The sequence below is a fragment of the Pollachius pollachius genome, assembly GCF_949987615.1.
Source record: "Pollachius pollachius genome assembly, chromosome: 18".
Classification (NCBI taxonomy): domain Eukaryota; kingdom Metazoa; phylum Chordata; class Actinopteri; order Gadiformes; family Gadidae; genus Pollachius; species Pollachius pollachius.
The window spans coordinates 7671281-7815459 of record NC_136951.1 but is presented as its reverse complement, the minus strand read 5'-3'; the positions used below and the strand labels follow the sequence as shown (position 1 = coordinate 7815459).

At 44.7% G+C, this 144179-nt stretch overlaps 6 protein-coding genes across 18 annotated transcripts in view; 5 read left to right on the top strand and 1 right to left on the bottom strand.

Annotated features, from left to right (window-relative positions):
* Nucleotides 1-6329, top strand: part of arhgap24 (Rho GTPase activating protein 24) — a 55832-nt gene extending 49503 nt beyond the window's left edge. For 2 of the 3 annotated variants that reach the window (XM_079756123.1, XM_079756125.1), the window contains 5 exons: nucleotides 427-559; nucleotides 1086-1159; nucleotides 1269-1390; nucleotides 1591-2863; nucleotides 3742-6329. In XM_079756123.1, the coding sequence (XP_079612249.1) occupies nucleotides 427-559; nucleotides 1086-1159; nucleotides 1269-1390; nucleotides 1591-2863; nucleotides 3742-4027 (1888 nt within the window). In that variant the 3' untranslated portion in view covers nucleotides 4028-6329. The remainder of the gene's footprint in view (nucleotides 1-426; nucleotides 560-1085; nucleotides 1160-1268; nucleotides 1391-1590; nucleotides 2864-3741) is intronic. The other variant, XM_079756124.1, reaches the window with a different exon arrangement.
* A 4766-nt stretch (nucleotides 6330-11095) lies between these two features.
* mapk10 (mitogen-activated protein kinase 10) lies at nucleotides 11096-28701 on the bottom strand (the record flags this gene model as incomplete). 7 transcript variants are annotated; one of them, XM_079755332.1, is made up of 13 exons in its annotated part: nucleotides 11096-11238; nucleotides 13238-13315; nucleotides 13787-13850; nucleotides 15157-15183; nucleotides 16043-16167; nucleotides 16585-16767; nucleotides 20636-20707; nucleotides 21144-21309; nucleotides 21725-21863; nucleotides 22681-22739; nucleotides 22857-22986; nucleotides 27784-27953; nucleotides 28633-28701. In XM_079755332.1, 13 exons carry the CDS (start codon nucleotides 28696-28698, stop codon nucleotides 11096-11098), a joined length of 1422 nt encoding a protein of 473 aa, XP_079611458.1. The 7 variants fall into 7 exon arrangements, with proteins under 7 accessions (XP_079611458.1, XP_079611459.1, XP_079611457.1 ...); XM_079755333.1 differs by lacking the exon at nucleotides 20636-20707 and adding an exon at nucleotides 19142-19213 and having other exon boundaries at nucleotides 28633-28698; XM_079755331.1 differs by lacking the exon at nucleotides 15157-15183 and having other exon boundaries at nucleotides 15995-16167; nucleotides 28633-28698.
* An 11693-nt stretch (nucleotides 28702-40394) lies between these two features.
* Nucleotides 40395-100797, top strand: ptpn13 (protein tyrosine phosphatase non-receptor type 13). 5 transcript variants are annotated; one of them, XM_079756206.1, is made up of 49 exons: nucleotides 40395-40747; nucleotides 45462-45581; nucleotides 50837-51003; nucleotides 52940-53005; nucleotides 53539-53724; nucleotides 55058-55145; nucleotides 58279-59004; nucleotides 66743-66835; nucleotides 69120-69219; nucleotides 73964-74186; nucleotides 74597-74671; nucleotides 75690-75861; nucleotides 76287-76437; nucleotides 76731-76869; nucleotides 77687-77839; nucleotides 78257-78439; nucleotides 78786-78948; nucleotides 79402-79900; nucleotides 81194-81300; nucleotides 81857-81916; nucleotides 82337-82426; nucleotides 82565-82672; nucleotides 83059-83190; nucleotides 83900-84327; nucleotides 85182-85319; nucleotides 86268-86361; nucleotides 86910-86995; nucleotides 87139-87277; nucleotides 88450-88667; nucleotides 88800-88898; nucleotides 89283-89677; nucleotides 90114-90252; nucleotides 90562-90717; nucleotides 91083-91254; nucleotides 91797-92007; nucleotides 92399-92487; nucleotides 92628-92689; nucleotides 93489-93644; nucleotides 94194-94359; nucleotides 94583-94657; nucleotides 96236-96342; nucleotides 96623-96678; nucleotides 97241-97332; nucleotides 97914-98062; nucleotides 98179-98269; nucleotides 98488-98825; nucleotides 99444-99659; nucleotides 99967-100029; nucleotides 100136-100797. In XM_079756206.1, exons 2-49 carry the CDS (start codon nucleotides 45467-45469, stop codon nucleotides 100211-100213), a joined length of 7809 nt encoding a protein of 2602 aa, XP_079612332.1. In that variant the 5' UTR covers nucleotides 40395-40747; nucleotides 45462-45466; the 3' UTR covers nucleotides 100214-100797. The 5 variants fall into 5 exon arrangements, with proteins under 5 accessions (XP_079612332.1, XP_079612331.1, XP_079612330.1 ...); XM_079756205.1 differs by having other exon boundaries at nucleotides 83900-84411; nucleotides 85182-85304; XM_079756204.1 differs by having other exon boundaries at nucleotides 83900-84411.
* Nucleotides 100798-101555: 758 nt separating this feature from the next.
* Nucleotides 101556-109682, top strand: sdad1 (SDA1 domain containing 1). The gene is made up of 22 exons (XM_079756094.1): nucleotides 101556-101727; nucleotides 101855-101959; nucleotides 102068-102166; nucleotides 102473-102583; nucleotides 103763-103834; nucleotides 103918-104018; nucleotides 104365-104422; nucleotides 104554-104628; nucleotides 104742-104843; nucleotides 104965-105034; nucleotides 105140-105243; nucleotides 105841-105898; nucleotides 106216-106274; nucleotides 106364-106440; nucleotides 106709-106806; nucleotides 106895-106971; nucleotides 107227-107362; nucleotides 107498-107589; nucleotides 108110-108306; nucleotides 108706-108790; nucleotides 109131-109292; nucleotides 109519-109682. Exons 1-22 carry the CDS (start codon nucleotides 101638-101640, stop codon nucleotides 109564-109566), a joined length of 2076 nt encoding a protein of 691 aa, XP_079612220.1. The 5' UTR covers nucleotides 101556-101637; the 3' UTR covers nucleotides 109567-109682.
* A 406-nt stretch (nucleotides 109683-110088) lies between these two features.
* LOC307089344 (sodium-dependent organic anion transporter-like) lies at nucleotides 110089-113267 on the top strand (the record flags this gene model as incomplete). The annotated part of the gene is made up of 6 exons (XM_079755558.1): nucleotides 110089-110495; nucleotides 110904-111022; nucleotides 111297-111385; nucleotides 111551-111726; nucleotides 112153-112310; nucleotides 112984-113267. 6 exons carry the CDS (start codon nucleotides 110089-110091, stop codon nucleotides 113265-113267), a joined length of 1233 nt encoding a protein of 410 aa, XP_079611684.1.
* Nucleotides 113268-119066: 5799 nt separating this feature from the next.
* Nucleotides 119067-132021, top strand: klhl8 (kelch-like family member 8). The gene is made up of 12 exons (XM_079755393.1): nucleotides 119067-119147; nucleotides 121200-121426; nucleotides 121731-121792; nucleotides 122461-122626; nucleotides 123848-124168; nucleotides 125260-125446; nucleotides 125875-126018; nucleotides 126687-126798; nucleotides 127152-127320; nucleotides 127954-128113; nucleotides 129545-129746; nucleotides 130215-132021. The coding sequence occupies exons 2-12, from the start codon at nucleotides 121220-121222 to the stop codon at nucleotides 130336-130338; spliced, it is 1854 nt and encodes a 617-aa protein (XP_079611519.1). The 5' UTR covers nucleotides 119067-119147; nucleotides 121200-121219; the 3' UTR covers nucleotides 130339-132021.
* Nucleotides 132022-144179: the final 12158 nt, after the last annotated feature.

The following is a 144179-nucleotide window of genomic DNA, read 5'->3' as shown; positions in this document are numbered from 1 at the left end:
CATTACTTCAAGGAACTTCTGCCAGTACATCACCTGGCTGTCCTTCTTAGGACAGTGGTACATTCACAGATGTATCCGCCCTGGAAGAACGGAAATACTCCTCCTCCTTCCTCTCCTTTTTGGCTAACTCGAGTTAACTAATCTTCTCCATGTTACAGAGGTAGGGCCAATAAGGACGTCATACACATATTATTTGATGATGCCCATGTTTGCTTGGACAGCTGTCTCTCTTGCATTAGGACACACAATAGCATGTCATGGTTGGTTTTCTCCTGTTTCTGTACAATGTCTCGCCCACACCTGCTCATAGATGTGTCTCGTGAAGCAATATTTCTGTATAACTTTTTCAAACCTATTTTTGCCGTCCTCCCCCCCTCCCTCCCTCCCTCCCTCCCTCCCTCCCTCCCTCCCCCTCCCTCTGTACAGCAACACAGACGTCCATACAGTGGCATCTCTGCTGAAGCTGTACCTCAGAGAGCTCCCTGAGCCGGTGGTCCCCTTCTCCCAATACGATTGCTTCCTGGCCTGCACCAAGCTGCTCAGCAAGGACGACGCCACGGTGAGCACCAGGATCAGTCCTGATCGTGTGTGGGGGGGGTTGAGGGGCGACCCGCTCCCAGCCGAGAGCTACCTGGCTCTGGATCCCGGGTGTGCACATTGACCTTACCTGTCGGACTCCTAGAGCAAGACACCCTCCGCCTGCTTGTTAACAACGTGTATCTCAATTGGCAGTCGCTCTACATAACAGGGGTGCTTAATAAGTAAATAGTGTCAACAGCTAATGGAACAAACTACAAGTTGGTCCATTGTGTTAGGCTGTACCTCCACTGACCCCATTCTGTCAGCTGCTTCACTGATTCATTAGTTCAACTGGAATGGATTGAGTTCAAATGATAGTTCGGGGTCACATTACCCATTAATCATCTTTTTTTAGTTTTGCCTCTGTGCGTTAAAGTATGTTTTAATATGGCCTATTGTGTATGGCTGTGTATAATTTTCATAGGCCCTATCATGTCTATAGGTAGTGCATGGGTGGTATGGTATAAGGATGCACAGTGTATTAAACTATGTGTTTGTGTCTGCAGGGTATTGCGGAATTGAGGAAACTTGTGAAAGCTCTACCTCAAGTCAACTACAATCTCCTCACATACATTTGCAGGTTTGTACAATAAAACCCTTTAATACTGTTTCTAATAGAGATATAGGAGGTTGTTGTTTCATTGTATAACTTTTTCTCATGTTCTCTGATGTTTCTCTCTGTCTTGCAGATTCCTAGATGAAGTCCAATCATACTCAGGAGTGAATAAAATGAGCGTCCAGAATCTAGGCACCGTCTTTGGTCCAAATATCTTAAGACCGAAGGTTGAAGATCCTGTAGCAATCATGGAAGGTGAGGGCACATAGAGGTTGATTTACTAAAGTTACAGACCACCCCTCTCCGTGAGTTAGATGTTCACCTATGATTGTACGTCTATTGATCAACTTTAAGAAATAAAATGCTTTTTTTTTTTTATAATAATTTAATAATTTAAAAAATATGCATTTGTATATATTATTTCCAATAATTCCTGTGTGTCTTGGTGTCGTCAGGTACAGTCCTGGTGCAGCAGCTGATGGCGGTTCTGATCGGGCGCCACGACGCCCTGTTCCCCGACGCGGAGGACGTCTCCACGGCGATGGAGCGCGCCAACAACAACAACAACGAGCTCCCGTCGCACCGGCCGCTGCCCGTCTCCTCGGGCTCGGGCTCCGCAGGCCAGAACGCGGCCAACAACAACGCCACCCAGTTGTCACGACAGTGCACGTGGGAGGCCCCCGACCCCCCCCCGGCCCTGCAGCAGACCCACCCCCAGCACCACGCCATGCACGTGGACAGCAGCTCGCCGCCGCCGCACTCGCTCAGCCCCCGGAACAGCCTGGGGGGCCGCTTCGACCTGACGCGCAGCCCGCCGCTCACGCTCAAGAAGAACCCGGCCTTCAGCAAGGGAAGCGGCATCGTCACCAACGGCTCCTTCAGCTCCACCTCCCCCGGGGCCGAGCCCGGGGCCGAGAAGAGCCCCACCCTCGGAGGAGGAGGAGCGGGAGGAGTGACGGGAGGGGGTAGCCTACCGGGTAGGCGCAACGGCGTCCACAAAGGCTCAGGAACCAAGATGGGCACCAGCGGGGTGACCAACGGGGGCGGAGGGGCGCGGCTGGGCGTGTCCAGCACCGACGTGGTCAACGGGAGCCTGAACGGACGCAACGGCCTCTGGGTGGCCAACGGCCACGTGACGCTGCGGGACAACAGCAAGACGCGGGACGGCGAGCACGGCCACTCGTCCAGCCAGAACCGGCTGTCCACGTACGACAACGTCCAGCTGAACCAGCTGAACCTCCAGCAGCAGCCCCACCACGCGCAGCACCACCATCACCCCCAGCAGCAGCACCACCTACCCCAGCAGACGCCCGGGGACGGCTGCAGCGAGGACAAGCAGAGCGTGGACAGCGCCACCTGGTCCACCTCGTCCTGCGAGATCTCCCTGCCCGACAACTCCACCTCCTGCCGCTCCTCCACCACCACCTGCCCCGAGCAGGACTTCTACGCCGGCCACTACGACGAACCGGACGGGCCGGCGGCGACGGTGGCGGCGGCGGCGGCGATGCGCGAGAGCGAGGGGGCGCCCCCCGGGGGCGGGGGAGGGGAGGCGGAGGGGAGGAACGGCGCCAACGGGAGGGGCCGCAGGGGGACCGGCAGCAGCGACACCAGCGACGGCTACCCGGTCAGCAACGGGACCAGCAGCCACAGCGCGCTGCACAGCCTGGTGGCCGGCCTGAAGCAGGAGATGAACAAGCAGAAGAGCGAGTACGAGGCCCGGATCAAGAGGTGGGGGGGAACACAGTGGAGCCCGACCGAGTCACTGGTCACCTCATGCATCATCTCATGTTCAACCTAATGGATCTGAACTTAGAGACCGGTCCCACAACATGGCTTTATCCTAGGTGTATTTATTTAACTGTAATAATGTTGCTGTCTTGAATAAGAAGAATGTGCCTTCTTAACGTGGTAAAGTTCCCTCCCTTGTAGAGGGCTTAAGGCACCATGAGGGGATACATACGAAGCACCTGTAAGGGGAACAAACGCAGTCCTTGTGCATCCATGTGCATGAATGCCACGTTGTTCTAGCTCTCGCAGAAAATATGACTCTGAGGTCGAAGGTTATCATAACTATTTTCCCTTATGTCCTAATATATGAGTACATTCCAAAAGATATTAGAAGAATAATCCCAGAGCTGATTAAAAATGTCAAAGCTGTCGGGGAGAGTGGCGCAGAAATGTACTTATTTTAATTATATGCCAGGTGTAATAGTGCCAGACCTCGTTGGTGGCCAATCAAACTTCCCAGGGGGCCACATGCCACCACCCTTGCATTCTATGAGACATTTACATTTTACACGTAGGGCATTAAGCAGACGCTTTTATCCACTTTTATCCACAGCGACTTACAATTAGAAGTACATTTGTCAGAAGAAGGAGAAACAATATATCGCTGTCGGAACAGTAAGGGTGTTCCTAGAACCAAGGGCCGACCACCTGCAATTGATAGGTCGACCCATTCCCTGTGTACAACAAAGATAGCTAGGACAAGATGCTATACAATGCTGAGCACTTACTACTAACTCACTGCTAGAGGCAAATCCACGTCTCTCTACCCGCTCTTCTGCTCGCCGCCTTGCTAACCTGCCCCCTGTCCGCCCACACAGCCTGGAGCAGCGCAACCTGGAGCTGGAGACGGACATGGCCGGCCTGAATGAGGAGCTGGACCAGGAGAGGAAGAAGTACACCATGGTGGAGATCAAGCTGCGCAACGCCGCGCGGGCTAAGGACGACGCCGAGCGCCGCAACCACATGCTGCAGAAGGAGATGGAGCAGTTCTTCACCACCTTCGGGGACCTGACGGCGGGGCCCGGGGCCTCGACCGCCGCCGCCACCACCGCCGCGGAGCCACCGCGACGGGCGGACCGCACCAACAGCATCTGGATCCAATGAAGGAACCGGGAGGAAGGGGCGAAGGAAGGGAGGAAGCGGATGGCGAAACAGGAAACGCCTCTTTTGAACGGTGATGTGAAAACAGAGGATATCCTGTGGTGGAATATTATTGTCGTTGTTGTTGTTGTTATTATTAATGGGGTGTGAATGTTGTGGAGAGGAGGAGGGTCATTTTTATTTGACTTTCGGGGGCCTTACTTGGACGTTTTGTGGGGGCAACTGTGAACGAAGTAGGCGGATTGGTGGAGGGTGGGGAAAGTGCAAGACCGTGTAGAAATGTAGACCTGTGGATATGATGACAAGCTTGATCATGTCAGTCTTTATCAATCGTTTTTTATATGTTTAAGTTTAAACTGGTGGACTTTCGCTTGAGTTCCCTTCTGGATCAGCTAGAAGGGAACTACAAAGTACAAAATCTAAGAACAACAAACCTTTTGTTGTTCATATTCAAAAAGGTTAAACTAAACTTGCTTAATAACTCCCATGATTATGTAAAAATGTATTGTTCGATGTTCTCAGTCATTGGCATTGGTGTGTATATGACAGAGTATATACAACTGAATAAACGTGACGGCATATAAAGTATGTAAAGACAAAGTAAAGTGCTATTTTAATGTTTTATCGTATATTTAAGCAGAACTGTGTCAATGTAGGATATTTAGATCATTATTTTCCTCTCAAGGCTTGCCTTGCACTTAAATGTTTGTTAACATTTTGAGACTGTGGTACTGGACTATAATGTTTGTGCGTTGCTTCTGAATGGATAAAAATACTGTATATATTGCTTGATGCTTCTGCGCCGCTATTGTTCTCCCCATGACCAAAAAGATTAAGTCTGTACTGTAAATATTTTATAGATAATTGTTGACACTACTTTCTAGTCTGCACTGTGGCTTTATGCTTATTGTTACAAAAAGAAATAGCATGGATAACAACATCGGATAATGTTTTGTAGCTTAATTGTAGCTAAATTCCCAAAGACTCCCAAAATTGGGTCATTGGGATGAGATCCCCTTTTAAGTTATTAAATATTCGTCATCGATCTGAAACTGTTTTTTCTAGTAAGGTTTCTTCATCGTAACACATTATGCGTTCTCCCTGTACAAAGCGATGTCGTTTTTTGCTGTTGTTCATTCTGTGAATGCTCTTAGAAGTACAGTTTTGCAAGAGTGATATGCTGTGTGTGTATTTAGGAAAACCACACATCTGTTTGTGTGTGTGTGTGGTAACGATATCCCAGGTGGTTGCTGTTCTGGGCTGGTGGCTTAAGGCTGGTTTATATTTGCATTGAATACCCGCTGGAGTTACGTGGTGTGTCCCCTCGACATCACCCTCATAGAACACCATCGCTTCTGTGCACCTTAACAAAGTTGTAGCTATCCCTTACAGTTAATTTCTGCTCAATTTAAAAAAGCATGGATCAGATAATAGGGACACAATCAACTCGTCTTTGCCATTTTATAGTGATCACAAGATCTTGGGCGAAATTCATGGCGAGAAAACCAATTAGCGGTCTGTGCACAGAATCATCGACGCAGAACCATGAATAAAACCGTTTGACCCAGAAGTAAAGTTGAGCCTTCGGAAAGAGACCTTGTGTTGATTCTGTCCTCACATAGCACAGATGCACAAGGTTTTCCTTCTGTCTTTACTGTGAACAAAAGGGCTGTTTTCAATGAGTGAAAAAAGAAGGGAGGAAACGATCTAGGTGAAGATGTTTTTTTTTTTGGAGAAAATGTTTAAAAAGAAAATGCATCCATAAATTGGAAGTATTTTTTGTTGAAGCATTATATGAATTCTGTTTGATTATTATGTAGCTTTAAAACAGTCTATCTTCAGATTTTTGTTTGAGTTCAGAGATGTAAATAGACTGTTAGACAAACATGGCATACATCATTACCAACACTCACAGTCACAGATACAAAACACAAGCATCCATGCACACACACACACACCAATGGAGACCTGACCGCTCTGTCAAGTGGAGGCCACCAGACCCATCACTCTCAGCCTTCTCTCGCCATTGTTGCATGATGGGACGTCTGGAATGTGCAGACCATTTTAAAAATCTGTCAATCAAAAGTGCCTGAACTAAACGAGGGCCAGAAGGAGAGTCTGGGATTCTCGTCGCAATGCCCTCTAGCAGGCTTTAGACTGGCGGTACATCAACAGTGTGTGTGTATGCGTGTGCGTGTGTGTGTGAACCCACTCACAATAGGGCAGATGAAAAGAAATAGATTAGTGAAGAGAGGAAAGACGGGAGTTTGGGGGCAATGGAAAATGTTCCTGGCATGAATACTTGACACACACAACAAAATGTCCAATTTGTTATTGATGAATAAACAAGTGTTTTTATGTCAGCTCTTCTGTTGTTTGTGTGTGTTGTGTTGTATCATCTTCACATGCCTCACCAAAGTTGTACATATTCTAACATCATTACAAAGAATCAAAGTATACTTTTCATTTTGGAAGTATATTAAACTTTAAGATTTGAATAAATGTTAAATAGCTTTGTATACCTTCACAGAATTGCTTTAGCTGCAGTCGCAAGGTGGGTAAATAATTAATTTTAAGGGGGATTTCCATAAGGGATTGGTGTATTGCTTGGTTGATTGATAGTTTTGATTGATGTGCTTATACTGTATAGGTGGAAGATTGGTTATGATTCATTGATAAGTTGGCCTTAAAGGGTGTGAGCAAACAACATGAGCCAAATACAAATAAAGACAAACCACACAATTCCAAGGTCAAAGGTTTTGTTTATTTTCAATCACATACATATACTATTTTTTACATACACAGTTCCTTTAAAATGTTGAGTGTTTACAGTTACAGCTTTCAGTAATTTTTTGAACCACTTCTTTTCATTTGCATTTGTTTTATTTTAGACTTTATTTGGAACGCTATGAACGCCTGAAGCTTCAAAATCATCGGCATGAAAACGGATACATTTGAAACCTGGTATGGTCAACCTGTTTTCATTAACCAGCATAGAATAAAATAAAGAAAAACTAAAACACACCACCTGATTCAGATTAACTATACATGGTGTCTCATCTGCTGAGAGGGTTTTCACGTTTAAAATTCCTAAAACACATAGGCCTGTTAGCATTTTCTCCTTGACCTCTAACCCCCCGGTCTGACAGCAGTCACTTCTTCCCATAAATGTATATATATATTTTGTCAATAATCAAAAAGTGATAGATATTATTTATTGGGCAGTTTTAGAGCCTAATTATTATTATTTTTTGTAGCTTGCCACAACGTACTTGGTTTGATAATTGTTGATTGTGACAGAAACTCGTCTTCTTTAAACATGAATGGCATTAATTCCAAATTCAATCCAAAATATTCGATTTAAAAAAGAATAACGCTTCCATCATATAATCTTTGTTTCATAGGGGATTTGAACACGTTACTATTTCTATATTTCTACCGTAAATGTGAATGAAAATGAACACGCTAATTTCCAAATACACGCGCACACACACGCACACGCACACGCACACACACACACACACACACACACACACACACACACACACACACACACACACACACACACATTACAACCCACATATACCCTATCCATCAACATTCCTGAAGTCATATGAGGAATGCTGGTTTCTTTCTCGTTGCACACGCGCATGTATGAACTGTATAGCGATAGAGAAAAACATACATTTCTACATTCAGTGCTGAGATACCCCCCCACCCCCATGTTGAGAGAAACTGAACTGAACTGTAATTAGTGGTTTTCATATCACAATAAAAAAAAATCACATTCAGAGAAAGGGAACATGGAGATAAAAGTACCAACGTGCGTCAAGGTGTATGTATGACATTATTGTTTATTTTAGTGAAAAAGGAAATCGGTTTCATGGTTAAAAATGCCCTGTGGAAAAGATACAACCCGCTTTAACACAATTAACCCAGTAGCAGAAATTCAGTGCATTATTTCAAACTACTAAATGACCACCCTGTTTTTTACAGTGCCCAGACCAGACCCTGGAGCTAGCTTAGTTTAGCTCGCTAGGCTAACCGCTAGGCTAACACTACGATGGAGAAGCCTCCCTCCTCCTCCCCTTTTCTCCCCGCCTTTACCTACACTGGCAAAGGTAGGGGGTTTGAGACATAAAGCACGGGGTTAGAAGACAAACACGATAATGGTTATGAGTTATGGCCACAGCTTTTGGTATTATAGTGCGTGTTGTTGTGTAAGGGCCGGCGTTGACATGCAATGCCACTAGGGATCATGAAACGGACGTCAACCCGTGGTGAACGGGCCATGTTGTGAGGTCGCTGCCTCTGTTGTTCTGTTGGTTCTGCCTCAGAACACGGCGCCCGGCGAGACGTCCCTTCACGCTCCCTTTAATGAGCAATGAGTGGCAATTATTGTATGGAATGATCAGGACGCCACACAGGTATTTGTCTTTTAGGAGATATTAGTCATCTGCGATTCCTACTTGGCAAAGGGACAATCCATAGTATTCATATAGTAGATGGAATTGTGTTACTTATAGTCGTTTATTGTAGCACTATTCGTAGGAATGGTTTATGTACCTGCGGTTTACACCTTATTTACAGATGGAAGAGATTGATGGGTCCCTCTGCAAAAATGGGTCAGGTAAGTGATCTGTTACTCTAATCTAATCTCTGTGCCCACAAAGAAAAAAATGTCTACCTGCCAATTCAGGGTGTATTTAGTCCTATACCATACAGCAGATGTACAGCCCTGTGTAAAGTATGGTTATTTCATTATTTACATGAATGGAATACATCCAATTAAATAAAATCTAAACAAGTAAATGAAAAAAAAGCTTTCAAGTAGCCAAGCATAGTCATAGGAGCAAAAGTTGAATTGAGGCGGATCACACCTATAGTGCATACAAATGATATGTGAGTAATATTCATACAGAGAACAGAGTAATAAATAAAGTCTAATAGTATTGGTGCTGTGTCTGCTATGATGGATGGGCATGGGCATTACTGCACTTCTAATTTAATCATTTATTTAAGTGACCGGAATATATTCTCAACAGGCTGCTCTTAAGTTCCGTGCTGTTCCTTCAACCCACACCAACGCTTTGGATAATATGATATTATAAACTGCAGAACATTGCCTAGCAACAACTGAGATGTAGTTCTTTCTTTTTTGTGGCTCACCAGTGAAGGGAAATGAGAGGATTGTTTAAGACAGAGAGGAGAGATGGAGGCCGCAAGGAAAACAAACCAGGAGAAGTAGGATTATTGCATTGTGGTGAGTGACCCTCCTTGAAGACACTTCTGTCAGTTAGAAACTTCAAGAGCTCCTTTCCTCCATCCCTTTACATTGACAGAAAAATAAACTGTATCATTCCAAAAGGCACTTGCCAGATTCAGTTTCAGTTTTAGTAATAATAATATTAATTCTAATAATGTAATAATAAATAAAGCAATAAATAACAGGTATTTCTATTTCCTATTCCCTTTTTTAAAATCATAAACAGATGGAATAAGCGGTTATTTCACTAAAATGTATATTTTAGACCAAAAAAAAGCACATTTGAGGTAAAAACTCACCACCCTGCCTTTGTGCCTACACTTTCATCCTTCACATCACACCACAAAATCTCTAGATATATTCACCACCTTGACTTGGAAAAGGACCAACCTGCCTTGTATAGGGGGGTGATAAGGGTTCATAATTACATGCAGCGCTGTTGGCCAACCGGTGAATGGCGTGCTAGACAAACTTGAATGGCACAGTCCACATATATTATCTAACAGATACAAAAAGAGGGGAAAAAATTAACTTGTTAGCAGAAAAGTGTACTGACCCTTTTCAAACAAAACGCAGTAACAAAAAGACATTCACTTGACTGAATTTCCCTACAGTCTTTGCATGTGTTTGATTGACACAACCTCACGTCTCACGCACAAAAACGCACACACACACACACACACACAAACGCACACACATGCACACTACTATCCTTATCAGCTAAACAGAATCCCTTGAGTATGGATTTGAAGTTGTTTTTTTGTCCACAAACAAAAACAAAAAGGTGTCTATACAGACTCATCTTTAGCATACAGTGGGTTTAGCGTAGCATCATTTAACCATGCAAGGAGACAACAGGTTTCAGGCAGGGGGGCGGGTCTAAGGTGGAAGGGATGATGTGATGTGGCAAGGTGTGCTAGTTGAAGAACTTGTTTCTGTGTGTGTGTGTGTGTTTGTTTGCGTGTGTGTGTGTGTGTCTGTACGTGTACACTGGCCGTAAGTCCCACTCACTGCATGCGCCCCCATCAGCTGTACAGAATTACAGTATTTACAAAAACAAAGGAACAGTTAAGAATGCTCCCTGCAGAAGAGTCACATACATACACACATCTGGCACCCTCACGTTGGGCTCCTGGGGGGGGGGGGTCTCACACACAGGTGAGAAGGGTTCATTTCCATTTAAGTTTCATCATCACATAGGGGTTGCGTGGGAGTAAAAGTGGACAAAAGTGAAGTATTTTTCTCTTTGTATTTTATACAGAGATGTAATGGAGGAAACAGCAGCACCACCTTACCACATGGGTGGTGGAAGAAGCATAAACATTTTGAAAGGTAATGGCGGGAGACCAGTAGCTGGCCACTGTACAGATTGCAGGGAGAGGTATAAGCATTTTAATATGTATATATATATACATATACATATATATATATATGTGTATACATATATTTGTATGTAATGCGAGAGAGGTGGAGAGATACAAGCGAAAAGCAACTAGATTTCATAAACAAGTATGTCGTCCTATTTAATTTATTTTAAATACAATTGATTCTTTTCTTTCTTTTTCTTTTTAAGCAAAATATGCAGGCTTGAGATTTTGGTAATGTGTTGTTTTTGCGTGAATGTCTCACCTACTTCTATTTTTCCTGAAGTTAAACTTTATTTTGTGTGTGTTTCTATATTCTTTGTCGTTGTTTCTATTTTAAGTTTTGGATCGTTTGGTGGGGGGACCGGTCAGTGGGTGGATGGGGGAGGGGGGTGTTCTTCAACGACGGAAGAACACGGGGTTGCGCAGGCAGGCTGCTAGTCACCTGCAGCACCCCAGCGGCCCCACAGAGGTCTCCAGGCTGCTGTCGGTGTCTGAAGCCAGGGTCTGGTCGGTGGACATGGAGGAGATGTCGTTGACGGAGGTGGACGGGGGGAGGCTCTCGCTGCTGTTCACGGCTGCACCTGCGCTGAGGGAAGCAACGGCGGTACACAGGGTGGGGGGCGTTACAATTAAATAGGAATCCTCTTCACAACGGGGAGACACAGGGACACCTAGAAGGAATGATGTTCGGTGCAAGGTAATAGTGTAGTATAGCTGTGTTTGAGTTAATATGGGATCCAGAAGTTCTACTTTGTAATAGCAGGACTTCTTGGGGCTGGGGGTGGATAGGGCCGGAAAACAAACCCTGAAAGGGGCGGAGTTTTGACTATTTCCTGCTTCGTTAGGGAAACATTAGACTGAAGAAAACTTGTTTGCACGAGCGGATGAACAGGATTTTTGTGTATTTCTATAAGGATCAGTCTACACATTGTCGATTTATAAACCATTACAGACATCTTATTTTTTTACAGTTTACTACTAATAGTTTGTGTTCGCCAGTTAGGCGTTAAGAGATCCTGGCCTCCATCGACATGATTGGTTGAAACAAATATGAATAGAAAGTGAAAGTCCCCGGGGACCCAGATTAGAGCTCGTCTTCTATCAGACTTTAGATATGAATCCAAAGACTGATTTGGGGGACTGCTGGACAACTGACAGGCATGGCAACAGCAATGCAAAATAGTCAAGCCTAACCTAACCCTATACATTTTAATCGAAATTCAAGCATCGCAGTCAAGCAAAAATTTAACGACAAAGATGAATAATAATGGTAACATTGACACCACAGTCACGGTACGTCTGTAAAATGAGAGTTGAACAGTTAAGGTTGGGGTCTGCTTAATTATTGTATTGACCATCAAAGAGGGAGTTGGAGCTATGCAGAGCTTTAGGTTAGACTTGTCTGCTTATAGCCCCATTCACTAGGAACACTGGAGACACAATCTAGAAGGCAAAAATATATATCCTGGAAGAGACGTGTATGTAGAACATAAAAATATCTGAATTCCCTGTTGATTGACACATCCAAAGAAACTATGCTATTCAAATCTACAATATATATTTAGGTGTAGCATAAAATAGCTATGAAGCTTCTGCTCCTTTTTGTTGTCTTCTGCTCTGCATGGGCAGTAGCAGTGCAACAGTGCTGCCTGGTGTCACCTCCTCTGCAGCACACTGCAAAGCACTGCAGTTCTGCACTACATCTGTCATGGCTCCATCGTGATACTCAACCCATCAGCTAAATCTCTAATGGTGGTGAGCTTTGAAAAGATTAAGCGATGTGAAATGGGAGGGAGGGAGAGAGAGAGAGAGAGAGAGAGGGAGAGGGAGAGAGAGAGAGAGCGCGTCTGCGTTCCTGCGTGCGTGTGAGAGCGTTCTGTTCTGTCTTCAGAAAACTGAAGACAGGGCGATTGCGTTTGGATTGGAAGTATTGATCGGTCACAGTGGCGTTAAATCTATTCTAAAAGAGTTATCTTGAGAAACGGTTCCACTGAATAGTTTAAATCGTGTATTTCAACCAGTGGAAAAGAATAACAAAGACGACACTTTAGATTCTGATCGTTACTATTTCTACATCTGTTAGCTCATTTGTATCGCGTTTGCGGCTGACTGAGATAACTATATACTGCCCCTCCGTGGCGGACTCTATTGCTACACGCACATAGTGATTTAGGATCGAAAATAGCCTGCACCGAGTAAACAAGCACACAGGGGCCTCCTTAGGAATAACCTAGACCCCAACCTTAAACGATTCGTACATACATTGACGCACACTTATAAACACAGTCAGAATATCATGCTTAGAATGTTATGAGGCACATTACAACAGTTAATCAGAACATCTTCATTGTTCTACATTTTATAACACGAGATGTGGTGTGCAAAAAAAGGTTATTAATTTAGGAACCCTTTACACAGAGCTAAACTATATATATTTATATAAAAAAGTGCTAAACAAATGATATTAGACACATGGGAAAAGGCACAATGAGTAATGTGTGTGTACAAACAACAAGAAAGCCCATGAAGGTTTGAAAGTAGGTTCACTTACAGAGCATGGGGCTCATGCACTGAGAGTACCTGAGGGTGAAGGCTGTCCCTTCACAACGCCATTCTTCGTTCTCTCCTCAAAGTTCATCACCTCTTTGTAGATCAGCTCTGAGAAACGGCAAATTAGAAGGCTGTCAGTGTATGTTTAGAAGACCAGCTTATGAGTTTTGTTCAATCCAAGTATTGATATTCTTAAATGATGAGTGGAGGGAGGGAGATTTGATCATCAGTGTGAATGATCTATTTGGGATCGATCAATTATTAGAAAGATAAGATGTATGAATATGAGATTTATTTATCCCAGGTGGGAATTGTGTCACAGCAGAAGTACAGAAATAAGATTCAAATAATTACATTTTAAAATAAGAATATGCAGAAATCTTTGAGTAAAACCAATTATCAATATATGAGTAGTAAATTGATCATGACGAGTCTACCCCTTAGATATTGATAATCAGAAGAAATGTCAAGAAAGTTTCAACAGCAGCAGGGTAAACAAAGGATTTGTATTTAAAGGCAGTCATGGTAGAAAATAACAAACTATTCGTGACCAATGGTCAGGTGCATTGTGGTCGTTACCTTTCCATTCATCAATGGAGTGTTCTCTCTCATCCAGCTGCTTGTCGTAGATTGCAGGTGGAGGCTGTAAGGGTAGCAACAGAGGACACACTTATCAGACCAACCATAAATGAACAAAACAATCACACATTTATAGCTGCAGGAAAATTATTTTAGGATATTTACTGTTGGTTCAAAATAGTAGTTTAAAAACCAACCAAAGAAATGTCAATAACTGTCATTGAGAAATCATATGAATATTTACACTGACACTGACAATACACACATTAAGTCACCATTTAACATTTGGAGCAGATGCATGGTATATTCACAATGCATCCTTTCCAGGTTTAGAAATACATGAAGTATTACATTTATCAATATAATATATCCATGCACAGTTCAAATTAACAACACGTCTAAACATACGTTGCGACAAAGAACTGGATATTATATTTCACATGACTATAGCTTCTGTGGGTTTCTGTGCTTTTTTCCTTAGGGTTGCCAAGAAACAAGATAATGTGGGTAGGAAGAGAGAAGCAAGGCTAATGTTGATAAGATTTAGCTGAAGGACTTGAAGGGATCAGGAGTAGGATGAAAGAGGTAAGGAAATGCTTCAATGCTATCGATACTTTATTATCTATGAGGGAAAATCAAAAGAAAAAATTGATACACAAGAGACATAAATCTGGCACTAATTTTATGCAGTTTATAATTTTATAATAGCTACTAAAGGTCAGTAGTAACTTAAGTCTTGATCATAGACGAAGACTTAAAGTTTAGACACGTAACGACTTGTCTGTAATGAAGTCCAATGGGCGACGCCTGAAAGTGTTATATCTACGGGTATGAGCAACCCTCAGTGACTCATCACTGAGAAGAGAATATACTTATCAACGTCAACATTCACAGCGGGTCAGAGCACTGTGTTAATGTGTTAACATTAGCGACTCCCTTTCTGAACCATTTCTTTCAGCTGTGGGCGTATGGTAGTATTGTATCTCCGGATCAGTATTATGCACACAATGTTTATTTCAATTGAACAAGGTTTACAATCAACCAGAATAAATCTTAATGTGCAATTAATTTCCATCGGGAAGCTCCGCATTCTCATGCAGCCGGGAACACCCGTATTCAGACCAAACGCATGCATTTACAAGTAACTCTCTGTTCCCAGTAACAAAGCATTATTAATCCATTTATCTTAACATAATATCTGGTTAACTTCATAACTTGATATGAAAAAAAATAGATTCAGAGCACATTACCCATTTGTGTTATTTTATTTACTCTTAATGGTTTAATATGTTTTGGTTCTTTGCATCAGGACCTTTCCCTTAGTCTGGATAGTGGGGGCGTTTCTGGGATGTAGGAAGGTTGTTATTTACCATTGATATTTGGACGAGATCTCGGGCCTTCATCAGCATGAAATGACATTAGAGAAGGAGGGGGAAACAGCAGAATGTTTGTTTAAACGAGAAATGCCATCGATCACACACACACACGCACGCAGGCACACACACTCACAAACACACACACACACACACACATACACACACATCAGCATCACTAGCAGTAGTACAAAGCAGTTGTTATGCTCGGTCATCAGCAGCCACAGCTAGGTTAGTCATGATGTTCCATTTGAGAACCGATCACCAGAGCCCACTCAGAGAGCTCTTGAAACACACGTGTTCATTAAGGATGAGCAGACAGGCTCAACCATGAGATCAACGCATTCAATTATCAGGGTGTATTTATTGTGTATTTTAGCAGTGTTCAGAAGCCTTTGAATCGCATGTGTCATGGGTGTGTTATGTGTGTGAACAACGTGTGAAAAACCTCTCACCGTCATCCTCATGCTAAGCTCAGATGACAAATGAAGGCTTCACTGAATGAAAATGGAAACCATGTATGTGTTTTTTTATTTATCTCATTCTGACGGACTCCTTTGCTCTAAATTCGATGGTTAGTCATGGATAGTGGAGCAGTGTTTCTGTGTGGGAGTATGTTAGTTGTAGGTTATTGACCTCAACTCTATGATATTACAAGCTTAAGTGAGACATTTTAGTTCGGGAAACCTTTGGGATATTAACATATGACCGCAAAGAGGAATGACCCCAAAAACTGAGATGCGAACGTCTTTTTTGTTGTTCTCATACTCTCAGTTCTCAGTATAGCGATGAAATAACAATGCAGTTGCTGTTGTATTCTGCCAACAGTGAAGACCTGGTCAATTATATTGGAGTGCGAGTATGAATCCCTCCTCCTACTCACCGCCTCCACCTCGGCTGGATCGTACCACACGTTGATGTAGGGGTGCAGCAGGGCCTCGTCCACTGATATCCTCTTAGAGGGGTCTATGATCAGCATCTTGGACAGCAGGTCTCTGGCCTGACTGGCTGGAGGGCCAAGCACACACACACACACACAACCACACGGTTGAGGAGCACATACGCAAGAACGAGAGACAGATAGAAAGGGGATAAAAAGAGAGCGAGAGAGAGAGAATACAGACAAACGGTAACAGCTTTGCAAAACAATACATTACATCTTGACTTCATATAACATAGATTATTTGGATTTTATGAATAAAATGCAAATTCACACAAATCTTATCTAAATACATTTAAAATCATTCCTATCAATAACCGTGACAGGATCATTATCCTCCTGGCCTTCTCAGCATAGAGGATGTAAAACCCGACTCAATAAACAAATATGGATCTTGCATACAAACAACAAGGGGCAATTCAATGTATTGAGTTATTCACTGACATCTTCGTCTGGTTGGCGACCCCTATCCCACAGGGCCTTACCTTTGAGTTTGTTGTGCTCAGAGTCTGCCGGGAACAGGCAGTCTGGGAAGAGCTTGGGGAACGTGAGGCCGGCGTACTTTGGCCGGTTCTCCACGTAGTTGCGGACCGTGGGCTGCAGCTTCTTCATGAACTCTGCGTGCGGCGTGCCCAGCTGCTCTATGACCTTGTTCCATTGGTCGATGTCTGATCAGGTGACCGCGGGTCAAGGGAAACTTTGGCTCTGTGCAACACCAGTGGTTAAACAGCCTACCGTCCCATCGTTTAACCACCCGCAGTAACAGTAAATGAAATGGCTCATTAAAAGTGAGATGTTTTTAAATGTAATAATCCTGGAAGGTCTAATATTGGTTAACGATGAAAACCACTATGGTTGAGTTTATCTGAGGAACACATCTCTTGGTCAATAGACTTTAGTATGAACAAGTCTCTTGTGAGACAAACGACCAGCAATGATTCATGACTAATATAACTGGAATAGTCGGCTTACAGGTTCAAATTAAAACAGGAAGCAGAATTCCCAGCACAAAGACATGTTTGTCACGCAGTCTTTAAGCTAAGAAAAGCTCTTCAAAAGAACATAACATTGCCCAAAGTTGCCCTAACAGTGGGATTTGTATTGGGAGGGCATTTATATTCATTGCCAAACCTTTGTTTATTTTATGTTTGTATCGTCTACAATATGGTCAGGATCTACTTATCCATTGTGAAATTTAAATAGGCAAATTCCTCAATTTCAATGCATATAAAGGGCACCCGTTTAAAGACCAGACATTGTTTAAAAGAAAAATCGTCATCTTCTAAACACAAACAAGTCTCTCTCTCTCTTTCTCTCTCTTTCCCTGTCTCTCTCTCTCTCTCTCTCTCTCTTCTCTCTCTCTCCCTGTCTCTCTCTCTCTCTCCCTGTCTCTCTCTCTCTCTCTCTCTCCCTGTCTCTCTCTCCCTGTCTCTCTCTCTCTCCTTGTCTCTCTCTCTCTCTCCCTGTCTCTCTCTCTGTCTCTCTCTCTCTCTCCTTGTCTCTCTCTCTCTCCTTGTCTCTCTCTCTCTCTCTTTCCCTGTCTCTCTCTCTGTCTCTCTCTGTCTCTCTCTCTCTCACTCTCTGGCCTGCTCTCTTCCCACCGGGGACCACTCGTGTCTTTCCTACCACTTCCTCTGTTCTCACCGCTGGGTGCCAAAGAAGTCTGCAGCCTGCCAGCACCACAACAGAAGCCCCATTACATCACCCCGTCGGAATGCCACACGTCCACCTCTCTCTCTCTCTCTCTCTCTCTTTCTCTCTCTCCCTCCCATTGTCCACATTATGCGTCCACCATTCACACTGTCTCCATAGAAACACTTGTTCTCTTTATATATATATGCTAAAATTGTCATCGGTGGTGGATTGGTGAGTTGCCACGAAACATTCATGTTGACTTGAGAGGTTGGTTTTTTCCTCTCATAGGTTTTTTTGTGAAAATGTACACATTTTTGGCAAGCCCTAGTTTCCTGAATGTGGTACTTAAAGCCGCATTGGTTACATTTGAGCTGGCTTGTAGCTTAAAAAAACCTGGACATATCTGTAGTCAATGCTGATCGACAGTGATTTCACTAATGTGGTCATTAAAATCACATCCTATAACACAAATCACATGATATATTCTACAAATATATATTTTTTGCCAGGTTGTACCTCTCTCTCTGTTTATAAGAATTACTCACTATTGACACACCCAAACCCCCCTCCCCACAAACTCACGCCACCCAGCGAGCTGAGCTAAGCTAGTTTGCGTCAAGCAGTTGCACAGCCAGTTAGAGTGGGCAGAACCATGCCTCTGAGATCCCGACTTTCGTCAGCATTGGGTTCCGACTTGTAAGTTACCTCGGGGAGACGGAAACCATGCCAGAAGGAAGTGAGGCACATTGTGGCTCAAGTCTGAGCATGTTTATTAGAGTCTTGAATGTAGCATGAGTTTGATTTATTCTGAAAGTCTCCCACCTACTAACTGGGAGGGGCTCAATCTAACACAATGCGACTTTAACCATGACCAATATTACACTGGTATTTTGAAGATGTTTTGTTTTTAAACTTTTTAGACATGGTAGGCAGGACCATTAGTGGCAGTTTAATGTACATAAGACTTGAGCTATATGCTATAGGTTACAGGTCACTAAAGGTTCTCTGGGTTTAGGCTATAGGTTACAGGTCACTAAAGGTCTAGCTATAGGCTATAGGGCTTGTACATTGCAACGTCACATAGCAATGACCACCTTGATTTTGGAAGCATAGGATCCTTGGAATGTTAGTTGTTGTGTTGGTAGCAATGTTTGTTTGGTCTTTTTGAACATGTTGTCATTGTTGTGTTTGAAAGTACCACAGCATTTCCCATGGGAGACTTAGCAAAAAAAGTTGTCATTAGTCTAGGTCATGTTATATTCTGATGATTTAGGATTTTACAACTCCGTTGAGGTTGCTCCAAATGGTGGAGAATCGCCAACAAAACGTCCCATGATGCATTCTTATGTACAGGCCCCATAGGCTGTTGTGTAGCTCTATGCTAGCAGTAGCAGGGTAGAAGGATACGGTCAGTCCCAGGGAAAAGCACTGTGCCTCTTACCACCTCTCCAAAGATACAGCCCACTGACCACATGTCCACTGAACACACACACACGCAGACACACACACACACACACGCACACACACACACACACACGCACACACACACATAGACACACACACACACACACACACACACACACAGGCAGACACACATTTGATTACATGGAGGCACACGTACCATTTAAACTCATACATTCCCCCAAGGCATGTACGGCAATTATAGTCAACACACACTCGTACACACACAGACATCCTCTGCAACGTCAATGTACAAATTGGCTTGGCAGGGATCTCAAGTTTCATTATTGTCCTCATTACCTCATCATCTATATCAAAACTCTAAAAGTTACGTGAACTTCTTTTGACGTTTTTGTGGCATTCTCACTTTCGTGATCTTAAAATGTCAGCCGTTTGTGTCAGCCAGAATAATTCAATATTCACTATATATGTGCACAAACTCACAGTTCCATGAGCTGTTTTTATCGACTGACAGACGTTACCATGGGGATAGAAAGTAATATGCTCAGCCTCCCAGTTGAGCTACACACTGCAAGATGTCAGTCATACTTTAATACAAATGTAATGTAATCTGCAGAGAGAATAAGGGATTAAAATGGCAGGTGCTGATTTGCCAGGTTAATTAACAGTTTGAAGCTTGTTAAAGAAATATCGGAGCATCAGCTGAAAACATAGTGGTGGTGGTTGCAGGTTAGCATAAGCTAGTTTGGGTTAGCAGTTAAGGTCGCTATACAGCGCAGTATTAGATGAAAAGGGAGAGAGGAGTGTACAGGTAATAGAAATGAACAAAAATGGAGACCCAAAAGAAACTAGCAGTTAGGTCTCGTGTTTGAGAGTCAGTTAAAGGGTATGGCTATTTAAATTTGACCAACAATAAAGGGGAAATCAGAGGTGGCTGTTAACAACACAAAAAGCACACAATTTGTTCCAAATACCATCTAAGATCACATACAACCTACTCTACAGGGGGAACACTTAACCACATGTGTGTAGACAAGTGTATCATTAATTTAATGTTACTATTAACAGTAGTTTATAGTAGTTATTGAATAACTGGGGCTAGTCATTTATTACTGCAAGAGGCAAAAAAATGTCAATATTTTCTGGCGCGTACCATTGCGTTAAATTTCCCATATTTTACCACCAAGTGGTTTGTTGATGAGCAATCACAAGCCATTTCCAATGATATCCATTTTGACATCAAAAGTAGGAGTATTCATTCAGCTCCAGCCTGCAAGTCCACAATCAACTCCTTCCAGTGGGTCGAACTCTAATTTAGTGATGTCACAAATGGACAGATCTTAGATTGGCTTGTGATGTCTCAAGATGTTGGGGAAATAAGAGAGCCTTTTAACTGAATCGAATTCATCTGAGCATTAGACATATGTATATTTTAGTACTAAACATGCACTGCTTTAAGGAAATAAATTACAAGGATACAGTCCCTGCCTGGGAAGAGTATTTTGTGGCGCACCATTTCTCCCATAATGCATCCCACTGACCATATGTCGACTGGATGTACGGAGGAGGTGAGTGGCAACAAGAGAGAAGAGACAAAACAGAGATAGATGTTAGTGTTAGATAGACCAAGAGAAGGAGCAGACAGCCATGATGAAGCTGTTATCACACGTTTACAATGAGTCAGTAAACATATCACCAGGACAAATTCAACTGGCATTCAGGTCAGTAAATTAATAGGTAAATAAATGAAGATAGTAGCCAGCAAATGATGAGAGAAAGAGAAAAGGATAAGCTCAGTATACATTTGATATACTATCAATATTTACTCCACATAGAATAAATACTCAATATTAAAATATTTTGGTGCAAAACATTATTAGGAGAGTAAAAATATTCTTTTGACTTTGATAATTTAGCTGAACTAACTGCAGGCCCGGTTTCCATTGGTTAGTTGCCTGTGAGCACGGTATTTGGTGAAGTCTCTCACCGTTCTCCTTGTAGCCCATGCCCAGGATGACCTCTGGTGCTCTGTAGTATCTGGTCACCACATAGGGGGTCATCATGAAGCTGGTGCCAGCTGTCCTGGCCAGGCCGAAGTCCAAGATCTTCAGGGTGCAGTCTGACTTCACCACGATATTGCTTGGCTTCAGGTCCTGGGGAAAAGGAAAACCTGGATTACAAACATACTCTATGCACCCAAGAGGCTCTAAACCTGAGGGTAGGTCCCAATAGGAGATGAAAGGGTTTTAGGGTCCTATTTTAGCACCATGTGTGGGAGTGATTTGTCATACAGTCACAGGCCATTACAGAACCTGATGAATCTTCTTCTAAACACAAGCAAGTCTCTCTCTCTCTCTCTCTCTCTCTCTCTCGCTCTCTCTCTCTTTCTTTCTCTGTCTCTCTCTCTCTCTCTCTCTCTCTCTCACACTCTCTATAATGTAAGACATCCTAGTGGCCACGCCCATTTATGATGTCACAAGTGGATTGATCCTTTCCATTGAATATTTAGTGAAAATAACATGTAAAGATAATCCATGTGAGATGAAGGTGTAAGGCGGGTCCACTTACCCTGTGGATGATGCCGGCGGCATGCAGGTGCTTGATGCCACAGAGCATCTGGTAGAGCAGGTAGGACATCCTCTCGTGGTCCAGCTCCATCTGGATCACCTGGCACAGGTTGGCATCCATTAGCTCCATCACGAGATACCTGGTAACCGTGGGAACCGACAGGTGGGGCCGTGGCCGTGAGTTCATGTGACCGAGCTCGTACAACGAGTACACACGTTAATGCGGAACAATGTGACTGCACTGCACTGTGCTGTGGAAAAACCATCACGGTCAAACACAGTGTGTTGCTGGGATCATGACTGGATGCCCGGCACCTCACATGACCGCCGGCAGGTGACTCACTAGCCAGCATCTCTTGCAACACCATGGACACAATCTGGGATCCTACTCTGTGGTAGCAGAACTTCTAGGGGGAGATGGTGCAGAGCCTTGGCCGAAACCAGGAACTGGAAACTAGGCCTTGTTTCCTGTTTAGTTTCTACCAAAGTGATCTCAATGGTGTATCTTAAGTGGCGTATCTATCGTGTCTTCAGTGGTCAGTCTATTCTGCATTGATTTGCAAAGCTTTAAAGACTACTGTATACAGTTCACTACTGCTGCTGCTGAGGTGAACAGATCCCTTCCTCCATCAACGTGAATGGTCAAAATAAGTAAGAAGCGAAAGAAACAAACACGCCCTGTTCTCCCAGATCGGAGCTTGTCTGCATTCAGACTGTAGATGCTAATCTAGTGTCTTATTTGTGAGACTGCCATGGATATAGCTCATTTTCAACAATTACAAAAATGTAATTGTACTGTTTAGCTTGTTGTGCTACCACTGTATCTGCCCATTTTGGGTGGATACAATCATTATCATTACCATTATCATTTCTTTCTTGTAAACAGATGATAGATGTTAAATGCTAAAGTAAGCATTTCCACATTGAGGAAATATATAAAAAATATAGTGTACTTACACATCTTGGAATTCCTCTAATGATTTCTGTGGTGTGAAAACATTTAATAAACTGATAATCTGCAAAAGGAAAGAAAAACACACAGTTGCACACAGATCTTGACCAACATGACACAGAATTCTCCCCTTTATTGTCTTTAAATATATAAAACAAGGCTTGCTCTAATAATTCCTCACGTTTTTGTGGTTGACACATTTCATGAGCACTAGTTCCCGGTACGCCCTCTTAGAGTGCGTCTGGTTCTGGAACGGTCTGCTCAGCTTTTTGATGGCCACATTTCTGTCCAGGACCGCATCGTAGCCCGCGCTGCAGGAAGCAACACAGAAACACATTGTTGCAATCAATATGTTTGTGATATGAATGACAAATACTAGGGAAAAATGACCACCTGCTGTTATTTCTTGGATCTGATTCAGAATCAGAAAAACTGAAGATTGATCTTGACTATTGCAACAACCCCACCCCACGCACACACACACGCGTGTATGCATGCGCACACACACGAACGGACACTCGCACAGACACAAAAAACTCTATACAAGTAGTTTAGATAAACAAACGCTCTGAAATATTAATGACTCAGGATTTCAGGTCAGACGAGCAGTTGATTGCGTGTGAAAGTGACATTTTGTCAATTTGTGAGACTCCTGGCACATAGCCTGTGGTGGGACTGTTACTGTGGGAGTTACTGCAACAGTGGAAGTGATGTACCAGCGGATGAGCAAGCCAGCTGGACCATATAACGTTTCCAAATAGGATTTTGGCAGTAGATAAGGAATAGATAAGCTGAAGGCTTTGTACTGTCCATCAACAGTGAAAGAAAATGGTCGAGGCTCCATCAAAATGGGCTCACATTAATAAACATAAGAACATCAACAACTCACAAAACAACCAGTTTGGAACAGAGTTCTGTTGAGGATGCTAATTGAGTGATAGCGAAGGAATAAAATACATGGTTCTCTATTTACCGTATATCGTTTTTAACAACTAATCATAATATAAAACTGAGTAATGTGTTTCTGTTTCTGTGTTTCCAGTAGATATCTCTTCCGTACAGATACAGTATCTATGGCATTTCTTTTAGCTGGTTGCAGCCAGGGAGTGACTCAGACCCAGACAACACACAGCATACTGTAGATAGACCCATTGTCTCCGCTCTAGGATCCGGGAGCCCGTGAGGTCATAGGGTCGAAGCCCAGATCGCCCTTAGCCGATGGAAAACAGAACCATTTGGCTGAGTACTGCATACAATGGGAATATCGAATCATCAATTCTGACCGTAGGGAGGTTAAAAATAACCTGACCTAGATGATGGACTAGTTCAAATTTATTATGTATTATATGTTGTGTCTTAACAGATATGTCTTCTGCCTGTTGTGCAATATGAGAGACGTTTCCATCTTTAAGGTGAGACTTATTGTTTCCCCCCTGGTTGTAAACGATTAATTAAGCAAGATAATTTAACTCATATAAAACAGTTTAGGGCCTTTTATTGCACGCCATTTTTCATTTTTTTATGTGTCGGAATAAAAATACACTTATCACTCATTTGGGCATTTATGCATGCACACACACATGCACACACACATAAGAGCAAGATATAAAACAGTTGTTTAGGTAATGAACTGAGCAGTGTGTTACATTCACTAACTACCTCATGCACAACACATGCCGTTCATAAACTTCATGATAAGTAGTCTTATCAAAAGCATAATGCTTCCCATGAGTGTAAGAATCTTCTGAGAAATTCTTAACATTTAATAAAACGGCAAAACAGATGCCTTGTTAAAATGAGCAGCTCTGCGCTGGTACAAAAACAACATCTTCAGAATTATTTTATTGAGAATACTGAAAATTGAAAAATAGATGGAAAAGAACTGAAGAAATGTAAAAACAAAGTGATGATGACCTTGTTGAACTTAAGCAAGGTAACATTGAACAAGTGTGTCCCCGCATATGGATTTTTCTTCGTTGCTATGGAAGCACGAGAGACTTCAGCTCAAATGGAGTGGAAATGCAGAGGAGGAAAACTTGCAGATGAATAGAGAACGTACTTCGCCATTGTTCATGTTGCCTTTGTTTCCCCATGAATCATTTCCACCTCAGACGCCCCACATACTGCAAGCCGGAGACACTCGATGAAAAATGTCCTCATGATTCATGACAACATGATGTTCAATTAAAGTCATATGGGGGGGCTTGTTTGCTCAACCATTTTGTGTGGTAGCCATGCATAATATATGTGATGTATCATACAGTATGTAGTGCACCAGGTTTGATTCTGACTTTCAACCCACTTTCATATCTCTCTCCAAACTTCTTTCTATAATTCACACGGCCTATTTAAAGAATATCTATATAGCCGTATAGTAGTGTATGTATAAACATCCAATTCTCGCAACAATCCAAGTGCTACTGCCAACAATTATAACCAAACACCTCATTCTACACTTTGTCATTACAATTATAAACTCACTGTTCTAAATAATTATTGTCTTCTCTCCTCCGCTATGCGCTAATGTCCTCTCGAGAGTGTCTCCGGCCTCGTCTCAGTGTGTGTTAGCAGTCTGCACTGCACTACACAGTAGGAACAGGCTGTGTGCTGGCGTCTGCCCCGTCCTCTGACTGTATAGGGTGTGCAGGCCGCAGATGCCGTGGTGCCATGGTAACAGCGGCAGCCTTCTGACTCTGACGAAAGTGATTGAACCATGTGTGGGGGAGGATGGGGACGGCGAAGTGGGGGGGGGGGGGGCGGGAGGTAAGTCATCTCCTCCCTGGCTCAGTGAAGGATGATGTCATGATGTCATCTATCTAAACGACCTCATGCTGTGCGTGCAACGTCGGTGCAGAGATCACGGTTAAGTCCGCGCCGGAAGCAGACCGTAGTGATCAGGCAGGCGGGTGTGGTGTCCAAGCTGTTCCAGTGATATACTGGTGTGTGTGCTCGCGGCTTCCCTGTATCGTCAACAGCCACCACAACGTCGACGCCTCGTTACATAAGAGGCACAGAGAGTGAGAGGATGAGCCTCCTTTTTTTGTCTTCGATTTTGTTCCCTCTTTTGTCTCGACACTGTATGTTGGGGGGCGGGTGCTGCTCCACACACACCACGGGCCTCCTTTATTTATTCATCATCACTCCAACCCTTATTTATACCTTAACCTAGCTATACGTGTGTAACCCTTGACGCAGGTCTTTGTAGAAAGCCCAGGCACCACAAGGGAGGGTATCCAGTAACGTGTGCAGGCTAAAAAGGTTCAATAAGAGAAGTAACAGTGATAAAAAGCATGTCTGTATGTGAGACGGTAACTTGAAACGGAATGACATTGGGACGCCAGTTATAAACGTCAGTAACTCATGCACAGATAAATAAATAATATGATATTATATATTTTAATATATATCACAATAATACTGGTGATCATTACACTGTGTAAGTGTGTGTGTGTGTGTGTGTGTGAGTGGATGGGGATATAGTTTGCCCTTTCAGTGGCTATATGTGAAAATGTGCAACTAAAATATACTCCACTGAGGAGTAAAACCAGATATCAATGAAATAAGATCCAACAGATTAAATGACAGTCCCTTTTTTTTTGGTTTCAGGCCGAGTAACTTCAGCGTCTCCATTCGATCGACCGTCCTTTACACTCCAACGATGGCTTTACAAACGACCTCTAAACAACCCACATGAATCCCCCTATTTACCAAGGATATTTCTAATATTCTGTCACATAATCTCCTGGACACGCCAAATTCACTGCGCACTCGGTCATCATCCGCAACCAGGCAGCTGGCTGTTATCCTCAGTGGGGTGGGGTTAATATGGGTTTACAGCGGCGGCGATAACACCATCACCATCTGACAGGGGTGGAGCGGAACAAAAGGGCAGGGCCAGGGGGGGGGCCGGCACAGCGGGACCGCTCCTCTGGTCCTCCGCGCCCCGCCACCCTGCTGCCCACACGCAAGCCCCCCGAAACAGCTCACCCGTCGGGGGCAGGGGCTGGGCCCCCGGGCCGGGGTCTACCCTCTACGGCTCTGTGTGCACGGTCGCTTTGGAATAGGACCGGTGAGGGGGTGAGGGGGGAGGAGGAGGAGGGAGACAGTGAATAAGCTGGTCTTGAAGAGGCTTGTTCAATTCAAGTGCCATTGATTTTGTTTGAAATAAGGCTCTGCTGCTGTACCCCTCATATTTATAGCAGGACTCAAGTGAGATTACCCATGTCCCTTGTTCATGCTGAATTAAATGTAGTGATGTGGAGACTAATACCTTAACCCTCTTAAACCACAATTTAAAAGTAGGACATAATGGGGACTCCGACTAGCATGGCTACAACTAAACATTATGATTTCCAAACCATGCAGAGGTGCCGTCGTGATTTTGAGGAATAATTAAAAACAAACAGAGATCACTAACAGATCGTCCCTGTCAGTCAACGACCGTCTTTGAATTTTGCATTTAGATGTTAGGAGGTTGACAATATGTACAGCATTTGCCACTGCAATCCAAAGCATTTATTCACTGTGCCTAGTTCCTTATGGTCAACTCTAACAGGTTCCTTCTTAAATGTATTTCTTACAGCTTGTAACATGTATGTTTCTTCTTCATCTTTTCTTTTCCTCCCTCTCTCTCTCTCTCTCTCTCTCTCTCTCTCTCTCTCTCTGTCTACACACACATACATATAACATTCAAGTGCTCTAACACAAGAGACCTCTTATACATGTGCAGCCCACATGTAGACCTTGGATGTGCTATTACTTACTCATGCATTTTTATTTCCCATTCGTGAATCTGACTAAGTTGCTGTCATGCAGTCACACCCTTTAATTATGCAACCTTGCAATTCAACTACTGCACAAACCATAATCATATGTATATCTTTAGAGATTCTATATATATTTAAATCCAATCTATCCATCCCTGTAGCCTCCTTATTGTTATTTTTAAACGTGCATTCGTTTTTTATCTCTGAACATTTGCTCACACAAGCAATGAGATACTGTCCTTGTGCATTTGTACTTTGGCCTATAAAGTTTTGAACATTTTGAATGAATGGATGTCATGGAAAAAAAAATTGACCCGGTGTTGACAACCAGGAAGTGCTTACCATACGATGCCCTGGGCCCCCGAGCCAATGGGCTTGAGATTCTGGTAGCGCTTTAGGACTGTGAAGGTAGAGTCTCCCACTTCCACGCTGTAGAACTGGTTGTCCACTTTGCTTTTACTCATGTTGTAATGCTTGCCGATATATGACACATCCACTTGTTTTCCAAAACCCTGTGCGTGGCAGGAAGGGAGGAGAGCAGTCAGTGACCATGAAGAGGGTGTTTGTGTTTACGTTAAAGCAAGAATACATTGCATGGCATAGGCTTGATAACTCATATTATCAGTTGAAAGATTCATTCATGAGTATTGTTGACATCGCTTAACAAATGACAAATGTCGCTTTTTTATGTCATTGGATGTGTTGGCATCCAGTGCTTGTAGATACATATACAATTGGAATAAATAAATTGTTATTTGTCAATAATCTCTCATAGTTGCAGTTCTTTGCATTATATTCATAATATAGTCACATGAATACTATAGATGCAAAATACTACTGATAATAACAATATTAATCATCACAATTATGAAAGGGCAATCAATCAGCATACCGATTATCACCTTTGTCATAATAATCTTATTCTATATGGTAACATTTCTCTTAATGAAGATTACATCAGTTCTGGGGGATACAGACGAGACATCAGTACAGTAAGTTGTTTAAATCAAATGTTTACAACGTGTTGTAAACATTTGACGCAGACTAGTCTGTTGTGCTGTAAACATGCACAGCAAAACGTTTTTTGGGACTAATCTGACCCTAAGCACAGAAACAAGACAACAAGACAGTGACGGGAACATGGAACAGAATGGGTACTGTACCTTATTTTTACCTGTAAGGAACACACACCTGACAAAAAGCTATCTTCACATCCAGAATGGGTTGGCTGCAGTTGTATAAGAAATGTCTGCTCATAAATACCTGGAGGACACAAGCAGAGGAGAGGGGAGAAGGCAGAGGAGAAAACGGGATTAGTAGGAGTCTAATGTAAAAGAAGTAGGGTACAAGTTTACAGTATATACATATTTCATACACGGAAAGATTCATACGCATGATACAAATAATTTTATTACCGAAAATGTAGAATCATCCTCAATAAAATGAAAAATACCCTGAATAGGTCAGATAACAAGACACACAGTTATCATTATTATCTAAGGCTAATATATTGATTATTGTATGATTGAAAGTATGAAAAACTGAGAGGCCATCTCCTAACATAACCTCAGTAAATGACTAGCACTCGTGGCTGGAGATGTAATTCTCATCGCCACCTGCCCTCTAATAATAATAATTGAGCTCAGTCACTAATCCCAAGGGAGTGGGTGATTTTAAGACAGAAATGTAGGACGGAAAGAAGATTTTCAGTTTGCCCTATTTTAGAGTGACTCTTCCATTCAGCTTTTTACTGCAGTGTCATGGTGGAAAAGTGACTGGGGGTTCGCCTATATTAGGCCTAATGTGTGTCTAACGCTGCATATAATGCAGCATAATACATCACACACTAAAACCTGTTATCTCCAATTCCAAAAACAATGTGTGCAGTTTGAAGCACCTTTCCGCTCAATTTAATGCAATGTCAAATTTGGGTAAATTGAAAAGACAAGTATAGCAAGACAGAGCCAGTACGGGATGTGGATAAGGCCGGCAATGGTGGACATTGTAGATGCAAATCTGTGTTTTTGTGTGGCTATAATTAAAAAAAGATATGATTCAGTATTTTAATGACCAAACGCCAAGTTAATGATATGACAGTCTCATCGTATAAATATATTAATAATAAAGCAATTATGTCAGCACAAGACAAATATGTCACGCTGCGAAAGCCATAGTTTATATTGTGTTCTAAACTGTAGAATTTAACACTATTTCCAAGACATGGCGTCACGAATAGAATGTCTACCCTCACGTTTAAATTGGATAAAAGGTCGCCTTCACGCCTAACTCAATGAGCATCAATTTGCAGATCTTTTGACGGCAAATAAGAAACATAACATGGATGATGATTGAACATACCATAATCCCAAGGCCTGTGTCACTGCTCAGTTAAGAGCATCCGGCTAATGGAACCCTCAGTTTCAGTTACTAACTGGACTGAAGACAAAATGTTACTTTCTAGCTAATTATGGGACGGTTATTTACTGTCCATTGTCCACTGTTAAATAAATGACTAAATATATAATGCTACTTAAACTGATCTGCTCTCCAACAAGAGAGAAACCATCACATTCTACTGCATCATTGCATCATAATCCATAAACATATGATCGCCGTAACATCCCATAAAGTCTCATAATCCGGACTACAAATAGGATAGTTGATTGTGCCTGGACTATAAAAATACAAGTTATAGACAACAGCACATGTTTACATATGTAACTCAAGCCCAACAGCCAAAAGTACATGCGATGAATGAGGACATACAAACAATATAAGGGAGCTACACAGCCAAGGCTGGAGAGACATTGCCTTGGCCGGTTTCCTTGGCAACACACACGCCCTTTTGTTTCGTCACGATCAGAACGAAGCTACTGGCCTGCTAGTCTCCCAGTCGACTCTCACCCCTCTCCACTTGGATTTCTAATAACTATCTGGCATATCATTGCTTAAATAAGCAAGCGCAGACTCACCAGGCCTGTCCTGGCACAATAGAAGAGGGGAAAATGTATTATAATAATAATAAGTAGGTAGTCTTCAGCCAGCAGGATGACCACATCAAGAAAAAATAGGTATAGTAGATTGCTGCCAGTATGCCCTTACCAAAGCCTGGAACGATTTCACAAGTGGGGAATAGCAAATATCATATATATTATATTGTAAAACCATTATTCCATCTTGTGTGAACATTATATGAATTGCTATTCAAACCACATTTGTGAATGAATAGATGTTCGTTATTATTTCAACACGGATAAAGTGCATGATGATGAGTATTATAAAGGTAGCTTTGCCTTTGCATAAGACACCTATCTTTAATAGCTTTATTGGGATTCCGGGAAATGGGTTTCATTAATTCACCTGATTAATACAAGATGCTGTATTAGTGATGCATTGTACATCTTAATACTCAAATACCTCCTCAGAGGAGACACCACACTAGACCCATTATAGCAGACGCACACACAAACACACACACACACACACACACACACACACACACACACATACACACACAGGCACTATCACTCACCTTTCTTTAACATTCACACACAAAACACGAAAGTGACACCACAATGCAGTTATGAGTCTCTCTGCGACAAGGACACAAACAGACACACAGTGACACACACACACACACACCTTGAAAGAACGCTTGGTCACATGAGAGAGGCATCAAGGTGGCACTGGCCTCATGAGAGAGTAAAGACGCCCGAGGGGGAAAACCAGCAGAGGTTGATCTGGAAACAAGATGGACGCCCTTTTCCTTTTGAAGTGAAATCCTTTTTCAAGCCTGCAATTGTCTTTGAAGTTATTCAACAATTTTACTAAGGGAGATGAATATAAATCTCTTGTTGGTTTTCTGTTTGAGTGTCTGTGTGTGTGTGTGTGTGTGTGTGTGTGTGTGTGTGTGTTTGTAGTTTGTGTGTGTGTGTGTTTTCTAGTTTATTGGAAATCTGTAGCCTACGTGACCTGATAAAGTTGTTTGTTTCCTCTTTCATAGCAAGACATCAGCCTTCTGTGCCAAAAAAACTAATAAACAAACATAGGGACTGTGTTGTTATTATTATTATTATGGTTTGTTATTTTACCATCTTGGTGCATAATAACACAACAGCCTCAACCGAAACAAAGTGAATACAAATTAGATAAAAAAAAGTCAATAAAAAGCAGGTGGGTACCAATATTATGACATAAATCAGAGCTAAACTAGAACTGTCTTTGATTGATCGTGTGTCTTCATACATCCGTGTCATTATATCTGTGTGTGTATCTGCATGCATTTGTATCATATTTGCATCTCAACATCTGTCTATTTGTACATGTTTCTATCTGAGTGGCTTAATTCATGTGTGCCTGTAAGTCTACTACTCAGTGTAGAGCTTAGTCAGTCCGTCTGCTCTTCTGTGTGTCTTACTGTTTGTCTTTGTGTGTCTTCAGGGTCGCTTGCCATTCCTCCCTACTGTTGCTGGTTCTTAATATTCACAGGCTGTTCCAGGTTCTGTGGAGACGCCGGGGCAGGGGGGACAGGGGGAGGGGGGCATGGGAACTGGGCAGGGCTTCTCTGACACACTGGACAATAGTCCATGCAAATGCACTCTAATCATTCTGCCTTTGGTCAATCTTGTGCTCCATTGTTGGGTTTCCCCTGATGATGACAATGATGAGGATTACTAATGCCTGATTAATTTAATCTTTATATATAATATCATTGAGATTGACCCAGTCACTTTGCCGATACAGATAGTGGGTCTCTTGGGCTGAGGGTTAATTTCAAAGTAAAAGTCTTTCATATTTCACCATTGACATTGCTCATAATAAAGATGCCGTCCTATACATATAACTTCAACATACAATATCCCTACAGGCATTTATTTAACGTTTAAAAACACAAAAAACACAGTGTCCTTTTATTATGGGAAAACAGTGTAATGCAAGGCAATTCAGGAGCAGTTGTGATCCCACAACTGGGACTTGCTCAAATGTAATGTAGAACATATTACCTTAAACACCCAAGTTAGACACAGTATAATCACCAAAACACAGAACCCTACATAAAACCCCAGCCAGGGGCCCCTTTAATGTAAATGTCCCCTGAAGGCCAGTTTAACTCTAGGAGGAGGGCCCTGGTAGACACAGCATTCCAAAGGCTTATTCTGTGACAGGTTATCCCATAAAAGGATGTTATCACATAGAAAACAATTGACAGAAACCAATGAAGTGCCACCTCTTTAAACAGGTCCACAGAAAAGCAATATCTACCATGAACTCTCATCAATCGTCATTTCATCTGTTGAAGCCGGGATTCATTCTCGGGCAATTCAGGCCTCCATTTACTCTAAGGATCTTTGTGTCATGTGAATGTCGCAGCATAACAAGTGATTCCGACTATTCACCAGGAAGCTGAATGACCACTGTTCTCTCCCTGATCACAGCCTTTGGTTCTGTACACCGGAGGGATCCAGCAGCAGCTTCCCATGAACAGTCCCTGTCCCATCCTCCCCTTGTGAATGCCCCTAGGTGACACCCCTGCATTTACAATGCTCTACAACGCGCCCATGGTTAACCGATTTATGTTTCCCCTTTGTCCCTCCCCCCCAGCTCATCTACCTATCCATCCATCCATCGTCCATCCATTCCCCTGTCACACCATCCATCCATCCATCTAACCATCTATTCTATCAAATCATCCAGAATCCATCCCTCTGGATATCCATCCATCCATCCATCCATCCATCCATCCATCCCTCCCTTCAGCTAGCCAGTCATCCCTGTTCCCAGCCTGCCCCCTCTCCCCTCCTCCCTCCCTCCCTCCCCCTCCTGCTCCTGGTATTCACCGGCAGCTCCACGGTGATTGCTCGGTTTAGCAGCCTCAGCCTCTCCTGCAGTACGCGGCGTTGCTTAAGTGTGCAGCCTGAGCCAAACACACGCCCAAGCAGGGCCCTCGCACGGGCCTGCAGCTCACAGCCCCCCCCCACCCCCACCCCTCTGGGACGGCCTCGGCTCCGCAGGCCCCAGCCAGGAAAAACAAGTCGACACTACACCCTCCACCGCCGCTGTAGAGACGGTACCGCTACGGAGAGGCTCCGGAGAATCAGGGCTCTCTGGCGATTATTTATTGATGTTATTGTTTGTACAGCAGAGCACAGCCTCCCGGTCCGTATGTCGTTGTTCTCTGGTCAGGAACACTGCCCCGTCGTTTAAAGGCTAAGCTGTGGAGAGGCCAGCATCCGACGCTGCAGATTCTCCAGAGTAAATTGGTGTTAATAAGGACACATAGCCTTCTGTACTTAATGAGCGTGAAACGCAGTCAGCAGTACCCTGCAGAGAGCAGCCCGCCCGGCTGTTCCGCCCCGTCCAGCTTTGCGTCAAAACTTGACGACATTCCGATTCAATCCTTATGCAGAATGTCCATAAAGTATAGATAAACAAAGGCGCTACGATCCATCCACCCAGACGTCCACCAGCTGACTAATTGTTGCTTCCTTCTTGCCAAAGATTTGTTCTAATCACTTTGTCCTAATTCATAGCCCATTTCAACACATCCAATTATGTACATAATGCTGAATGTCTTCTTTCTCCTCTGAAGTCATGGAAACGCTAGCGAACACAGGGACAAGAGTGACACTCCTGAGAAGGGTTGTTAGAAGCTCACTCCCTTTGAATATCAATGTTACTTTATTTATATACTTCCAAATAGAAATATCACTGTCTCTTAACTATTGATCTGTTGTAGAGTGTTTGTCGTGATATGTCTTTGATTCCCAATTCAGAGCAAGTAGGACTAAAAAAACGAGTGAATTCAGAACTATCAACACTATATTGGAGCATTTCAACCCAAACCAGCTTCAGGGACATGGCAGCGCAACTTGTCTGGCTATTTGTTTCACTCAATCCACAAGGCACTGCTGGGTTTTCCCATAACAAGCATGATTTGAACCATGGGCGTTCAAAACTGAGTGCAACAATATAGTCATGCTGTTTAATATTGTGAATGAATACATTGCGAAGGAAAACCACATGAAAACAGCAGGATCCTAAATGAATGCAATAGACATCCATACTATGGTACAAACCACAGGAAATTATAAGTGTTTCCCTCTTATATTCTCAAGAACTGTTGGTAAAGCTAGAGAAAGCTATATAAGACAGCGGTGTATGTCCATTGATAGTATTCATTTAACCTCATGGATGGTATGTGTCTTCTACACGACTCCCGCAGTTATTTCCTCAATGCCTCGATTTCCTTCTTCTCTCAAATAAAAGTCAGCCTGACAGGTATTGCAATGAGTTCTGAGGCAATACTGAAGGGCATTCATAATTTGTAGCCAGCCTTTAAGGTATGTTATTCAGTATCACTATTGAGGAGCATGTTTGTCATTATGTGTGGTGCCATCATGCAGGTTCCATACATAATGTCCTGTCTGTGAAACAACATATTTGGTGAGGCAGTCAAGTGTTAAAGGGCCCCTGTTTCACCGCCAGGTGTGAGGTGGTTTGGCCTGCCATTTTCAGATCGATTCTTTTGTGACATCACAAGTGGGAGTTCCTACTCTGATAAGTGATAGAGAAGACAACGCCAGCCTACCAGTTGGTCCAGTCCACCAGGGATGAGACTGTATACCTCATATAAAGTTGGGGGCCCTATACATACGCTAGCACATATAAACCAACGCATTCTGTTGTTCCGGTTCCTCCATGCTTCAACTGCGGCTCGTTTCCCTAAATAATCCTTTATGGAACGACCAATTAACATAGGTAATCATTAACTTAACCATTAAGAGAGGAGAAGGCCATAATTGGGTAATAATTAGCATCCACAGCTCCCGTTTGCATAAAAATCCCCCTGAAAGCGGATCTGCTGTGTGTGTGTCTTGTCATAACAAACTACAATGTGTGCCTTGCAGCAGGGAGGCTGAACATAACACGTAGCAGGATAAGAGCTGAAGAGCTGAGGCACCTAACCCTCTTGGTAAACAGCAAAATGGACAGATCTGGTCCGGCTACATCACACATTCTACATTTTTGTCCCAAAAATCATCATCCAGCCACGATGAATTAGGTATGAGTTATTTAGTCGTATATTGTTCTCAAATGGAAACTCTAGTCCTGAAATATAGTTCAATGGCTGTATCTAATGTTAGGCTACAGTTGCCTGAACAGACACTGGGATGGAAATTTGATTTCACAGTAGCAGCAGTCTTGGAAGCTCTCTATAACATAATAAAAAAAACGGTCAATAACATGCTTTAAATATCCCTATATACCACATTGAATTCAACAATGTAACATATTGTGCAGTTCCATTGGAGTTAACCTCTGCTCATTCATATAAACCGATCTGTTGACTGTTTTCCTCCGGCACAAAATACTGCATTACTGTGACATAACAGAGGTGACAATTATTGCAACAAATACATTTAGGTTTAACAAGACAAATACCTTCAGATAAATAGTAGTGATTATAGATGTGATCTAAACCTATGTTAACCTTGCCTTGTTACAATTGATCATAATATGTGTATAAACGTCATGAAGATAACAATGATGATGACATCATGAGGATAACCGTGGGGATGAGGAAGATGAATGAACTTTAACAAAATACTTGAATATATAGTTTTACTAACTGTATCCATATAATATAAAAAGCTTTATAAATGGTTAAGTATGCTCTTTGCAGCATTTCACGGTCTCCTGCTTATGAATAATTTAGTACACAAGGTCACAATTCTGAAGCCCTGTTCTTCTCCCCGAATGGACTTTCTGTGCCATCGCAGGAGCTCCTCACGATTTACCGGCTTCCCGGCAGGGTGATCGTTTGGAAATAAGAGCTCGGGGCTCACTTCACGTTTAAACCAGAGCGATTTGCTGGAGGGGAAGTATCTTAGAAACATTTGGGCGCATGCCAAATCCCAATGAATGGATTGTAATGGGTATTTTCCGTTCAATCAGCAGTCCAGCCGAATCGTACATGATGTTTTAAATGAAGCCTATGTGGAACAGAAATATATATATTTATCCTTAATATTTGCAGCAATGTTTCCCGAGGTGATTTGAGATAAAAACAAACGTAGTCTTACATCTAGAGGATGAGAGACTCGCGGAGGACTGCGTGTTTACGTATTCTGTACCATCCCGTCTGCAGCAAAACTTGGACCTCATCCGAAAGGGACGTCCTCTTCCTCCTCCTCCTCCTCTTCCTCCCCCTCCTCCTCCTCCTCCACCCTTCCCGCAGGTTTCGCCTGCTAACGTCTCCTCATCAATAATGCACAAGTTGCACCCCGCCACACTATTTAGACATAGAAAACATCCAAAGGGTTCATCAAATGTAGGCGGATTTCTGCGTCGAGACATGCTTCCTGACGTGATGGAAACTGGACAACCTTGCCTTCAAGTCAACACATCGTGACTTGTGTTAGGCTTTTTTCTTCTCCTTAACATTTATCCTTCAGAAGCGATCCCTCTAAAGTAGGACAGAGCAGCTCGTTAAAGACACAAGGGCTGCAGCAGGTGACTTGCATCCCAAGAGGAAGGATGACTTGAAAGGCAAAAAAAAAAGCCACATTACGCAACGCTAGGACTTATTAGAGATATAGCAGACCGCTAAAAGGATTCGTGTGTGTGCGTGCACGTCCGTGTTTGCTCGTGCGTGTGTGGGTGTGTGCGTGTGTTTTGGGGGCTGCTTGTGTTTTGAACGTCATCCAGGCGTCCATTTGCACCACTCCTACCCTGATATGTTCTAACCTCAGCACCGTCAGCCATCATCCCAGATCACCGTGTGCTCAGAGCCCGGGCGTCAGCACCGAGTCTCACTCCACAACACGCTCTTTGAGGAGCTGCTAAAACATCATCATAATAACACGGCAGCACATGTTGTACATGCCTAGAACCACCGGGGCAGCAGCATCATAACATGTTATTCTGTGTCATGATGTACACGCACACCAGAATGATGCAAAGCCCATTGCCATTATAACGACGTTAAATCGAGTAACAATAATGCGGTATCCCCCCCCCCCCCCCCTTTTGATAATTCAGTGTATCCTGGATTGAGGAGCGCTCGGGACGCAGTGATGCATGTGATGCTCCGTGATGGATCGTAGTCGTCGTTGTTGAACAAGGTATAAGAGGTCGCTTCATTAAGGCACACACACAAACACACAGAGTCGCCTATGGTATCAGGGATAGTCTCGCATTTTTTTTCTTTTCTCCTCCACCCTTCATCCACATTTGCATCGCGATCACTGGACTTCATTAACCTTCGTTTCCGATCCATACTCATCACCCCACCCTCCTGCTCCCATCATCAGCAGCAGCCTCCCCGCATCGCGTCCATCCCGTCCGCGGTGCAGGGGCTGCCGTTCCCCATCCCAGACCTACCATTCCGTGCCAGCTGATGACGATCCGATCCGAGTCCGGGAACAGTCCTGGTCCAGTCCTGCTCAAAACATTCCGACTGGAAACATCGTTATACTCTCTTTTCCCTCTACGGTGACCTTGCTTGGAATGACGGGCGAAACGCTGCTGATGGGAAAAGCGCGACAACAATGCAAAAATAAATCTCACAAAACAATCGTGGCGTTGAGCAACAGAAAAAAACGGATGCTGAATCACTCCTCGTTCACCGGCTGGCGAGCATCGTTCTGCGTGCTGCAAGATGCTGCTGCTGCCCGTGAAACATTGTGAACCTACCTACCGACACGCGCACACACACACATACACACACGCACGCACAAAAGCTAGGGTGGATGATGAGAGGAAGAAGAAAAAAACCCGGAGAGGGTTAGGGAAACATGTCGCTATAGCAACTAAAACGGAGCACATGTGACGTCAAAGTGCGGAGAGAGAGAGATGGGGCTCAATCGCGGGAAGGGAGGGGTGCGATGTGGGAGGCTATGTCTCTCCCCCCCCCAACCCCCCTGAGTCTCTCTCTCTCTCTCTCTCTCTCACTCTCTCTCTACAGAAGTCTTATTACTGCCGCCTTGACCCAAAGTAATACTATTGATAATATGATTCATTTAAGTCATAACAATTATTTAAATCATTACAACAACATGGAATTGGTACAAGCAAATTAACATAATTCCATTAAATAAAAAGTGTATGCATATAAGCATATGTTGCCCTGCTATTCGATCATGCAACTCTTTATTTGGAGAGTTAGTAATTACATCAATGAGTCAAATATATAACATTGCTTCATGACACATATACAGTATATGTAGGCACAGCACGCGGAATAAAATATTTTTAGTTTTTACTCTTTCTGACTTACTTTGTGTTTGTTGACTTCTCCTGATATACACACCTCTCATTCAGCAGTCAGTGATGGGTCGTTCACGAACAATCCAATGCTTTTGATTTGCTCATTTGTAGAAACCATGGGAACCGAGTCCCACTAAGCCTATGCCGGTTCTAATTGAATCTGATTGTTCTAATCGGTAGAGGCAGCGTAAATACAATTGTTGAATTCAATTCAACTGTTTTACAGACATAAATGTTGTGCAATTTGTTTTAAGTGAAATAATATTTGATCTATGTGCTCCACCCGCGCCACTCCACACACACACACACACACACGTACACACACTTTATAATTATATTCTTGAAAAGTCACGGCAAGATATTGTTCTTACTGGACTATATTAGACGTGTTGTGGATAAAGGTTAGTGGTATGGAAGAACAGTACAAAGTGCCAAAAGTTTCTCATTTGGTGACATTTTGTGATGTTTATCAGGTGATGAATTACAGGTAGGCCAGACTAGAACAGCCTCCTGATGATATAAGGGCTATTAACGCAGAAATATATTTGTCCTTAACTAGTCTTGGACCACACTTTTCAGTACAATTCACTCATTAAAATGCAATTCTGTAAGCTTCATCCCCCCACACGAATGAGTATCTTCGGTAGAATATCTCCACAACGAAACAGGAAATAAGGTGGTAAACTCCACCTCTTTCTGTTTCTGGTTTCCGGCCCAGGTTGTGGGCGGGATGTTTCAAATAAGGGAATAAGAGAGATAAAATGTGATTCTGTTATTTTCTATCCTTGGATGCATACCATACACATTTACCTGTATTTTACAAGTAATTTTTACTTTTTAAATGAAGATTAAACAATTTACTTTGCTGTGAAAGATATAGACTAAAAGTGTCATTTTTTATGTATTCTAAATATATATATATATTTTTTTTTTCTTCAAATCTCGCCTCTCTATATTAATTGAATGCCTAAAAGTTGCACTCATATATTTGTAGGCCCATTGCATGTGCATACATCTAACATCCAGCAGATGGCAAAGACCTCGCGAGAAACGGACTGGCTGCTGTCTGTCCACGGGCTGTTTTATGGCACAGCGCGAGGAAGGAAGTACTCCACTGCGAATTGTTTCCTGACTGCTCAAGCAGCCCGCCTGTTTCCATAACGCCAAAAGTGCTCTGATGTAGTGCACGTCAAGAATGAACACTGACTGACTGTTTTATTTTGGCCTACAAGACCTAATTCTAAAGAGGCAACGTGTTTCGATTATATTCGTTTTCACTTACAAATTCACCTGCATAGCACTTGTTTTTTTAGTGTGTTTGGTATTTGTCTTTCATAGTAGCATTCATTCACCTCGCAATCAACCTTAACCCTTAAACATCCATCCTGTGCTTTTAGGCATCCTTCACTTAGGCCTACACACGTGACAGGCACGCGCGACACTTGAAATCAACTGAAATATGTGTGTTATGTTACCCTGCCGCTATTATCAATAATGGACCACTTGAATATTTTCCTCCCAGTTGTGTGTTACTATAGTGACGACTCTCGGCCCTGTGACGGTCCGCCAGCCGGCAGCCAATAAGCGGAGGGCGCCGGGTGTCTGGTTCCTCCCCGGTCAACCCACGCTATGCGGGCAGAGGGAGGAGGAGGGGTTAAACAGCTCTCAGTACGGCAACACGAAAAAATGGTAACTTGGCCGCCGCGGATAGAAAAGGGAAGGCTGAAATAGTGCCCAGTGCGGATTGAAGTGAACCTTTCCAAGAACAATTATACACGTTACTGCTCGCGTTGACACACACTAACACGCTACCGCTTGGTGGAGGGCTAACACGTCGCCTCGAGTAGGGGGGGTTTGTACCCTGGTTGTTGGGGAGAAAAAGGTAAACCTGTTGCTGCTCCGCACAGAGCTCCTCCAACTCTCAAGATGTTGCATTGTGGATGGGATGGCGTTGGGGCTCGTCGCTCTGCCCGCTCCTGAGCCTGTTCGGAGTACGAGCCGCTCTTCCTCCAGCTCGTTTCTGACCTACCCTGCCCCGGTGAGTCTCTTTCTGAACCCTCAAAAAGTCCATTCGTCCGGGACGAAAGTTACTAAACCGCCGACGAACTGAAACAGCTTGGAGAACAGGCGCCGTTAGTGCGGGTCGCACGTATCGGTCACGTTTCTGTCCACTGAGTATACGTTGGAGATGGGTTTGTGGAGCACATGAACGGGTTGATGTTGTTACTGTCACTTTGCGTTACTGCGTAAGAATAAATGTTAACTTAACCTGTGTTTTTTTTAAATACTGTGGAGCTCACACAACTTGATGTAGGATTAGAAAGATCTCACTACAAGTGTGTCCGCTACGCTCGTTTAAAAAAATCGATTTGACTTGGAAATATAAAAGCAGTGGAAAGAAATGGATTTGTTTTCGTGTCGAATTGTTATAAATTCAGTGACGCACAGTCTTGGCACTATCTTGAATATGGGCGGACGGTTGAATATGAAGACCAATCGTGCCTGCGCCTTCCCAACTCCCCAAACCAAGGCCTGCTAGTCCCAACACATACCCGTCCCACTGTGAGATTGTATCAATCCTACAGGGAGATCATCAGGATATCTCTCTTCCTCTACCATTACAGATAGTGTAAACATGTACTACACATTGTTAATTAGTACTATACTTACTAATTAACAATCCAAACTGAAGGTGGCAAGGGAGACTGTATAAAGGTTTAGGACTATTTTATAAGAAGGCTCTTCCAAAGCACCTCCCCCCACCTGCTTCATGAAGGACCACTTGCAGAGGTACTGAAAAATAATCGCTGGCATTCGGCCCTGAGATATCTGGCAAGTGTGAAGGGAGGATGTGAGGGGGAGAAATATGAAAATATTGACCTCATCTCCAGTGTGTGTGTGTGTGTGTGTGTGTGCTTGTGTGGAAAGGGTCGGTTTATATACTGACTGACTGGGTGGGGTGTGGTTTAGTAAGAGCATGCTCTGCATGTCACGGTACCCATAGCAACCCTATGATTAGCAGGAATGGGACGGATGAGGTTGAGGGAGACCAAAATGAGAATCCAGGGCCCTCTGTCCTCGTAGCAGGAGTTGATAATCACCGGCCTGGTGGCCTCAGTGGCCCTGGAAAACATTAATAGGCGGAGAGTAGTGGCTTGGTCGTCAGCGGAGGAACAATTATGGAGCCCGAGGAAGGGGTCCACTTTTTTTATTTTAATTTGATTTAACCCTAATTTTACCAGGTAGGCCCACTAGAATCTAATTGAGAATTAAATTAGAAAGTATTTTCCAAGAGAGACCTGGCCAAGAGCAGTATAAAACAACATTCACCAAAAACTAAAACAAAAGGCATAACCGCTACAGTCCTCTGAATAAGTTAGTTACATTTGCTGCAAAGGCATCAATACTGTGGCTCTCCATATCCTTTAGGGGTGATGTCAATTCATGATATTGGTCCCCGTGATTCTTGCTGGCATGTTTATCAAGGTTGATGGTGTGAATCATGGAACACTTTGATTCAGGGAAATGAGCAGCTCGGCTAGCCTGCGTATGAGAAGTTTTTTTTATTTACTGTTAACTTGACTTGAGTCCATGCATGCATCTACCTGCACTGCAGCATAACTGTTTTGCATATGTTTGCAACTTGTGCAGGTGCCATGATATGACTCTAATAATAGATACCGGTCCACGTTTTGGCATGTTAATGTTACATAAGTTGTTGTTTCACATGAATGACCTGGAGAGGTTTTCAACTTTGTTGATGGTTTAGGCTACTTCTGGTCTCAATGGTTTCTGGTTATAATGTTGAAAAAACGGACAGAAGAAAAGTTGTCTATTCAACTGTCAACTTTGATACCTTATGTAGAAATAAAACAATATTGGTGTAATGCAATAATGCCAAACATCTTATTTTAGTTTTCTTCCAGTCTTGCAGCAGTTTTTGAGTTGAAATTATCTGCTGTCCTTAAAAGCTTTTCTAATCTCTCAATGACTGGGAAGTCAAGAATGTTTTACACCAAATCAAGCCGTCAAATCAACCGTTTTAGTGGTTTTCTCTTTAAGAGTTGCTAAACGGGTGAATATTTTCTCTGGGGCTTGTTTTCAAACCCATTACGGGGCTTAAAGCCATGTTACAGAGAGGGAGGGGAGAGAAGCAGGTCTTACCTAAGCACCCAGTAAAGCACGCTATCACGTTTCCTGGATTATTTTCTTAAAAATCCTTGTGACTGGAGCCAAGCCGTAGCTCTACACAGCATCAGAGAGAGTAACAAGCTTTGTGTTTGTGTGCTGTAGTGTGGGAATATCATGGAATACCTCACAAACAAACATCGCCCCGCAGGTTTTGAATAAAAGACAGTGGGTTTTGTGGTGGCTTTGAGGGTGTGGTGGTGTGGCGGCGGTGGTGGTGGTGATGAAGGCTGTCTGATCTCACTGTTTTGGGCCACTGCCCCCCTAATCCCCCCCCTCCATAATGAGCCAAGACCCCCGGGCCAATGGGAGAGGGGCTGGCCTCCGCTCGCAGCATCCGTGTGGATAAAAAAACATTCCACTGTACGTCCCTGTTGAAATAACAAGGGGTGGGGCAAAAAACAATCAGCCTCCACAGAGCCCACTTTACCAGGTTTTAATGAGTAAGGGGCAGAATAGGGTAGTAACCGACTCCCCCCCTTTTGCCTCGCGCACCTCCCCATTAACCAGATTAATAAACGTGCATTCTTGCATAAACATGGCTGAAGTGATTACTCATTAACGGCTCGCCAAACAGATACTCATTTGAACAATGTTGCCCCACATCCATCCCTGAGATACATAGGAAGGCCCCTTTCAGTCCGAGGCTTGGGAGTCAAACATGATGACGGTTGCTTTGCTCAGTGCTCAGTTACTTTGGCCTGGATGTTAGCTATACACAGATACACTGAATATAGGCTACATACGGGCCCCAACTGGAGTGGGTGAGTGTTTAGGAAACAGGCTTTTAGTTTTGGAGTTGGGACATGAATGGGGGTGGTTCCACTTATTTTGTTTATGTGAAAGGCAAGGTGTTCTGATTGGTTAGGTTAATTTGGGGGCTTGTTTCTGGTTGCAAACTAGGTTACTTGATGGCATTCCATCTGGATTATCCAAACAGGATGTAGGTTTACAACTTGCTTTTCTCAGCCCATAACCTGTTTTAGATAAATAGAGGTTTTTGGGATGTTTTTGTTAAGTTAATGATGAAACCAAAGTGGGCGTCTACTTTAATCAAGGGCTTTGGCAGGTTGTTCCTTCTATAGAAAATGTTGTGTTGCTCTTTCAATATCTGCCGGTGCTTTCCCAGAAGCAATGCAAGGAATGTTGAAAGTTGTATAAGCTTAATTGCATTTCTATTCATCAAGTTCCAACGTCCTTGATATTGCCTGAAGTATTTTTACTTAAATGACCTCTGAAATCTTATATTGATGCAACAAGTTTTCTGGACTTAACTCTTTGATACCAATCTTATTTTTAGCAGTAATTAAAGAAAAACGGTCACATTTTCTAAATCCTATTTAGTTGTATTATTGTAGTCATGCTTATTGAACTGTTAAACCAGCTTGCCAAAGGAGGCCCCACACAGGAAATTGACCCAATTCAGAGGACACACAAGAAAACTTTGCACAAATTCAAAGCAAACAAACTGAATGGAAATGACAGGCTTTACTGAACCCCAACCAAAAGAAGTATGAAGTGCAGGTAAAAAACTTAATCTTTGTAGCCATGTTTATTGAATCCTGCCTTTTTTCGACATAAACAATGGCACATTAGCTAGTTCAATCATTGTAAGCTCGATAATTGAGATTCAGGGAAACCAACCCTTTACCTGGTGAGGTTTTTGGAGAGGAGATAGATGGGTTCAGGCAGACTCATGACAGGAGCTCTTGGACAAACAGCATGATGATGTGTAAAGTAGGCCTTAGCCATGTATAAAGCATGTGTAAGTACTGTGTGTACACCTGTTCTTGACAGGCCAACAAAGGGAGATTGGTTTGTTGAGGAAGTTGATTCTGGTGTCTGTGAATTTGTTTGCCCAGTGATAAGATAATTCAAGCAGTGTTTTCTTTCTTTGATTTATGTTTTCATTTCTGAATGGATAAAAAATGTGTATTTTGTGCTGTACTTGACCTGTAATTGCAAAATTATCGTCAACAGAAACCTATTCTATTAATCAAATTAGCTTTTCTCTTCCACGTTGTAAATTATATTATTCATGAGCAGATGTTAAACACTACTAATGAACAGCCATGAGGGCTTTTACTTTGACAGAGTTGTGTTGTTACCTGGTGTCGTGGTTGCTATGTGATACCACATGGTTCAGCATATGTTCCACCCCTCCATGACTGTGTGAACCTTGCAGGAGTAGCTAGACCACCCAGACGTGGCTACTAACTAATTCATTATTTATCAACACTATTATGTGTTTTTTTTGCAGCTCGATTGCCCTTGTTTTAAGAACATATACCACTGTACTGAATGACCATATTATACTGCACATTTGATGATAAAAGTTGGACAAGAGAGTGTAGATACTAGATAGTAAATAATGGTCCTAAAAAGGCAATTCATTGGATCAGGCAAAGGGGCACAGTAAATAGACGCAACACAAGATGTAATAACACAACACCAGACACCCGAGTTGAGGTTATGCATTACAACTCCCCAAACTGCATTGTGTTTTACGTCTGACCCATGCCACCTCCTAACCCGGTCTCCCTTCCCCCCCCTCGCTGTCCCAGGGAAGATGCATGTGTCTCTGGCCGAGGCCCTGGAGGTCCGCGGGGGCCCACTCCAGGAGGATGAGGTCTGGGCAGTGCTCAGCCAGAGCGCAGAGAGCCTCCACGAGCTCTTCCACAAAGGTAGGAATGTGCAGAGTCAAAGTTACAGCACACGCACGCACGCGCACACATCATTTGGGAATGTCCAGTTCAACTTGTAGAGCATGACATCACGGCTGTTTTGGGGTCCGATTCCAATTGGGAACCGACCATGCTAAGAATGTATTGTACTATGCACTCACTCACAGTATTGTAAGAAGCTGAAGATAAAATTGTCCACCAAATGGCATATATATATAATTTCATTGTTGGATATTGTTTTCCCTACCTACACTTTTTTGGTATCAGAAACAGATGTGTATTTGCCAAAGCAATTAATCTCTGTGAAGGTTTCGGCATTCCTTCAGTGATTTATAAATATAAATGATATAAAATATCACAATTACCTCTGTGACTTACACCCTCGTTAACGCCAGTGCATTAGTCGTGACCTCTGTCCATGTTGTTGTCAGAGTTCAGAAGGCTACTAAGGAAACCTCTCTGCATCAGTGGCAGCGATATCCCTCAGGTCACCACCAGGAACATCCGTCACTAGGCAATATGCCTGCCTGCCACGCAATTAATTAAAGGCATTTTGTTCTGGACAAGTACTAGAACAAATAGTACAACTTCTGCTTCATCCCTGGACTATGTCAATATGTTCTCTTGCAGATTTGTGAATTGCTAAAAAGTATGTTGTAAAATCAATGTCCTACCAGTGGCAAGCTTTTCTTGGTCAGTTCAATCAGTCAGGATGTTTTTTAATTTGTTTGATTAACCTGGTGTCTCTGAAATCCGCCTCTTTATATTTCCATACAGCTCAGGGAAGCTGAGTCGGCAAACGAGCTTCCTAACTGGATTAGTAGTTTCGTCCAAGTTTTTAAGTACTCTGGTTACATTTCCGTTTGTGTCGTCGTATGCATATATTAACCTTTTCATCAAGAAATTGCTTCTAGCTTTTAAAGTGGTTTTGAAGTATGAAAAAGTTGGCGCATTAAGTGAACCATCGTTAAAAGTTCAAATCAACATTACATGTTAGCTGCTGTCGTAGGCTACGAAAATGTGAAAAAAAGTATTTAAAAAGTGTTTAAATGTGTGGCCGATCAGGGCTGATGCTGAATGTGTCAGAAGTTTGCCATGTCTCAATAGTATCCAGTCTAACTGAGAATGAATGGACTAAAACTATGCAAAAATACCTCTTTATATCCTATGATGCATCCTATTATTAAAGCTGATGCTGTATGTGTGTAGTCTTTGTATAGATAAATATTTTTGTTTTTTTTCTTTTTATTTTCCCATTAACTTGTTTGCACACATTACAGTGTAGTTTTGTCAATTTGTCAGGCAAGCCTAGGACCATAATGGTGCACTAGACCCAAGACAAAAGTGCCTTTATCGTCGACAGGACGATGTGTTTTTTTCATTGAAGCAGTTCAAAAGGCTAAAAGCCGGTGTCTTTTCAGGTCTTAATCTTGGCAGAGCAGCCTTCTAAAACACTCACACACGCATGCACACACACACACACACACACACACACACACACACACACACACACACACACACACACACACACACACACACACACACACACACACACACACACACACACACACACAGTGGAATTAATACATTTCACCCACACACTCGCATAACTAACCATTCACTGAGTGTGGTGACTTATTGCTTTTGTTCTCGGTCTCTTGTTCTCTCTTGTTATTGACGATAAAGGCCCAGCACCGATGAGGCACTTTGAGGCTGTCTCACTATCCTTACGGAGTCATTGAATAGGGGCAGATATGTGCTTATTCTTCAGTTTGTATCATCTATGGTCAGTGAGACCTTCATCCTTGGAAGGAAAATAAAAGAACTGTGAAGCCATAAAGTCATAAATCATTTCTTGTGTTTTGGTGCACATGCGGTCGTCTCTGCTCTATGTCTTTTAACACAGCAGCAAAAAAAATCCCTTTTGAGAGATGGAAGAGGTCGAGTGGCTTGCTGAAATGTGAATCAAGATTTTGTCGGCCTTCTGTTTTGAGGGAAGTGCTGCTCTGAATAGTCTGCTAATCATGGCCTTGCTGGAGAATGTGCAGACTTCTTGACTTTGGGCTCTTTAGGATATTTTCGTTTTCACAAATTGCACACATGCTGAAGTGTTAAAGTACAGCCAAACGGTCTTTTAAATTCCCCACCCTCCTGAACGTCATTTGTTAACCGTGCATCAAAGCCTAATAATCTTCAAATATGTGGGAGCCAATGTGATATTTGTCTGTGCCAAGACAGTTCAAATTATATTAATCCCATGGTTCCTTGAAATAGGCAAATTCCCATGGGGAGTTTAGAAGTATTATGTCTTTGTCTTATTATGTCTTATTTGTCTATTATGTCAATTGCACTATCCAAGTAGCATGCTAACCAATAACTAGCCATCATGCTCATTTGCAGTTGTGTGCCTTTTTAACATCCAGCTGTATTCTGAGCACCAAAAGATCAGGATGGAGGCGTATTGTCCCAAGTGTGATTGGCTCTGTTCCGCCGACAGGAAATAAAGTGGACTCTCTTTCATGAAACGTGTTCAGTAAAAACCATCCTCTCTCTGGCGTCACGGCCATTGCTTCAGCGTCACCCCGTCCATGGGATCACACAAAGATCTATTATATGGGACAGCGCTAAGGGCAAACGACTGTGGAGTTCAGCGTTGGGGAATGCGTTTGTGAGTGCAGGCGAAATGTATCGAGGCAGTGATTCATGAGGATTTTGCCATGATTATTTGCATGCAGGACGCGTCGCTGGGGCTCCGGTTACTGCATGGGTCAGCAGAAATATTTCCAAATCGTAGTTGTATAGAACAAAAACAATTGAATTGCTTCTCAGGAGTTGAGTGTTGGTAAACGCTGAGGAAGGCTGTTGCACCGTCTGAGGTGCAACAGCAGATATGAATCAATATCATAATGGATTAAATGGCAATATGTTTTGCTGCCTTGCTGCCAAAACGCCATCCATATTTCATGGACATCGACAGTTATTAACTTGGGGTGTTCATTTTGGCAATGCAAAGGTGAAAATCCTTGTCTTGCAGTCTCTCTCAAGAGACATTTGAACACATCATCTTTTAAAACACAGCGTGACCTTTCTTCTTTCTGTATCATCATGAACTCATGAGTCAGCTCTTTTTGCATGTTTGGGGTGGGCCGGTGTAGATTTCACCCTATGTGTACCACATCATGACAGTATTAGACTGGTTGTTCAAACAGCCAGACCACTCGTGGTACAGTCATGCATCATGTGTAAACAGCGGTGGTTAACGGCAGTGTTTGTTCAAGGGCGCTTTGTTGGCGTTTTGTTACGTGTATGGGTTTAATTCAGCTGGAGGAATTCCAGTTGTTTTTTCTTTTTCAGCTGAAGTCATGTCAGGTTCACGAACGGCTAACCCAATGGTCTTTGGAGCGGAGTTTCCCGCTGGCTGAGTTCTCATTGGTCCTGCTAAAACGCCAATCATTATCCTCATACCGATCTTCCTACTTCCTAAGCTGTCTCCGGAGATCTTTGGTAGTGATTTGTCCAAGGAGGTTGCCCCTTACAACCAACAGAACGGAAGTTCTGGATTTTTTGGCTATTTTTAGATGTGTGTGTAACAATTGACGTCACCTCTTTCTTAAAATCAAAAGAGGAAAAAATAGTTACTGAAACTTGAAGAACTTGATGGAAAACAAAAGAACATCTTAATTCCGTGGAGTGGCTGAAATTCAAAACGGGATTATTTAATAACTTTCAGGATGCAAAGATTGTATGAATGTCAGATACAATTCCCTAGTTATAATGGCCCTCTTTAAAGGAAAAAAAACAAATAGTTGAACAGCATTTTGCGGCCCTGCTGATGAAACACACAAATGTATTTATGTTCCAACGTTACCTCACCGCTGTGTACCGCTTTGAAGAAACATATGTTCTCCTTCCAACAGTGCTGTGCATGTTTTTTGAAGAAAGCTGCACTCGTCACCAGAAAGCAACATTTGTTGTTCAATGTCGATGCGGCTCAAATGTGTTATTGTGTCTTCGCTCAGGATATCTCTGGTAGCAGTAGCTAAAGCTCCCGGCTAGCTAGCCATCGCCTTGTTTACCCCCCTCCTGTCTGTGTATGAATGCTTTTATGTGTCAATGGGTAATTCTAAGGTATTGATTGCCCACAGGCTTTGAAAGGCCGTAGTGGTCACTGGTTAGAAGGATGTATGCTCCAGGCCTACTTGGATGGTCGGGGTCAGGTCATGTTCTTTCTTTTAAGGAATGGATTTGTATGGGATTTTATGTGTACCTTTTTGATTGACGGAACAGAGTGTTAAAAGGCTAAGGTGTCCTGTTATCTTAAAATAACACACACCCTTGGAACTTTATTTGAGGATTGCAACAACGTACTTTAACCTGATTGGTCAATAAAGAGACCAGACCTGGTGGTGGGGGGGGGGGGGGGGGGGGGGGGTGTATTTTTTTGCACGTTCAGAACAGAAGCAATTCAGAAATATCTCTCTCCAAACTAAAGATTCTGACGATAGTTATACTGTTTGGTCAACATTTCTGACACAGGTGGCAATCATTTACTACGGTATATGTCAATGGACTATTGTTTTGTCCCCGGTCAATAGTTAACAACAGCATGAATGGCACAAGTAGCAAGCCTTTTTGGTATCCTTACAGTTATTTTCTGGGAACGAAAGACAACTGGTCGGGAGATTGGATTCTAGGTTTTGCTCCGTGTTTGATATAATGGGTCCCAATGGAGGAGGCTGCGATGTGGGTCAAGGGACCAATCTTAACATGTTCACGCTCAAAGCCCATCGGGTTTAAAACACAAACATTGACGGAGCAACGCAGACAACATGTACAAAAATAACTTGCGCCGTTTTTAGAATGCCAGCACACTTTTGTGTCATCCTTTTAACTTGTTTTCAAGAGTTAGAAGTTATGAAAACCGGGCTGTTTTGACCTCCTGTCTTATAATAATTGTGTAGTTTTGGTAGACTTATAACAAACTACGGAGCCTTAGATATCAATTTTATTCACAATAATGTAATTCTAATACAATATAGCCTACCACTCAAAAACACAATATGTCTTTTATTTCTCCCTAATGATAGTAATACAGTGCCCGTGGATAAGTGCATAAAAACCAACCGACCAAAACTTGAAAGCCTTACATCATAATGACATGTCATGTCAATATTTCCATTGCAACTAGTCCTTAATGCTGCGGTGTCGTCCTTCCCCGTGTGTGCTGGTGTTCACATCCTCCCTGTTGTCCTCAGACCCTTCAGCCATGGGCTTCATCATCTCCCCCTGGTCCCTGCTGCTCATGCCCTCGGGGAACATCTCCTTCACCGACGAGAACGTCACCCAGCAGGACCTGAGGGCCTTCACGGCCCCCGAGGTCCTGGAGGGGATCCCCTTAGCCTCCGTCTCGGACATAGAGAAGGTAGGAGGAGCCGTGCTTTTATTTTGGAGTGGGGACTTTTATTGTGGAAATCCAATATGGTGGCTTAAGTATAGCTTGTGGTGGTTGTTTTCACTGTGTGTGCACTACTGATACTTGCAAGGTGCAAACAAGAGGATTTGAGAGAGAGACGGCTCACATACATCGAAATAAAGTCTTATTTGATGCCTTCTTGAGTGACACACGTTCTAAAATCAAACTTGGAGGGTTTCCAGCAAATTTGAGTGTAATTCTTGGTCATCTTCCAGTGAAAGCGGTGTTATTACAATTTTCAATAGATTCAGAAAACGGTTGAAAACAGAAGATAAAGTTAGTTCTGATAGTCTAAATCTAATAGATTTTTTGGCAAATTAATTCACATTCATGAGTTTATCCATAAGTCCCTGTCCATTGCTTGACAAGAAAGGAAGGAAATTTGACAATCTTGCACCATGTTGCAGCATAAAATGTCAAATAAAAAGTTTTATTAAAACTGACATCAAATAAAATATAACAAGATCACCTGTTGACCCACGCGCACACACGTTTACACACTCTGCTTCTTTTTCAAACAGCACTTTAATAACGGCGGATTAACACGTTTTATCACCGGCTTCCTGTCTGAGCCGCGCTCAGAAGAAACTTTGTGCCGAGTCAGCTCTCTCCGGGGGTAGCCTCCATTAACCCAGTTATTTTCCTCTGTGTACAAAACACGCCGTCTCATTATGCTCCATCTTTTTTTGTTAATATCTCACAGCTGGGATCACGAAAAAATACCTTTTAACTTGGGGTGTGTTAACAGCTGGCCTGGGTGTAGGGAGCATTCAAAAGGCTTTTGATTTCCACAACTGCAAGAAAGGAAAAGACGATACAGTAAAAAAAAAGCAAGTTTGCCCTTTAAATCTGTGGCAAGCCCCCCTTTTTTTAAGCGAAAAACCTTGAAGGCTGTGTTGCATTCCCTGGCAGTCCCCTGAATTATTCTATCCACCACCGAGCCCCGCACGGCAGGGGAAAGGGCTCGGTCTCCCAGAGCTCGGGACAGAGGAAAGAGAAGTGGGAGGGAGAGTAGTTCCACGCAGAAGGGCCTTTTGTCTCTGTTTCCAGAGAAGAATGAATTCAAAATGTTTTATTACGCCCCCGTTACCGAGACATGGTCTATTTTTCACTTTCGAGGGGTATTTCGGAGAAGGCCGGGGTAGTGTGGACAAGTGGTGTTTTATGACTCAATGCTTCTCAGAATGTCCGGTGGTGTTCGCCTGGCTGAGGCTCACCTGTTCCCAACTGACATGGAACCAAACAAAACCAAAATGTTCCTTTTATTTTAAAACATGTACCCTCATATGTTTATTTATACCGCACATCAAGATGACGCACATGAAAGTCATTATTGACGTATAGCAAGATTTCCAAGCGCTTTGTAAAAAGTGCACTCCCAAGAGCTCTTGTAAATGGTAAATTGGCTGCATTTATATAGAGCTTTTCTGAACTTTGGGCACTCAAAGCTGTTACAATATTTCCTAACATTCACCCATTCATGCACACATTCACACACCGACGGCGGTGTCAGCCATGCAAGGCGACAGCCGGCTCGTCGGGAGCAGTTTGGTTAGGTGTCTTGCTCAAGGACACTTCGATACTCGAGGTGGAGCCGGGGATCAAACTAGCAACCTTCCGGTAACCAGCCAACCCGCTCTATCTCCTGAGCCACATGCCATCCAAGTAGTCCATCTTTAAGTCTACTGGGAATCCATTTTCTTTTTCATGTTAAAAAACCCAACCCCCAAACAGGAGTGTACATTGCGGAACACGGTGGAGTGACCGGATTGGAGATACACGCGTTGTCCTTTAAATGTTTCTGCATGCGCCTCACATGGTCAAGTGATTGAGGGGGGCGATAAAGTGGTGCTGACGGGCGTCTGTGTGCTGCTGTTTTCCACAGATGCACATGTACTCACTGGGGATGACCCTGTTCTGGGGAGCGGACTACCAGATCCCCCACAGCCAGGTGAGCCCGCCGCAAACACGGGCCTCAGCGCTCGCTCCTCACTGGAAAATGAAGTTCTACTCCTACACACACCATGTGGTTTGATGATGACATGTATGGAACAGGTTTTGCATGTGCATACGGCCTACACTGAATGCATTTTACACTGAAGTCAACTGATGGATTGATAAAAGCTAAACAAATGGAGGACATTATTTGCCTCCAACCCACACATACTTTTTTACTATCGAATCATTTAGCAGATGGTTTGACCCAAAACGACTCGCTGTGAATACAGATTCATTATCATTAAGGAGCAAGTAAGGGTTGGGTTTCCTGCTCAAGGATACCCACAGCAAGGCCTCAGACATTGGGAATCAAACCCAGAACCTTTAGGCTGGGCGTCAAACCACTAAATGCGACTCAGCTATCTTGCCCGCTGCTGCAGTTCTACCTACATGGATCTATATTTGACATCAGCAGGAAAATCTGTTCCAACATGTATCAGTATCATTGTAATCGATGTAAATGGATTTCCTCTGGACGTCCTGCAGCCCATGAAGCTGGGCGAGCACCTCAACAGCCTGCTGCTCAACATGTGTGACGACATCACGCTCAGCCGCATGTCAGTGCGCACCGTGCTGGACATCTGCAGCAAGCACATCCGCAACTCGTCCTGCGAGCCGCCCTTCGCCTACGTCAGGAAGCTGGTCCGCCTGGTCCTCGGCAGCCTCTCTCAGGTACGCTCCCCCCCCCCCCCCCCCACTGTGTGTGCGTCTTGCGTTGTGTGTGTGTCCACACGTCCACACGTTGTGTGTTTGCGTCCGCACGTTGTGTGTTTGCGTCCGCACGTTGTGTGTGTGTCCACACGTCCATGCGTTGTGTGTGCGTCCGCGCGTTGGGTGTGTGCCCGTGTGTTGGGCGTGTGTCCGCGCGTTGTGTGTGTTGGGTGTGTTGGGTGTGTGTCCGCGCGTTGGGTGTGTGTCCGCAAGTTGGGTGTGTGTCCGCGCGTTGGGTGTGCGTCCGGGAGTTGTGTGTGCGTCCGGGAGTTGGGTGTGCATCCGGGAGTTGTGTGTTAGCCCGCGCATTGTGTATGTGTGTCCGTGGGCTGTGTGTGCGTCTGTGCCTTGTGTGTGCGTTTGTGTCTTGTGTGTGTGTCCGCGAGTTGTGTGTGTGTCCGCGAGTTGTGTGTGCGTCCGCGAGTTGTGTGTGCGTCCGCGAGTTGTGCGTTGTGTCTGCCTGTGCCTTGTGTGTGTGTGTGTGTGTGTCTGTGCCTCGTGTGTATGTCTGTGCCTTGTGTGTGCATCCCCACATTGTGTGTGCGTTTCCGCACATTGTGTGTTTCAGCCGCATGTTGTGTTGAACTTGCGAGTTGTTCATAAGCCCGCAAGTTGTGTGTACGCCCGCACAGGCCAGCGCACCGGCAGAGCACGTTGTGTGATGATGTTTCACAATCGCCCTGATGAGTTTTGTCTGTTTATAGTTTTGGTTTCTGTGGAAACTCGTGTGTGGATTCCTGGGCAATGTGTGTTTCAAAGCTGGTGGTTTTTAAAGCACGCGATTCAAAAAAACTTTTTTTTCAAATTCATAAAATAAAAAAATACTTTGATTGTTTTTGTTGAATTTTAAAGTTGCCGTCGGCAAGAATTGAGAGTTGTAAAGGGAGGGCGCAGAATAAGGCTTAAGGGGAAGATTGTGAAACTAATCAACTCTTATACCTCTGCATTGAAAGTGTTGCAACTTTTTAATGCCTGTGAGAAATGGATACACTCCAATATGCATATTTAGGATTCTGGGCCCCGGTCTTTTAATGCTCTCCATTAGAGCTTCCAGCTAAAGTGAATAAGCCGTCACACGCCCGGTCTAACCACAACAGACTGTGTTTGTATCAGACGGCAAGAACGGGTTGCTCACCTTAAACACATAATCTAAAAAAGCTAAAAATAAATCAAGTTGAACTCCACTGTATTTTACAGCGGAGGGAGGGAAGAAATCTACACCGGTCTTCACACTCCTGTTGTTCACCTTTCCTCTTCCTGTCTGATTGTGGTTGTCTGTCTGTCCCGGCGCTAGCTGGACGGCCTGCTGACGGACAGAGAGTCTCTACCGGAGCGCAGCAAGGAGATCCGGGAGAGGCTGCGGGGGAAAGGTCTGCCCTCCGGTAAGAACACCTCCACCTGAGACCCTCTGGACCCCCAGGGACCCTGGGATGGGTTTGACCCGGATGTGGACAACTGCACATGACCTTTCACTGCTTATGTCTCACATACAAATAATAACTAATATTATTCTAGTAATGATAATAATAATGTTACCGGTAATAGTAATGATTATATTATAATTCATAATAAAACGTCATACTTTTTATTTAGCACACTCAAGACTTTATATAGCACAGCTCTCTCTGTCTCCCGTTCTCTCTCTCGTTTTTGTTTTAATACTTTTTAACCAGCACACTCAAGACTTTATGCAACACAATCAAGACACTCAAAGACCCTTGACAAAGACATAAAATGTAAGTGCAAATAGCAAACAAAATATCTTGCTGTCGTTTCTACAGTCTCTGTAAAGTCCTGAAAATCACATCCGATTTTGGGTACCATTTAGATAAAACAACATTAAACCTGCCCAATGCGCTGGAAGAGACACCACAAGATAGGGGGGCGTTTCACACATCGGCAGAGCCGTCATACATGTCCACAATTCGTCATACTACTATATACCACAATCCTGAATGAGTATGAAAGAGAGCTCTCAGCCGACTCATTCATGTTAAAGCGAGGGCTTTCATTGGCCAACGGTGGGAACCGTAGTCAGGGTTCCAGGAATGAGCGGTGGTTCCCCGGAACACCTTGTGAACTCTACATGGCCGGATCCATCGCTGAGTGCATGTGGTCCTATTTATACAAGTTCATGAGGATATTCGCATGACGCTCGCCCTTCCTACGAAGACACCGTTTTCCCGGAGAATCCATTTGTTTGACGATTTTAAGAGAAAGCTCTTATCTGTGAATACAGGGAATACGGCAGGGTCATGAAGGCTTCTAAATCACCCAGCCGGCCAGGGGGAGAGAGAGAGAGAGAGAGAGAGAGGTCAGCGAGCAAAACATTCTGCCTGATTTGCGTTGAAAAAATATAAGTGAAACGGGTTCAATAAAAATATCTCTGAAAGCAGACAAGAAGCACCACACTGCAAACCCCAGGAAGGGAATTTAATTGAGGAAAATATGAGCAAGTCTTCCCAGCGGTTTTCTGAGGGAGAAGTCTGGCAGCGGAGAGCCCGGCTCAAGGCATGGCTGCTCTCCGTCTTATGTAAGCTCCTGCATGGCATTGATTACAGATACATATTTTGGAGTCACCAGTGAAACTGCTGGTCCCCTGTTTGTATCGCAGCTTTGTTTTTCCTGTGCCTAAGCCCCAGCCTGCCGCAGGGAAAGTACATGCAAAGAGTATTACCCGGTCGGTAATGGACTTTTCCCCCAAGAAGCGTCTCTCTCCCCTCTTGCTTTCTCCCTTTCTTGTTTCTCTCTCTGTCTCTCGCTCTTTTGCTCTCTTTCGCCCTGTCGTTCTTTCTCTCGCCCTCTCTCTCTTTTTCTCTCCGTCTCTCTCGTTCTGTCTCGCTCTCTCTCTCGTTCTCTGTCTCTCTCCTTTACACTGAAGGCCGCGAGCTGTAGTCATGCTGGGACAATTCCGTCATTGTGTCTTTTGTTAAGTCGGGTGTGAACTGCAACAGTTTAGTGTATTTTTGTCCCTGGTAGCTCAACATCAAACACAAAATCGTGCGCCTAGTGGCGCTTCCCACATTGGGTGTACATGCTGTTGTATCGGAGAAAAGAAAACTGTTACACTTGATCGTTTTTATTGGCTGTCCTAATCGTGTGTGTGTGTGTGTGTGTGTGTGTGTGTGTGTGTGTGTGTGTGTGTGTGCTCTCTTGAGTTCCTCGAAGCCCGTCTGTGTTTGATAGCTCCTTCCTCTGGGATGAAGCGTGTGCTTCTTTAGATTAAGCGGCCACATGCAGGGTGTTGTTACAGGGCTGAAACGCTGCTTCCTATTTCTCTCTGTGTCCCTCTCTTTCCCCTTTTCTGGTCATCTTTCTTTTCCCCCTTCGCTTCTATCTCTCTCTCTCTCTCGCTCTCTTGCTCTCTCTCTCTCTCTCTCTCTCTCCCTCTCTCTCTTACTGCTTTGTGTGATTCTGTGATTCTTTTGTCTGCCTTCTATGTATCCATAAATCTCTATTTATAACTTTCTTTAGGTGTTTAGTGTTTTATTGGAAAACTCAAGTGGATTTTAAAAGCAGCTGACCAAATTAGTAATATATATAATATACTATATATATCTATATATCTATATAGATATATATCTTGCTTGTGAACCCGTTAAGCACTTTCTCCCACCCCGTTTATCCTAAACACGTCCTGGGCTAAACTGACGCTAATGTGTCAAATTGTTGCGTGTAGGCGTTCATCCCTGGCTTGCGGTCAGATTACCCGGCCCCCCCCACCAGGCCTCTCCCCGCTGGACACGTTTTGTGCGCTTGCTTGCGTGCTAAATCAATTTCACGGACTCCCTGTAGATGTAGTTTTAAGCATGATGTGAAAAATATCTGGATCAGCAGGTCTGGATTGGAGGCCAGATTCCCCCCCGCCCCCAGCCAAATGTCCAGAGAACCGGGGTCCCGATTGGTCGTAACCTCGCAGGATTGACAGGCAAATAGATCCTAATTCAGCTTTTATGGATCAGCTATAAGACCTTCGAGCCTTGAAACTTTTACTAGGATAAAGCGGCCGGCCGGGACTTTGGAGTTATTAGGCAACCGTGTACCAATTACGACGCCTGGTTACCGTTTGATCCCCAGCCTTTGAGCCAAACCGAGGCAGCGGAATGGGTTTCAAGGTTGTTCCCCTTGGTCCGTTGCGTGAAATTAGGGCCATATTTCATCCTTGCCCACCTATTAAAGGAGTAATACAGGCTTAAACTCTTTGACCTTATGGAGATGAATTCTTAATCTCTAATTGGATTTCTGCATATGAACACCGAATCTATAGGCGACTTGACGAGGAGCCCCATACCAACCTGCCCTAATTGGGGCCCAATTATCTGTGTTTGTAGATATACAGATATTTTGTTGGAAAAACTGATTTTTATTTTAAGATTCAATTGCCATTTCAGCAGGTTCGATTGTGTTTTCTCTCTAGTGGCGTTTAAAACACAGAAAACGCACAAACAAACCAAAAGTTGACGGACAGTTAATAGGATGATATTTGAAACGGTTTCCCCTCCTGGTTCTCTTCAGGGCGGGGTGCCGCCTCCCGAGTCCTGGAGCGCTACCGCGTTCGCACCCAGGAGCAGGCCTCTCTGAACCGGGGCATGAGCCGCTCCATGAGCTCTCTCCCCCTCCTGGACCCGCAGGGCCAGGACGAGACCTACCCCCTGCAGTACCCCCCGTCGGACTACCCCTCCCGCCCCCAGGACCCACTGCACCTCCTCCACCACCAGCACCAGGGCTCCGAGTCCACCTCGGACCTCTACTCCAAGAGCCAGCCGCTCCGGGGGCAGCACTCCCAGCCCCACCTGCACGCCTTCCAGCCCCAGCTGCGCCCGCGGCCCGTGGAGCTGGACCAGCGCTCGCTGCAGTACTCCGGGCTGCCCCGCAAGACGTGGGCGTCGTCCGTGGACCTGGCGTGCATCGACCCTGACGCCCTGCGCTTCGGCGCCCTGGAGGACGCCCGCCGCGGCAGCAGCGCCCTCAGCACCCAGTCGGTGGGCCGGCGGCGGGCCTCCGCCGCCCGGCCGGCGCCCGCCGACGCCGAGGCCCGCTACTCGGAGTTTGGCGGTGGCCTCGGCGGTGGCCTCGGCAGTGGCCTCGGCGGTGGCCTCGGCGGCGGCGGCGGTGGCGGAGGGCTGAAGGGCAGGAAGCCCCAGCACCACCGCTCGGCCCAGTCGGTGGCTCTGACGGGGGCGTACGACCGGATCAAGGAGAAGCAGAGGAAGCTGCAGGTGCTGAGGCAGGCCATAGATGGTGAGTTCTGGCGGGTGCATTCCCTCGCTCTCTCACTCTAAATGTCAAATTCTCTCTCTCTCTCTCTCTCTCTGCCTCTCTCAGCCTCACGCTCTCTCTCTCTCTCTCTCTCTTGCTCGCTCTCGCACTCGCTTGCTCTCTGCCTGTCTCTCTCGCTCTCTGCCACTCTCTCTCTCTCTCTCTCTCTCTCTCTCTCTGCCTCTCTCTCTCTCGCTTTCTGCCTCTCTCTCAGCCTCGCTCTCCCTCACACTCTCTCTCTCTCTCGCTCTCTCTGCCCAAATAATTTTGTTTCAAGTTGACTTGGATGAAAGTGTTGCGGAAAGTTATGCCTACGGATTAAATGTGGAATTGGAACATGGCTGCCCCTGACTAATCAAGTCTTCGGGAGCCTTAAGGCGAGACTGAATTCCTCTTGGTGCATCTCTCCCAAGGACGCCAATTCATAGACGACGCTGATCATGCAAATGTTTTAATATTTGCCTTTGGGATCATGATGACTACACAGTCTTCTTGTCGATGTTGTTTGTTTGTTAATTTAAGGGGCAGGCTAGTATAGTGGCTACGGCGTTGGACTCCAAGCCAAAAGGTACTGTGTTCGATCCCTAAGGTCCTTGAGCAAGACGTCTGGCCACTCCCTGCTCCCTAAGCAAACTGTGACTAAATTCACCATCAACAAATACATCGTACACAGATCAACCCTGCAATGTTACTACACGGGGGGGGGGCGGGGGACCCAACCCAACCCAACCGGAACCCAGGTTATTGTTCTGCTCTCCTCTTCAGGGAGATGGCGTTGGGGGAGGGTGACGTAGGCAGTCAGACACCGGGGCCGCTTATAGCCCGCGTGTCCACCGTTTAACTACCATGTGGGATGGAAGCTGGGCTCTGGCCTGAGTGAAGTACCACTGGGCTGCTGGTGTTTAGACAGAACCAATGAGTCACAGGCACAGAGCTCCCTCTAAATGGTCTGATTCTAATTACAGGCCATCTTAATTCTAGCTTGCTGCTAACTGTCACACGTACTGTATTGCCTGGAATCTCAGTCTCTCTTTCGCTCGCTGTCTCTCCGTCTGTGTGTGTGTGTGTGTGTGTTGCTCTCGCTGTCTCTCTCTCGCTCTATCTCTGCATTGCTCTCTCTCTCTCTCTCTCTCTCTGTCTGTGTCTGTGTGTGTGTGTGTGTTCCTCTCTTTCACTCTCTCTCGCGTGCAGACAAATGTATAAGTCAGTGACCCACATTTTTTTAGCCCTCCCTGTACTTAACCATTTGTTCAGAAAACAGGTTAGCAGTGGGCCTAGTTAGGGCGCTGATGCGCTGCAACAAAACAGTCTCCACCGCCGCCAGACGGCTCTTAGTCCACCGCCAGACAGTGTTTACATCTTTTTACATTTCTGTTTACGCGCGGGCGCGCATGTCCACCATCTCCCTGGGTGACGGGGCATATGAAGCCGAGCTCAAGCTGTGGATAGCCCCTCCAACCTTGCTTAGACTTTTCCACGTTGTCTTCGCTCCCTGTTCTACGGCGGCCCTCCTCGTGCCGTCTGGGGGTCTATTTATAAGTTTTAATTGAGTCTCAATCGCAGGCATTATTTAATGCACGCACACACATGCACGCACGCACGCGAGCACAGCCTTTTACCCTATAGCAATTATAACTGGGGCCGCTTGCTTCATTCCTTTGATGTGAATTAGGGATTTTAAAGAGCACCTCTAAGTGAGCGCTCCCTCCCTGCACTGCTCTGTAAAGCTATTTTATGCGGGAATGTTCACTTTTCAGCAGAGTTTGTGTGTGTGTCAGGGCTTGTCTTCCCTAATGATAGCTGACTTGATTACATTTTTGAGGGCATGGGTGATTCGATCGGTATTATGAATGATTAATAAAATAACGAAGGACTGGAAGGTCGGCCTTCTATTATATCAGTGGGCTGAGTATGATCCCCCCCGAAACCCAAATATTGTTCTCCCTCCCGTCTCCCAGAATTCCTTGCTTCAGTATGAATGAGGCCTAATGGAGCGCACAGGACTTACCAGGCCTCCTCTGTGTTTTGCTTGGCTCGGTGCTTCCTCCCTTTTCCTTTTTTACCCCTCTCTTCCTTCTCTTCTCCTTACCCTTTCCTGTTCTTCTATTTCTCGTGTGTGTGTGTGTGTGTGTGTGTGTGTGTGTGTGTGTGTGTGAGCGCAGGAAAACGATGGCACAGCAGTGGTCAATGCGCTCAGGTTTCACCCGGTTACAGTTTGCCCTCGGTTCCTTTCCCCCCTCGCTGCTGTGTTTTTGTCTGTGTGTGTGTGTGTGTGTGTGTGTGTGTGTGTGCACATGCATGTTTAAAAATTAACCCACCCCACCTATTACCACCACACCCACCCACCCACACTGCCTACACCTCTCCTCCCTCCCCCACCAGACTGTGCCAAGGTGCTGCTGCTAGTCAGCCGGCGTGGAAGGTTTCCCGACGCAGGCTGTAATTAGAGTCATGTGTAGCGGATGAGGGAATTCCAAACGTTATTGCGCTTTCCGGGGGCTTGGCGAACGGGTCTCGTGGCCCCCAGGCCCGAGCTGGGGCAGGCTGGGGAAACTCTGCCTGTGTGTGGGCCTACCGGGGCTGGGACTGGGAGTAGCCTGGGAGTAGCATTGTGCTGAGTAGCATAAGGCTGGGAGTAGCATGGGGGTAGGGCTGTGCTGGGTGCAGCACGGGGATGGGTGTAGCTTACCTTGGGGAAGCATTGTGCTGGGTGTAGCATAAGGGTGGGTGTAGCTTACCTTGGGGAAGCATTGTGCTGGGTGTAGCATAAGGGTGGGTGTAGCTTACCTTGGGGAAGCATTGTGCTGGGTGTAGCATAAGGGTGGGTGTAGCTTACCTTGGGGAAGCATTGTGCTGGGTGTAGCATAAGGGTGGGTGTAGCTTACCTTGGGGAAGCTTTGTGCTAGGTGTAGCATAAGGGTGGGTGTAGCTTACCTTGGGGAAGCATTGTGCTGGGTGTAGCATAAGGGTGGGTGTAGCTTACCTTGGGGAAGCATTGTGCTGGGTGTAGCATAAGGGTGGGTGTAGCTTACCTTGGGGAAGCATTGTGCTGGGTGTAGCATAAGGGTGGGTGTAGCTTACCTTGGGGAAGCTTTGTGCTAGGTGTAGCATAAGGGTGGGTGTAGCTTACCTTGGGGAAGCTTTGTGCTAGGTGTAGCATAAGTTAGGGCTGGGCGATGAATCGAATTTTGATTGCGATTCTGATTTTAAGCGTCAAAGGATCACAAAATTAACATAATCAAGTTTTTCTATAAAAAAAAATATATATATATATGACTTATAGAAAGGGCAGAACAGCTGGATACATATCTTTGTTATTTTAGATTGGAACATTTTCTTTTTGACCATTTTGTGTATTTTTATAAGGCAAAATTTCAAAGTTCTCAATTACAAATTTTTTTTTGGGAGAGACATGCTGAATAAATACAACATGTTTTCAAACTCAAAAATAATTGTTTGAATAATCGTGATTTCAATATTGACCAAAATATTTGTGATTATGATTTTCCCCATAATCGAGCAGCACTAGCATAAGGGTGGGAGTAGCATGGGGGTAGGGTTGTGCTGGGTGTAGCATGGGATTGGTGGAGGTAGCACGATGGGACTAGGTAATGCATTGATCTTGGTACAGCATGGAATTGTGGGTAGGGTGTTGTTGTAGCATTGGGATGGGTGTAGTGTGGGGATAGCATTGGACAGGATGTGTCATGTTTTTGGGGTTAGCATGAAACTGGGTAAAGGGTGACTGGGTTACTGGTTGTGGCATGAGGTTGTGAGTAGCATTGACTTTTGGGTGGTGTGGGTATAGCATTGGACTGGGTGTATCACGGTGTTGGGGTTGGCATTGAGCGGGGTGCTGCATTGGGGGGGGGGTCTGATGGGGAAGTGGGCTTCATACAGCAAGCCAACGGTTTCATAATGACTAAGTTGTTTGTTCTCTCTAACGAAGAAAAAAACAATGTCAAACTCGAAACCTAAACTCCTCCCTTCCTGCTAAGCTGTTTGTTACATAAATGCATGAATTATCTTGCAGGACGTGAGATGGTCGACGTGAACTTCAGCGATTTCAGCTGCAGCATTACTGCATAGGTTCTAAACCGCATGGTCTACACACAGGGCGGCGGGCTGTAGAAGAATCGGAGACTCTCTCTCTATACTGCTGGGTTTTCTGCTGAATCAAGGAAACGCAGGGTTTGCAGTAGGCTATCATTATCCATTTCAGCTCTTTCTTTTTTTTCCCTCTTCTCCTTGAGACCACCAGACTGTAAATAACCTCAGTGTCTGAGTTCGCGTTGCTTTGAGTGGGAGCAATTAAAGACCATGAAGGCTGTGGAGGAGGGAAAAAGAGAAAAACAGAGCAGAGGCACTCTGAGAAAATAATAAGCAGGAAAGGGAAATGGACTGAGAGAAAAAACTTTTCAAAATAACTTTTTTTTTTTGTCTTTGTCTTGTTTAATATGTATGTGTTTTATGTATACCTTGCCTTGTCTCTTAAAGATTACATGGGAATATCACTTGAGGCTAGTAGAAAAGGTGTAAGAGGAGAGACTGTCCGCTGATTTTGCCCCCTTAATTGCGGCCCTCTCTGGCCTTTTCCCGTCCATGGACAATAATTCAACTATGATTACGAGAAAATGAGCTTTCCCATTACATTTTTGGGATCTTGCATCAGAAATAGGGTCCTGGCCTATCATAAACAAGTATTGTTCATCCATTTCCCATTTGAACACATTCAACTTTGGAGTATGAATATGTTGAATTATGAATTCTAGATTTAATGCAACTTTTTAAAGTTTTTTTATTGAATGTGGGATCTTCCATGAGCACTCTAGTTGTGTGGCATAGCCTCTTGTCTTACAAGCCAACACAATGCTACAAAGCTTATGTAATTATTTCCAATTAACTGGATGCTTGTGTTACACTTTAGACCTCAGACTCTCTGCCCCCCCCCCCCAGAATATTCAGCTGAATTTCTCCTCATTACAACCTATAAGCTTTAGTCAGGTTAACAGTCCCCAAAGTTATCCATTAAGACAGCGGTTCATCCATTACCTAGAATAACTTAATGCTGAACGCTGTTCGTCAGAGGGTTGAAGAGAACTTCAGAGGCCAGCAGTTTGACTGCCTTGTAGCCTCTCTGGAAATATGTCACTCAGGGACTTTGTAGCTTTACAGCAATGCTAGCTTCACGCAGAGGACATTGGGCCTGCGGTTAAAGGCACCGCCTAATATGTAACATTTTATCATCAAAATATCTACAAAGGACTGGACTAGCGATGTAGCTTACTATGATGTACTATTTTAACAAGTGGCCCATGAAAACCACCAAGCTAAATGTAGTGTCTCCCAAACATAATGCGCTTGGGCGGGTTATTTTTCATTTTATCATCCATCCGAGAGAACGATGCCATCCGCGGTCGATAGTGTCTCCCATACATTTACCAATTTTTTTGAGATGTGGAAAAGCTTTTTTCGTTGTAGAACTGCGTGCCACATATTGATTCGCTCCAACTCTCTCTATCTCACACCAACACACTGATAACGGTCCGTCTGGGAATAAACTCTCCTCTCCGAGCACCCTCTGAATCAAGACATGATCCTGTTTGGCGTTTCCCAGCAGAGAAAACAGCTGGCTGAATTAATTAATAGAATCAATCCAGAGTTCAAGCATCAGTTTGAGGGATGCCAGAAATACCAAAAACCTCTAATCGAATACACAGCCTAAATCTCAACGAGACTCTTGTACTCATTGATAGTTTGATCAACTCAGGAAATGTACATGTATGGAGAGTCTGTTTAATCTGTATTAAATACACATACATGTTCCTGACAGAAACACCAGAGCTTAAATGTCAATACAGTTCTTAACCTGCTTATACTGGTGTACAGTTAGCAGGATACACTTCTTAACAGAAACAACATTTTGAAATGTTGGACGCCTCCAGTTAAATTGCATTGCAGTTAGGCTTTGGTTGGGTACTTTGTCATTTTAGAAGAATTTGACCCAACTATTTCTCTAGTTCTACTGCCCGACCGTCTTCTGGGCAGGTATACGTAGACACACAGGGCTCCTAGCTCCAGCGCTCAAGTCCCTGCGCCACTTTGCTGTTATTTATAGCAGATTATCTGTAAAAAAATAAAGAGACACTAGAGAGACTTGCAACAGGCTCATAACGTTTTTTTGTATGATTGTTTTGACCAGGGATAACGCTGGGCTACCCCATGATTGAATAACTCAAATAAGGTTATCTACAGCTGAGTAGAGTTAACATTATTTCCCTTGCGGTAATTTCCTTTGAAATTACATTACGTGAATAATTTGACTAGATGTAAAGTGAATATAACTTAGATACCTATACTCGTCCCTGAACAAGACCCTATCTGACTCACATCAGAAAGTCTTTAACTGGCAATGGTGGTGAAGATCACTACTGTCATATTCCCATGTTATCAAACTATTTATTTTGTTATTGTTTTGATTGAGAGACCCCTAGTGGCTGAAATGACAATACACCTTTAAAAAAACTATAAAAGGCTCTATCATTGTTACAGCTTTTATATATGTGTATACTTAAATAGTGGTCGGAGGCAAGAAACATTTCTTGTGGTGGTATTATTAAACTGTTGAAGCCAACAATGGCTAGGACGGGTGACTTAAACTGCAGGCTATAAAGCTTCACTAGCAGTCTCCCCCAACCTCAGCCACTAAACCCCTTTTAAATGTTTGAGCATGTTTTAGTCCTTGTATGTGTTGTGTGAACCCATTTGTTGTGCATGTATGTGTGTTTTTGAATGTGTTTGAAACATCCCCTTTAACATATTATTCATTGTAACAACTGACACTAATACCAATTGGATGACGGCAGACCAGTTCCATCATTTTTCCTGAAATAGCTGCTCAATCACTTCAGCTGTTTACATGAAGAGAGACGCATCTAGGGTTTGAACTAGTTTGCCAAAAGAGTGTGAGTGTATAAACCACTGAGGAATGCCATTTATCTAAACTATTTTGTGGTACCAGATACTCAGGAACAGGACTTTCAAGTTCTGGAAGAGAGCAAACAAGGAAACTGGAAGCATTTTAAACGCATGACTATTTTTACAACATCATGCCCGACCTGATCTGCTCGAAGAGATATTGTCCCCAGGTAAGAGATTGGAGTAAGGTCAAATCAATCTATTCAAATAATTACATGGATCTTTCCATGGCTTATCTGACATGCTAGTGGGTTACAGCTGGTTAAAGGAAAGTTTCAGACTTGGCCACGTCCTGGTTAATTTATTGCACAGGTGTTTTTAAAGACCGCTTTCGCTAGATGGCTTTTCTGTCCTAATGCCTACACTTAAAAATCTGAACTCTGTGCGAACTGAAGTCGTAGAAATAGACGTCTGCAGTGAATGTCTTTCCGGTCACTCCTTTCTTTCTGCGATTCTTTCTTTTGGGGAAAGAGAATTGGTCAGGTATGATTTAAGGAAAATGTCTGCACCAAAAATAGTGTAGTACTATTTCCATTTCAATAGTATCAGAAATCAAACCGTGCACGATTAAACCTGAATGCATGAGAGTTTCCCTCCTCCCCCCCTCTACCACTGTACGTTTTTGGATGACCCCAACTACTCACCCATGAACAACAGTAACGACTGTAAAAACTAACAGTGCATTCCATTCTCCCTGTCTGTCTGTCCGTCTCCCCCTCCCCCTCCCCCTCCTCCTCCCCAGACCCGCTCCACACCCACCAGCGTTACCACAGCGACTACAGCTCATCCAGCGAGAGCCCCTCCGTCACCTCCTCCGACCCCGAGTACAGACAAGGTACTGATGATGATGATGATCATCATAATCAGCGTCTCCATTGTTGTGGCTCCCATCTGATTGGGGCCTCATGAAGCACCAATGCATGGCTCCGTTGGTGCTTGAGAACACAGCCACCCCTTGTGGTTCTGTCTGCCCTCGTAGGTCTCTGATTGAAGAGATTGCAAAGTGGACGTTTTGTCGATTGTTATGATGTGTACAGTGGGAGGATATGCATCATGCCCTGCCCAATGGAGGACAAGGTCGGTCCGTATCGGCTAACCATCTATAGATAACTACCCTCTGGAGCTGAGCTTCAGTTTGTTTTTATGACTTTTAATGAATTATGCATTATTACTATAATGGCTGACGTTGTTGCGATAGATTTATACCTGTATGTCTGTCTGAAGGAATGTACACGCCACCATTAACGCAGTATTTTTGACAGAGAGCATGGCATTGTAGGTTGGGTGAATCCCGGTTGCATGTTTTTCAAGTAACTTTAATTTGAGTACAGCGTCTTTTGTGCGCTACCTTACATAATTTGTGTTTCATATCACCAGCCTCAATCCGTTTCCCAGTATTGCGCTGAAGAATTAAATGAATTATGTCGATCGAAAGATTCTTTCCAGGAAATTGCAGCATCCTTGCCATTTTGATATTGTCATAACAGAAGGTTAAACCAACACTTGGCTACAGAACTTGGAAGACTGTCTTCTGGGGCTTTATTGTTGGTACTGTAGTATCAGGTTCATGAGGAATGATATGAAATTGGCGTGGCTGACTCATTCCCTTGCTAGCTGTATGGAGAGGAGCAGCAGGGTCATAGCTTGGATAACCATGTGTCACTTTTGTTTTTGCCAAGAACTGTTACCAAGTACAAACGCTACAAAAAAAAGTTTTCTTTGAAGGAGCAGGGTTTTTTTTCTACGTTCTACAGCAGTGACTATAAAATGGATTTATGGCACTATGAAAAAGTAAACTTGAAGAGCAAAGCTCCTCAGACTGCAAGTGCTAATAGTTTGCTTAGAAGAAGAAAAAAGAAAAAATCCAGACTTATCATATCACTAAAAGCATGTTTTGTCTTGACGGAAAGTGGGCAGCTTTGAAAACAATATGTGTGAGAGAGGATTTTCTAAGCTTGAGTTTTTAATTTGTTTAAGTTATGTTAATGCTCTGCTATTGCACAATACTGCTTGGACCAGATCTCACATAAATATTGGAAATCACCCCATGGCAACCGTCCGAAGTATTTGTAACGATTAACGATTTTGCACGTCCAACACATTGCTCAAAAGCCGGTGTTTATTGGCCTTATAATCGCTATCTTAGCTTAAGTTTACCACATGACTAATAAATCCCTGGAATACTGTAAATTAAAGCAAACGTAAATGTCGTGAGAAAGGTAGCATTACATTCTTCCATGTATAATACATTTGTGGACCACAAGCCCCGTCATGCCCTAGATACAGCAGCTTCTGTTATTTGTTGTGTTGGTGATAAGTCTGGCTGATGGGAGTGGCCAAGGGCACATTATTTAATTCCTGACTCAAGCGGCCCATTGTCAGACCCACTCATTTGAGCGCTTCCTTCTCACACGTGTTCTCACACGTGCAGGTCGTCTTGAAAACGTGTGCGGGTGGACGTGTTTTGGTTTCCAGGCATCTTCTGAGTCCCTCGCTTGACAATATGTTAACTGCTGCACTGTCCTGTGTAGTCATTTAGTGTGATATCTCAACATATGACCTTGTCCCTGCAATAATCACTATAGGTTAATAATAATAATAAATTGTATTGACACAGCAGAAACATTGTTTACAAAGTGATTCTCCATTACTGATGTACATTTTGACATGTGTCTGATCACTATGTGCGAATCAAGTTTGTTATCAGAGGGTGCATATAGTTTTATGCGTCTGATCGTTATATGTATGCGGTGATATGTGGTGTGTTTGGCATCAATATGGCCTGTACATCCTGATCTCGCCTCCTTTTTGGAAGCATAGGAGCATTGCAATGTGAGCGATTAGTGTCGGGAGTTATTTCTTATTAGCCTAGGTAACGATACATTGACATTCATTTAGGACTCTTTACAGTACTACTTAAAGTCCTCACTAAATGAGTTCCACCAGCAAAACATCCCATGATGCATTGTGATGTTCAAGCTCATATGTACGTATGAAGTTGATTAGCCGAATGCGTATGTTGTTGTGTGTCTGTGATCATTCTATGTAAACATGGATGTGGTTGTGGTGTGTGTGTGTGTGTGTGCACGGATGACATCATGCCATATTTCCTCCCTCAGTTAAGAAGCCGGAGGAGGGCGTGAGGCGGTACAGCTCCCAGGCGGCCCTTGCCGACCACGACGCTCTGTCCCTGGCCAGCCACAACGCATACAGGCACAGGTAACACACACACACACACACACACACACACACACACACACACACACACACACACACACACACACACACACACACACATATAAACCAACACGCACACACAGATATCAAAAAGCACACAGACCCCAACGGGCACACAAAGACACCAACACTCACAGGAAGATACCAACAGACAACAAAGGCCCCGACATGCACACGCACATTCAACACTGCACACACGCGCACCCACATGCGGATAGACCCCGACACACACGTGAACACCACCGAACACGGGCACCTAGATGCGCATAAACACAACACAAAATCACACACATGCATAGACACCGACCCGCACAAGTGCATACACCACTGCACACGCACACCAACATTCACATAGACACCAAAACATAAACACATACACACAAACACGTGCATAGAAACCAATACACAAACACACACACACACAAACGCATAGACACCAATACACACACATAGATTACTTTTCACAAACACACACACACACATAAAACAGTCAGACATACACACGCGCCCACATCCACCAACTGCACACAGGTGTATCGACCACAACACACACATGCATAGACGCCAATACCCGCACAAACATACACACACCAACACATGCACCCACATAAAGACAGCCACACACACATACTTCCACACATTCAGACAGCCACACACAGACATACACACACATGCATTCAAAAAGCATATGCACACTAGAGATGGTCGATATGGCCTAAAATCCATATTGCGATATACATTGCAGCCTCTTGCAATAACGATATATATCACGATATAAAATCATAAAATAACCATTTCAGAACAGGTTACATAGACCCTAAGGAAAGCCAAACTGCTAAATGTATTTAAAAAAAAGAGAAATATAGTATGTCATTTCGAGAACATTTATTGTGAAACACTGTAATCATACAACATAATGTTGCAGATAAATACAATTTGTATTGGGTTTCTTTCCTTTAGTGCAAACCATTCTAAAAGGCACTACACTTAGTTTAAGTCCTTGGTTCTTAAATGCCACCCAAGATGCAGAGAACCGGAAAAACGGGTGTCTTTCTAGATAAGGAACAGACACTGTACTGACAATTGGGGATGGGCATGATTAATTGATGATCGATCATTGGTTGTTAAGATTTTTGTCGATTACGTGATATTTTTAACCATCAAAAGGAGGTTGACCCAGCCGGAGAGGTGGTCTCGGAGACGTTGCTCAACATGGAGCAAAGAGGAGACGGAACGTCTTTTGGATATTCGGGTCCGATATCCAAAAGACATTCCGTCTCCTCTTTGCTCCATGTTGAGCCACCACCCGACGGTCCGACAAAAGCAAGTAAAAAGTATGCTGGAAAACATAACTTAAAAATGCCGATGCATTTAACACATTCCGAGTCAGGATGAGGGAGAAGGAGTTGGACCAGTCCGCAGATCAATGTATATCATGCTGGATATCCATGATTGTTTACTTTCACCGGTGCTTCCCCCCCCCCTTTTTCTTTAACGCTTTAAGACGCCCCAGACCTTTTTGTCCAATGATTTAACGTTCTTTGCACACATGCAGGTTTGTTGACGAATTCTGGCACTGTTGCGAAAATCGCAATGTGAAAAGGAATTGCACCAAACCAAAAATGAAACGTTGTATTTTGCGTCATCAACATGCATTATCGCGATAGAGCAATAGAATTAAAATCTCTATCGTAGGCCATTTTTTATCGTTTATATCGTATATTGTTTATATCGCGCATTACTAATGCACACGCATAGACACAAATACAACACACACACAAAACCACCACTGTACACTGCTGTAACATACACAGTGTTCATTACTTCCAGACTTGAATGCAGAATAGTACATAAGGCCTAACCCAGCCATAACTTATTGATGTATCGTGTATGTTAGGCTTTTCTGCTTATTCCAGAACAGAGATTCGATTTTTGAGTGAATGTTATGTTGTAAACATAAAACGTACTTGCTCTGTGCTACATAGTTCACATGTGTTCTTTGTATCAGAAGGGTTTGTTGGAACGGGTCTATTGACTGTTTTGGTGAATGTGAGTTTCACTGAGAGGCTGATATAAACCATGAACCATGATTTATTGAGGTCAGAGCTTCTTGGGATATTGCGCACTAACTTTCAAACCGCTTCTAACATCCAAAAGTCCTAAAACGATAACTACATGGGTCAAACCAGGTAGAAAGTCTGTGAGAAAGTAAAGAGTGGATTATTTGGTATTGTATAGCAGTAACTATATAATACAGCACATTCCTACAACAATGTAAAGAAGTTATTGGAATTTCTCAGGCTACTGGAGTTAAACTGTGAAAGAAATAGCCAGCATATCATTCTTATCGTGAGACAATGTTTTACAGTCTGATATCGTAGTGTGTGTGATTCCTCTCCGATAAGAGTGAAACTGAGTTAATTCTGGTGTCAGTATGGGCGTGTTATAAAATGCTGGTGATTTGCTTGTTGTTGTTTTTGTGTAAAAAAAAAAAAAAGAAGGTCGGAAACAATAGCTCCATTTATCCTTTGGCCTCTGTTCTCACGCCTGGTATGTAAAGATTGGATTAGATTGGATTATTTCAGTGGGGGGGGGGTTTGTGTGTGTGTGCGTGTGTGTGAGAGAGAATAACGTCTTAATTAAAACCTTCATACTTCAGATTCATATTTCCTTTTGTGGAAGACGAGCACATTCTTGTAAAACTGTTATATTAGTGACTGAACGAATGTGTGCTGGCATGCAATTATCTGTAAGGGAAGTCCATGCATTCTTACCCAATCATGCGTGGCAGACAGCCTAGTCCCATGCATTTCCTGAGCCTGGTCAAACGCCAGTGAAACCAAAATCGTGTTTGTTTTGTTTGAATCTTCTCGGTGTGTCTTCTATGATGTTGAACATAGAAAGCTGTGCCCTTTGATCACTGTTGCTTATCAATAGTATAATTCAGGAAATCCTGTATAAAATCTGATGAGTTTGTCTTAGCCAACCAGTTTGTGAATGTTCTAATCACAACCAAAACTCAATCCTATTCTATTTGTGATATGTCACAACATTTGGACATCCTAAGAGGGTACAGTACCCCCAGGGTGTGTTTGTGGATGTTGAGCTCCGTCTGGGCGTTGATAGATTCGATGTCCGTGTCCGAGAGAGGGTTAAGCGTCTCGGTCACCTATAGTCTTAGCGGCAAGGTGTGTGGCGCGTTTCACATGCAACCTCCCTCATTAGCACGCTTATACAATCCACCTGTACAAGTGCAAAAATAAGTATCACAAAGTTGGCATGGGCCGCAAACATGGGGATAATAACACTCCTTCTTAGAACTCTCAGCCAAAAACCATTTTCTTTTTTTATTCTCATAGTGATCAAAATCGCTCTGAAACAGTGGGTTCACTTACAGTTAAACATTGAGCAAATCCTCAGTTCAGGCAAGCGGTGAACGGGAGACTGTTGAACGAGTTCCACACGTCGAACCAGAAGGGAATTAACTTACAGCCCTATGAAAGTATTTCAAACATTTCCAAAATACTCTGGTTGGTTATTCTTTGTGGTGTGTCTAGCAAAGTGAATATGTGCGTGAGCGTTTCATAGTTGTGGTCATAGTTCCATAGCTCCCCCTGTTGGTAAAATTCAGTCATCAAAAACCTTTGTCCCTGAAATTGTAACATGATGATTAGGACTGTCAAGCTTATTTCTGAAGTGAATTTGGATGAAGGATGGATGGTTGCTTACCTGTGTGTGTGTGTGTGTGTGTGTGTGTGTGTGTGTGTGTGTGTGTGTCTCTCACACACACACTCCCACTCTGACTGTGTGTGTGTGTGTCTCTCACACACACACTCCCACTCTGACTGTGTGTGTGTGTGTGTGTGTGTGTGTGTGTGTGTGTGTGTATATGTATGTGTCTCACAAACACTCCTACTCTGACTCTCACTGTGTGTGTGTGTGTGTCTGTGTGTGTGTGTGTGTGTGTGGGGAGGGGGGGGGTTGGTGGCCGAGCAGGGTGATGACCATGCCCGCCCGGTGAGGTCAGCTAACGTAGAAACCTCACTCAGCAGAGTTGTCTCTCTCTCTAATCTCTGGTGGAGCAGAGCAGCACTGCCCTTCTGTTTACACCCAGAGGGGATATACACTAGTTTACAATACCAATTGGTTTTCAATCCTCTAGAAACCTATGTCTCTGTCTTTGATCCAGGATTCCAATGGCTTTTTTCGCCATGGACAACGTACTGTACACTTCCATTGCCTTATCCATGTGTCTGTCTCATCCGTCTTTGTCCACATACACATGTTAACATCATCAAAGAATAAGTAGTGGAATGGAAAATGGATTAATCATAGGTGGGGCATGCTATGTACCCTGAACAGTACTACTAAACATTACGTAGAGGGGAAGATCATTGCTGTATCGCACGTAACCAGAAGGATCTGATCCGTGCTTCTTTCACAAACGATCAGCCTTTGGTAAGAGTGTTGTTATTTTTTGTATTTACATTTTAGGGAATATAGCAGAACCTTTTATCGAAAGTGACTTTGGTCGGTCATTCACACACCGACAGCGGCGTCAACCACCAGGAGCAGTACGGATTGGGTGTTTTGCTCAGGGACACCTGAATCAAACTTGCAACCTTCTGGTTTCAAGTCAACCCTCTCTACCTCCTGAGCTAAGCCGTCTTGTGATTGGTGCTTTGAAGGATCATACTCAACTACCATCTCCCCCCCCCCTCCCCAGGCTGTACGATGGGCCGGCGTCAGACGAGGGTCTGGCGGGGGCAGAGCTTCTCCTGCGCAGCCAGGAGGAGGAGGTGCAGCGGCTGCAGGCCCACCTGGCCGTCCGGCTGTCCCGGGCCAACCTCTACATGCCTGACGAGATGTCGCCGGCGTCCCGCGCCTCGGTGGCGGACTTCCAGGGGGACGCCTTCTGCACGCCCACGCAGGGCCAGCGCAAGGCCAAGGTGAGGGAGTGTGGGTGTTCAAACGATGCGCGATGTTCTCCAATGGTTTGTACATCGATTTCTGCAGTACTCTCCGGGGCTTTTTTCATCGTTCGGATATTATGTTTAGTATCGGAACTGTTTTTATATTTATTTTATGTACAGTTGCTTCTGGTTGTATCTTGTAACTTTGAACACTTTCTTTTTATGTGGGTGCTTCCCTGGCAATAAACCTTTTCATGTGGAACCACAGTGGCCTTGTGTCTATCAACTGGTAGATCAAGGCCTAAACCCTTCCAGGGTTAGGGGTTGAATTCCCTCCGAAGCCTATGAATGTACGACCCACAGTATCGGTCAGCGCTTTGGAAAAATGGCTATGATTACAAAGCAATGTTCCCAGCGGCTGTCCTGTGTGTCTGTCTGGCCTGCAGTCTTTCTACGGCCCTGAGTTTGTGAAGATGACCAGCGAGCCTTGTGTCTCCTTGACGGTGCCCTCGTCCATCATGGTAACGCTTTAACTTCAATAATAATGCCTTTTTCTTTTCATGGCCCTATTCATGGTCAGGGACAAACTCAAGATGCTTGACATTGCATTCATACAATAGAACAGACGGTCCAAATGCCTATGGATTATCACTTAATCAAAGTAAATGTCAGCTTTATTATCTATTCCAAAATATGTTCAAGAAAAATGGAGGAATCGAAATTGCATTTGTTTCTGTCCAACGGTGCAATAAGTAGAAAGGATAAATGAGGTAAAATTATATCAAATAAGTAATAATTACAATAAATATATTCTAAGAAACAGTAGACATCGAGGACATTGAGTGACCTCGTCACGTTCTCACATTTTGTTTAAGAGAGTTGGGAAACCATCATGACTGAAATGTCAGGGTCTTCTAGCTTTGTTGGGAATTATCATTCCTTAAAGGTCAAAAGCTGTCTGTGTGATCGAATCATCATAACCTTCTCTCCTGGCTTCACTTGGCAGCATTGCCCCCATGTACCGATTCTGCCAGAGAGCATTGGGTGTGAGCGGGCCTGTCATGAATGTAAACAACTGCATTAAAGCGCTTTGTTCTTTTGGATTCATGTGAGTCGGTTAGGGTTATGGTGTTTATGAGCAACATAACAGTTTGGACAACATAACCACACAAGGCCTTTTATCAAATGTATTTTCACAAAGACCAAAGCGCTGTAGCCATTGTTAACATTCCTGAAAGGCGCATTCACTACAAAATGATCTTTCGCAGAAACGGCACGAAATAATATCGGTACATGATGTTTTCCTGAAGCCAGGAAAGAGGGTTGTTTGATCACCACAGACCATTATCCAAATTTTAAGAGGACATTAACCCATTTTGTTCACAAAATCACAGCAGTAGTGAAATGGAAAGTAATGCATCCTATTGAATGACAGGGCTTTGAAGAGGGGCGATGATGATAAAATTGTATTATTAAAAATAGTAAATGTGTTTGCTTGTTTGACTTTGTGTATAAATCCCCCCCCCCCCCCCCCTACAGAAGAGAGGCAAGGGCGAGGAGGTCCAGAGGAAGGTGGGGGTGGTGCTGCTGAACGGGCAGCGTTTGGAGCTGGGCTGCGACCTCAAGGCCGTGTGTAAAGACGTGCTGGACATGGTGGTGGCGCACGTGGGGCTGGTGGAGCACCACCTGTTTGGCCTGGCCTACCTCAAAGGTGTGGGGGCGTAAGGGGGATCATTCTCTTAGCTCACGACCCATAGGGTTTGGGTTCACGATTCCATGTTCTAACGATATTTGGAGTAAAACTTGATTGAATGATTGATTATATTTACTATTAATATTGCCTTCTTTTTTATGGAAACAAAATAAATAAATTATGCCATATGCCATTGGCAAAATGTACAATTTCTTATGAAATTGTAAACATTACAAGAGAAATATGAGAAGAAAATAACTACTAATAAATAACCTTCTTTATTAAATTCAACATTACGCGATGTCTTAAATGTTTGTTTTCCTTGCAACGTTATTGCAGCATTATTGAACATTTAATTGACCGATCATTCCGACCGTTGTCAAGGGCCACACTGCTCCAACCATCCATATCTGACCCTCCTTCTCTACCCCCCTCCTCCCAAGACAACGAGTTCTTCTTCGTGGATCCTGATGCCAAACTGACCAAGGTGGCCCCCGAGGGCTGGAAGGAGGAACCCAAGAAGAAGAAATCTGACGTCCCCTTCAACCTGTTCCTGCGCATCAAGTTCTTTGTGGACGACGTCAGCTTCATACAGTAAGAACTAAAAGTCATCGGTTAGCCTTCAGCAGGAACGTCGACGTCTACAATTCTATTTCAATACCTAATTATGCCAAGAGAGAATCTCAGGAGGCAAACAGCTAGTTGTTGCATATTCAAATGTTGACAGAACAGTGCAAATCTAGAAAGAAAAGTTAATATTTGCACGATGAAATGCAGAGAGCGTGGACCATTCCAATACTAGTAGAAGTAAATAAGGATTATAAGTAGCAATGATGCAGTAGGTTAACGAGTATAATTTAATTACAACATGTTCTCTACACCAACAGGCATGGGATGACGAAACACCAGTACTACCTTCAGCTGCGGAAGGACATCCTGGAGGAGAGGGTGCGCTGCGACACAGAGAACGCCATGCTGCTGGCCTCTCTGGCCCTGCAGGCAGAGTTCAGCGACTACCAGCCCGAGGTACGCCCTCTCCTTACCAAGGCATCACCTCTAGGGGTTAGGGTGTGGACTCCCAGCCCAAAGGTCCTGGGTTCGATCCCTTATGTCCAAAGTCTCACTGTGTGTTTAATGACATGTTTCTAAAAATATAGAAGTTGTGTCAGGAGAAAGGGTTGTTTAATGACTAAATAGGGGCATACACTATTCTTTTAAATAAAACGTTATATTCTTACTGTAATTACATCCCCATACTTCCATGTATTTCTTTTTATTGCATGGAAGGCAAAGCAAGTTTATTTATATGGCCCCATTCCAACATAAAGCTCCTACAGAGTGCTTGGCCCATAATGTAGAATCACATTTAAATGAACTCAATATATTACAATCATTTAAAGGACAAATCTAAAATAAATATATGTGAAGGTAAAATAACCTATGCATACTTTATGAGATAATTAATGTTTGACTGGATGTAGGTTCTCTCCTTGAACAGAGGAATTTCATAAATAAACTAGCGGGCCTGTGTCTACAGTCTAGGACTGAATGCATAAGACTTGTATAACCTTTCACATAAGATATCCCATAGAAAAGGCAATAAACCAAAGCATATTGCACATCGGGGTTAGAGCTCTGTCCTGGCGTGGACAGATGTTGGAGTGCAACAATCCAGTCGATATCAAGTGTTCCCAGAGTACGTCCATTGATAACCATTGGTGGTTGCCACAAAAACAATATTAGTATAGATATGTAAATGTGAGTCGAATGTTTATTATTTCTACGTGACGGTGTCTGTTTATGAGGAGATATTAATGCATGTGGGCGTCTTTGGGTGTCTCAGCTGCATGGGAAGACGTACTTCAGGCTGGAGCACTACCTGCCAGTGTCGGTGCTGGATAAGCTGGAGCAGGCGGCCGTCAAGGAGAAGCTGCCCCGGCTCCACAGCAACTACTACGGGGTCCCTGAGGGCCACGCCGAGCTGGAGTTCCTCAAGGTTGGGCACATCATGCACCAACAAACAACCGCACCATTTAGAAAACATGGTTGGAGTTGGTTTTCAATATTTTAGTTCACTATGTATTTTTAGCATAGAAGAATGAGATCAGATGGTGTTGCATTGGCGGCAGCACAGGCGACGGCCAGCTTGGTGTCTTGCTCAGGGACGCCTCAGAAATCAGGAGGAGCCGGGGAAAGAACCAGCAACCTTCCGGTTGCAAGTCAACCCGCTCTACTTCCTGAGCGAAGCCGACCTTAACGTAGTTTTCTTTGAGGCTTGAAATCGAATTTAAGACGAGACGACACCTAGCCAAGACAGCCTGAGAAAAACACATCACGACGTTGGGGTCCCCTCTCACCCCTCAGCTTTGTGTCACGTCTCATGAAATAACCCAGCAGTGGTTCTGTGCCGCAGGTGAGCCAGCGGCTGACGGAGTACGGGGTGCACTTCCACCGCGTGCTGCCGGAGAAGCGCTCCCAGACGGGCATCATGCTGGGCGTCTACTCCAAGGGGGCGCTCATCTTCGAGGTGCTCAACGCCAACCGCACCCCCGTGCTGAGGTTCCCCTGGAGGGACACCAAGAAGATCTCCTTCACGGTGCGCACGGCGGGATTAACATGGAGATGTGGAGGAAGTCTAGATATAGATGATAATACGTATACAAATATTCAAAAATGTATTTGAAGTTCATTTGCTAAAACAAATTGTATATAGTCATCATAATACATTTTATTAAATAAATATATTTTCGAATTATAATATATAAACATGTATTTTGAAAGTCTACATATAAATGATCCATGATTTAACAAATAAACAACACTATATGATATATTCCGATGTGACTCTGTAATTCTACCAACCACACCACCTCATGAATAAAGGTCCATTTGGGGATTGTGAAGTGCCATCCTCCTCTTCATTTTCCCCTTCATGTCTGCAGAAGAAGAAGATCTGCCTCCAGAACATGTCTGACGGCATCAAGCACCTGTTCCAGACGGACAGCAACAAGACGTGCCAGTACCTGCTGCAGCTGTGCTCAGACCAGCACAAGTTCCACCTGCAGATGAAGGCCCGGCAGAACAACCAGGAGCTGCAGGAACTCGGTATGAGAGAGGGCCATGTGAAGTGGCCATTTTTACCGCTTCGCTTGCACACTCACAGAGCTGGGGAAACTATGAATTAGAAGTTATTAATTGGCAAATGGCCTCAGGATTGACTGATTATGGGAATCAGTCAAACCTAATTCAAGTGCCAGTTAACCCGAAATAGTTTGTAATAGATGTTTATATCCTTATAGCCTGATCATATCTTCTATGACCAAAAAAAGATACCACCATTTACAAAAAAAGTCTGTCTCCACCAACCAGTTTGTACTGGCTCCATTCTTTTCGTTCTTCACCCTACGGAAATAATCTGCTTCCACCGCTTTTTTTTTCTTGTCGGGTTGTTACCCCAAGTACAACGCAACTCGTTATTACATTAATATTACTTGTTATCACTATTCGTAAGACCAAAGGTGCTCCCCTGACTCGGCCCCCCATCCCTCCCGTGTCCAGAGAACAGCCCCCTGGCCAGCATGCAGTACCCCCTGGACCCCCAGGGGGAGCCCCTGGGCCGGGCGGGCGGCCCCGGCAGCCTGACCCCCAGCGGCTCCACGCACTCGGACCCCGAGCTCTTCAAGAGGATCTCCTACTCGGAGGCGGCGCTCCACAAGGCGCTCTCGGGCCAGCTCACCCCCCAGGACGAGCCCCCGCTCTTCCCCGGCTTCCTCCCGGCCTCCTCCTCCTCCTCCTCCTCCTCCTCCGCCATGCACACCAACCCCCGCCTGATGAGCCGCTCCCACCACAACCTGGGCCAGGTGCCCGAGTCGCCGGAGCACCGCGCCGCCGCTGCCCTGGGGCTGGCTGGTGGTGGTGGAGGGGGGATGTTGGGCTCACACGGAGGCCTGGGCCCACCGCTGTACCAGCTGCTGCAGAAGCAGCCCTACCAGCAGCACCAGCGCACCAGCTCAGACACAGACTCCCTGTCCTTCTCCGGGACGCACCCGCAGGACAAGTGAGTGGAGGACACTGTGGATACAGTGGTGTGGTGAACCGTGGTGAACGTGTGGATACACCGGTGTGGTGACCGTGTGGATACACCGGTGTGGTGAACCGTGGTGAACGTGTGGATACACCGGTGTGGTGACCGTGTGGATACAGTGGTGTGGTGAACCGTGGTGAACGTGTGGATACACCGGTGTGGTGACCGTGTGGATACACCGGTGTGGTGAACGTGTGGATACAGTGGTGTGGTGAACCGTGGTGAACGTGTGGATACACCGGTGTGGTGACCGTGTGGATACAGTGGTGTGGTGAACCGTGGTGAACGTGTGGATACACCGGTGTGGTGACCGTGTGGATACACCGGTGTGGTGAACGTGTGGATACAGTGGTGTGGTGAACCGTGGTGAACGTGTGGATACACCGGTGTGGTGAACGTGTGGATACAGTGGTGTGGTGAACCGTGGTGAACGTGTGGATACACCGGTGTGGTGAACGTGTGGATACAGTGGTGTGGTGAACGTGTGGATACACCGGTGTGGTGACCGTGTGGATACAGTGGTGTGGTGAACGTGTGAATACAGTGGTGTGGTGAACGTGTGAATACAGTGGTGTGGTGAACGTGTGGATACAGTGGTGTGGTGACCGTGGTGAACATGGAAAGGATAAAGAGATGAAAAGGAAGACATATTTATTGTTACATTATATTACAATTATTTAATTATATATATATAACTACAGTTAGGGTAAATACTTCATCCTGATTAATCAAAAGCGTTCCAGGGGTCTGCATAATTTCAAATGAAGGCACTCCTCCGCCTTTAACCATTCCCAATCAATGGCCGACAAATCCAACATTAAAACAACTGTCAGATTCAACTGCTGACCAGATATTCCCTTGACAACGCAGACACACCAGAGGCGCCGCATTACAGATTAAAGTTGTTTATATTCTAGGTATTCTACTAGCTAATAAACCATTCAGAGTTTATTCCTTCAATATTTATCCAACGCCTCGAGGCTCCTGCCTTCTAGACTACTTTTAAAGTCATGGCCCCCTTTGGCAGTACACACTACACAACTGGTCTGGATCACCCATGGCCACACATCAACACCCCACTATCCGGTAGACTTGCTAAATCCCGCGGGAACACGTTGACTCAGGTAGACGGGAATGAGGTCCACCTGGCCAGGTTACATCATCCAACGAATAATTAATGAACGGGCCGGCGCTAATGAACCACCACATCCTGACATCCATATAAACCCAGTGACATAACCTCTGACTTCCTCTGACTACCTCCAGAGTGTTTGGCCCCGCCCCCAGCAGCAGCAGCCCTCTCTGGAACGCCGGAAGGTTCCAGAAGGAACCGCCCTCGGCAGAAGACGCCGCGGGCCAGGCTAACGTTGTAGGTAAGGACCTGTTGAGCTCGCCAGGTAGCGTGTGGTGCTAACGATAGGGCTGTATCCACACGGTCCCACCCTGTCTGAGCTAAGGGGCTTCTGCTGTCCTGGGCAGCTGCACTGCTTGGGGCCCTCGGTAAATAATTCAGCTTTTTGTTCCTCCCCAAGTCAACCGACACCAGCTAGCTTGTGTAGTGTGAACACTTTAATGTGGAAGGAGATAATACTGTCGTGGTGGGTAAATTTTGCATCAATTCTGATTTCATTTTTTATTGAACAATTATAAAAAAAATAGATAAAAAAACGATATAATACATTCATTCATTTAAGTAAATATCATATATATTTAAATTGCAGTGATCTTGCCATTCAAGTGAACACGTTATTTCAGAGTTCTTTGGGGGCTATTTTTGACTGAATGATAATGTACAGTTAAAACACAGTATATCACGTTTGCACAATCAGTCCCTATCTTTGCATAATGAGTTGGCTAGACAAGATGAGTAATGGCAGTAGTTAGTCGTGTAAGTAGTCTTGATGAGGTTCCTGTTTGTTTTATCTCCAGGGCTCTGTATGCACGGTTCCTCTGACCAGCCTTCAACCCCAGCCTCTTTAACGCTCAACGGTACGTCTTCAGGCTCCTGTCCTTTCTCCTGAATATCGTCTCTTAATTCTGTAGACGTACCCAGTTCCCAAATCATTTCAATCATGCATGCCATGAATGCCATTTCAAGCATGCCATGAATATACATAAGGACACATTTGAAGAATATTCTTTTTGTCTCAAGGCGAATTGCATTATTTATTCCATGGTGAATATAATGATTGTGTATATGTACAGAAATGTATAACTAAACATTTCTAGGTAATCTTTCACGCTTCGTTTCAACAGTAGTTTGTCCCCCTCTCTGATGTTAGAGAAGCAACTGCTGTTAACCGATTTTAGCAATAAATTCATTGGAGCGCTGCCCTCTCCTAGATCCAATATATATATTAATTACTTCTTGCTTGGTGTTTTATGTCTGTAATATCCTTCTTCACACAGAACCCCTCAAGAAAAAGCTCAGTGCCCTGCCATCGCCCGAGAGAGAGATCAAAACAGTCAACCTGAAGAAAGACGTTAAATACGGCCTGGGTAAATCCTCATGCTTATAGTTTGATCAGAACTCAAGCAGCGTAAAGCCACTCCTGATGTCGTCCACAACACCTCTGGTTGTTGTTGTTGACCTTGTTGTTGTTTAAACATGTGTCTGTTTGTGTGTGTTTTGTGTAGGCTTCCAGATCGCTGGGGGAGAGGACTCTGGACGGATGGACTTGGGGACCATCGTCAGTGCCATCACCCCAGGAGGGCCGGCGGACCTCAACAGCTGCCTCAAACCCAGTACGTCACCCTCAGACTATGATATCATCTGGATTAATTTGGACAATGTTAAGTCATGCAGCAGAGACACTAAAATCTAAAGTGACCTACAAGTGAGGCTTAGTACAATCACAATGGGAGAAGCGCAGAAAGAAGTGTTGCACAACCAAGTGTTAACAGCAGCCGCCTAAATCAGGAACCGAGGTTGTGTTTTTGATGTATTGGTGTGACCTGGTTACATCTCAGAGGAACACAGACGTTGCTCGTCTCAACAGAGCTTATCCTTCGAAATTCAATTTAAGAGATAACTGAAACAAACCGCTCTACTCGCTGCTATTTGTCGCCCCAGCATCAACATAGCAATCATCTTAACTAAAGTGTGTGTGTGTGTGTCCGTGTGTGTCCAGGCGACCGACTACTCTCGGTGAACAACGTGAGCCTGGAGGGCGTTCCGCACGCCGCCGCCGTGGAGGTCCTGCAGAGCGCCCCTGATGACATAACGCTGGTGGTGTCCCAGCCCAAGGAGAGCCTCTACCAAGGTACTGCGGCGTTAGGGGGGGCAGGCGGCTCTGGGTCGGCCTAGCCCAGGTACACAGGTAGAGAGCGTCGCTGTGTCCTGACCCCTTCAGTCCTCGGTTGAATGTCAGAACCCTTTTGGCTTGCTTTTGTTTCCCTTATTTGGAATGATGCCGTAGCTTCCAAACGTGAACCACAGCGATCGTATTACTTCCTTCAAATTCCTGCCGTTTAAAAATAACATTCCTTTTCAATGTGATTCTTAAATTCCAGTACATGCTTTCAAAATAATAATGTAATCACCAAGGTATCATCGTTAAATAGGTCACAATAAAGGTGTGCACACTATACAGCAATGATCCATGGCCTCATCCTTATTCCAAGCTATTCTAATACAGGAGCCTCCGTTCTGTCCCATAAGCCTGTTTTATCAATGTTAGAAACCTTAACCTTTTATAAATGTAACACATGAACCATCTCTCTTATCCTCACCTCGTGTGTTGGAGCAGAATCCATCTCCTACCGGTTACTAGTTTACTTTTTATTCATTTAGTCATTAAATGCTTTTATACAAAACTACTTTCAGTGAATCAGATGCAGTCGTTCAGGTAAGGGTTAGGTAGGGTAGGGGGTTAGATAGGCAGGTTAATGGTCTCTAGCCCCTACACTATCTTGCCCCCCTTTACAATACCATCACTGTTATCTTAATATTTCTATATTCATTTTCTCCAGGAACACCCTTGGCCTATGGTGCATACCAGGCCGTGCCATCGGTCAAAGTTCCTTCCTCCCTCCAGAGGCAGGAACTTGACCTCGACTCTTCCTCTGAGGAACTGGTGGACGCAGAAACCCCCCGGCCCCATCCCCGCTCCCACACCACTGCCCCTGCACACACGCCCACCCCACCTCCGTCCTCCTCCTCCCCTCTCCGCCACAGCACCAGCCTGGGCTCCCAGGACTCCAGGGCCAGCCATTTCCCCGCCACGCCTAACGGAATCCTCCAGAAGCTGGGAAAGCTGGAGGCAGAGGGGAACGTCGCCCTCGACCAATCGAATCCCAACCAGCAGAGCAAAGCAGAAGCCGGTCCCGCGGTCCCGGAGGCACTCCCGCCCGCCCTCCCGCCGAAAACCAGGAAGGCCAAAGTCCCGGAGGCGCTCAAGGTGACGGAACACTCGGACTGGGGGGACTCGGACATGGACGAGGACACCTGCTCTAGTGGTCCCGAGAAACAGGGGCTGGGAAAGGTGTGTTCCCCGCGTGCCTGCTGAGAGTCGTTTGTTTAGAGCTCTCTCGCTTGCCTAGAGACAATGCACCTTGTTTGTCCATTCTGGAACCGAATAGATAAGTGCGCATCGCGCACGGCCACGGCAGGTTGGAGAAACCGTAGGTATCTCCGTCTGAGTGGGAAGGAGCGTTTACGTCACCCTCGGAGTTCTGAACTTACCGAACCGCCTGAATGTCGGACTTGGATCAAGATGGTGTCAAATAAAAGATTTCTTGTATTTTATGTTGTTTACTGTTAATTCGACCGATGGTTCATATTATTTACAATCACCATCGTAGACCAAATAAACCCAAACTGTTTTTTATTTTATTTTGCAGAATAATATATTTTACTCCTTCCGACGGCTCCCACCTGCGTCGGTGCGTGAACGCTTTTTGGTGTTCCCACTCGCCCGATTTCTCCCACATGGCGGGAACACAAATTTGTATCTGTGCATACATACACTATACATACACATGTATAGCGTATTTGCAAGATGACGATAATATTCTACAACTCTTTATCACATGCGTTCAATCATCTCTCCGATGCTTGACCTGACTACCGTGACGTACATGTGCTTGTCATTGCATTTCCGATGCCAATACAAGTGAACCCCCCCCCCCCAAACTGCAGCAGTACAGTACAGTACTGCGTGCTGCATGCTAACCCCCCCCCCTTTCTTCCCACGTCCCTCCCTCTGCATGTCCCGGCCTGTGACGTGGTTTCCCCTGTTCTGTGTGTTCGCAGGACGCGTACGGCAGTGCAGAGCACTTAAGTGGTAAAGGCCCAGGGGTCAGTAGTCTCCTCCCGGGAGATCTATTTGACGTTGAGCTGTCCAAACAGGACAGCGGCCTGGGCATAAGTGTCACGGTACTGTTCGGCAAGGTTTTCACCCTCTTCGTTTTTTCCTCCCACCCCTTCCCTTCCTCTCGCACTGTTTTGACTGTCGTGCGCTGCTGCTGCTGCTGCTGCTGCTGCTGCCGCTGCATGGTGGGCTCTCTATTGGCTCTCTATCGGCTCTCTATTGGCTCTCTATTGGCTCTCTATTGGCTCTCTATCGGCTCTTTATTGGCTCTTTATTGGCTGGTGCACCTGGTGTGAGGCGGGGCTTGGTGTCAGGGTGTGGGGGGCTTTCTGTGTCTGTTTTCTGAATCTTACTCTCTTGTGCATGTTGTTTGTTTTTTTTTGGTGACGGGGGGCGATGGATTTACCGAGAAATAGACAGTTGTTTTTGAAGAGGTGGTCCTCGGGTGTTGAATCGTTGCTGTGTTTAGGACGTACACATGTGGATTTGATTCTATTGACTCGAGCCGAGTTTCTCAAACAAGGGTACTTGTCATTAATACAATTGTAATTTTTAGTGATAATATAGTCATTATAGTAACCATTTCATCCAGCCATTTTTATTTCTTTTTTTAACCTTATGAGCACTAGCTAGAAGATGCATGTGAATAGCTAGGGGAGACAATTTAGAGAAACCAGCCATAGGAAGCTAGATTCTGAAAGTATCCAACTGAATAGAGGAAGTGGAAGACTCATGCACAATGAGTAAAGGGCAAGAGTGCGCACAGGTAGCTGGGTAGTTAGGTAGGTAGGCAGGTAGGTCAGCCATCCGATGATTTTATTCTGGGGCAGTGGATGTATAGGTTGCTGTCGGCATGTAAAGAGAATTTCAGCAAATAGGCCAAAATGCTTGTAAAATAGACTGCCTACTGTCATCGAGTCGCATCACCGTCGTTCAGGTTGCCCCCGCCCCCTCCCCAGCCCAATAAAATACAACCTCATATACTGTGCTCCCTTTGATTGGCCTAAACTCTGTCTGTCTCCTCTTAGGGCGGGGTCAACACGACTGTCCGTCACGGGGGAATCTATATTAAAGCCATCATACCAAATGGAGCCGCGGAGATGGATGGCAGGATACAGAAAGGTATGGAAAAGAGTAGTGTGGTATAAAATCATCAGAATATACTAGAATATGCTGGTTTGATTAAACACATCAAGGTAAAGCATGTGTATATTTACATAATACACAATATATACTGTACGTTTTTGTTTTATGTTCATGTTTTTACAAAGTAAATAAAACAAATAAAGAGCGAGAGAAAAAGTCAATATGATACAATGTCCCTTTTCACTTAAATTTATCTTAATATAAATCCCATATAGCAATCAAATCAGGTTATTGCTTATAAAACGGTGCCGGTGGGTCAATTCCATAAAATGCAGAGGCGGACTATAGAAAGTTAGCATCATAAATAAAAACTGCTTAAGCTTGTATCAAATGCCATAACCATCTCTTCAAACCATCTTTTTAGATGTGATATAGCGGTATTTGTAAATGACCTGATTTCAATATTTTTTCTCTGATTGATCATACAACCATACGGTACATGAATGTAGGGTTTTATGTCTGTGTTGTCTATGTGTTGTGTGTATGGTTGCCTGATGGTCATGGTGTTTCCTCTACCCGACCAGGTGACCGCGTGGTGGCGGTGAACGGTAGAAGCTTGGAGGGGGCCACGCACGCCCAGGCAGTAGAGGCCCTCAGAGACACCAAGAAGGTCAGACACACGCACGCACGCATATTGATGTCCATAGAATATACGTCACTGTACCCCACCAATGGACTGGGAACCAGGGTTTTTCTTTCTAACTACACTTCAGCTGGACATACATTGACTGCTTTGATTATTTTACGTCTCAGAGCGTGCACTTGCTGCTGGAGAAGGGCCAGCCGCCGACGGACAGCGTGCACGCCCCTCTCACGCCCCGCTGCACGCCCCCCAAAGGCCACGGCCGCGCCCCGCCCAAGACCGCCCCGCCGTACGGCTTCGTCACCGACGGTAAGACCAGCGGGGCGAGGAACAATGCATTACGTTGCATCCCGTTATTTAGGCAAAGTGACTCGGATGTTGGTCCATTCAACCCTCAAGAATCATCATGCGAGTACATGGAGTGAATCAAATGTGCAGACAGCTTCCAGTAAAAATGTAGAAATGTATTTATTTATTTAAATTTTCAGATGAGGACACATGAGGTTTCAGTCTGAGGGGCATGCTGAAACCTCATGTGTTGTAACACGGAGGGAACTAGTGGTCGGGTTGTGTGGCGCGCCGCTAGTCTTCATTTTTGATTATATGTTTTGGGTCTTTTTGGTTCTGGAGTCGCTCTGGATAAAAGAGGTCGCAAAATGAGTAAAGGTCAATCTGAATCTGACTGTTTTAAATTGTTTGTATGAAGATACGGTTTATCAATAAGTGTTACATTTCCTAATGAGAAGGTATGAGAGCCATAACTATGCTTATTTATTTTTAAATCCGGATAATAATTTGTTCATTGTTTATTCGAAGGTCCTGAGTAAGGAATACATGTCTAGTGAATTTACTTTCTTACTTTAAGTTAACTAACTTTTTGAGCTATTGGGTGTTTGACAGGGCTTTCTCATCTTAATTTTTTTAACAAACATAATTTAATATCATTGTTTGTGATACTGATATCGCCATAGATCCAGATCTTGGATGAATACCATTACTTCTATCAACTCTTTTATTCCGTCATACTTACATTCCAGATTTCAGCTCTTACCCTAACCCTAGCATGCAGTATGCTTGTTGAGGACTGTCTTCTAGTTATAACCTTTCACAGTTTGAACCTCTGTCTGCCACAACTCACTGCAGCCTGGGTGAACAGATACTTACGCCACACAGGGCAGATTGAAAAGATTTCGGGGGCAAAAATGTCTACAAACTTTGCCCAAAAAACCTGTTCCATAACGTTGATAAACCACAGGGCAGGTGTTCCCTTTATTTCTATGTGGTGACCCACCTGTGGAGCCTATTTTGGCTCCAAAGAGACCACCAAATATTAGATGTGGTAACTTCCATTCCCAAGGGAGGCAATGAACAGGTATATTGTTCATCTATACAGTAACCCTCTTTGATGAATAACTCCTCCGCATGCAGTACGCCGACGGCTTAACGCTCAGCCCCCGGCTCCTCGTCCCTCTCTCCCCCAGACAACGTGTTCGACGTGTGCCTGCTGAAGAACACCTCGGGCCTGGGCTTCAGCTTCAGCCGCGAGGACCGCGTCCCGGGGGAGAACCCCGGCGCCTCCAGCATGGTCCGGGTCAAGAAGCTGTTCCCCGGGCAACCGGCGGCGGAGAGCGGCCGCGTCGACGTGGGCGACGTCATCCTTTGCGTCAACAAGACCTCCCTCAAGGGGCTCTCCCAGCATGTATGTCGCGCGTAGTCCCGCCCCCACAGGAAGTGATGGCACTCTGGTCTGATTGGTCAAATCGTTTGCAGTGCTTGATTGTGATTGTCAGTGTGTGTGTGTGTGTGTGTGTGTGTGTGTGTGTGTGTGTAGGAGGTGATCTCTGCTCTGCGGGGGGCCGGCCAGGAGGTGGTGCTTCACCTCTGCAGGCCTGAACCAGGGCTTCTCCCGGACATGGACGCCTCCATCTTGGTATGCATCCACAGTTCATCGCTCTGGTGTTTACCTGCAGAGGCTTGACCTTCACGACCCCTCACTCTATATACAGTACAGTACTAGTACAGGTAGTGCTTTCAAGGCTCTAGCGTTGCTTTCCATAAAGGCACCCACAATTAATTTATATCGAATAATTCACCTATTCCAACTGATGTACTGATTCTATACTATTTTATGAATTTAATTCATTGTATTTTAAATGTTATTTTCACTGTTTTCATCTTATTAGTACATTTTTTTATGAAATGATATTGTTAAGAGCCGTTCAGACAGTTAGTATTATGACTGCTAGTATTAGTAGTACCACTTTTGAGTTCGTAACCCGTTCCCGATTCAACCCCTCTCTCTCTCTGGACCCAGACCCCCAAACCCTCCCCCCGCAAGGAGCTGTCAGTCCCCAGGCCCCAGCCCAGCCCCAGACTGGCCCGGACGTCCTCCCCCAGCCAGGGGGAGCCCTCGGGGGGGCTGGGCCCCGTGCAGGAGGCCCTGGAGCGGCTCCTGCAGCACAAGAACCCCGGGCGGCGCAACAGCTACAGCGACAGCACCGAGGAGGGCGGGGACGAGGAGGAGGAGGCCTTCAGCCCCCAGCGCAGCCGGCTGGAGGGCTGGGACAACAGCATCTACAAGACCCCCAGCGGTACCCTGGGGGGGGGCAGGGGCCGCTTCGAGAGCCCCGGGCCCCTGGATGACAGCACCCACTCGGCCTTCTACTCCCCTAACCTGTCCCTGGAGCGGTCCAGTCTGTCCAGCCGCAGGTAGCTGCTTGTGTGTGTGTGTGTGTGTGTGTGTGTGTGTGTGTGTGTGTGTGTGTGTGTGTGTGTGTGTGTGTGTGTGTGTGTGTGTGTGTGTGTTGGGATAAACTTCACGTCTTTGACTTCACTTCATTGTCTTGTTTAATGTATCTATTATATTCCTGTATAGAGCTGCTGAAAAGTAATTGAATAAAACATATATTTTTTAAACCTATTTAAAACAATTTAACCTGTTACAGTTCAAGTTTGTATGAAGAAATATATTTTACCCCGAGTGTTGCTGTTTTAATAGAGACGATCCCAAAATATTTTGGAACGTGAGCTCATGAACAAAACGTATGATCGGTTCCTGAGGTTGGTCTGGTTAATCTGCGCTCATGGATTATGAAGTGATAAAACGAGCTGTCTTCCTGAGTTTACTTTCTGCTTTTCTGAACAGGCTTCCCTCCCCTCTGTCAGCTGAGCCCATGGTGTCCCCCCCCACATCCCCTAGTCCCGACCCCCTGCCTCCCCCACTACCCGTACCCCTCAACCTCACCGTGCCCGGGAACGGACAGGACATGGACGAGCTCGTCCCGGTAAGAACAAGACTTCCAAAAAAGGGATAAATATGAAGCAAATATGTTTCAAGGCTCTTTCTGTATTTCAAATGTAGGTTGAGATTAGAACACACTTTGTCGAAATGCTTTTAATACTTCTGAAATGTAACTAATGGATGAAAACTAGTTTTTACCCGGTTTTCTTTTCTTTTCTATTTTGATTGTGCATCTCCGCGGCACCATTTGGTATGATGGCTTTAATATAGTTTGTTTTGTCTTAAAGCGACTTCATTTACCCTTTATTATGACCTCCTTACCGGTGGTCCTACTCTGTGTTTTCTCTGCCAGGAGGTGGAGCTGAAGGTGTCCCTGGTGAAGTCGGAGAAAGGCAGCCTGGGCTTCACCCTGACCAAGGGCAACGACCAGGGCTGCTACATCCACGACATCATCCAGGACCCCGCCAGAGGGGACGGGCGGCTGCGATCTGGAGACCGCATGATCACCGTAATGACACACACACACACACACACACACACACACACACACACACACTAACACACACACACACACACACACACACACTAACACACACACACACTTACACACACACACACTAACACGCACACACACACACACTTACACACACACACTTACACACACACACACTAACACGCACACTAACACACACACTAACACACACACACACTAACACACACTAACACACACACACACACACACACTAACACTCACTCTCTCTCTCTCTCTCTCTCACTAACACACTCACTCACTCAATCACTCACTCTTAGGTTAGCTCCATATATGCCCTTTTTTAATATTCAAAATTCTATTCTTATCATCCGTTTCAACAGGTGAACAACACGGACGTGTCCAGCATGGGGCACACGGAGGTGGTGAACCTGGTGCGGGCCGCCCCGGCCGTGGTGGACCTGATGGTGGGCCGCGTCCTGGAGGCCCCCAAGGGCCCCATCGAGGCCCACCTGCTCCCCGACATCTGCTTCAGCGGGGACACGGAGACACTCGGTAGGGGACCGCTTGACCTCACTTTGAAAACATGTGTCATGGGTTGTCCTTAACGAATGCTTTTAACTTGCAAAATAGTTGGTGTGAAATAAACACAAATACAAAGATATTTTTCCTTTGGATATTTTTTGGCTTTGTGAAGGACTTCCCTAAAATGACTCGATGTTACACAAATTGCACAGCCGCCAGATTTGAAATGAAGAAGAAACAATGCTTCTTTACCATAATTACTACACTAACCCATGAAGTTCCCCATTCCGCGACCGGTTCCTCGTGTTTACCCCAGCGCGATGCTAATCAGTCAACAAGCCACCATGGGAAAATGGATGGATGTTATGTGGGCGACAGCTTAAGGTTTCGTTTTTCACTGGGCTGGTGTCTTTTTCTTTACGCGCCTACGATATTTCCGAGTCATTACGTGTGTCGCCCTTGAAACCATTTTGCGATGTCGTCGAAACGTGGCGCAAACCCCGGGAAGAGGCTGGTGAGAATCTTCCAGGCCGTCTTCCCTGGTCCGATGCCTGCGTCCCCTCCTCCCCCAGGCTTGGTGCTGGACGGGGGCAGCAACAGCCCGTACGGCGTGCTGTTCGTCAAGGAGCTGCTGCCGGGCTCCCTGGCCTCATCGGAGGGCAGCCTGAGGGCCCTGGACCTGGTGCACTACATCAACGGGGCCCCCGTGCACGAGCTGACGCTGAGCGAGAGCCGCAGACTCATGGAGCTGAAGCCCAGCGAGCTCACGCTGAAGGCCACCAGGTGAGGTCCTCCCTCTGGCCCACAGAGAGGGGGTCAGGCCGGAGACACCCACTGATCCATTTATTTTTGTGAAAAAATAAAGAAATGTACACTTCCTGTTTTACTATTTTTTTTTTGTTTCCTTTTTTTTTTCTTTTTTTTTCTTTATTTAAAAAAAAAAAACTTTTGACTTTCATCAACGTTTTTCTCTGCATACATTTTTCTACTTTCGACTGTTTTTTCTGCTTCTTACATCTCATACTTTTTTACATTAGATACTTTATAATGCTTTGGCTGTGCTCGTAGCTTTGCACTTTAGTTTTTGCTGACTTTGTTGTTCTGGAGCCAGATCTGTAGAGTAGATTGAGTTGTGGTCATGTGTTTAACGCTGGCTCTGTTCTCCATCTTAAAGGGACGGGAAGGCGGTTTCTCCTGGGCTTCAGAAAAGCGTTTCGTTTCTCAACAACAACGTGAGCCCCAACGTCTCAAACAGCATGAATGGTATGTTGAAATAGGGAAATGAAAACTGAATATATTGCACATTATTATATAAATGTTCTGATGTACTTCTTCTTTAAAATAATTTCCTGTTGATGATGCAGTTATTTAACATAGTTTTTTTGTGGTTATATTTTCAAAAGGTTTTCTGCAAGGGAGTGACCATAGCAAAGAAGACTGCCTGCCAACACTATGTCCGATAGAGGTAAATGCAAACTCAAATTGTTCAATTCAATTCCGATTCTTTAGGTCTTGATTCGATTTGATATTGATCCAATTGCTTTGATATCGATTCAAAAATGCGTGCAGATGACAAAAATACCTAAATATTATTTAGAATTAACCATTTCAAATTGAATTAACCATTCCATTGTGCTTTAATTAGCTAAAAGGGAATACACCATTGTATAGTATTGTTCCTGAGCTAAACTTGCAGCATAAAAGTAGTAATCATAACATGGACAAATGTAAAAGTGCATGTAGATTCAGGCATACTCGGTTCTAGATTACAATGACTGAGTATGCTTCTTTTTTCTTTTTTTTTTGGAAATAATCGATTTCAAAAAAATTCTGAATCGAGAACAAATAAATTGCAGTGCATTGATGAATCGATATTTTTACCCAGCCTTATTTATTTACATAATTTGTGTTTACCTGAGGCTTTACAGGAATACACATCTTGCTTTTTTCTAATAGCTTCTAATTATTACAATTTTATTTTAAAACAATATCTTTCATAATGGATGATAATGGATTTCTGCAATACCTAAAGCCTTCTTGAATAAAACACAATTGTAAATCTTAAAGTGCTCATAATGTCTTCAATTACAGATCTATAATTTAAAAGTACTACTTTATCTGTAAAAAATAATTTGAATACTTTTAAAGCATATCAGTTCATGTTCTTTGGCCTGATCTAAAACATTTGGCTGTCAGTTCTTCCCTCGGCCTGATAAGCCCAAGTGTCGGAGCACCATGATAACACGGCTTCTGCTCTGTCCCAGGAGGACGTCATCATGCTGCAGTTGGACAAGCCTCCAGAAGGGGGCCTGGGCTTCTCCGTGATTGGAGGAGAGCGGGGCATCTTCGTTAAGTCCGTGACCCCGGGGGGCGAGGCCGACGCCTCGGCCAAGCTCCGGGTGGGAGACCGCCTGCTGCGGGTAGGTTGTGTTGACATGGCAGACTGGGCAGAGGGATTAGTTGGTGCGCTGGCACTGGGTTGGCGCAGGATGATGTAGCGGCTCCTGGTCGACGGGTCCCGGGTACGATCCCCGATGTCCACAACATGGCTGAAACCTATGGAGGCCTGCCAGACCCCACTGTTCTCCTTAATACCATGTGACTGAGTTCACTCCTAAACCCCTTACGATGGCCATGGTTTCTCTATGATGTCAGGGTTTCTGCGGGTCTATAAAAAGTTTAAATTGTAGGCCTTAAACCGTCTTAAAATATGTTCAATATGATTTGACGGGTCTTAAAGATGTATTGGAATATGAAGTTATTACCAAGGAGTCTGAATAACTTCAGTCTCGCCTTTTAAATTTGTGAAGATAAAAAATGGACGGTTGGATGCGAAAAATGGACGCTTCCAAAACAGCCTAACTAAACCGTGCCATATAGATGGCCCCGGTGGGAATCGAACCCCCGACCCTGGCAGTGGTTACTGCTCCCCCCCCCCGGTCGAGCCTCATCCTGTGCGGTGTCTCCAGGTGAACGAGGAGCTGATGACGGGCGTGTCCCACACCAAGGCGGTGACCACCATCCGCCGGGCCAAGGGCCGGGTGCAGCTGGTGGTGAGCCGGCCCCCGGACCACAACCCCAGCCCCTACCTCAGCTACCTGCCCATCACCTCGGACAAGTGCAACGGCAACGCAGGTAGGAGGGAGGGACCCGCGGCCCAGCACAAACAGCAGCGGGTGACCTCACCCTGGACCCAACCTGGACTGGGATGCACAAGAGTAGAGATAGTCACGGCATTTATCGTCAGGAATTGATGTATATAGATAAATGTATAACGTATATATAAATAAATGTATAATAAATGTATAAATATAATAAATGTATAAATGTATATATATTTCTTTGTTTGTTCTTTTAGATGTGAGTGAAGACAGTGGAGTCAAGACCAAGATGGGTACCCCACGGGACGGCCTGCCTTCCATACCCCCAATAGGTACTGAACCACCTGGCACTAACCCCCCCTACTGTCCTAGCTATAGCTACAGTACTGAACCACCTGGTACTAACCCCCCCTACTGTCCTAGCTATAGCTACAGTACTGAACCACCTGGTACTAACCCCCCCTACTGTCCTAGCTATAGCTACAGTACTGAACCACCTGGTACTAACCCCCCCTACTGTCCTAGCTATAGCTACAGTACTGAACCACCTGGTACTAACCCCCCCTACTGTCCTAGCTATAGCTACAGTACTGAACCACCTGGTACTAACCCCCCCTACTGTCCTAGCTATAGCTACAGTACTGAACCACCTGGTACTAACCCCCCTACTGTCCTAGCTATAGCTACAGTACTGAACCACCTGGTACTAACCCCCCCTACTGTCCTAGCTATAGCTACAGTACTGAACCACCTGGTACTAACCCCCCTACTGTCCTAGCTATAGCTACAGTACTGAACCACCTGGTACTAACCCCCCTACTGTCCTAGCTATAGCTACAGTACTGAACCACCTGGTACTAACCCCCCTACTGTCCTAGCTATAGCTACAGTACTGAACCACCTGGTACTAACCCCCCAATACTGTCCTAGCTATAGCTACAGTACTGAACCACCTGGTACTAACCCCCCCTACTGTCCTAGCTATAGCTACAGTACTGAACCACCTGGTACTAACCCCCCAATACTGTCCTAGCTATAGCTACAGTACTGAACCACCTGGTACTAACCCCCCCTACTGTCCTAGCTATAGCTACAGTACTGAACCACCTGGTACTAACCCCCCCTACTGTCCTAGCTATAGCTACAGTACTGAACCACCTGGTACTAACCCCCCCTACTGTCCTAGCTATAGCTACAGTACTGAACCACCTGGTACTAACCCCCCCTACTGTCCTAGCTATAGCTACAGTACTGAACCACCTGGTACTAACCCCCCCTACTGTCCTAGCTATAGCTACAGTACTGAACCACCTGGTACTAACCCCCCCTACTGTCCTAGCTATAGCTACAGTACTGAACCACCTGGTACTAACCCCCCCTACTGTCCTAGCTATAGCTACAGTACTGAACCACCTGGTACTAATAGCTAGTGACTTACTCTTCATTTATTTACATGAAACTCTTCCGGATTGCCACTTAAAAGAAAAACAAAACCCTAAATCAACGTATTTTTTATGAAAAGTGACATAAGTGCTATAGGCGGATCCTGGTCCAAATGTCACCTAATATGGACGTGGTTTTAATGACCATAGTATAATAATATAAGATATGGACTCAAACCGCCCTCTGTTGGTTAAACACGTGCTATTGCACGAGTTACCTGTTATTGACTGTTTTTGGTCACCAGGTAACGTCAATAAAACATTCGGCCTACACCACCATCCCCCCCCCGCTCTCCTAGATCTGAGCAGAAGCCTGCAGTCCAATATAGCCCCGCCCCTTCATAAGTACAGATCTACCAGACAGGAGGGAACATGTTTTGCAGCGGGCGGGGTCTTGGCTCCTACTGGCCGGGGTTCGGTTTCCCCTTGACGTCCAGCCGGTCACCAGCCCTGTGCTCCTATCCACAGACTACAACCTGGAAGGGGCCGGGGGCCGGCGGGGCAGCGAGCAGACCACCGAGCTGTCGGAGGACACGGACTGCGACGGCTCCTCTCTACCTGAGGACTCACCTGAGGTACGCAGAGCATAGACGCCATGGTGCGGCTGAGTCCGTGTCCACCCGTCGTTTCTAAAGGCCTTTGTGTTTTCAGTCGTTACAATGAGCCTGTACTTACAATGCCAAACTCAGCTTCTCATTTTCATTCAACCGCGCACACACTCCCACACACGCCCAGTGGACCATACTTCTACAGGGGATGAAGTTCCCCCTCATCTATAGTTTATTGTGGTAGCCGTTTTGGGTGTTTCGAAATGTGACGCCAAACTGAACTGGGCTCCTTTGCGGCGTGTTGCAGGGCTCCCGGAAAGTGGACTGGAAAGAGGAGAGTGTGGATGACTTGATGAACGAGAAGTAAGAAGATTTGCTATTTTTTAACCATTACATTTGGTGGTTGAACACTAAGGCTGATAAAAAGGCGCCGTAAGCGATGCCGTCGTTTTGGCTAAATTTCTGTCCATTTTTGCACTTTGCACTCCCCTCCCTCCTTCCTACCTCAATACACTTTCCCAACGATTGCATGCCAGACCAATATAAATGTTGGTCTAACATGACTCCTTTCTCTTTTTACTGGCGGCTTTCTTTTCTTATTTATTTCCTTCTGGTCTTTTGGTTTTGCTTGCCATGTTTGATTGTGTGAGCCGTTCCTGGCAGCACTTGAGCCTCCCAAGTAGCTTTGCCTGTTCGGCAATTGTCAGTCCATACTGAACTCGCATCTTTGTGGAGTGCTCTCCTGATTGGATAAAGTAGCCATGGGATACCAGAAAACAAATGATGCGTTTACTGCAGAGTGAAGGGACTGCAAGACCAATGTTCCTGACCAAACACCATATCGGCCATGGCTGTCAGAATATAGAGTCGTTCAACTCTTAAATTCAGAACCCTTGACCGTGTTGTGTGTTGTCGTTGCCCCCAGCTACCTGCAGATGAGCGCGGGGCAGCCCGAGGAAGACGCCATCACATGGGGAAGTGACGAGCTTCCCATGGAAGACATGAGCAGGCCGGACGGTGAGCGCTACGTATTGATTGGTTATCACATGTTCAATCAGGGTTATCAGAAGACTGAGGACCAATCAGAAATGAGTCGGGCCTGTTCTCAAGAAGCGGCTTATAGATTGATTGTTGTGTCATCTCTATTGGTTCACAGGGCTAAATTGCTAAACATACGGAGGATATGGGTTTAGCAAGTGACCGATGGTTAACAACTTCTGTTTGAGTTAACGGAAGAATTCAGTTTGCCAATCTTTTTGTTCACTGGATCAGTTTGTAGGGAACTGGGAATAAAGATGTTTTCTCGATTCTGTAAGTCTGTTTGAATAAATGGTGTGTTTAAACCTCTGTAGTACTATTAAGTAATTGATAGGGGTTCATTGTTTGGATTTAGATAACTTAAGTGGTATTGGGGGGGGGAAAGTGCTTCTGTTACAATTACTTAGTATAAAAAAGAGCAGATTTGGCAAATGCCACAACCTTTTCAGTGGCTTCTCTCACTATACACTCCGCATATAACAGTACTGTCCCGATATACTTCAACATCAACCACGCTTGTCCCGTACGTTGACCCCCTCCACCAACCGTGTCCCCCTCAGACGGGCCCATCATCAGCGAGGACCAGCTGACCTCGCTGCCCCTGGTCAAGGTGGTCCCAGACGGCCAGTACACGGGGACCCAGCTCAACGCCGTGGTCCGCATGATGAGGGGGCTGCTGGAGCAGAAGGTCCCCCTGCAGGAGTTTGAGGTACTGGTCACTCATCCATATATTCATCCCCCATTAACCTCCATTAGGTGCTGCTGGTGGTGGTGGTGCTGGTGATGGTTGACAGAGATGACAGTTGTCTTTTGTTTCCATCCCAGAATCTCCAGAACCTTCAGCCGCTGGACGACTGTTTGATAGGTCAAACCAAGGAGAACAAGAAGAAGAATCGCTACAAGAACATTGTTCCATGTGAGGCCCTTTCATTTAAACCTTGATTGGAAACTATTATAATAATATACATTATTGTCAATAACTATTATCAGCTATGGAATTCTGCTTCTGTTTTTATAGAACTTTATACCAATATTTTAATAGTTATAGTGATGTGTATTCATTTATTTTACATTTTAGCTTTTGTAGAATGTGTATGTGAAACATGATCGTTTTGATTGATCTTTTCTCTCCAGTCGATTCGACGCGAGTGACCCTGGGCCAGAATGGCGGCTACATCAACGCCAACTTCATCACCATGGCGGTGAAGGACGAGAGCTACCCGTTCATCGCCTGCCAGGGCCCCTTGCCCACCACGCTGGGGGACTTCTGGCAGATGGTGTGGGAGCAGAAGGCCAACGTCATCGCCATGATGACCCAGGAGGTGGAGGGCGGCAAGGTCAAGTGCCAGCGCTACTGGCCCGACACGCCCGGCACCTCGGAGATGGTGGACCAGAGGCTGCAGGTCACGCTGGTGAAGGACCAGTACCTGGAGAACTTTGTCATCCGCTTCATCGAGGTCAAGGACATGCAGGTGCGCTCGTGAACCCCCCCCCCCCCCGAGAACTGATTTACCCGAGACTCTCCTTCTTTCTCACTATATTCCTTAAGGCGTAGGTATGGTTAGACGTTGACGCAACGCAATGACCGCGCACTCGCTTCGACCGAACCGTGAGCCTGTTTTGGTTCTGTGTCGGGTTGACGTCAGCGGACCCATCACAGCCCTTGCTGCTGCGTCGCCCCGACTCAAGGGAAACATCCACAAGGACGTAATGGGTCCGTAAACCCCTTTTGCGTTTGTCGACGTACAACCATAACTGAGCCTTTACTCGCTGCTGTTCCATGTCCTTTTACGCCATAATTGTCTATTTACTATTTACTATTTAGTCTTAGAGGAGACCCTTTTATCCAAAGCGCCGTACAGGGCATTCCTTCCAGGTAGGGGTTAAGCATCGAACACGGGGATGGCGCTAGGTCGACCGCAGACATTGGGCTGTTGAACCCAGTGCCTTCCGGCTCAGAGTCCAACTCCCTAGGCCCCCTAGACTCTCCTGCTGTGCTCCTATCCCTTCCTCCTCCTCGTCTCTGTGCACTTCGAGCATCGATTCAGGAGGTTCTAATAAATGAATCCTCTGTGGCCCTCTCTTCCCAGACCAACGAGATCCAGCGGGTCACCCACCTGAACTACACGGGCTGGCCCGACCACGGCACGCCCTCACAGCCCTCACACCTACTCACCTTCATCTCCTACATGAGACACATCCACCAGTCCGGCCCCGTCATCACGCACTGCAGCGCGGGCATCGGCCGCTCGGGGACCCTGATCTGCATCGACGTGGTGCTGGGGCTCATCAGCAAGGACACCGACGTAAGGCACAGGCCGCTGTTTTGAGGGGTTGTCATAACATCTCCGTCGCTGCTGTGAATCCTGGACAATGTCAACGTTTTCACTGCGATCACTATTGTTCAAATTGACATTTTCCGAACTTTTATCTCTGCAGGACTGATTGATTTAAAGAGAAAACAACCCTGTGCTGACTTAAGAAATGAGGCTTGTTTTTATTCTTCAGACAAAAGGCGTGGTTGCAGTGAAAGATTTTCCACTGCACGTTCAACCGCTTTTGCGGTTGATTTGCTCTGAAAGATGATGCGCTAACAAACGATTTGTCTTTCAGTTTGACATCTCAGACGTCGTGAGGAACATGAGGCTTCAACGACAGGGAATGGTCCAAACAGAGGTGGCCCGTTCAACCCGTTTTACCGATGACACCCAGTGTGCACATATTATACTGTTAATGCTCCAAACTCTCCGTGCTCATCACTGCTCTTCTCTCTCCTCTACAGGAACAATATATTTTCTGCTATCAGGTGATTTTATACGTGCTCAGATGTCTTCAAGCTGAGGAGAAGCTCTCAGGATAGCATGAAGACCTTCTACCTGCCACACCTTGTACAGAACATTCTTTCGCCCCCCTACCCCGTTTCCTGCGAGAAAGCAAAGACACAAATATTGGGGGACGGTTGATATAGGCAGATATGGCCAAAACTACAGTGCAACATTTTTAAAGCCTTCAATGCATTTGTTTAGGTTAGGGTAAATCCCAGAGTCAAATCTATATTTGTATGTTTTCTTACCCGGCTGCTACTTCCTCCTCGATGCATTCATGAGAACGGATGATTGTATGTTTTTATCTTTTTATTGTCACCCTTAAGAGAACAGCAATGTTTTCTTACCGGAATACTTGGATATTATGAAATAGTAATGAAAGCGATGAATGAATACATATTTTATGTGGAACAAAATTATACTTTTGTGCATTTTTTATCTTATTTGATGCTGGAATTTGCCTTGACAGAATACTACGACAGTATTTGCTTTGTAAATCTTATTATACAGTAATTGCCGACTGCCTGCGGTGATGATATTAAATGTGTACATATTCATCTCATGAAAATTAAACTGTGGATAGGTTTTGAATGTAATTTTATAAAGGGTCGATAATTTACATGTGTCCATGTCATTGCAGTGCTCAGTTTACACTTACAGTATGTAGGCCTATGTTTATCCTAACTATATCCTAAGATAACTTGTAACTAAAATATTTATGCACACAGCTGTACAGCGTTGGTAACAAATTAGTTATGAACAATGAGCAGCCTACCATGAAATATGTATTACTCATTTTGAAATTCCTTGCCCTAAACTAAATATAAGCCAAATAACTAGGTGACCCGGTTTAATTAATTATATGTAGAAAAGATCAACTTCAAACTTAGGAGTCATTAAAATAATCTTATGAGTGGGGGAACTAAACCACCAGTAGTTTTCCAAGAGCTGAATACATTTTTTGGACTGATGAATTAGATGACCGTGTCTCAGGTTCTAATCTCTCCATGGAAAATGCTTCAGATCTTTAATCAGCCATAGTCAAATAAGCTGTCCATACTTTATTTTTGGACGGTTTATAATTGTGGAAGTTGTTTAAATTGCCAAAATGTATGGCTGATTGCAAATCACAACACACCACATCCTCATTTAATGAGGAAAGTAGATATGAACTTGTTGAATATCACCCATGACTAGGTAATAATGAAGTATGGATCAGAAAGAATATCATTCAGAACACAATGTCACGTCTGTTTGTTGTAGTTGGTCCGCCTATATGCAGGGGGCGCAATTCAATTGGTTGACTAAAATAAAAACTTCCTTCGACCCTTTCCGCTTACCGTAGTCAGCAGTGCTGCTCAAAACAATATGGTGGACTCCATAAACGCCACGCGTATTATTTAATAAATTGTTTTCATCACTTATTCTCGTTAGATTATACTGGAAATTATTATCAAACATGTCAGGGCGACAAGGAAACAAGCTGCCCAACAATTTACCGCAGTTGCAGAACCTCATAAAGAGGGATCCTGGATCATACTTAGAAGAGGTAAGTCTTGCCAGACATGCCTGTTTATTAAATCAACACGATGTTCTCTTAACTCCGATCGCTCTATAAAATGATACGTTTTGTCATCACGCTGCATTTTAATCCACATTGGACCTGTATCCCTCAGTTCCTCCAACAATATCGCCACTACCAGTCCAATGTGCAGATATTTAAACTACAGCCAGACAAACCCAACAAGGAGCTGGCGGACCTCACCATGTTCCTGGCTCAGGTGAGGTTCTGTCCCACTTCAACATCACTGGATCCATTATATTAATATCCCCGTCGTACTGTCTTCGCTCTACTGCACGGATAAAGAGAGTGTGTCGTGGTTCCCCAGGTCGGACACTGCTATGTGGAGCATCTGTCAGCGTTCCCCCAGGAGCTGACCGGTCTGCTATTGGGGCATCACACTGTCCTGGATTCAGACTTGCGAATGGTAAGAAAACGTAATCAGGCCACAACCTAGCGCAGTGGTCCCAAGACTCTGCTCGGGGCAATGCACCATCAGTCACCTCGTATGTTCAAGACATCCATGAGACTTTTTTTCTCTATAAAAGTGCCTTTTTCTCAAAAGGCACGTTTATAAGTGCACTTTAATTATACATTTTTTATAGAAAATACTGTACTTTTGAGGCTGGGAGGAACATCCTTGAACTGAATATAACCTAATTAAGTTGATGTTACACTACAGTTTGCTAATGTCTAATGTGTTCTGCTTGTGATGCTTGTCTACTCTTTGTAGACGTTTTGCAAGGCCCTGATTCTCCTGAGGAACAAGGACCTGATCAACCCAACAGGCCTCCTGGAGCTCTTCTTTGAGCTGCTGCGTTGCCATGACAAACTCCTGAGGAAGGTGAGGTGATCCAGCGGAATAACAACTCAAACAAACCTTTCCCAAAAAATCTTGAACCTAGATGGAAACACAGGTTGGAAAGGATCCTTGTTTGTGGCCACAAGGTGTATTGCCAACATGGTTGACACCCTAGCTAGTTATGTCACAAGCCCCTCTAGTTTCTAATAGACGTGGAAGAAGAGATGATGGACTGTTTTCTTCAGTCAGCACATAGCGACAGCTGTTTGTGTTTACTGTCTCGCACAAAGAGAGAGACCATGAGATAAGGTAAACAAACAGTAGTGCTTGCCTCTAGATTGTTGTTGGTGCTAGGAATGAACCCAAGTTCCAGGGCAACTCGATTTGTGATTAAGTCAATCAGTTGGAATCCATTAGATGTTCTGTCCTGTAAGAATAACAATGCTTCACTATTATTGTATACAGTCCAAAAGCAGACGTTTTAAAACATATTTTAAACACAGTACCTGAATAGGACTATAATTGTTGGACGTACCTTATCTCAATTCTGTGATTATGCTTTCCGTGTTGACCCTGAATATAAACAAGTTGTTTACCCCCTGTCTTAAAGCGGTTTTGTCTTATATTCGGGGTCTAGACTTTGAAACGTCAATAAATACATCCCATTTTACCAAGTCCATCTGGTGCTCCGCTCCTTCCCTTTCCTAAGTGCTGGGCCGTAACAGTTACCATATTTTGAGAGAAAGTGTTTTTGTTTGCCCTGTTGTGCTGCTTGAGCAAGTTTTCAGGAGATTGACACAACTTGTCGTTCTCCTGAGACCTTGCTCACACTCTGCTACAGTGACATACATTAGTAGACCGCTAATTGCAGTCCCTGTATATTTGGCTTCCACACACTTCCTTTCCTACGAACTCTTGGATCCTGTGGGCTAAGCTGAGGTTATTTTCCCGAAGTGCCTGTCTGGCTTGTGCACTCAGCCCTCCACATCTTTCTCCTCTCTGGGAGTGGACGACAGTAGAGATCCTGGATGTTCTCATCCTCATGAGACTGTTTTAGTCATCATGATTTTCAAATAAAATGATGTTCATTATAAAAAAACAAATTTGATCTTAGGGAAGAAAATTAACAAAAACGAGTCTTAAAAAAGGGGGTTTCGCCCCCTTTTTTTTGGGAACGATATGGTATCTGTTTGATAATTCAGTGTGTTGCTCTTCGTACAGACGCTGTTCACGCACATTGTTGCAGATATCAAGAACATCAATTCAAAGCATAAGAACAATAAGGTCAACACGGTAAGTTCGCTGCTGTGTGGTTTTATTTGAGTGTTTTTTATCCGAGCAACATAACCCAACCAGTGTTGTCTTCCGTGTTCCAGACTTTACAGAACTTTATGTACACCATGCTTAGAGACAGCAACCCCATCGCAGCCAAGATCTCGCTGGACGTCATGGTTGAGCTCTACAAGAGGAACATTTGGTGAGTTTCTTGTTTTCATGTCCTGAGGACTAATTCAATTAAAATAAAGTAAAAATGTCAAGCGTGATTATTATCCAGCAGTAGACAATTTTCAGGTAATTACAATTTTAATAGAAATATTTCGTTATGGCATACATTTTCCAATATATTTTTGTTGGATTGATTATAAATACAGGAAGCACACCTGCTGCTTAGCCTATTTTGCCCATCACATGTCCAATGTATAAAAGGTTAACCGTGCGGTAAATAGATTCAGCACTCCCTCAATTTGTGTTATGGTTGTGGCGGTGTATTAAAGTCGGAGGAGACATTAATCAGTAGGTTTTTTTTCGTTCCTGTGTCGCAGGAATGATGCAAAAACGGTCAACGTCATCACGACGGCGTGTTTCTCCAAAGTGACAAAGGTATGTGTGGAGCCGGATATACTGCTGTAATCTATGGTAAAAACAAATCAATACATCGGTCTGTGTGTGTAGAGCGGAGGGAGGTTTGTGATTGTGGTGTTTGATCTGTCGGCCCCCCAACCTCCACTCAGATCTGCGTCGCCGGCATGAAATTCTTCCTCGGCAAGGACGAGGACGAGAAAAAGGACAGTGACTCAGAGTCCGAGGTGCGTACGGGGATCCCGAGTTCTCGCGGGTTTCGAAATGTAAACAGGCTCCAAACGGTTTTGTTTGCGTTGGCCCTTGTTATCTCACCAACGCGTGCGCTGCGGTCTCTCAGGACGACGGGCCCTCGGCCAGAGACCTGTTGGTGCGGTACTCCACGGGAAAAAAGAGCACCAAGAGCAAGAAGAAGCTGGAGAAGGCCATGAAAGTCCTCAAGGTACGGTGAATCAAGCGCACCCTCGTGGCAGGGGAGTCACGGTCATCGCTCTCTGTTCTGCATCACGATTATCTGAGAAATGGACTCACCGTTTATGTTTTTCATGCCCTTTGACACGCAGAAACACAAGAAAAAGAAGGTGGTGGAGGTATTCAACTTCTCGGCCATTCACCTCATCCACGACCCACAAGGTGGGGTTCATTCACACCTGCTGCGGTCGTATCACTGCCCCGCCCCGGGCTCCCACCGCGGCGCTGACCTGACCTCTGCATGCGTCTCTCTGCGTCTGTCTGTAGATTTCTCTGAGAAACTCCTGAAGCAGCTGGAGGACAGTAAGGAGCGCTTCGAGGTGAAGATCATGATGATGGACCTCGTGTCCAGGCTGGTTGGGATCCACGAGGTATGGAGGATGCACATGCATACATACTGGCTCAGGGGCGTCCGGTGGGCCGCCTGCGGGCAAGCCCCGGCCTTACTTAATAAACTGGTAGCAAAAAAAATGGCGAGAAAAACTGGTATATCAAAGGAACTTTTACTCAATGTAATTCCCAAAACAACTTGATTCGCGCTAGAAGCCACACTTGGCAAGTAGGCCCAAAATAATTCAGAAGAAAGTTAGACTGCTAGATTCCACTTTCCCTCATCCCTTTCAAAGAGAAGAAAAACTGATGCAGATGTCAAGGGAAACACAACGTGCCTTTCGAGGTTAAAACTGAATATAATATTCAACGTCACAGGGAATTTTATATATTCAATTGGATTAGGTTTTTTTCTGAAGAAGCCTTTGGTCGAATGTGGCCCGCAACCTAAAATGATTTTTACACCCCTGCACTATGTGTTCTCCTAATGGTTTACATTTTGCATGCGATTCTGCCAAATTGTCAACTGTGTGTCATCATATCACGGTAATTACTCAGTAACCTGTCTCAGACTTCCACGTTTGCTGGTTTTGCGCTGTCCGCGATGACGTAATGCTAACTCTCTCTTCCTTCTCCAGCTCTTCCTGTTCAACTTCTACCCCTTCATCCAGCGTTTCATCCAGCCCCATCAGAGAGGTTAAAGCACACTTTTTATTTACCTTATTCCACTTTGTACTCACTCTGTAGCTACTCTAACTACCCTTATCAGCAGATATCTGAACTAGAAGGTTTCTCAAGAATAAAACATGCCAACAAGTCAATCCATCCAGGGAATCTTTCTTTATTATTATTATTTGGCCCTCCTTCTGACCATGATATAGCCCTCCTGTAGCTGCAGCTCAACCACTGTAGGCCGCTAACCCCTTGCAGAGTACAGGTTCCACAGTGTTCTTCTCTCTGTGGCTCCCTGGTTCTCCCGTACTAACATGAGAATGCTCTCTTCCCTTCTCTAGAGGTGACGAAGGTTCTCCTCTGTGCTGCGCAGTCGTCCCACCAGCTGGTTCCACCAGAGGTACGTCAATCAATCTAACGCGTAGTACACCCTGACAAGTACTTCAAATATTATAAAGTAGACGTGTTAACACACTTTATTCTCTGCAGATCATTGAACCCCTGATCATGACCATCGCCAACAACTTTGTGACGGACAGGAACTCTGGGGAGGTGATGACAGTTGGGTAAGTTCTGGTCTCTCATTGGCCCTCAGTAAAGAAATATTTTATTTATTTTTATCTGTGGTTTGGCTTAGAACATTTGGATTGCCGTACAAGAGCGAAGTATTTCCATATGCCTATTTTCCTGTAGTTTTTGGATTTTCTGTTCAGCTTTATTTCCTTGAAAAGCAATTTGTAAACCTTATTTTAAAAAAGTGCAATATATCAAGGTTCTTAGCATTTTGTTAACATTCTTATTCCCATCATTAATAAGCGTGTATTTGTCCCGTAGGATGAACGCCATCAGGGAGGTCGCGGCGCGCTGTCCATTGGCCATCAACGAGGAGCTGCTGAGAGACCTGGCCCTGTACAAGACCCACAAGGACAAGAGTAAGTCAGGAACCGCACCGCTCGATGTGAGCCCTGTCACCACACCAGGGGGCTGTTGGTAACACGTGTGGTGGTGTGTGTTCCTTAGACGTCATGATGTCTGCCAGGGGACTCATCCAGCTCTTCAGGAACCTCGGGCCCGCCATGCTCCACAAGAGAGACAGGGTGAGGCTTTAAATGTCTTGATGAAAATCTGTATCTGGTCCGCTCTTACTTAAATGTAATATTAATACATTTGTATCTAATGATCAGCAACATCAAACCCTGTTCTTCACATACTGATTTAAAAGCCATTATTCTTCTGGATTCTTCCGATGACTCATGGACTGTCTCCCTGGTCCATGTAACCTTCCACGCCCACGTGTCACAGTAGATGCGTGCGGACCCTTCCTCTGACTGCCTCTGCTGTGGCTCCTGTAGGGGCGGCCCACTGAGCTGTCCACGGAGGCCCGGATCCTGAGCTACGGGGAGACCGAGGCCAAGGACCACATCCCTGGAGCCGAGGTGCTGGAGGTGGAGGAGAGCCAGGAGGGAGAGGGGGAGGAGAAGGGAGACGGTGAGGACCTGCGTTGTTACTGCGCTGGTTATATTGTGGCTCACTGTGCTTTTCTCTTTATTGGGATTATTTCTCCACTTTCTGGCATTAAGTACTTCAGTACGTTTTCTCTTATTATATTCAACCCTTCAACAGACGGCTGGGAAGAAGCCAGTATCAGTGACGGTGATGAAGACGGCGAATGGGTGGACGTCCACCACTCCTCTGATGAAGAAACGAGTACCATCGTAAGGAGGAAGTCTTTATGGGAGATGGTGTTTGGATGTTGTGTGGTTCCAGCACACTGGGTCAATGTATTCATTTCAGACCAGTTGGATAACTATAAAGTATTTTGTGAATCCAAGGTGAGAAATGTGGCGTCAGTACAGGACCGTAAAGAGTTACAAAGATAGATTAACACCATTTTTTTAAGGTGAAATATTATACCACCAGGTGTGAGTGGGATTAGCCATTACAAGACGTTTGGAAAATCTGCCTCTTCTGACATCACAAATGGGCGTCTCCAACGAGATGTGTACTGGATAGATCAGTCTTACCAGCCTACCCAGTGGACTGTAGCAAACGGCTCATCTATCCAGCACAATTCTAGGTGGACACACCTAGATATAACACCTGGTGGTATACTATGTCACCTTTCAAAGTTTCTTTCGCGAGGCATTTTCGACAAACGCCCCACAAACCCCATCTCTTAATGGTCTCACCAGAGCTTGCATCCCGCTGTGTTTGTGTGTGTCCGTCCGTCCCCAGGCGGAGAAGCTGCTGTCCATCCCGGTGGAGGAGCGGCAGGCTAAGGCGGCCGAGGTCAGCGCCTCCCGGCTGCTAACCCAGGACGACTTCAAGAAGATCCGCCTGGCCCAGATGGCCAAGGAGGTGAACAACGCCCCCGGCAAGGGCGGCCAGAAGAGGAAGAACGTGGACCTGGACGCCGAGGAGGGCGGCGGCAGGTAGGCGGGACGTTAAGATGACAGGACCTTACTAAAGCGCTTCAATCCCTAGATTGGATTATTTCAGTGTTTTACCTTTATACAAACAGGGAGTCTCTATTTATCTGATCTATTTGATCACCTATTTACATTACATTATTAGTTTAGATTACATAACTAGATTACATTACTAGCTTGTATTGGTATCTTTATTCATCCCCAAGGGGCGAATGGGTTGTAACATTAGCAGACAAAAATCTAAATATCAACTTAAAAAAAGACTATTACTACACAGTAATGATACAAATCTGAATTAAATTGAGTAATACAATTGATGTATTTCCTATAGTGTATGATATAAAAACTGCTGATCTCTCCGACCCTGATACCTGATCAAAGGGGAATGTTATGCATTTTCAGAGGGGAGCTTCTGAGTTTGAAGAATATCGAGCTGCTGCACAAAAAACCCAAGTCAGACAAGGAAACCAGACTGGCTACCGCAAAGGTAAGAAATTGTATTTCATCCTATAATTAAATATCCTATAATTCGTTTTTTTCTATTTAAATCACACAAAGATCTAGAAAATGGTGTATATATCAAACATTTTCTAGTTCCACTATACATCTAAAGTTGAATTGAATCCCTAATCATGGGCCTAATTCACCTAGCAGCAATCTTGGTTCTAAACACTAGCTGGGTGGAGGGGGAACCGAATGGGTAAATCCTCCTTCAGTCCCCCCACCCGGCAAGATTTCAGAACCAAGATGGCCGCTAGGTGAATACAGCCCATTCACTCAATTAAAAATCGTGTTTTTATTATTTATTTATTTTCTTCTCCCAACAGGCAGGCCGATCGGACAGGAAGGACTTTGCGAAGAAGCACAGCAAGCTGAACCCGTTCGCCAGTACCAGCAACAAGGAGAAGAAGAGGAAGAAGAACTTCATGATGATGCGCCACAGCGAGAACGTCCGGACCAAGAGCAAGCGTTCCTTCAGGGACAAGCAGGTAAGCCTCCGCAACACCCCAGGCTCGGGTTCAATCCCCCAGGTCCAATGCCCTGCATGTGAGCATGCTTGAGCAAGTTGCCCCAAACCCCACCTTGACCTGGTCATGGTGAATGTACAGTTGGTTTGGTACTTGAATGATAATTGTACAGTAGGTTGGGTATTTGAATGATAAAGTGAAGTGCTTTTGTGGCTCTTCACTGATATGTTTTCTATTTCTCTCCTAGATTGCTTTGAGAGACGCCCTCATCAAAAAGAAGAAGCAGTACAAGTAACGTGTCCAGAGATGAGCACGATATTAGGACTTGTATTTACTGTGTTGATGTGTTTTCTCAATATTGTCTGTATTCCTTGGCCCAGTCGAGTATTTTTCAATCCTCCTGAATTAAACATTTTGATGGTTCCTTAATTTGAGTTTGTGTTTTACTATGATTTTGTCTTTATGAATTATTTTATTAAAACACGCACCATGAAAACGACAAAAGTTTATCTTTATCTATCACCAGCTATAATTGAGCTTTCAGCAAAAAAAAGTACAGCAGAGCCCTTAAACCAAACCCCTTTGCTGGCTCTTTCGGGCCCCAAGTGGCAAAAAAGAAAAGCTTAAGATCTTAATCCGCTCCGTGTCCAGTAGCAACACACATTCCTTACAGCAGTCGCTCCATCATCGACCAATCGCAACGTAAACAGCTTTGAAGATGTACGGGAGGGCCGTGGAGTGTTCAGCCAAAAAGAAGACTGAACCCCAGCCCGGAGCAACTCACCTCTTCACTGGAGATTACTTTCACTTTGGGATCATGGCGGACCGCTACAACTACACCACCACCAACCCCAGTGGAATACCCAACCCATTCACCGCCTCCAATGCCTCCACCGCCCCGGGGAACGGGGTGGCCGGCGGTCCCAGCGAGGGCCTCCTGACAGCCCTGGGGGTGGTCCTGACCGCCATGCTGGGCGTAGTGGTGTTCTCCCTGGGCTGCACCGTGGAGGCGCCCAGGCTGTGGGCCCACCTACGCCGGCCCTGGGGCGTGCTGGTGGGGCTGGCCTGCCAGTTTGGGCTGATGCCCCTCACGGCGTACCTGCTGGCCTCGGGCCTGGGCGTGCAGCCCCTGCAGGCGGTGGCCGTCCTGGTGATGGGCTGCTGCCCTGGGGGCGTCATCTCCAACATCGTCACGTACTGGCTGGATGGAGACATGGACCTCAGGTACTGCAGGAGGTGTGCTGGGGTGGTCTTGATATTGTGTCTTGTTTTGGACGTGTGTGTGTGTGTGTTCTTGTAGAAACAATTACTATATATATATAAAAAATGATATGATATATTTGCTTTTAAAGAAGAAGTATTGTTTCATTAACATTGTCTTGAATCATGTCTTTAAGTAATGGAAACATATAAAGGGGCAGAGAGCTATACTGGTGTATGTGGTTGTTCCAAGAATGTTCTGGGTTCAATCACAAGTTTTGGAAGAAAATGTGTTTTGGATTCAAACACATCTGCCCTTTATCTAAATATCTCAAAGAATGATCAAAGCAGGGGAATCTGTCCAACTCACATCAAAGTAATTAGACGCACCTCAAAGTGATCGACCCTAAATGATTTCCAAATGTTTTCCAGCATCACCATGACAACCTCTTCCACCACACTGGCCTTGGGGCTGATGCCGCTGTGTCTGTACGGGTACACGCACGTCTGGGAGGTGACCACACACATCAAGATCCCCTACTCTAACATGGGTACAGCTGACTCTCTCTCTATGCGCACTGACGAGTCCTTCTCCTGCAAGAGGTTTCCAATGTTCCTGTCTGCGTATTGTGTACTATCTGTTAACTATTATTAGTAGAGATTCTATTATAAGTGCAATACCTGTGTTGGATACTCTTTCTTATGAATGATCCTGAAAAGCAGAATTAACATACAACAGAAAAAAGTTAAATGCATATTTATAAATTAATCTAGTCATGGACTTATACACATGGTGATATTGAGCTGATGTTTTCCGTGTCAAAGGGTTCACTCTTCTCACCCTCGTTGTACCCGTGGCGGGTGGTGTGGCTGTAAACTACAAATGGCCTAAAGCTGCTAAATGTATCCTGAAGGTATTCTTTTTGTATTTCCTTTTATTGGGACACTAAATTGACCTTGGAACCTTTTTCCAATATAACACGTTCCAATATAAATGTTATAATGCATTGATCACTAAGATGCAATAGGAAGGAATGATTGACATGTGATGTGTCCAATGAGGTGGGTTTGTGTGATAGGTGGGCTCCGTGGTTGGAAGCGTGATGTTACTGGTGGTGGGCGTGGCCAGTGCGGTTTTGTATCCTGGATCCTGGCAAACTGACGCCTCGCTGGTCGTCATAGCCGCTGTCTTTCCTCTGATTGGCTACACTGCCGGCTTTCTCATAGCAGTCATCTGCAGGCAGCCATGGCATAGGTAAAAGTATATAAACTTTTTGCTAGTAAGTCAACACACACTATTATTCAAAGTGTCCTACAGTGAACTCCTTCGATACACCCTAAACAAGGTAGGGGTTAAGGCATCTGAGTCAACGATGCTCAAAGGGAGATTGTGGATATTGAGTTTCGGACCCACAACCTCTCAGCTGTTAGACCAACTCCCCCTCACCACTACACTATCCTCCCACTGGTCGTAGTAGTAAACAAAATCAGCAGGATTTCTCCAGGACCAACCCCTTATGTTTAATTCCCCCCCCCCCCCCCCCCCCCCCCCCCCACACACACACACACACACACACACACACACACACACACACACAGAGCAGAATGTAAAGCTATATTAACCGGGGACCTCGGGTGGTGAACTACATCGCGCACACTCACACACACTAATGATTGTTAGATGCCGGACAATCGCCATGGAGACGGGAGCCCAGAACGTCCAGATCAGCTCCACAGTGCTGCAGTTGTCCTTCCCTCCGGAGCAGCTGGTGGTCATGTTCACCTTCCCTCTGATGTACGGCTGCTCCCAGCTGCTCCACAGCCTCCTGCTGGTCTCAGGTTAGCTGCAGGACGCCCTAATTTAACCTTTCTTTCAATCATTTTCTCTTCTATCCAAAGCCACCTGAAGGGAAGCTGATCACAACCCAGGCTACCAAAAAAGTGCATATAAAATGCAAAAAAAATAATGTAATTGGTGGTAGTGCGGTTGTCGATGTGTAGAGTGCTATCTATATTCCATCCCGGCAAAGTGTTTTGTAAACTCCACGTCGCTATTCCAGAGCTAATGGTGCCCATGTCCCAGTTTGGGAGATGTTATCAGAAGAGGTTGGTCTTCAGAAGTTTCTTGAAGGCGAGGAGAGATTCTGCAGGTCGCGAGATTGCACGTTCCCCATCAACCGCCAATGCTTCTCACATGAGAAGAGTAAATAGAATGTAAACATTGGGAATCTGCCCCCCAGTAAACACAGTGTCTTAAAGTCTGGTACAGGGCTGACACATGAAGAATTGTTTTACTTCAGGCCATCGATCATTGATTAATCCGTTTTTTTTTTATCTCCAGAGCAATTGGCAGTTTGAAATGATATCTTCTTCTTGTTGACATAGTTCACATAGTCTAGAGAATGTCCTTTTTCTCAAACCAAATCGCTGCTGTTTGCAAAAAGAGATACCTGTGTTCCAGTTTACTTGTAAACAACTTAAGTGAGCAAAGGTTGCTTTGAATTGTTTACAGTCTACCAGCTTTGGAAGTACGTCCATCTGTGGAGATCTGGGGAAGTCGTTGCTGGTGAGGAACTAGGGAGAATTCCAAACAGCAGAGAAAATCTGGACGTCGCCGACCACACCAGGCAACATCTGGATGATGTCATCAACCCTGCACGCGGGGAGACTAACTCAGCGTTTGAGGATAACGCCCGTGGTCGTGACGGCCCCTCATCTCAGTCAGACCTTGGCCCAGAGCAGAATGTCAACACTAAATCCGTGGCCATTACGACTCGTATTCAAGACAATATGTAGGCCATGTTATCGAACTTCTAAGAACTATATAATTATAATAATTGTTATTATATTTGATATCTTGATACGTGTTGTCATTTATTAACTTAATTTGATTTACTTTTTCATTAAAATACTTAGTAGCTAATCATTTGAAAAGTATGTAAAATTTAGGGAGATTTTAGTCTTTTTTTATGATAAATCATATATTTTTATGAAAACAAACGAATTATATTCTTACTATTCTAACTGACCATTTATTTTAAATAAACCCTTCCATATGTGATTCAATGTCTTGCATAATGACCTCTGTATTGATTAGCCACTCAGAGCAGGGCAGGACATAGCCAAGGCAGAGCATTGGACGCTACAAACCAATTAAAGATCTCCTCCCAGTAAGGTCTGCTAGACCTTTGTCCCCAGGAGATGTCTTGTCATTACACCAGGACCTCCTTGGGGAAGTACCTAGGAAGACAGCGGGGACAGGCAGCATGCATTTGAAAATCCTACTTGTGGCCACCAGCTTAGTTTTTGCCTTTGTGAATGTTTCAGGAGCCCAGCTAGGGAAGTGTGAGTATAGCAATGTGTCCAATTCTGTGTCTCTCTTCGTCGCTGATTTGTTTTGAACAAAAATGTTGATTTTGATATGCATATGTTTGTGAGAGGAAAATCTGTAGAGAAAAGTGTGTGATTTTAAGAGACCATATACACACCTGATTGACATCAGGTATGCTCTGAAGTACAGTTTCTGACACTGCACATTTCTAACCAGGTCATTGGGTAGAAATGTAACCTTTATTGCAAGGTTTAAATGACATGACCCATGGATATACTAAGAGGAAAACTCGTAAAATAATAGAGCCCTATCCACAAAGGTTGATAAAAGGTTTGAGTTGGTGGCAGGAAATTAAAGTCACATTTTTCATGCTTAAATTTATATATTTTATCTATGTGTACTTTGCTAGAGGGGTTACTAGGGTTTTATTTTTGTTTTGATACTCGTTTGACCTTTTCAGTGGCTGCACTTATCCTATTCGGAAAGCCTTATCTCAGTGAAGTGATTTAGACATTTGTAAACAAAGGTTGTATGCATTAGTAAGGACAGTAATCCCAGCTACTCGTTATCAATACAATGTATATTAATGAACACATAAAATACATGTACTATTTAGCAGAGACTTTAACCAAATAAATTAAAATTTAAATATAGGGGTTAGACCATCTTGCGCATGGATGCCAAAACTGTGGAGGGTTCTAACCAACAACCTAAACAAACCCCCTTTTCCCCCAAAATAATCAAAAATCTCTCTCTCTCTCTCTCTCTCTCTCTCTCTCTCTCTCTCTCTCTCTCTCTCTCTCTCTCTCTCTCTCTCTCTCTCTCCCTCCCCCCCTCCCTCCCTCCCTCCCTCTCTGGTAGCAGCCGGGGCCGGTCCTGATTTGGGGGCCACTGAGTTGTGGGAGGGCTCGGCTCCCAACAACTCCTCTCCCATCAGTAACAGCTCCTCCCCGTCGAGGGGGGTCCTCCAGGGCTTCTGCTACCTGGGGGTGTCCGTCCTGGGCTTCGGCTCCTCAATGGTACCCGTACGAAGCCGGGACGTTGGCGACGGTAACGCCCTGTGGATTATTGATACTACTGCTACTATTGTCTCTTACTATTATTTTACTTTTTTTATCATCTTTCTTTACTTTTGTGTACCTTTGTACGGTGCCTTCAAATTAAATGTATTATTATTGTAATCCTTTGTCGTTTAAGTAACTCAATTTAAACAGATGACAATTAATCCTCCCATTTTTATCTTAGGAAGGCAGAGCAAAGGCTAGTTTTAAAAATGTTAAAATAGACAAAGAACAGTTTTTCCGTAATGTACAGAAAACTCATAACTTAATATTTTTGAAGTCACAGCTCCAACAGGTGTGTATTTCCATTATTATGTTCTGTGTGTGTGTGTGTGTGTGTGTGTGTGTGTGTGTGTGTGTGGGTGTGTGGGTGGGTGGGTGGGTGGGTGGTTTGTTTTAGGTTTTTTCTACCAGCTGATTTTCTGCGGCACCATGGCCCTCGAGGCCCTCTTTGCCTTCCTGATCCGAGGCTGTCCTGAGGTCCGGGCCCTGGGCCTTCTGGCAGGCTTCCTGTATAGCTTGGGTATTTATTTCCCCTTGAGGAACAGCTCTCAGCATATCCCTGTGTGCTACAGAATGACAAAACAGGCAACAAAGATATTATGCCATCCCCAGCTGCTGGGGATGGCATAATATCTTTGTTGCCTGTTTTGTCGTAATAACAATATAATAGGACTTATTGCAGTGTCACCCACACCTCCATTTTGGAAGCATAGGCTCCTTTGACGTTAGTTATTTGTTATTAGTTATTGCTTTATATTAATTGTTTAGTAAAAAACATTTAAATTAATCCTAATTATGGGATGACTTTGTGCTTGAAACCGCCGCAGTGTTTCTCTTGCTAGACGTAGCAAAACGTCATTAGTCTAGGGCACGGAACATTTAGGAGTATCGTCAACAAAACATCCCGTGATGCATTCTGATGTACAAGTCCTATTGGTGCCTGCTTTGTCGTCATAACCATTTGCCGTCTTATTGACAACATATTAAGATCATAATTTGTTGCAAGATAACATGGGGTATAAGCTATACCCATAATCACTTCAATCCTGGCCTATTTTACTCATTATCTTGTCATTACCAACTTGGTTTTGTCTTAATAGCAAATTAATGATATGTTATCTTGTAACAAGTTATGATCTTGTTATGTTGTCAATTCAACATGGTTATGACGATGAGGCGGGCACCAAAATACTATACCACCAATTGCAGCTCTCCTCTTCCATAGTAAAAATCATTACTATCTAACTAAAATCATGTGTCTCCCAGGGAATTTGGCCACTGTGCCCATCATTAAGACCATTGGACTTGGTTTGGGCACCCTGATCTGGTCCATTTTCTCTCTGCTCATTGCGTGGGCCACGGCCAGGTATACAAACTCACTGCTTTGGTTTGGTCCATCTATGTTTCTTTGCCTGAGATGACTGAATACCAACCAGACTCTACTCACTGTCTAGATTTGGCTGGTTTGGGATTGACCCACAAGACGTGCCTAATCCTACCCTCAACTATATTGGAACTGGATTCACAGCAATGAGGTTATGTCTATTGAGAAATCAAGTTTATTTTTATTTTTATTTATTTAAATCCAAATAAAGATTGCATATAGCTCAAAGTTGTAATTCATAACATTTGAACTAGATCACCGCTTAAAATTACAGGGACATGTCTGTAGTCAATGCCGATTTATACTGTTTTCTATAGTTTTCAATAAAATCTCATCCTATGACCAATGATATATTCCCAAAAATAAAACATCCTGGCCGGGCCAAACCTCTTTGTTGACAAGAATGCTACTTTCAACCATCCCCATACCCCATTCAGGCCGACCACACAGCTGAACCATGCTGGGTCGACCATTTCATAGCCAATAAGAGGTTATTGTGGTTAATAACGCTGCTGTTATTAACCACAATAAAATTGGGAGGGGCTCAATCTTACACATTTCGACTTTAATAGTTAAAATCCAACAGACTGTTCTTTTTGTATGTATATAACATGTGAACACTAAGTAAAAATGTGTTAATTAATTTCAGGTTATCTTTCATGTCCCTCTGTTTTTACTCAATTCAATTTCCAATGACTTTTGTTTTTCAGTGCCCTGATACTTTTCTTCCTCAAGACGGACAACAGGCCAAAGGAGGAGGAGGACAACGAAAGGAAGCCTCTTCTGCAGAGGGGCAGCCTTCCTTTAATACAGGTTGGACGTGGATCCCGCTTTATTTAATCTATTTAAATAGTCCCATGTAATCCCACATAAACCTTTTGAGTAATGCAAGAAGCATAAGCAGGGACATGTTAATTTGGTCCAAATTATAATCATGGCAATGCACATCATCACAAATAGATGATTTACTGTGTGCAACTGTCAGGATGTTTGTCATGATGCTGATGTTTCGCTAGGCATTAAGATTAAAAATGATTAAGTTTAGGTGCTGGTGAAGTTTAACCAAGTTTATTTCCAATGCAATATTGTGAAATATATTTGAAAAGTATATTTAAAATGAAAAATAATAGTTTGTCACTATAACAATTGCATCACCAAAATACATAAGGGTAATAATAACCACTTCTGTCTCTAGCTTGGCCCTGAAGATACCCTGAAGATCAGCTTATTTGATAGCCTCAGCCCTCCAACCAAAAGGATCCTGTAGGTTTTCAACATGATTACTCTCCGTCCAATCATCATGATTATTATGAATAAGGTCCTGCAGATATGCATTGTCTCACTAATCACATGCACCCAATCTTATTTCTCAAAGGGGTACCGTACTTGCTGTCTGTTCAGGAATCTGCTATGGGTGTTCATACACACCCATCTTATACATAAAGGACAATTCCTTGAAGAACAACACGCACTTCCGGGGTGCCAGTCAGTTTGGTATGGTCAAAAAAAATTTTTAAACCTGCACTATGTCATTTTTTTTGATGGCCACGTTTTATCCTTGAGAAGTCATTTCACTCAAAAAAGAAATGTTTGCACACCCACACGCAAATAGACGAACAAAGACAAATCACTTGCACTATGAAGCAAAACGTACATACAGATTTAATTACTAGCTTGGATATATAGACGAATGATGGTGACAATTGTAATGATTTGGTTCTTTATTTCAGACCTGGACTATCTTTTTCCACATATGGTTGGGATTAATGCACTGACCACAGTGGTTTTCTTCGGATATTGCTTTGTTTTGAAAAATAGGCCTCAATTACCAAACTGTGTGGTACCCGGTGAGTGATTGACGGTTTTGACAAAATCTTAACAAAGTTATTATTCTAAATCCCTACTACTTTTCAAATCTGTTTAAATTACATCATCCCCCTTAATGTATACATTACTGTTATTACAGCTTTCCTCGGTGGATCCCTTCATTTTGTTTCCTACTTTGCCTTCTTTGAAGCTTGCTATTACCTGGGAACGATCATCACATACCCCATTGGCTGCACAGTATGTTTGCAAATCTATAGGCCTATGCAAAAAAAGCAGCAAAAATGTTCTTACAAACTTTTGTTGTTCTCTATTTAGAAACAAAGTGTATGGCAGTGTTAGTTTTTGTGTTAAATGTTTTTGTAAAATAATATAATTCTAAAATGCTTAAATTTCTCAATACCAATTTTAATATTAATATTGAGCCGGTCATGTTTGTTAGGATGATTAATATGATGACCAAACTGGATTTCCAGTCTTTGGAGTTATGTTTATTTGAATTTGCATAATCTTTGTTTGATTTTTTAGGGTCCAGCATTGATATCTCTTTTATGGAGTGTATTTTACTTTAAAGAACTAAGAGTGAGTATGAATTGACACACCTAAGGCATAATCAAATTTTATTGTGAGTACAATTTTGATTTTATTTGTTTTTTTTTATTCAGGGTTTGAGAAATATCCTTATCCTGGCAGCTGTGATCGTCACTGTTGTATGTGGAGTCACTTTGATTACTTTGTCAAAGATTGACCTCTGAGATCAACATCATGCCCTGTTGTTTTAACAACTGTCTACAGATAATCTCTCTGCACAAATCTCAGTCGTATAATGTGCGAATACGTTATGATTCTGTGCATCGGAACTGCCTTTGCATCAATGACATGGACTGAAAAATATGTACAGGTCAATGCCCAAGAACGTCTCTTTAAAACTACAATACACAGAGGGAACTACAATACCCAGAGGACATTGCAAACAACACCCGCACGTCTGCAAAAGGCTGCCGTCTCGTTGATACACAAACGAATGGATCTAAATTAAAGTTGTGACATTTTATTCATGGCTGCCAGATGAGGTAATTTAAAAACTATTTTTGCAACTCCCTGAATGATGTGATGATATGGTGACTGTCTTTGTAAGTGATTGTTTTGAATGTACAGAATGATTTATTTTGGGGAATTTGCACTGAAGAGTTATGGTAGTCTAGCTAGCATTAGCAGCGCTGCTGCTGCTAGCTGGCCGGCTGGACGTGGGTGAGAGCGTCTTTAAAACAACGTTTAAGACTGATCCCAGCCTACATCAAACACTACATTCACTGACCTATGTAACACACTATGGAGTAGTTCTTCAAAATCCACACATCCTCATAGATTTGACATTTCTATCCAAGGTAACAGCTTAGACTGAGTGTTGTTTACTTAAAATGCTGGCTGAGAAACCATCAGGTTGTCCTCGTCTTCTACTTTCAGTAGTGAATCATTGTTTGTTATGAAACGTTATCCAGTTTCCAAGCTATGGTTATGCCCTGTGTTGCACTGGATTGAACCTTAAATTATTTCAGGCCATGTAACTGATGGCTCTAATGTAGTTCACCATAACACCAGCCTTCATTCAAATAGCCTGGACGTCAACTCAAAGGGTGTGGTTGGTTTAAACTGAAATTACTAACATAACGTAGACAAGCTAGGCATTATAAGCCTGGAAGAATTATGAATATATTGCAATAAGTGATTTGCAATGCTATTGGACCAGGATAGATATGGTATTTGATAGTACTGTATCAGACTTTAAGTATGCTATAATATCAGACTATCTTTCTAAATCTAATATTGTGATTGTTGTATATTATGTATCATATTGTATCTTGTGGTTTGTCTAACTTGTATCACTTTGGACTGGAGTGTGTGTATATAACAATGCTTTTTATAACCTTTCCATTTATCTTGTGTCATGTTATCGCAGAGGTTAATGTAATTGTGTTGATTATTGCCTGGTCTGATGCAAATGAGTGAAGTCTAACCTGAAATAGAACAAACCTGTTGACTTGGCTTCCGATAAACCACCTCTAATAAAACACAACACAAACCGGCCAATACAACCATGGGACAGCAATTTGCGTCTGCTGAAAAGACATTGATGTTGTTCGATTGGTGGCTGAAATAATAAATGATGACGTTGTTTGCCGTGTCTCCCATGTTCATCTCAGCTTCAGTGTCTAGGTGTTTATAATACACAGCACAGCAGCAAACAGATTAGCAAGCTATTCGACAGCATTGATCACTTTCTGTTTTTAACTATACGGATACGCAGGTGTTCCTACCCCGTTCACAAAACTTCAAATAATACCCTTTAATATATATTTTTGGTGTTTTCATGATTTCTCTGTCCAAGTAGATTTAGACAATAATTGTACATCGTGAAATACTATTTCCAGGCGCTTGAGGTCTAACTTCCACCCGTGTGTTTCACAGAGCTATCTGTCAGTTACCCAGTAAAGCTGAGTGGACTAATGATGAGGGGTGGGAACACTCAGTCTATTGAGGAGCAACGCTGGCGGTGAGCGCACGGCGTCATCCTCATCTGTTAGATGTGGGTAGGCGGGCAAGGGGGGAGCTCATTAGCCATCTGCTGCCTGTGCCGTGGGTCTTCAGAAACGCTCCAATCTATTGCAGAAGACGTAGCCCACCACTGTGTCGGAAAAGAGAAGGTAGTGTATTCTGTGGATCTTCGGTAGCGCTTTTAGACAGTGGGCTAGGAGAAAAATCCACCTGGCTGTTATTTATTTAACATGGACCGCTGAAGGGTGAAAAGAGAAGCGACACTAAGGAGGTGGGTGGGTGCCGGCTGCAATACTGGCCAAACTTGTACAGCTGGTGAACTACCCCCAACACTTTACTGTGTTTCGAGTTATTTACTTTAAAGCTTTGTCTGTGTGTGTGCTCTCTTTGCATCTACGCGTGTGTCCTCCTTCGCACCTGTATGTTGGCCTGAATGGGGGTTCAGTGTCCGTGGCAAAAACACATGGAAGTGTGGTCTGTCATTCACGCCCGGGGCAATGCAGACGCAGCTAATGTCAGAACAAGGATTGACTGGATTGACTGCCCCCCCCCCCCCCCCCCCCCCCCAGGTACATGCTCCTGTAGACTGATGGCTCCGGGCGACTCGGTGCCGGAGCACGCCAAGCAGCCCAAGCAGCCCAAGCCCAAGGAGAAGAGGCCGGGCTCCAAGGCCCTGAAGGCGGAGTGCGATGCGGACGGCTCCTTCGTGTTCGAGGCCCACGAGGCCTGGAAGGACTTCCACAACTCCCTGCGCCACTTCTACGAAGTCGGGGAGCTCTGTGACGTCACGCTGAAGGTGAAGAGAGGGGGGCTTTGGGATCTGGTTTGCAAAGGGACCGGACCCAGGCGTGTTCACCGTCCTGTTGAGCTAGTTGGCCTTGTTTTGAGTGTTTTGGTTATTTAACAGATCATCTAGATTTCGTATGGCTTATTTTTTACCAATTCATTTTTTAAACATACTTCAACTCATCTTGCGATTGAAAAATGGCTGATGCAATGTTATTATTGTGCTGCCGTAACTAAACTAAATGCTGAGCTTGATAATGCACTGACAACTGCTTACATCTTGCCAATCGTGTCCTGTCCTTCCTTGTGTGAAGGTGGGCAGCAGGCTGATACCATGCCACAAGCTGGTCCTGGCCTGCGTCATCCCCTACTTCAGGTTGGTTCTCTCCTCCGTTTGTCCAGGACTTCCACTCCCCTTTTTGTTAAACTGTGTAGAATGTTTGTGTATTTTAGTGTCTCTCTGTATTCACAATTCTTGGTGTGGGGACAGGCCAGTGACTCTCCAACTGATACAAGGTGTTATTTCCAACAATCCTCCATTTGTTTATGTCCCTAAAAGGACGAACCAAATGGCTTGTCCAAGGCCGTCTGGGACAAAGCCAAGGCCATATACCTTAACAAGGGAGAGACTGCTTCTGTTTTATTCATTAACTCAGCGGGCGTTAGGGCTTCGGCTGCCACGGTTTGATGTGGTTAATAATGTACACACTCAAGGTATTTTCAGATACTGTAAAAGCGTCCGCTGCATGGCATATATAATGTATTATGCTGTGCTGAAAAACAACTAATTCCACTCCATTTTACAGGCCAAATCATAAAACATAACTTTAGTTCAACCCACCAATGGTTTATCCGCAATTTCTGTAATTCATCTGACTTTCTCATTCATAGTGTTTTATTTGATTCAATTAAATCAACATCTTTTTAAATGAATACATTTACTCATTTTCCTCTTTTTCCTTCACCCCGCCCTTCTGGCAGACCGGCCCCTCTGGGCCTGAGTGAAGCACTGACCTACTTTCCTTTGCGCCGCGGCCTCCCCAGGGCCATGTTCCTGTCGGAGATGGCAGAGGCCAAACAGGAGCTGATCGAGATCAAGGACTTTGACGGGGACGCCATCCACGACCTGGTGCACTTCGCCTACTCGTCCCGGCTCATCCTGACCGTGGACAACGTCCAGCCGCTGCTGTACGCCGCCTGCATCCTCCAGGTAACCCCGCTCATGGATCAGGGAGACCTCAGCGGGGAGACTGTGGAGCTCGGTATGAGGTCTAGGGCCACCGGTTTTCTGAATCAATTTGACTTTGGTAATCGATTCATTCAGAAACCAATTTCGCTCGGGTGTGAATGAGACTCTCACAGAACAAATGCTTTAAATTCTACTAGGAAACCTCTAACCTGAAAAATATGAATCTTAGCGTGAAGAATTTATCCCAAAGCAGTTACATTGCTGAACTTTTTTGTTCAAAATGACCACACACACTACAGCAATCGACGCAATATACTGCACGTTGTGTCTAAATGCCGGCCATCCAATTTACATCTGTTAAAGCTTTAAGCATCCATAGGAAAAGGGCATATATTACAAGATCGACCTCTGTGGCCGCTTGGTGGCTCAACAAGCTAGTGCAGTGAGCCTGTACCTTGTAGTGACCCCGGTTCCATAGTCGAATTCGATTCCCAGAGGAAAAGAAAGGTCCCGGGTTCAATTCCCAAATGTCCGCAGTGGAAGCGTAGCCAGGAATTGGACTTTGGATGTGCCCCGAGAGAACCAGGCTGGCCATTCCCGTCCATCACCAGTCATGAATACACTCCTTTAATACCACCATTGACCCATCTAATACCACCATTGACCCATTATGATGGGGTAGGCTGATTTCCACCGGGTGGCATGCCAAAGCCCAGCTGCCCGTGTGGGCCCCACAGCCAACCCCACAGCCAACACCCCCGCTCACCCCACAGCCCAGAGCCCACCCCGTGGGCCTCCTCCAGCCCGCCCACTCCAACCACTACCTCCCTCCTTAATGACGAGCATCCGTCCATTAACATTTACATTTAGGGCACTTAGCAGACTCTTTTGTCCAAAGCAACTTCCAGTAAGTACAGTCGTCAGAAGAAAGAGAAACGACAACAATCTAATGCTGCAGATGCACTGAGGATGTTCATAGAACAAGCGCCGAGCACAATTGCTGGGTTAACCCATTCCCTGTCTACAACAAAGATAGCTAGGATAAGATGCTACAGGATGTTTGGTAAAACATTTAAGTCCCAGGACGTAGAACATACAATAAGTGCATAAGAGGGGCGTTTTTAGGAGAGTAAAGCAGGAGAAGGGGCGATGGGGGTGGGCGGGGTAAGGAAGGAGACTGCAGAGTGGAGGTGAGCTCTGGAACAGGTGAGCCTCGACTCTCTTCCCCACCCCCTCCACCAGGTGGAGCTGGTGGCGCGGGCCTGCTGCGAGTACATGAAGGCCCACTTCCACCCCACCAACTGCCTGGCGGTGCGCACCTTCGCCGAGAGCCACAACCGCGTGGACCTGATGGCCATGGCGGACCGCTACGCCTGCGAGCACTTCTGCGCCGTGGTGGAGTGCGAGGACTTCCCCTGCGTGTCGCCGCAGCACCTGCGCACGCTGCTGTCGTCGGGCGAGCTCAACATCCACGCCGAGGCGCAGGTGTACAGCGCGGCCGTCAAGTGGCTGGCCGCCAACCCCCAGCACCACGAGGCCTGGCTGGACCAGATCCTGTCTCAGGTGGGGGGGCGGCGGGGTGTGTGTGTGTGTGTGTGTGTGTGTGTGTGTGTGTGTGTGTGTGTGTGTGTGTGTGTGTGTGTGTGTGTGTGTGTGTGTGTGTGTGTGTGTGTGTGTGTGTGTGGTGGAGGGGGGTTTTGGTGGTGCGGATGGGGTGGCAGCTGATTGAGGTGTGTGGGTTGGTGGTCTAGGGCTGGGGTCTGTTTGTGTTTGTATGTGTTCTGGTGATGTTGTGGGGTGGCAGTTGATTGAGGTGTGTGTTAGTGTGGGTGGTGGGTGGGTGTGTGTGTGTGTGTGTGGAGGTGGTGTTTGTGTTTGTATGTGTTCTGGTGATGTTGTGGGGTGGCAGTTGATTGAGGTGTGTGTTAGTTTGAGTGGTGGGTGGGTGTATGTGTGTGTGTGGAGGTGGTGTTTGTGTTTGTATGTGTTCTGGTGATGTTGTGGGGTGGCAGTTGATTGAGGTGTGTGTTAGTGTGGGTGGTGGGTGGGTGTGTGTGTGTGTGTGTGGAGGTGGTGTTTGTGTTTGTATGTGTTCTGGTGATGTTGTGGGGTGGCAGTTGATTGAGGTGTGTGTTAGTTTGAGTGGTGGGTGGGTGTGTGTGTGTGTGTGGAGGTGGTGTTTGTGTTTGTATGTGTTCTGGTGATGTTGTGGGGTGGCAGTTGATTGAGGTGTGTGTTAGTGTGGGTGGTGGGTGGGTGTGTGTGTGTGTGGAGGTGGTGTTTGTGTTTGTATGTGTTTTGGTGATGTTGTGGGTGGCAGTTGATTGAGGTGTGTGTTAGTGTGGGTGTTTAGTGTGTGTGTGTGTGGAGGTGGTGTTTGTGTTTGTATTTGTTCTGGTGATGTTGTGGGTGGCAGTTGATTTATGTGTGTGTTAGTGTTGGTGGTCTGAGGGTGTGTGTGCTCGACTTTGTGACGATAAAAAAGTATGCATTGATTTATGTTCTGCGAGTATGAACCAGAGGGAGCTTGCGCTCCATCTTGGTTTGATCCCAGTCGTAAACCGTTAACCCTGGCACGTCGGGTAGCCTCCTTTCATTGTTTTAGTGGTCCTTCGTCGTGCATAATTAGCTCCGTCTGTTTGACCCACCCCCAGGTGCGTCTGCCGCTGCTGCCGGTGGACTTCCTGACGGGGACGGTGGCCAAGGAGGAGATGATCAGAGGGAACCTGAGCTGCCGGGACCTGCTGGACGAGGCCCGGAACTACCACCTCCACCTCAGCAACAAGGTGGTGCCCGACTTTGAGTACTCGGTCCGCACCACGCCCAGGAAACACACCGCAGGTGGGCCCCGCCGCGAGGACCGGGCACTGCCGTCCGCCAGCCTGGTCGGGGTGGACAAAGCCGTTGAAAAGAGTCCAGTTTAGTTCTTGTATCGGTTTCTATAATATAAAACAAACAACTATGTTATGTTCAGATTTGGAAGATTGCTAATTAACACATTTGTGGTGATTATTAATCAATAATTGTCAGGATACGCTTCATGCCTCACTTTTGAGTACGTCGCTGATCATTGAGAATCGGTATAAAATCAAAGATGTGTAAGCAAGCTAGATATTTTCCCAATATATTAAGCTGTGGCTCAACTTGATTTTGTGGCATCAACGACGCTGTTGGAGAAAGGCTGTTTCGGTCATGTGCTGAAACGTTTCATATGTCCAGCAGGCGAACCACCATGCTTGCCTTATCCACTCTGCTTGCCTCCTCCCCAGGCGTCCTGTTCTGCGTGGGTGGCCGCGGCGGCTCTGGAGACCCGTTCCGCAGCATCGAGTGCTACTCCATCACTAAGAACAGCTGGTTCTTCGGGCCCGAGATGAACAGCAGAAGACGCCATGTTGGAGTAATCTCTGTCGGAGGTTAGCGCCCCGGGGACGACCTGGTTCTTTGTGGACTCCCTCGTTTAGGAGGTCGTCCATTGAGCGAGCATTGGAGTAGAGTTGTACCACTTCAAGTAGTTATCGGCCACCACAACTATGTACCCAAAGCGTGAATTAGATCGATACAACAGGGCTGCACAATATATTGCGTATAAATCAAAATAGTGATTTTAACCTCTTGAATTAACTAATTGTGAAAGTTTGCAATTCATTACAAAAGAAGATGTATAAAAAACATGAATACATCTCATTTGGTATACACGTTTGTAATTTAAGTTCCAAACCGTGCCACTGCCAACTCAGCAATTGCTATAACTTTATTGTTTTTCATACACAGTAAGACTCCCCCAATAATATTTAGAGAATAGATTATCTGTTCATCATAACGATTAATCGCAATCACAATCTTGGTCAAGATAATCACAATTCACTATTTTGTCATAATCGTGCATCCCTAGTGATTGGTGTATTTGAGTCCCAGTTAAAAAGGGACTAGTGAGTTCGACTCTTTGACCGCAGTCTATCTGCAGGCCCCTTAGCGAAATCGTCCTCCTCCCACTCCTTCCTGAGGCGTGTGTAAAGAGACAGCCCTGTCAGGTGGTGGAGGGTTTGGTGTGGGACTGCCTAGTAACAGTGTGCTTCCCCAGGGAAGGTGTATGCCGTGGGAGGTCACGACGGCAGTGAGCACCTGGGCAACATGGAGATGTTTGACCCCCTCACCAACAAGTGGATGATGATGGCCTCCATGAACACCAAGAGGTATGCTGACACCAGAGACATTTCCTCATGTTCCTGCCTCAGCCCTTTACCCTGGGTGGAGAGGGGTTTGTTGTGGATGCACGTGGCATGGTTTGAAGCACAATGTTTGCTTTAATTCACTTATTTTGAGCAATAAAGCTGTTTTTAGGCATTATTTTTGAGGTGATGAAATATTAGCCTTAAATTAGAATTCACAGAAAGACAGGTTTATATTTCATTGAATCCAAACTTCACTGAATCCTCTGTGTATTAATAAATGAAATTGAAACTTATATGTAAATGGCTCCGTCATAGATATGTACATCTGCCGGGTTCCTCCGGTCACATGACTCGCGTGTGTCCCTGCGTTTTAGGCGGGGCATCGCGCTGGCGGCGCTCGGCGGTCCGATCTACGCCATCGGAGGCCTGGACGACAACTCGTGCTTCAACGACGTGGAGCGCTACGACATCGAGAGCGACCGCTGGAGCGCCGTGGCTCCCATGAACACGCCCCGCGGCGGGGTCGGCTCCGTGGCCCTCGGGGTAAGGCTGGGCAGGAGGTCCTCTCCGTGACGATATTATAGATAGATATAAGTAGTGCCGAGCGGATATGTTTTGCGATACTGTAAATACCGGGATTCTGTAAATACTGCGTTATTTTTTGTGTGGCTTCATGTTTGGGTTGAACCTTGAGGCTCAGGTTCTGCAGGTCTACCAATGTTTTATTTTATTTTTTAATGAACATGACTATAGGCTAATAGACTACAGCGCCCTCTGTAGGATGGTACCTTACATTACTTTCCACTAAGTAGACATCATTTGTTCTATGATACATTGTTTTACATTTGACCTTGCATTCTTTGGGTCTCTTGAGATGTAACCACTCTTTAACACGAGAGACATGGTCAAGACAGCAGAACTGCATCTCAAAACCATACATCAACACTGGCAGATCAATTACAATGAAAAAATTGCATTACACAATTTCTGATACAATAAATACGGTCAAATTCACTCTCTTGATTGTCAAACACACACACTTCAATCCTTCAACCCCCTGTGTGACCGAGCCAGTGTTCCATAGCCACCAAACCCAGGGCAACACTGATTGGTCCTCATGTTCTCTATCCACCAATCAACAAACCCCTTGAACTCTACCACGCGTGTGATTGGCAGAGTCACGTGTACGCAGTGGGGGGCAACGACGGGGTGGCGTCCCTGTCCAGCGTGGAGCGCTTCGACCCCCACCTCAACAAGTGGACGGAGGTGACGGAGATGGGCCAGCGGCGGGCCGGCAACGGCGTCAGCAAGCTCAACGGGTGTCTGTATGTCGTCGGTGAGAGACCCCCCCCCGCGCACCTCCTACTTCCTGTTGGTTCCCATTGGTTGAAATGTGTTTAAGATGCATAGTGTTAAGGGTGTCGGGGGGGGGGGGGGAGACAGTAGTGAAGGGAGACAATGGAAAATAGTGAGATTTTGAAAGTAAACAATCTGAAAAAGTGTCGTCCCCCCTCGCTGCTCTCCCTCCCTTTTGTTTCCCCACCATTGAGAAATCTTGCGTTTGTGATTGACAGGCAAGATGGATTCCCTGAACCAATAAGGGGAAAGGATGCCCTGATGGGTCAGACATGAGCCGGGATCAGTCTGGGGTCAGAATTGGCGGACATAGAGGCAGGCTTGCAGCCGGAGCAGATATTACACAGAGCATTTTAATCAGTAACAACTGACGTTATGGCATTTCTAGCATGCTTTACACACGCAAGACATTGCACTCCATGCAGAAACCTGCTTTGAGCAGAAGTAATTCGTTACTTACATATTTACACACAAGCTTTTGTGAAAAGGGGTTCATAAACATTACAAACTACATAGTGAAACATTTTTCACTATGTATTCTCACGCAATACACAGTGTGTATATCCGTGTGTTTATTGCACGGTTGGAATTGTTGTGATGTTATGATGGTTGTTCTAAGGTTGGCGGTCGGTGAGTCCATGGGGGAGGGAACTGTGTCTTCATTGGTCTTTACGTTCTCTCTACCAGACACTGATACCTGACCCAGCTGGGTCACATGCCTCCTCACACCTTCACCTGTAATCACCCTGTAGGTTCATGTCCAACTACAAAGAGACAACTTTATGTTTTGTAAAGCACTTAAGTTACTGATTAAATGTAAAACACAGACAATGCACTATTTCTTTATGGTGCTGCTTGGATTTGAGGAGTCATTCTTTCGTAACTATCATGTTATGTTTCTCAGACATCTTGCCCCGTCACCATTTGTTGCTGATTATGCATTTTGAATCTCCTCTACCTCTTTTTTGTGATATATTATCTTAGCTGTATTGCTATTGGTTATGGAAGTCTTAAAATCCCAAAACGCCTACAAATAACTCCTTCAGTGCTCTGCCCTGAACCCACAATGATTATTATAGTTCTTTTCTGGTCATAATTATTCTATGCTATCCTGTTTCATGCTCCAGTCGATTCACATCTAGTCATTTAACAAAACAAAGTTAGGTAGTGTTTTCACCTAATGACATCACACACTAGATACTATAGCACTGACAGAATAAAGGTGAGGGTTATCTCTTTTGTGTTATTGTTATTAATCAAAGAGTCAGTGCCACTTGCCTACAATGTTATCTTTTCACCAAGTTGATGCGTCTATAAAACATCTGATTAAGACCAACAGTGTTCCCGCTGAACCTCCTCATTGTTATCAAAGCATTGAACCCTTTTTTTCCCCCGATATTTCTTGCGGCAGGCGGCTTCGATGACAACTCCCCTCTGAGCTCGGTCGAGCGTTTTGACCCGCGCTCCAACGACTGGGAGTACGTGTCGGAGCTGACCACGCCACGGGGGGGGGTGGGCGTCTCCACGGTGATGGGCCGGGTGTTTGCCGTGGGCGGGCACAACGGCAACATCTACCTGAACACAGTGGAGGCATTCGAGCCGCGTATGAACAGGTGCGTTGTCCGAGTGATAGTTCACGGTCTTGTGTTAAGGCCACGTTTTTATTCGTTTGTTTGTGTTACTCTGTGACCTGCGATTTGTCAATTGTTCTATTGCAGCGGATGTGATTTTCTTACGTAAATGTTTGCATATTTGTTGCTCTCTCATCTTATAGTTGATTTTGTGCCGTGGGGGGATGGGTTAATTCCTTAGATACTCTCAGACTTTCAAACTGTTGACCCAGATTGATAATTGAACAGTGATACTCAAATGAACGACGAGAAAGTGTTTCTTATTAGAACATTTAAAACGCAGAGTTTAAAAATATTGTAATGTGTTTTAGGAAGAACGCAATCTAACTCTTCAGCTGTGTCCATTGTGCTCAGAAAGTTATCCAATAGGTCTTTCCCATCTCCTCCTCCTTCCTCCTCGTTATTCACACTACATCACCCTCCTCCTCATCACCGCCCCCCCCCCTGCAGGTGGGAGCTGGTGGGCTCGGTGTCCCACTGCCGTGCGGGGGCTGGCGTGGCCGTCTGCCTCTCCCACATCAGCCAGATCAGAGACGTGGGCCTGGGCTCCAGCAACGTGGTCAACTGCATGTGATAGCGGGCCGGGTAGAACTCCATATCCCATGGTACCCGGCGGCCACAGCACTCAATCACACCAAGACCCCCCACACTCCCGTCGCGGCGCGGTGACGCACTGAGTCAATGTCCGCATTGCAATCCCTTTGCTGGGGTTTATCTTAGGGTTTCCTCACCGAAAAAAAACACTTTGCACACAAACTTATGACATTTCTCTCGCTCTCGCAGACGGCAAAGACTTGAGTCCTGAGGACGATTCCTTCGCAGCGTATCTTTAGAGTCCGCGGTGTCTATAAAGTGTTTTATGAATGCGTTATCAATCTGAAGCCATGTCTGAAGCCTTCCTCTTTTGAGCAGGACTTCCCCTCCTGGGTCTTTCCACGCCCGCTTGCGACCCCCCCCTGTTCAGTGATGTGTTTATTGTGTTACTCTGTCAATCTGCTTCCTTGGTTTGACCTCTTGCCAGTTGCCAGTAAGTGTTGTTTTGTTATTTTAATAAGGGAAAACGTTCACAGACATTAAGCGTTGCTTCCTGGACCAACTATAAGCCGTCAGAACACTACAAAACTATCTCTTTAACCTTTAGTTTCACCCCTTTCTTGAGATTGCACTTCTAACCCTCCCGCCCGGATCATCAAGGGGAGTCTCATGCTGGCGAGAACGTCACCAACACGCAGGAACAACCGATTCAGTTAATTTTTTATTTTGTGCAGTTGTTTACGTATTCGAAATATCTTGCAAAACTAGGGACGATCGGCCATTTTGGATCTGGGGCGGTGGATCTCTTTCTTTGTACTCTTTCCAACAGGGCTGCCCCCATCACACAGGACACGACTTGTCCTGGCAACAATCGTCCCCGGGGTGCGTTGCTAGCTGCAGGGCTCAATAAAACAATCCGCAGAGGTCAATCCGAGTCGTCAGGGAATCCTAAACCTTGATTTTCTTTTCTGTGTCAGGTAGCTTGACGATAGCAGGTCTGTTCGTAACCCTTTAGTCATGTAAGTGATGACATTCAAAAAAAAAAAGAATTGAGGTGTCTCTCTGCCTAAAGATACAAATATATTTTAATATATATTATATATATATAGACACACGTATATATATATAAATATATATGTTTTTTGTAGGATGAATGGGGTGTATCTTTTGTGGCGTTTGTTTTGATACACTGGGTTAGCCGTAGCTGGGCACTGATCTATAGTACATGGCAAGTTTGTTATTTTGTGGGATTTGATTCAATTGTTTTTCAATTGATTTTGTATTTCCGTTTTTTTGTACTATTTGTTGGAAGACTTTTGGACTATGTTTCAGGCATTTTGGATGATCCGTTTTTGATACAGCCTGACTGAATGGGGTTATTTTGAGTTATACTGACATTCTGAGGTATTTTTTGATGGTAGTAGCATGGTGTATCTACTTGCCAATTTGTTTCAAATAAGTGTAAAAGGTTTGCTGTTCTACTTATTTGTTATTCCCATTCCTCCTTTTGGATTGCTTCAGTCTTATTACGTTAACCTATTTGATGTCAGTGGTTCTAATAAATTTAAGCATTGAATAAGAGAAGTCTTTTCTCCCTTTGGAGTTCATTTTTTACTTGCAACTTTGAATAAAACTGTTGGTGCCCTTGAACTGTTTTTCAGGAGCTAATGGGCGAGGAGGAGGAAAATAAATAAACTGTTTATGTTCAATGTAGATGGCCATTTAAAATGCTGACTTCAGACCGTAGTAATATATTTCAGATACATGTGATTACCCTTTCTAATCTTTCCTCTTGTGTCATTATGTTAAAGTACCACTTCACCGTAACATTTATTTATGTTATTAGACATCTTTTTCTGGACTTTGAGTTTTCATTGTCTGAAGTTTACTTTTGATAATGAAAATTGTATTTGCTAAGATAAGAATATATATATTTTTGTATTAGTAAAAAGTTTCTCTATATAGCAAACACTACTCCTTTCGGAAGTATACGTGGAGCCAAGCAAGTATTTGAATGCACTTCAAATCAAGTTCCATTTGATATTTTCAATCCGTTTCAAATTCAAATCAAATTTTATAACGCTATTTGTAATTTTTTCTATACCTTGATTTGCAGGTTTTCTTTGACCTTGTAATGGCCATCATCTACCCATGTTATGGTCATAAAATTGTTGTATCTTCTGACACTCCTAGCATCCCTTAAAGGATGGATCCAGTCCACCAGTCAGCAGTCAGGTGGCCTCTCTGGCTTTTACAGCAGTCAGTCTTTGGACTCTGGGAAAGTTGGAGATTAGAAAACCAGTGTCAAAGGACTGGTTACTCATAACGCTGGTCAGTTGGCAGCTGGAGTACACCAGGGCCAGTGACTGTTCGTGAACACTTCCAAAAAGACGCATCTTGTGGGATGCGTGGTGATAGGCCGTAAGCCCAACCGACAAGAACGCATCGCCTTGTTGGGTGAACCTGAAGAATGCTGCTGGGAATCCTCTCCCTTTATGCCTTGCTTGCTTGTGGTAAGACTTTTATTTTGAAATGTTTTAATGATTTGATATGATCTCATAGATAGTACCTGCCCCAAACAGACAGCACACAGGCTCAGGTACGGTTGGACAAAACTAATGTATGTGCAAGTGTTTTAAAGGGATTTTTAGATTTGTTTTATGTGTGCATTCATAATGTTGTGCACAAGTCTACTGTGTCTGTATAATTTGAGGTATGCATTTATATAATCAGGGTTGGTCGGTGTTAAATACATTGTTTTTTTTAAGAAAATCAACTGAGTTTGTTGATAAAGTGTTACTTGCCCAAAAATGTTTCATACTTTTACAACAGATATCTATATTGCATTAAGTACAGGGACTGCAAGCTTTAATTTTAAAGAATCTAGATTAGATACAACTTTAGATCTTTATCTACTAGAGATTATAAAAAGATTAACAAAGTTATTATTAGGAGTGTTAAAAGGAAAACTGTTCAGAACTCCATTTTAATCTCAAAAGTTGAAATGGACAGGTTTTTTGGCATGTAATTTATGGAAAAAGTTTAACCATATATTGCATCTATTCCATCATGTTTTTTTCTCAAATTGTTTATGGTAAATATCGATTTCTAGCTTTTCTGCTGAGTTTATTCGCATGGAATAATGAATTGTTATAATTGAGAGTGGAATTAAGGAATAGTAAGGAATCTCTCTGCTGATCTTTGACTCCTGCAAAGTCATTAAAAATACCCAAAACATGTGATCTTCCTGTCAAGTTGTTAAAGTCAAACATTACCACTAAAGGTTCCTCGTCTAAAAGGTGTGGACGTTTTGGTTTTTAAGAACCATAATGCTGCATGTTTATGATGAATATATAGATTTAATGAATGACAACTTCATTGTTAACGACCAACCTTAAAGGTGCACACAGGCATCTATAGTGTTTTACAGTCCTCGATTGAGAGTCGAATAGAACAAATGTGTTGACCTCGGCAGCACAAATGGCACTGAATAATATAAGTAATAGTACATAGAACCTTTTAAAACCAATTTTACAAAGGGCTCACCGAAGAAAAGCAGTATTTACAATGTGTTACGAATTACATGATGGAAAAGCTAAATGAAAAATGTAAACAAGCAAAGAAGAGAAAATCTAATTGCAACTAAATATTATTTTCTGATGAGTTCAAAAAGTAAACAGGCATTTTTAATAAGGTCATACACAAATACAAGGCCATATTCACACTGAGCGGGCGGCAGTTCATGACTCAATTTATTACCCTGAGTCAGATCGCCTTAATCCTGCCTTTGGTATCTGATCTCCTTGGGTGTCATGTTCATGGGCGGTGGTGTGTTGTGCCAGTCTACAGCCAGTGTGAGCCGGGGTGGAGGCCCTACCAAGGGAGGTGTTACTACTTCTCTGTCGAGCCCAAGTCATGGAACGAAGCCCACGCTTCCTGCTTGACTAAGGGCGGAGATCTGATGAGCATCCAGACCTATCAGGAGAGGGTACGCTGTGAGACTCATCTAGTCTAAACACACACACACACACACACACACACACACACACACACACACACACACACACACACACACACACACACACACACACACACACACACACACACACAAATGTAAATACGATTTTTATATTCTGCTCAGAAAATAATTCTGTGCAGAATTATTGTATTAAAAAAGATTAACGTACCGAATAAGATTCAAGATTCAAGAAAACTTTATTTATCCCCAGGGGGCAATTTATAAATAACAGCATTAAGATATAATATAAGTATTGATATATATTGTATTGTTTAAAAGTATGTTTATTTGTCAGGGGCTTTGTTACAAAAGGCATTAGTCTCAAGGAGAGGATTGAAATTGCAAGGTACACAAATAATATGGGATGCTGCTTGACCTTATTCTAGCAATGGGTGAGATCCCAACTGGACGGCAATAGCTACTGGATTGGCCTCAACGACCGCGTGATGGAGGGCCAGTGGGAGTGGACGGATGGGAGCCCCTTCATAGAGAGCCTGGTGTATGTTGAGCTGTGATCGTTACCTAACACCGTCCGGGCTGAGGGGGGGGACAGCTGAAGAACATGTGCATTGAACTCATTACCCCTTTCCCTCTCCTCCCCTGTCGTCTCCTCTTCTGTCCTCTCCTTGTTCTCCTCTCTCCTTATCTCCTCTCCCCCCTCTCTCTCCTCTTCTTCCCTCTCTACCCTCCCCCCTCCTCCCTCTCCTCTCCCCCCTCCCCCCTCCTCCCTCTCCTCTCTCACCTCTCTCTCATCCTCTCCCCCCTCCCTCTCCTCTCCCCCCTCCCCCCTCCTCCCTCTCCTCTCTCACCTCTCTCTCATCCTCTCCCCCCTCCCTCTCCTCTCCCCCCTCCCCCCTCCTCCCTCTCCTCTCTCACCTCTCTCTCATCCTCTCCCCCCTCCCTCTCCTCTCCCCCCTCCCCCTCCCCCTCCTCCCTCTCCTCTCCCGCCTCTCTCTCATCCTCTTCCCTCTCTACTCTCTCTCCCTTCCTCTCGCTTCCCCTCACTCCTCTTCTCTCCTCACCTCCCCCTCTCCTCCCTCCTCTGCCCCCTCTCCCCTCCCCTCTCTTCTCTCCCCCTCTCCTCCCTCCTCTGCCCCCTCTCCCCTCCCCTCTCTTCTCTCCCCCTCTCCTCCCTCCTCTGCCCCCTCTCCCCTCCCCTCTCCTCCCCCCTCTCCCCCTCCCCTCTCCAGATACTGGGTCCCGGGCCAGCCTGACAACTGGGGCGAGGATCCCGGGCAGGACTGCGGTCAGGTTTTAGGGGCCAGCCAGGGTCTGTGGGCCGACGAACGATGCGACACCACTCTGAAATACATCTGCAAGGTCACAAACCGTGAGTCCCACATCCAAGATACCGGCTCCTTGGTTTATTCCTAGGTTTTCTGTGCGGACATTGAAGTATTCCTGTTCTAATATATATTAATTCATAGATTCAATCATTCACTTCATCGCTATATCAGTCTTTTATTCAGTGTGTCACATCACTATCAGTGATAGGCAGGTCGAAATCTTTTGACGACAAAGGTAAACTTTATATTTTAGAAGGTAATCACTTCTATTCTTTGAGAAATCTTATTTTTCTAATCACTTGTTGTTAAGGTATTTTCAGTGTTATAATGCATGTTCTTATTATTTCTGATTGCTATATTGTAACATCGAGGACCACATCGAAATTAAGGACACTGTTGCTATTATCTTCTGGGCCTTTGCATCGCTTATCATACAATCACTTACCTTGTTTTCTAAATACATCAAATCAAATGTAAAAAGAAAAACATCAATCTACTCTTTCATTCACTCACTTGCTCGATCTGGCACTTTATGTACACACTCTGGCACTTACTGTACACACTAATTGTATGTTGTATGTCCTGTCACTTAGTACAGTACTTAGTATCCTGTAGCATCATATCCTAGCTATCTTTGTTGTTTATGGGGAATGAGTTAACCAAGCGATTGTAAGTGCTTGTTACTATGAACATCATTACTGTACAGACAGCTATATATTGTTGTTTCTCTTTCTTATGGCAAATGTGCTTATCGTAAGTCACTTTGGTGACACTTTTAAGTGTCTGCTTAATGCCCTAAATGTAAACTTTAATTCTCGCTCTTTCACTTATTCATTCAATAGGCTTGGTTAAAGTACTCATGTGAAGTCCTTCTACAGCAAAATGTTTGGTCCACTTCCCTCCTCTCAGCCAACCCTCCTGTCCAGTGTGACGTGGCCAACGGCTGGACTGATTTCGGGTCCTACTGCTACAAGCTCAAGTCAGAGACCACCAAGAGCTGGCTGGCGGCGCGCCACGACTGCCTGAAGGAGGGGGGCGATCTGGTGTCCCTCACCTCCCCCCAGGAAGAGGCGTTTGTCTTGGGGATTCTGGGCCCCTCCCGCATTGATCCCTGGCTCGGCTTGTCTACACTGGTGAGGAACATGAGCAGATCCACTTAATAAATCAAACATGGGAGATGTGGGTTCATGACATGAACCATTGCATTGTTATTGCATTGTACTTAAATTAATTATGATTGATGAATGAATTGTAATTAATGAAAATTTACCACGCCTGAAACAAAATGTATAAGTTAGTATAAGTTAAAACCAACATTTCATTAGTTTACATGAACAGCATTTGTAAACATGACCACCATTAGTAAATGATAACTAGATCATAAGTGAACTGTTAGCTAAGGCTTAATACTGATTAATTGGCTTCTTAACTTGAAGTAGTGCTGAAATCTTACTAGCCCGGCTTTATTGAGCTGCAAGTCTTGCCTCGCCATGGTTAACAACATCCTTGAGCAAGACACCCAACCCTGACTGCACCCCATGAGCTGTTGCCTTGCGTGGTTGACAACGCCGTGTGTGAATGGGTGCATGTTAGGCAATATTGTAAGGCACTTATATCGAGTGGCCACTTGTTATGAAAGCGCTATATAAATGCAGTCCATTTATCCTTTACAATTACCATTTACCATTTACAATTACCATTTACCATTAAATAATTGTAATGGCTAAGCTTATATGCCCTTATTAAAAAGTGATGCCGTTTTCAATATTGGTCACGCCCAAATTGTTGTGTCCAGAGATATGAACATGTGTGTGTTGTTGTTCCAGAAATGCAACAAACTCTCCTGTCAAGTTGAAGTCGGCAACGTTGCATTTTCCTGGTCGGATGCTTCCCCGTCCACCTGGACTAACTGGGCCCCGGAACAGCCCTCCCCCATGTGAGGGCCACAAACACAACGCCATGCTGCCACATGTGACCCCTTGAACTGACTTACTTTAAGCAAGGGATAAACCATGACGGGGGGGGGGGGGGGGGGGGGTAACATTGTCATTGCTCACCACTTCGGTGGGTGGTTGGTTAACAGCCGCTGCTTCACCTGCATCACCACATCCTTCCTGAATATATTCTGCAGCTACCAACAACAGTCAGGTGTTAGTTACTTTCATCTGTTAACAATGCTGTGTGACCAACTCAATCAGCCGAAACTAAAACGATCTTCCGCGGTGAAACATAGTGAGCATGTTGTTTTTTGCAATAATCCCACATGACCAATGATGCTTGTTATTGTATTCATGTGCATGGGACAATAATCGTGAGGCGTAGTATTGTATTGAATGGTGCCTTCCCTCCATCATCAGTGACCCGCAGGCCGGCACCTGCGCCACGCTGATAAAGGGCTCTAGGTTTGGAGAGTGGAGGGCCCACGTGTGCCGATACGAACGGCCGTACATGTGTAAGAGAGAACTCAACAGTAAGTCGGCTTTTTTTGTTGCGTGCCGTTCTTGTTTCCAAATAAGGGTTCCGGAACATGAGTCCCAGAACCCTTTATGGGTTTGGATCCCAGAACCCAGAAGGGTTCTGGGATCCAAACCCATAAAGGGTTCTGGGTTCAATGTAACCTCAAGTGATAAAGAAGTGTTCACCCTGTTGCTCTGCGCTCTGGCCACCTCCAGCCATCTGCCCGCCCGGCTGGCAGAGCTTTGCAGGAAGTTGTTACTGGTTGGTCAGTAACACCGCCCTGCTAACCACCTGGCACGAGGCGCAGACCAGGTGCACGGACCTTTCAGCACACCTGGTCATTATTAACAGGTAACGGGGGGGGGGTGGTTAGACTTTAGGTGTTGTTCTGTGATTAGTGTGACGGGTGGCAGTGGGTTTGAGGTTTTGAGCACTGCTGGAACGTAGGTCGCAGTAGCCGCCAGCGGGTCGAGAATGATGGTTTTGAATTCAAAGGACGGGGTCAGACGGTGCATCCAGTGTGCGACTCAATTAATACGCTGAATTTACACGATTGGTTTGATTCCATTTATTTGAATTGTATTCATGTTTAAATCATTTGATAATATTGAATTGATTACATTCAAAGTTAATGTTAGTGTATTGAATGCCATTTTATTTTATTTTCAATAAATTCATCAATTCAATTCATCAATCAATCCCTTACTAAAGAGTAATTTGTCATTCTTGTGTCAATCCAAGAGACGCCCTGATCTCACTATAGTCTGTGTGTTGTGTATGACCCAACGTGTGTAGCCAGGAGGAACAGTTCTTCATCAATGGCTTCCTCCCTGACCTTCATCACATAGATATTCCTGACCTCTGGATCGGCCTATCAGGTACTGAATACAATACTTTAGATGGATCAACCACTAATTGCACATTAAAATTATAATCGATAAGGATGGTTCACACCATAACATTAGAAGATCATCCTTTATCAAGCCCACAGCGGTTAAAATTGCAGTGTTAAAAAAAGTGAGGTAGAATAAAAAGAAGATACGATAAATAAGCAAACTGGTTGGCAATGTCTCATTATTGACATTATTGCACATAGGGAACTCATATATTGATATCTGTTTAGTGTACATTGATGTTCCACAAGAGTGAATGAGTGTTGGTGTGTGTGGCCCACTGGCAGCAGCGCTGGTTGTAGAGGCTGACAGCAGCAGGAGGGAAGGTGTTGCGGTGTCTCTCCCTCACACCCCGCGGGTTGAGCAGCCTGTCCCTGAAGGAGCTGCCTAGTGCTGTCAGAGGGTCATAAACGAGGAGGGGCGTGTTCCCAGCTTCCCCATCACTCTCCTTCCTCCCACCACCTCCAGCCGGTCGATGGGGCGTCCCAGCACAGAGCTGACCTCCTGAACCGTTCTGCTGAGTCTCTTCCTGTGCTCATGTTCCCGTTGTGCTTCGTGTTCGTACCAGATAAGGAGACGGACGGAACCTGGGCCTGGGTGGACCTTAGCCCCCTCACCCTCACCAACTGGGGGCCCGGTTCGCCCCGGAACACGGACAAGGTCTGGGACTGTGGACAGATCTTCACAGGTAGGAACACATGCTGTGGCCGTGGAGGATAGAGGAGGTGACGTTGGTATGGAGGTTTGTTTGTTCACTGGGCTGTTGCTGTTGCTCTCCTCACCAGGGAACTACGCAGGGATGTGGGAGACCACCACCTGCTTCAAGAGCCTGGCCTACATGTGTGAGATGACCGGGGGGCAGAACGTGAAGCCCACGCAGCAACCAGGTCACCCACATTCATGTGTTTATTTACTGGGTCATTGATGAGAATGTTGTGCTGTTTTTCACATTAGTGATGGGAGTTATGTTGTTGATGAGAATGTTAGTCAAGATGGTGATGATGATGATGATGATGATGTTGATGAGGATACCATTGATGAAGATAAGGTTGACGATGATGAAGATGGGAATCAATAAGTGATGAAGTGATAGTGATGATAATGATGAAGAGGATGATGTTTTTGATTGAGGATGATAATGAAGACGATGATGATTATGATGTCGATGATCATCATGTTGATGAGGATAATGTTGCTGATGATAATGACGACGAAAATGATGAACGACGATAATGTTGCAGATAATGGTGATGAGGATGACGTTGATGAGGATGGCGACGACGGTGATGTTGACGATGATTATTAAAGACAGAACTACTCGAAAAAGCTTTCTGACCTTCTTCTCCCCACCCCCCTTCCAGGTTTCAGCTGTGACCCTGGCTACCTGCTGTACAAAGACTTCTGCTACCTCTTTGACACGGAGCACACCTTCCACTGGCAGCAGGCGGAGTCCTTCTGCGCCAGTCAGTCAGGACACTTGGCCAGCGTACACGACCAGGCGGAGCTCAGCTTCCTTACAGGTCAGGAGACGCTAGCAGAGGCTTTAGGGGAGAACCAGTAGAGGGCACCCAGAGGACACATTGACATCATAGCCTACGTTTTTAAAACATACTTTGGACCAGGCTCAGTCAATAGCACTACTATGTTGGCCATTCACTTGACATCGGTTTTAGGATTTTCTTTTCCTTTAAGAACTTGTCAATATTACTATTAATTATTATTATATTAATATTATTATATGATAAGTCGTTTGTTGACTCAAACTCAGCCCACTGTACACTATTTGTATTGTTGTTGTGCACAAAATATGACTACACAATGACTAAATGACACGACTATACAACTAATGGACATTGATGTCCATTAGACAACTAATGTCATTGAAGCAATCTATCATTACATGTTTTATATAAATGAGTAAGTCAACGTATAAGGGCTAAATCCAGTCTTTCCTGTGTGTAGCCCACCTGCCGGGAGAGGCCTGGGTGGGCCTGAACGACATCAACGTGGAGAACCTCTTTGTGTACTCGGATGGGACACCGGCTGTAAGTCATCAACAATATGCAACTCTTTTAAAGGTCCAGCACACATCTAGGTGGACACGCCCACCTGTGATGTCATAAGGGGTAGATTTCCAAAACGGCTTGTAGCGGCTAATCACACCACACCTGGTGGCATGTCATGGGACCTTTAAAGCTCTAGAAATGTTTCAATTCATGGTCGTTCTGCAAATATGTTTTAAAAGGGTCCTGTAGCCCTCCACGTCTACGTGTTTGTATACGTTAGCATATCTTTTTAAGCCTCTTGAACTGTGCTTCATTTCAAAACACATCAATGGTACGGTGATCCTTTGCGTATGTCAGGATTTCCTTTTATGGGGGCCGGACCAACCAGACAACTGGCAGAACAACGAGGACTGTGTCCAGGTCCGAGGGATGAACCATCACGAGCCGGGGACACTCAGCGACGACTTCTGCACCTCCGCCAAGGAGTTTGTCTGCAAAAAACGTGCAGTGAACTCACGCTTTTCATCTCTTTCTGAATTCAAGTATTAGTAGTGTCTCATTTTATTTTGATTCCTCCACAGCCAAAGGACAGGGACCACCCCAGCCTCCGACCTCTGGGCCAGGTACACACGCGCAAGCATGCGGACACACAAGAGCACGCACACACACATGCACGCACACACACACACGCACCCACACACGTAAAAAAATATTTATCAGACAATGTTTCATATCCCAGTTAAAGCTAAGATTTTTGGGCCTTTAATTTGATTTTGAAATAGCCTTACATCGGCTTGGATTGAGTGAAATTAGCTATGAGAATTTTTGAGTAGACTGCGCCTGGCTCTTTATTGGACCTTTTTGATTTTCGAACGCTTCATGCTCACATCAGACAATAACGTCCCAGATTGGTACAGGGCATCCATCTTACCTGTCCACCACGGTTGAATTAAATGTAACATTTCTCAATGGCGGAGAAATGTTCGGAGAGGGGTTAGCTTCAAAACCCTGCTCTCTGAAGCTTTTCCGCGCTCTCTCTCTCTCGTCACAGCTCCCCAGTCTAACCTCCAGCACCTGTTCATGAACACCATTGCTTTGTCTGTTTAGGCTGGAACCAGAAGTGTGGTTTCTGGACCCCCGACCCGTTCAACGACTACTGCTACCTGTTCAACTACCTGTCCATGAGGCCCTGGGCGGAGTCCCGGGCCGACTGCGTCAACCAGGGGGGGGACCTCGTCAGCATCACCGACCCCTACGAGCAGGCCTTCCTCCAGGGTGACGTCACACCTCTAACCCCCCCTTCCGCTGTGCATGGGCGTAACCACGCATTCTGTTGGGGTGGTCGTGTCCCCCCCCCCCCCCCGAATACTAATACTAAGAAAACACAGATCTTTTCCCTCGCAAATGTACCGTAGAAAATATGTCCAACATGTCCACCTTCTGTGAACCCCGTCAACAGGCCTGTCTCTTGCTGCTTGCTCGACACGTTGTGTTTCATGCGTGAGTTCACGGTGGTGTGCGTGACCCGGCCGCACTGTGTGTGATGCAGGCATGGTGAGCCTGAGTCCCACGGGGATCGCCATGTGGATGGGCGGCCACGACTCCATCGTCGAGGGCGGCTGGGGCTGGTCGGACGGCTCCCCCTTCAGATACATCCACTGGAGCTCGGGTACAACTTTATTGACACGCGCGCGTGTTACACCTGACGTGAAAACCGTGGTCGTGGGAGGGGACCAGCTCAAACAGGAGGGTTTGGTTTTCCTTTGCTTGTGTTGTGTCGATACACTCGTGGTCTTGTGTCACCAGGCAACCCAGACAACTACAACGGGGAAGACTGCCTGTCCATGCAGATCAACGACGGGAAGTGGAACGACGACAGGTGTGAACACAACAGAGGCTACATCTGCAAGAGGAGAGGTAGGGGGCCGCACACGCCTTGTTGCCATGGTTGCAAAGTAACACTCTTACAACTGTAAGCATTAACAACGCCATCTCACAACCCCCCCCCCCCTTCCCTGCTCCACCTCCAACAGGAAACACTCCTGAACCTCCACCACCACATGATGGTACGTGAGACACTCTTATTGGGGTATTGAGTATTTTTCAGTTTTTCTTACATCTTGAAAATATGGTGACATGGAGAGGTATGGTGAACTCTATCCAATTATCCATCCATCCATCCTCCCACCCATTCATTGATTCTTTCACCCATTCATCCATCCATCCAGCCATCCATCCATCTATCTATCGACCACTCATCCAGAAAGTCATTTTTAATCCAACAATTCATCCTCCATCCATCATCAACACTTGCACGCATAAACACACACACACACACACACACACACACGCACACGCACACGCGCACACGCACACTCACACACGCACAACCCCTAAACAACTACATCACTACATTGTGTGCGTTGAGACCGCCTCTCCCGATGGGTAAAAGGGGTGTGACGGTGTGTTCCCAGGGTTCATGACGGCCTTGACGTGCCAGGACTCCTCCGTGGCCCTCCACTGCCCTGAGAACAGCCTCATCAACATCCAGTCTGCCTTCTACGGACGGGACAGCACCGACATCTGCCCGCTCCTGGACGCCTCAGGGGGAGGTAGGCGGGGTCGTCCACACGTGCGGACGGACAATTTGCTGGTGTTTGTAGCGTGAGCCCAAAGAAACGATGTGATCGTCATTTTGTAACATCTAATTTTTGTAGTGACTGTTTTGGACGTGAACATTCAAAAACGTTATTTTGCATCCGTCCTGACACGGCCGTGTGCTTTGAGCTGCACAGTACGTCGTGGAATACGTTGAATAGCGATAGATCAGGGGGAGGTTCCGGTGTATTAACCCCAAGCCGTTCTCTCCCTCCCTATGATTGGTCTGCAGGCAGATGTATTAACCCCAAGCCTTTCTCTCCCTCCCTATGATTGGTCTGCAGGCAGATGTACTAACCCCAAGCCTTTCTCTCCCTCCCTATGATTGGTCTGCAGGCAGATGTATTAACCCCAAGCCTTTCTCTCCCTCCCTATGATTGGTCTGCAGGCAGATGTACTAACCCCAAGCCTTTCTCTCCCTCCCTATGGTTGGTCTGCAGGCAGATGTATTAACCCCAAGCCTTTCTCTCCCTCCCTATGATTGGTCTGCAGGCAGATGTATTAACCCCAAGCCTTTCTCTCCCTCCCTATGGTTGGTCTGCAGGCAGATGTATTAACCCCAA

Excerpts from the sequence above, each read along its gene's own strand:
- sdad1 (XM_079756094.1), top strand. The coding sequence starts at position 101,638 with ATGTCAGGGCGACAAGGAAACAAGCTGCCCAACAATTTACCGCAGTTG. Across the intron at positions 101,960-102,067 it reads TCACCATGTTCCTGGCTCAG|GTCGGACACTGCTATGTGGA; the intron begins GTGAGGTTCTGT and ends GTGGTTCCCCAG. Across the intron at positions 106,441-106,708 it reads GGGGAGGTGATGACAGTTGG|GATGAACGCCATCAGGGAGG; the intron begins GTAAGTTCTGGT and ends TTTGTCCCGTAG.
- ptpn13 (XM_079756204.1), top strand. The coding sequence starts at position 45,467 with ATGCATGTGTCTCTGGCCGAGGCCCTGGAGGTCCGCGGGGGCCCACTC. Across the intron at positions 45,582-50,836 it reads CCACGAGCTCTTCCACAAAG|ACCCTTCAGCCATGGGCTTC; the intron begins GTAGGAATGTGC and ends TGTTGTCCTCAG. Across the intron at positions 83,191-83,899 it reads CAAGGAGAGCCTCTACCAAG|GAACACCCTTGGCCTATGGT; the intron begins GTACTGCGGCGT and ends CATTTTCTCCAG.
- klhl8 (XM_079755393.1), top strand. The coding sequence starts at position 121,220 with ATGGCTCCGGGCGACTCGGTGCCGGAGCACGCCAAGCAGCCCAAGCAG. Across the intron at positions 122,627-123,847 it reads ACGCCGCCTGCATCCTCCAG|GTGGAGCTGGTGGCGCGGGC; the intron begins GTAACCCCGCTC and ends CCCCTCCACCAG. Across the intron at positions 129,747-130,214 it reads TTCGAGCCGCGTATGAACAG|GTGGGAGCTGGTGGGCTCGG; the intron begins GTGCGTTGTCCG and ends CCCCCCCTGCAG.